Genomic DNA, 132,673 nt, shown 5'->3' on the forward strand with positions numbered 1-132,673 from the left:
GAGCCGGTCTTACATTCGACCGTCCAGCTCGGCGGTCCGGCCCCGCCCCTCAGCTCAGGAACATTTATACATGTAACATCCAGTTGTTAGTGACTACAACTCCCATGGAACTTTGCCAACCAAAAGAATGGCAGACCCACGGGATATGTAGTTTGCCAACAGCTGAAGCTCTGGTATTTGCATACCCATAGCTCTAGGTGTTGATTATGTAGTTTGAAAATACAAAAGGGAAAGATTTAAATAAAATTTCACCCTTATATGGAAATACCATCAATACATAGGCAATGCATTAAATAAGAAACTAATGAGCCAATTGAGCTAAACCCTCGTAGTATGGCTTAGCTCAGAATAGCTAAAGAAAGCTACTAAGCATCCGTCTCTCTGTCGGCTGTAGTGTCTTGACTACATAATCCTGGCGCATTAACCACTGCAGTGCGCGGTTGTGGTTATGGTGTTTGAAATTTCATTTAAAGCCGGAACTGTCACTGTTTGGGGATTTTGCATTATTTGCAAAGACCCCCAATGGTGAATTACCGCTGGGGGTCTGGTGGCTTTGGGGGCAGGCAGAGGTAAGTTTAACTTACCTGACCTTGTTCCTCACGAGCACCAACATCCTCTGCCAACCGGTCCTATTCAGCACCAGGAGCTGACGTCATTTCTGTACTTTGCGTAGGCATTGAGGTTTATGGAAGAGACCGCAGAATCCTCCATAGGTTGCGCTAATTCCCTGTAGCCAACGCTGGTGACGGGAGGGATTAACACTTCTTGGTGGCGGTAGAAGTGTGTGAAAATTCCTGAGTCCCTACTTTGTCTCAGTATATCTTTTGAAAGGGTTGGAATTTCATCAGTGAAATACCAACACAGTCAATTTAAGTATTTCATAGAGATATTATCTTTATGAAGCACTCAATTTGCGGTGAGGGACAGTGCCGCTTTAAACTGACAGTGCTTACTTTTTTATTTTATTTTTTATTAAAACCATTCTTGATGGGCACAGACATCAGCCATTGCTATAATACGAGGGAAATTTCAGACAGCACTGAGGTTCCTCAACAGGAAGCGGGGGTACACTTGCCAGGGCTGAGTCTCCACTCACCAGTGGCTAATGGAATCTTTTTACCTCTAATTCTGTTCGTTGTTTGGAAATAAGCTTCTTATTTAGGGTTATCGACGGACACCGAATATATATTTACCTCCCACAAAATCTGCTTTCCTTTGGTAGACAGAGTAGAGTTTGGTCCTGTAAGATAAAGGAACACTATAGCTTTGAAACATATTTTGAATATGTTACATGAGTAAGTCATTCATTACTTCCTACACTCAGCAGACTATGTTTAGAAACTATATAGAAAAAAAAAAATTAATTCTAAAACATATTGGTAAAATAAAGGGTCCCTCTTATATACAGTCACAAGATGGAGCCGTTCTCTGAATTACGATTCTTAGTTTAACAATCTAGTTTAACAATACTCAGCGTTGGTCAGCAAGATCTCCTCTTCATGGACGTACCATCAAGAAGTCAAAAAATAAATGTCCAAAATACAAAAACAATAACAACGGTGAGTAAAGTAATCGATTATGGCATGCATAGGAATGGTCTAATGAATGTAAATGATTTGGCAAGACCTCAACCAGAAATGGTCTTGTAAGGACCCTTTCCCATGTGTCAATGCTTTTAGGGTCTCCAACAGCACTGAAACCCGTATGAAACAATCTCCAAAATAACAAAATTCTACAAAAATATAAAATGCTGTAAAGGAACCTTGAAAAGTGCATTGTAACAAAAATATTACATAAAAAAAAATATATATATATATATATTTTCTTTTGTGAAAAACGGTTTCCATGCTGGTGTACAGGGGATACAGGGATCTACGTTATCTTGGGTAAAACTGCTTACAAAATAAATGGGTGTTCTGACCGTTTATATTTGCTAAGCCAACCCTACAACATCAAACGAGCTAGTCAGATGCAAAGTCTTTTAGCGGTAGTGATTCCCTGCACATACAAAAAAGGGCGAGAAGATAAAGTTAAAATAAAGAAAGACAAGTAAACACAATGAGAAATCTTGCTCTAGCCAAAAATAAAGACTTTAGGAGATCTGTGTTTACATTCTGAAATGTTAATATTTCTTTAACTATCGGTGCATGCAATAGCGCCTCGAAGAAATAGTTTTCAGACTCGGTGAAAGTGGATGATGTCCCCAATCCACTGCCCGTGTCATATAAGACTCCATTCTAAAAGATACTGAAGGCCATATGGGGTCGAAGAGAAGGGCAAGCAGGGCCAGATAAACAGTTCTTATATTCCTCCTTAACAGACGAGAGGTTGCACTCCATTGAATCTCGGCGCAGTCCCTATGCACTTCTCCTTCTTTCAGTACATTAAATATTAAATAGTTATAGGTGTAGCATGTCTGTTTCTGCATGAAGCCTGCTCTGCAGATGTCTGTTACGCTGTCCTCCTGGCACCAACTAGCATCCAGGAAGGATATAAAGCCCCCGCTTAAAGCAATGACAGAGAACCCATCGGTATTGTATGGTGCAGGTAAGTGACCAACCTACTGAAAATGTTTATAGAGGCATGAGCCCCCCTTATACAGAGATTAACTCTCTCTGCAGTTACACAACAAGAAACATGTTACAAAGATACCTGTTGTCTGTGTCCCTCACCCTTGCACATGGCAAATAGAGTCCTCTCCCAAAAATAACCTTCACACATTTATCAAATGATTGACTGCCTAATTGAACCCTCTAGTTTCTGAAAAAGCTGATCTCCGTGAATGTGATGAAGTTTTAAAGTCATTCCGTGGATAAGGGTTTCGAATTCTTGGCTAGTCTGTCTAGCAGCAGAGAACCTTATCATGTATGTTGTGATAATTGCTGTAGTAATCAACAGCGTTGCGTAATGTGCCGGAGCATGGGTAAACCTCACTTTCTACGTATACATTTTATATGCACATTCAATCATTTATACACACTTTATTAGCCAATAGTTCCACATCTGTCTGTCCATGTGTCTGGCTGTTATCCTCAATTGCTATCAGTATGTGTCTTAGTTTGTCTTTGTTGTCCATGTAATCCCTCCTTCTTTGTCTACCTGGCAAATATTTACCAGGATGTCTTTTCCAAAAAATCTGCAGTTGACATGCATGTGTTCAGCATGTACCTAGAAACAGAATAGCCTCTCCGGTCTGCAAACAACAATTCCATGTGGTCGTTTCATATCCCACCTGTAGTTTGTGATTAATCAGGATTTCACTAGCGTTATTTGCTACATTAAAATGAAAAAGCTTTGCTCAACCCATCTTACTTTCACTAATAGCCAGTCCCTTAGAATAAATCCCTAAAACAAACATTTTTAGGAAACCAAATTCATATTCCTACAGCTATCTATCATACAAATAGACATGCCTCTGTCTGCCTTAAACCCTACTACACCTACATGGTCTGCAGGCACTGCTTATCGTAAATAATAATAATAATCGTATAATGTATATACGCAACGTAGACAGTAAGATGTGGATTTACATCTGAAATGTATTCTTCACCTCACTTTAGGGAAATTATATCCAGTCTCCTTTAGATTGTAAGCTCTTGGGAGAAGGACCTCTGACAGATTTCATTTATGGCTTCCTAACGTGTTTCATGTTGAATTACCCAGATAGTCTGGTAGCATGTAGTACATCACTGCAGAAAAGACTTGCATTTCAAAAATAAATTAATAAGTCATCACCTGTCAGGTCCCAATGAATATCCAAGACTGCTGTCTATGGTGCTTAATCCTGGTGATGTAAAACCAGGTTACGTAAAATATGGTGTAACAACTTTAATAGAGCTGTCTTCAAAATCTGCTGTTATATGAAATGTAATTAACATTCAAGTTTGTTTTAGAAGCTAAAACGTTTAGATTTCTTTACAATATCTTCAAGGATCTTAACATGTATAGCTTGGAGGTACGATAAGACAGGCAGGATATATAGTCACCTGAACAACTTTAGCTTAATGAAGCAGTTTTGGTGTATAGAACATGCCCCTGCAGCCTCACTGCTCAATCCTCTGCCATTTAGGAGTTAAATCCCTTTGTTTATGAACCCTAGTCACACCTCCCTGCATGTGACTTGCACAGCCTTCCATAAACACTTCCTGTAAAGAGAGCCCTATTTAGGCTTTCTTTATTGCAAGTTCTGTTTAATTAAGATTTTCTTATCCCCTGCTATGTTAATAGCTTGCTAGACCCTGCAAGAGCCTCCTGTATGTGATTAAAGTTCAATTTAGAGATTGAGATACAATTATTTAAGGTAAATTATGGATATGAATATTGAATATATATATATATATATATATATATATATATATATATATATATATATATATATTGAATATTGACTAAAGAATATACAGATATTGTAATTTGTTATTGTCTAAAATGATTGAAAAGAACTAAAATTTAAAATAAAAAATAAAGATTCAAAAAAAAATTATTTAAGGTAAATTACATCTGTTTGAAAGTGAAACCAGTTTTTTTTTTCATGCTGGCTCTGTCAATCATAGCCAGGGGAGGTGTGGCTGGGGATGCATAAACAGAAACAAAGTCATTTAACCCCTAAATGACAGTGAATTGAGCAGTGAAATTGCAGGGGAATGATCTATACACTAAAACTGCTTTATTTAGCTAAAGTAATTTAGGTGACTATAGTGTTCCTTTAAATACATAAAGGGAATCAACACAGTAAAGGAGGAGACTATATTTAAAAGACGAAAAACTACCACAACAAGAGGACATAGTCTTAAATTAGAGGGGCAAAGGTTTAAAAATAATATCAGGAAGTATTACCTTACTGAGAGGGTAGTGGATGCATGGGATAGCCTTCCAGCTGAAGTGGTAGAGGTTAACACAGTGAAGGAGTTTAAGCATGCGTGGGATAGTCATAAGGCTATCCTAACTATAAGATAAGGCCAGGGACTAATGAAAGTATATAGAAAATTGGGCAGACTAGATGGGCCGAATGGTTTTTATCTGCCGCCATATTCTGTTTCTATGTTTCCAGGGTTCTCTTATTTGTAAATCAGTCCACTATTCCAGAGGTTAGTAAATTGAATTACTCTTTATAGAAAGCCTCATATTCATTTTTTTCAACCAATGCAAAGATCAGATGTATAGGAACAATGGGACTAAATAGATCAAACAGTAAACAGAATCAGAAAACAATATTGGTAATTGTAATATAATGGTATTTCGTAGAAATGTGCAGCTTATCAACTTGGTTTGAAGAAAAAATTAAATAAAAGAAAATGCCATATATGAAGAATATATAATAAATGATAAAGGCGACCTCCCTAGGAAAACGTAAAAAAGAATGCCAGTTTTCTATCAAAGTTTCGCGAGTGATCCGCCAAGATACAGATCTTTATAAGCACCACATGCTGAAGGCATTAAGCAGCCTTTTTATTTGACGTGGATCTCTTTAACTATTTCAGCCCTGGACAGATCATGACAACACACTCAGTGGGAACAACAAACGAATATCAATTTTCCGTAATATCAACCTTTAGAATCCATGAGAATTTAGGAGATCTCTGAGCCACGTGTGTGCTGCTAGCCATGACATCAGGGACAGGATTAAGTGATATAATATACACACAGATCACATGCTGAGTGCATGAATGCTAATTTGCTTTTACAAATGGGATCCAATACCTAAACGCTGAAACGTAATCTTCCTTATTAGGACAGATGGTGTAGAACTTTGACGAACGGTGATTAAATGGTACAGGAGACAGGCACAGAGTACCAGCCCCGGAGTACAAATACTCAGGAGATCCCCGCTCCAGGGTAAAACATAGATTGGGTTACTCTATTGTCTAAATTATGCGACGGTGTAAAGCACCTTGGCATTGTTTTCTATCCTCACAGTAAAGAAGCCTCTGTTTTAGTTAAGATGGAATATTGTATATAATTAATTTATTTATTTTTGAATAACTGAGAATATTTAGTTTAAAAAAAAAAAAAGTTTTATCTGCCTTTAACCCCTTAAGGACCAAACCTCTGGAATAAAAGGGAATCATGACATGTCACAAATGTCATGTGTCCTTAAGGGGTTAAAGACATTGTGTAAGAACACACAGATCTTGATGTCTTCCCCCAAATTACCATAATCATTACCGTCAGATGCCTAATTATCTCACAGTAATGTCAACCTTATGTTACAATACGCATTTTGTAGTGCAGCCCTAGAGGTAACTGATACATACAAGAGATTGTGACAAGACAAGCCAAGTAATCAGGAATAAATATGACGATGGCCCAGCTCCAACCAGAAGTGTAAAAAGATCCAGACGAGAAGACAGACTGCAGGGCTGATAGCAAGACAGAGACAGGGCTGGGAAACTTCTGCAACAGGTCCACTGGTGGTGTGGTGTGGAGTTATGTCAGGCACAACTGCGTTCCCTATAGTTCCTACTTTCCCATTTGGCATTGGCAATCATAACCTTGAAATTGAACTGTATTGCCACAGCGGGATGCATGAAGCAGGAGGTATGAGTTGCTGCACACATATCTCGCTTCACAGCCTGAGCAATATACAGCATTTTTTAACACTGAGGCACACTCCGAGATGAGTCAAACAGGGGGGATAAAGCTTGCGCCAATGGCTCACATTCCGAGATGAGCCATTGAACCACCAGGGATTGACATAGAGCTTCTGTGGTTAATGTAAAGAGTAGTGGATACATGTAGAGTAGGAGATAAAGGGGGTATAATGGCAAATGGCGTTTAACTTATTGGCAAACATTTTATTTAATTTTTTTATTTTTTTGCTGTGCATATAGGCGGTATAAGCAGGCATGAGGTGCCCCAAAAGCAGTCCTCAGGCATTTTCCTCGCTTAACATGTGGGACATAAGATTATCAGGTACATTTTTATAATATAGTCATGCTTAAGCAATCAACTTTAAGAGTAATTCTAAACTGTAATTAGGCTTGGTCAGTACATAAGCTAGTCTATTAACGACCCAATTAATGCAGGTATACAACGCTAGCTATGTAAACAGGCTAGTGCAGTTAGATTATAAAGTGACATTCAGGCTAGGTCTAGGTAGGTCGCTTTAGCAAAATTATCACCCTGGTTGTGCCCAAACTGCCTCAGTGGGGAGGGACGTCATAATGGTGGTCCCTAGACCTCACAGACCAGGGAAATCCCACTACTATCTGATACCTGCTCTGCTATTTCTGTGTAGCAGGGAGTGAGTGTCCGTCAGAGCAGGCATCAGATCCCAGTCCATCCATGCTGTACTTTGGGTTTCTCGCTGGATTTCCTTGGGTTGCAGCTGTGGTTGGTTGAGCTTGCCCCTCTTGTTCATCTGGGGGCTGGAGTCAGCCATAGTAGGAGCTTGGTGTCGTCTGCATGGGTTTGCCGTTTCCTGGGTCGTCTTGTTTCAGGTTGGCTGGGAGGTGAGTAAGAAGTTGGTTTTCGTGCAGGGGTATCTTGCTTGGCGGCAGGCTCGGTTCTTCCTGGCGGGACTGGTCGGTGCAGTTCCATCCCCCTAGTGCAGCCGCTGTCGTCACTGGTTTGTATTGCTGCGGGGGTAGGTGAGGGTTTTCCCGCCTCCCTGTATGGCAGGGTTGTAAGGCATGAGCAGCGATGTCAACTGTGAGCGCGGGGAGGGAGCTGGTCTTCCCCTTGCCTCCTGCGCACATGGCGCCTGCCATCTTCGATGCAGCGGTCGGACCCCCCGGCTTCGGTATCTCGGTCAGGGCAACAGGGTGAGGACCGGGACCACCCCCACCGGTCCATAAAGAGGGGAACAGGGCCGGGTCCGCTCGGGTTTGTGCCTCTGGCTGGGATCTGTGTTGCAGGATAGTGGGGCAGTGGCTGTCCACCCTACTCACCGCCAGAGAAGGCCTCAGTTGGGGCAACAAAAGTTTATCCTCCAGGGGATTGAAGCTCGATGAGCCAGCCTCTCCCTGTAGTCCCATTGCTCTGGGCACCGTTGCTGTCGGTCTGCTTTTAGGTGAAAAAGCATGTTGTATCAGTGTTATTTGGTGATGTGTTGCAGGAGCTTCTCTTGCTTGCGACTGTCCAGCTCGGCGGTCCGGTCCCGCCTCCAACTTATTGGCAAATTTAACATATAAATATTGAAATTTAAAGGGAACCTATAGTTACAAAAATAATCTAATTTTGAGCTTTTTTTCCTCTGTTCTAAATTTGGCCTTCTGAAACAGATATTTCCCGGAAGAACTAACAGAACCCATTTTATACCCCTTTATAAATATGATTAAAATAATGATGGAAGTATGAAGGCAGTTTGTGTTAGGTGAATTCAGGTAGAGGATTGAAATGATCATCCAAAGAGCTTCCATGAAAAAGTGGCTACATAGAGAGTTCCTTAAGAACTAGAGACGAGGGGGAAACTCTGGTCAGTCGATGTGGAAAATTCCATAAGACCAGGACGGCACAAGTGAAGTCTTGTAAGTGAAAGCTAGTGGTTGACTGAACAGAGGCGGAGGTCAAAATGGGACCTATATGCAAATAGAGAAGACATACAGATGGGTACAGTTATGGAGAACTTTGTATGAGAGTATTGGCATTTTTTATTTGATCCTGAATAATACAGGAAGCGAAAGATTGTTTAGGCGTAAGTAGAGTGGTGTTAAAATGAGAAATGACTGGTGGTGGCAGTTATAATGAGGTTACAAAGATTTTTAAAACACCAGTGGTCTCTGGTAGCTAAACTCCTTAGAGTTCTATACGTCATTATTTATTTATTATCGCCATTTATATAGCGCCCAACAGATTCCGTAGCACTTTACAATATTATTAGAGGGGAGATTTAACTATAATTAGGAAAATTACAAGAAAACTTACAGAATCGATAGGTTGAAGAGTGCCCTGGTCAAACGAGCTTACAGTCTATAGGATGATATAGTTTACCTTCATGTGCCTCACTCACACCACTTGCCTATCTATTTTTGTATTTTGCCTCTTAAAAAAAAAAATATATATATATTAATAATTTTTTATTAGCGTTTCACAAATTTTAATGAGTAAAGGAGATGAAACAATATAAAACTCATCAAATGTATTCTGTAAGGATACAGAAATAGGAAACAAGACTAGTGGAAACATTGTTCTCCTGGTGTGTTTCACCATAGTAGGTGTGATGATACAGATTGTGGTTCGTGGCAAGACGGGATGTAAACAAAAGAAATGTGTATGCTCGCATGTGTATTACACCATGGTGAAACAATAGAAACAATAGTTTATTTAGTGTCTTAGAGCTCAACTTTCCACAGTATATAACATCCTAGTCCCAACCTTTCTGTTTTGAGAGTGCATGCTAGAGTTGGAATCTTTAGAAAACGGTTCTAGGCATTTGTCAAGATTCTTAAACTTTGACTCCCCTGTTATGTTACTAAAGCAAATCAGTTCCTTGTCCTAATATAACTAGCTGGCTAGGCTTCAGGTTGGCAAAGAAATGAGTGCGCAGTATGGAGTCTCGTCTCTGCTCCACGGTAAAGCAATGTTCTGCATTTCTCTGCCGCTGACTGATCTGCTGTTTCTAAGGAAAGACACACAGCTCAGATATCGCATTATGCGCTGATTCCTGAAACGATACACCAGACCTCTCTCTGACTCCTCGTTCCTTTCGAAGGAGGATTCTGCTTTCTAGGTTACACACTTGTCTTCATTCTCTCCATCTAAAAACGTACCATTTATTCCCCAATTTACCGGCAGCTCTATGCCTACCCTCAACAACTGCAGCTGTTCCTTTATGTTAGCGTCTACCTTACTGATAGGCAATTCAACTTCACTGGTACTGAAATGCAAAGGGGCTAATCAGGTTTCCAAGAGAAGCAGTACATACAGAAAACAGCCAGGAAGTTTTTGGGAGGTCCAGATAAATGGAGATGTTTTTCCAGAAAAGAAGATGTTGATTGGGTTTTGGTAGAGATACAGTGAGAATCAGAGAAGGACAATACTTGTAACACGTGTAATTCTGATTAACTGAAATGTCAGTGGTTATAAGCAGGAAAAATAAAAGCTCTGACTCATATAATTACTCAAATAAGTAAATCAGATAAAAGGATAAACACAAGCAAAATATTGCGAAATAAACTTTTAAGGGGACTTTGAAATAGTTTTTAAACCTCATCTTAATAAAAGAAGAAACTGTGAATAAAAATAATTTCCCTAAAAAACAAAAAACTAATAACATAAACAGTGGAAAGATTACACCAAACCACATACAATATATGATATAAACACAGCTTAAACATACAGGTATCTCTCTCTCAGTTATTTGCAGAGGTGTGAGAAAAAGATAGATAGTGACTTGAAAGGTCCAGATTGAGAGTATAAATATATATCGTAGACCACCTTCAAGGTCTATATTTCTGTTGGTTAGCAAGAGCAATGTTACAAAATGCTGTCCCAGTGGTATACAACCCCAGTGCATCATTACCAGGTAAATCCACACTGGAACTCTGTTGTAGCACAAGGGCACCTATTTATTTAATTTTTTTTTTTACAATTTTCGATCATGTCATCCTTTGTATTCTATTGGCCAATTGACCCTGACCTCTGTTTTTTTCCTTTGTCTCTCCCCTTGGAGTCTTTGGCTAGAGGGGAACATAAATTAGCTATTAAATCGCTGGTAGCCACCACAAAAGCTATTGCCCTGTATCGGTTACAAGTTTCCTCTTATCTCCACAGTACATGGATATGTGGCTATCAGCTATAGAACATGACACAACCCACTTTTGTTTTTATAGAACAATAGGAATCTTGGACTACGTATTAAAATGAATCTGTATTTTGTCAAGAGAGAGTTGTATTTCCCCTTTTATCTTGTCTATTACTTTACTCACTTAAAAAAAAAAAAGTTCAAAAAATAACTAAGCCTTTATAGCTATCTCACACAGAAGAATCGGTCTGATGTAAGAAAGAGTTACCACATCACGTAGTGTTTAAGCCTCTGGATCGCGACCTCTGTGTAGGGATTCTAAATTAGATCACAATTATTTCAGAGGTACTCCAATGGCTTGACAAGGACATTCATCAGGCCCAGGCAGAAAACTGCCCAAAATTATTATAATTTTTTATTGCACTGGAGCCCCCTCTAACATTCGGAGAGAGTCTGAAGAAGCTTTTTTTTCATTTAAATGTCCATTACATTTGTTATTTATTATAGTAAATGTGAACAGAGCACCACTGAGCTTAATTTAATGCAGAACCACTGGTTTGAATGGACTATATTTAATGCCATGTTACAAAGTGACTAGGAACAGTCTGTACAGTAAAATAAGGTCACTGTTTTTGAACACTGGATTTTTCGTTTTTTGCCGCTGGTTTTAAAGCATAAATGTAGTTGTGACAGTGCTGTGTAACCTCAGATGAGTAAATGCAACTGAAGCATTAACACTTCTGAATAATACAGCGGAGGTAAAAAAAAAATAATGATAATAAAAAAAAAAACTGAAAAAAACAACACCAAAAACACTTGTCTCCTCTACCTTTATGTTAATGGCGACTTTGCCGCCCCATGATGCCTTGGGCACCTATAGACATATAGGTATAACGTACATGTGCTCGGACATTCCTTTCGTAGTGTTGTAGACATGCACAGTATTGCAGGGGCAAATGTAATCCCCATGCTGTGCCCAGTGTACTGTACATTTAAAAAAAAAAAAAAAACAATTACTAAAATTGGAACTTAAAAAAAAAATATGGGATAGTTGACTCTTATTTAGCGATTTGCTTGTGCATAATAGCACTAGTGACAGTTCATTTTGTAGGGGTCCCATAACATCATATCATTTGTGGTTAGTTTCTGTTTTGCTCTTTTTTTATCTGATCTAATTATATACTTATGTGAACAATTTATATATGACTCAGATGTTCTACTATTGTTTCTGTGATTAGCCACAGACATTTAAGTTTTCCTTTTATTGTGGGCAAGTGGATCACAGCCTGATTATAGGCAAAAAACAAATTCCGTAAAATTATATTACATAAAGTTTCTCTGTTATATTGTATACAGTTGTTTGTTATATTCATATATAATTTGTTTGTTATATTGTTTACCGTTCCTATGTCAGATTGAATACAGCTTGTGTTATATTGTGTGCAGTTTGTGTTATCCTGTATAGTTTATTCGTTACATTGTACACAGTTTATATGTTATACTGCGTATTATCTTTGCTATATACAAATAATTTTCTAGACCTACGTAATCATAGGTTGTAGGAATCTTGTCGTGTGTGGATCTCGATGCACATGATGTTACATACTGCAGCTGATTGTGTTGTGAGCCTGTGATGAACAGCTGAGTTGTTTGTCATTTAAGTTATGTGTTGTCGCTTTGAGGGTGAAGTTCTTTAAGTTTATTATTGGCTATAAATAACATAAAAGAACTGCAAGCCGACGTCGTCCTTTCCAAGTCTCCAAGGACAAAGAGTTGTATCCAGTCTGAAGGATTCCAATGCCTCTGGTTGGCTGAACTTTGCTTACAAGTCACACCAGCAAGCCGGTAACTTCATACCTTCAATCCCTTTATTTCTGAGGGCACAGTCCGAGTAGCATGCAATCTACACCCCAGCCGGACATTATCCAACAAAATTAGCCGATAAAATATTCAGCAGGTGGGGTGCTAAGATTTCACTGGTCCAGTAACCGAAACATTGGGCATCTCAGACAGAAGATCACCTGCGACGTGAAAGATTTTACTATCTCTGGTTTGAAGGAGAGAAAGGACAATAAAACCGGGCGAGGAAACGTTCAATCTATTGGAGGAATAAAACTGAGAACAGGAGGGATTTGAGAATTCGGACAGCACATGGTGATCATGATCAAACTGGATAGAAGATCAACAAACAAACGTAAGGGAGAATTAATTTTAAGGGAGAACATTACATTGTTTTTTCTATTTACCTTTTTACAATTAATCCCGCTGTTTAATTAGTTGAATACGAGTCCCATTAATCTACTATACCATTACACCAATTTCCAAGGATATTAATATTATCTTTACTTATCCCTATATTCAACAAGTATGTATTTGTGAGGTGTAAAAAATAACTTAAGATGTAGAAATTCGCACATTTCTATCCTTAGCTCACTGTCAGACAGCACAAAGAAAGTGTACTGAAATGAGGAAAAAAAACTATGTTTCCCTCTTTCTTCTTTATTTGCAATGGTTGCCATAGCTTTGCTTTGTCTAAACAGGATTTTTTCATTCTAAAACAAAGAAAAATAAAACATTTTTCAAACCATATGCTTTTCAGCTAAAAATTGTCTGGGCGTATCCAGAACTACCCTAAGGAACACACGATTCGGTGAGTTTTCACTATACATACTTTATAAAAATCTTAAAGGAACTCTGACATAAATTGATGCTGCATTGAGGCTGTTTTTCTTTAGCACTACAGGAGAGAACAATGATTATAATATCAAAGTATTTACTAAGAAAAGTGCGCTTGTTGCTAGTACGTCCTGGGGTTTAGATGTTTAGATGTTAAAATAAGCAATGAGATTCATTTTATTCACCTTGGGTAAAAGGCAGAGTTCCCTTGTTACTGAGATAATGCCACAAGAACCTTATCTACTGGTTTATCTCACAGGTAATGAATGGTTTAAAGGAACACAAACATGTATTCCTGACCCTATAGTGTTAAAACCACCACCTAGTCCCCTGATACTCCCATGCCTCCCTAAATATAGTAAACTCTTACACGTATTCAAGTCTGCAGCTGCTGGCTCTGCCTCTGAACTGCCTGCATGCCTGACATCATCAGAAGTGATTCTGTGAGCCAATCACAATGCTTTCCCATAGGATTGGCTGAGACTGTCAAGGAGGCAGATCAGAGGCAGAGCCAGCACAAGTCAAACACTGCCCTGGCCAATCAGCATCTCATCATAAAGATATATTGAATCAATGCATCTCTATGAGGTAAGTTTAGTTTCTGCACGCAGAGGGTGGATACACTGAATGGCAGTACTGCACATTGTGCAGCACTGCCCCAGAAAACACATCTAGTAGCCAGTGTTTACAGCAAAAAGCCTGAAGGGAATGATTATACTCACCAGAACAAAAACAATAAGCTGTAGTTGCTTTGGTGACTATAGTGTCCATTTAATATAATGTACAACAAAAGGCCATGTCAGAGACATTCTGAATAAGCTGAAAGATAGTATGGCAGTTTTACAGCAGATATGGAAAAGGCCTGATTGTGAAGGAATAAATGTTCTCAGTATTCTCTTGAGCCCCGCTTTTTTATCTCCATAAGTTTAAAGGGTAATTCAGACGTGTACCCTTTAATCACGGTGCCTAGAGAGATATCACCTATGCCTCACTGATGATGTCTAACAAGGCTGAAACGATCGTCTGGAGTTGCTATGTCTCTCGTGCAGAGGGAACTTGCTGGCATTTCGGATCTGGACTACCTGTATGGGTGGGACCAGTCTGATATGTTTCAGAGATGTTCTCTCTGTAATGGCACAAGATGAGCAAAAACCAGCTTGAGATCTGAGCGGGGACCCACCAAAGGGCAGGCTTTTTCAGCTGCTGCCCGTTCTCAGTATTCTCTTGCGCCCTGTTTTTTGCTCTCCAGATATGGAAAAGGCCTGATTGTGAAGGAATAAATGCCCTTTTCTTAAGTTAAGGATGACACGTCACCAAAAAAAAACAAATATAAAAAAAAAACACATTCAATTGTCAGAGAAAAAGCAGGTGTAGGCGCTCTCTAAAAGAACTAAGCATACGGCAGCAGTGAACCAGCATGACTTCCCAATACCTGCTAAAAATAATGTATTTGCACTATTCAATTGTCAGAGCCTAAAAATACACTCAATATACTGTATTATATTTAAAATATTAAAATGATCTGTTGTTTTTGAGATATCTTTACAAGTATAGTGCAGGTTTTACCTGATATTTTTAAATTTAACCCACTCCCCCAGTTTGAAAAAAACAAACAAAACAAAACAGGTCAGCTGCATGCTGGGAATGATATACACAAAACTCCTAAAAACGCCGTGCTCTTAACATGGCTTCTAGATAATAACATACGATACACTGATAAGTGAAAAGTAAGTATGTTTTTAGTTGGAGGTCTCTGTGCTATGTACACATTTTGGTGTGGAGTAATACAGAACTATACAGTGTGTGGTTAACAGTTACAGTGTGTGGTTATTTAAACCTGTGTGCAAGGTGTGAATAGGTGTGGTTTTGTAAGATCTAAAGATTCTTCCTCTTTGTAGTTATTTTAAACAACTAACATTGCAAATTCTTCAGCTTTTGTCCACTAGTTTTTATTTTTTTAATTAAAGGTTTCCTTATTAAAGGATTAAAAAAAAAAAATCTGGGTCTTACTTTATCGTCCTGACTAATCGTTGGTTCTGAAGCTGTGTACGAGGCAATTATTTACGCAGACATGGCTTTGTGGTTACTATTAAAAATAACGAGTTGGTTATCCTGTTCCTATACAATTATCTACCCCAAAAGTTTCATAACCCCATTTTGGTCGTAAATGAATCACTGTCACGGCAGTGTGTCCCTTGCAGTGATGAAATCACTGATCTCTGAATATATTTCCCATGTGATTCATTTAGAATTTTCAAGGTTTCATAGACCTGTCTTTTTCTTTAAAATGTTCCACTTCTGGAGCTAACTTCAATGTTAGTGAGCTCTGGGTGTGTTAATACTGCAAAATTTGTTAAAAAGCAAACTGCAACATATGACATCAATTCAATTTTTCAACTTATAAAGGAACACGTTCTACCGTTCTGTATAATAAGGGATTACTTCTAGAAGAAACAAAATGAGCTAGGCAAGCAGAAACAAAAGATGTCCATGGCTTTGCCCAAACAATCTTGTATTCTAAAGGAAGTCGAGTGTACAGTATATAATAAAACAAAAGATAATATATCTGAGACAACAAGATACAACATAGATATATCACGGCATTAGCATAAGTTAGTAGGTGGAAAGGTGTTAGAACATACAGTGTACTGATACACTATGTGCAATTAAATATATTTTAATAGGGAGAAAAATGAAGACATTATCTGATGCAGGTTCCTGAAGAAGTGGGTAAATACCCCAAATAGTGGGGAAAGCGCTTAAATCAATATCTAAACATATATATGTCCTTACACACACAAATTAATCAAAACAAATGTGTACTGCGGTATGCTGCACTCACACCAAAGTGAAATACACAAATTAAACACTAAAAATAAGTCGTGTGCTCCTACAAATATTTCAATAAATGATTCTTCCCAATCAGACCTGTAAATAATTATATATACACATAATAGCGCTGACCACCTGAAATAAGTGTATACACATTAGTGCAAAAAAAGAGTGTGGGTCCATCTCACACACTAGAGCCCTATCAATCCTGGCTGTGGATATACATAGCTCCACTTGAGAGGGAGAAGTCCCACAATTGTCAGTTCACCAGCCACACTTTATCTTCAGCTTGGATCTTTAGGCAGATAGAGACCAGAATAAAACAGAACCCAGTGGGGCAGTACCAATGAAAATATTTATTAGACACAAAGTTAAAAAGCAACTAACCTCAGGTTCTGGTGAGTTTCTCAATCAGGTACCCACATCCACACTTAGTAAGTACATAAAATGCTGAATTCTCTCGGGTTCCAGTAACTCAGAATCTCTGCTCTGCCTACTCATGACATCCTTGTGACGCATTTTGCGAGCCTTCCTTAGGCTTCATCCGACCGTGCTGATTTAGGAATAATCACTTTAAGAACTTGTCCAAGTGCACCACTACGTTTTGGTATTTAATTTCTGAAGAAATGGTTTTATAAGAATTCCTTAAAAGGCTCGGGATAATGGTATCACACAAAAACACAAAGAGGATGTGGAGTGCTTAAGAGGTAAAGGGAGTGAGATTAATCGAGCTGCAAGTAACCTAAGAACATGGGGGTGCCTCTTCACCTCCCCTTAAACTAACGAAATGTAGACAAATGGAAAGTAGTTGAGCAAAAAGTAATAAGTAAGAATATGAACAACACCAATAGAGTAAATAACAAAAAACATGAAGAACTATCTTAAGTATGCTCAGAGAGTAAGCAGCAGTACAGTCTATAATAGTAGCCTTCAGTTAACAAAAGGAGATGATGGACCCAAAAGAACATCATGTGTCCACGGATAATGTTAAGTACACTGAGAGACTTTCGAGCTTTCAAGAAGCTCCTTTTTATGTGAGTGACCATTTGTATTCTCAGTATACTTATCATTATCCTTGGGTACTACATTATAAGACTGCTTCTTCTTCATCATTTGTGTTTTTGGATAATGGAATCAGCCTGATGGGAGAGATAGGGCATTCCTTAATGCATTAACAGTCCTAGAGAAGTCCTGAAAGGGAGTGCTAGAGATGCGAACGTGATGCAGGCAAAGGTCAGTGGTAGAACACAGGGAAAAATAGCTTCTGACTAAATAAGTTGTGTGGACCTTGGAACAGTCATGGATGGCTCTGTAGGACAGAACTAAAAGCTGAATTTAATCCTAAATAACATAAGCAGCCCTAGAAAGAAATGTCAAAGTGGACAGATGTGTGAAGAGAGGTGGGTGAAAATAATGTAGCATAGATTTGGAATTGTAGGTAAACTGGGAAGGCCAAGACCATTGGAGAACCAGATGGATTTATCTAGATGGGAACTGTTGTGGAATATTTACTTTGGTAGCATCTTGACTTTGGACAAGCAATGTTTTGAAGAATGAAAGTTTTGATTATTGTTACAATAAGAAAAATCTCAATTACATTTGGGTTGACCAAGTCAAGGTTTTTTCTATGCTTCTCTATGTTACAACCTTTTAAAATTGCTCACTGTTCTTCCCTAGCAGTGCCCTGCTCATACAGTGTAACAGAAAACCAAAAATGGCATCTGTCCTTGTGTTTAGTTTATATATATATTTTTTAATATTTACTGGTCAAATATACAATTTGACATGGGATTTTTTTGGAGTTTAGGTATAATATTCATGTAAGGCACAAAACAGAATTATTAACATTAGGAAATATGTCAGATAAGTTTTTGTTGGTTTTTAAATATCTTTCTTAATTAAATCCCTCAGGTCCATGGAGTCAAACAGTTGAGAACCAATTGAGAATAACACTTCTTACACAACACTGAGAGACAAAATGTCCAGACTGATGTACTTGCCTTTGTTTTTTGCATGAAGATGGCAGAAGGAATGGTTTTAACAAGGCCACTCTTAAAACCTGAAACGTTTATGTTGATTTTCTTGGGTATTTTGTTAAGAACATTTTGCTCCTGCTGTCCACCACCTTGTAACTGTCCTGTTCAGGACAACGCTACTCTATGCAGGCAACGTCTCTTGAGTTTAGTTCCATCAGAGATACCTCTGGCCTCTCATTTCCTGGATCTGAGTTACAACAGAATACGTTCAGTTCAGCCCACAGTATTTTCCCACCTTCAGGATCTTCAAGAGTTGGACCTGAGTCACAATCAGTTGACTAGGATGGAGCCAGGAGTCTTCAGTGGATTGCCCAGTTTGCGCATCCTCTTGGTGCACCACAATCAGCTCAAGCTGTTGCCTTCAGGAGTGTTTTCAGGAATACCAGATCTGACATGGCTTGATGTCCGAGGAAACCAACTTGTCATACTGCTGGACCAGACATTTCAAGGGCTGCGAGAGCTCAGACACCTGGAGGCTGGGGACAATCCGTTGCTGTTTATATCTCCCGGTGCTTTTCTGGGAATGCCCCAATTACAGAGATTAGGGCTGGAAGAAACCAAACTAGGTAGTGTTCCCTCCAGGGCTCTGTCTGCCCTTCCCAAGCTCTCTGACTTAAGGCTGGGTGGAGTTAGCAGTCCAATCCTCCGCAATCTTTCTTATACAGGATTGCCTTGGCTGCGTGTTCTAGATATGGACCACTGGCCCTCTCTAAGAATACTTGAGCCACTCAGTCTATCTGGATTAAATCTTACATCCTTGTCACTAACGCGTTGCAATCTAAGTTCAATTCCAGAAGAAGCCTTAAGAAACCAGGTCTACCTACGGAGACTAGACCTCTCCAGAAACCCAATCTCTGACCTACAGGTCAAAGGTCTAAGAGCACTGAAAAAGTTGGAGGAACTTCGATTGTCTGGAGGGAGGCTGATCTCCATACCTTCAGGCACATTTCACGGTCTTGATCGCCTACGGATACTTGATCTGTCAGACAATCCACTCCACTGGATATCAGAGCATGCTTTGCCACCTTCTTCAAGTTCTCTGGAGACTCTGCTGCTTTCTGGAACCAAACTCTCTTGTGACTGTCGACTCTGTTGGATACTAAGTCGCAAACTTCACTTTGGCGGAAGACCTCCTGTCTGTGCAGCCCCTGACTTATTACAGGGAATGGTGATCCCTGACCATCCTGAGCTCCTCTGCCCAGAACTCTTTACGTGCCAACCTCCTAGAATTGTGGAACCTGAACCAGGGGAGCTAAAAGTGCAGGAAGGCGACAGGCTTATTATCAGCTGTCAAAGCAAAGGGATCCCAGAACCTTTCACCTATTGGGTGTTGCCACAAAAACTTTCCTCGTACAAATCAAATTTGGAGACAGTGGTGCAAGTTATTGACTCTGAGACTGAAACAACACCCGATTCTAGAATGGTAACACCAACATCAGTGCCAGGGATTGAAAGAGTTACAGTACTTCCTGGGGGATCACTCCAGTTCCAGACAGTACAAGTGTCAGACTCTGGAGCATACCTGTGTCGCGCCAGCAATGTTGCTGGCAATGACTCCTTGTGGTTGCACCTAGAGGTCACCCCTTTCAATGGAAGCACAGTACAGCCCTCTTTTCCTTTGTTACACAGCCACCTCCTAGTGGTCATTACGGCAGGGGGCCTCCTGCCTTTCATTATTTCTGTCACAATTTGCTTCATTTTCATGCTCCTCTGGAGCAGGGGCCATGGAAATATCAAACACACTGCAAACATAGACTTTGTACCAAGAACATCACGAGGAACGACAGACACAGAAGAGAATAAATTCACAATGAAACTCATTTGAGAAATAAAGGGGGAGAAGAGAAAGGTCAAATTACTCCATGCACTCTCTAACCCCAAAATGCATTAAAAAAATTAAAATAAAGAATGCTATTTATGATATAGAGTACAATCAATTGGCTGGATTACACTAAGATAATTCTCATTGATCTAAAGGACAGCAAATTTCATACAAATTTGAGATTAAAACAACCATGTGAATTAATTTACTGCAGGCTTATTAGAAGGTTGCAGCCTGTCAAAAGTGTTCCAAAATCACATTATATAACGGGACCGTATATAGCTACTCAGTCAGGTGTAGTGCCGCTCACTGGTACACCCTACGTGTATTCTTTACTGAGATCCAAACCTGTAGGTACTGCCTAGGCGTCGTTATATTCATTTATTTTGGCATGTTAACTAATAATTTCCAGAAACATGAGAGATACTTAGGTCCCTCACCAAGCAAGTATTTACAGAGGTATTAGCATTTTGGCACAGTAAAAGTCTTACATGCCACTACTAAACAGAGTTTGAGATATTACTTTATTGTTTGGTACCTGACATTATATGTATAGAGATGTTTGTAAATGCGGAGTACATTTTTATTAAATAAGATTCTGTACTAGAAAAAATTAAAATAATTTTAATACTAGGTGTGTTCTAATGCAATTTTGATTTGATCCTGCCTTTTACAACTGCAATATTGTCTAATATTGCATGATCTAGCAGTGTGTACGAATGCGACACTGAATTATCCATGTCAATACCCACCGCAAATCTGGGTAATTTCTCATCCAGTATGTTTGTCTTAATGTCGTAACACAGTGGAGTATAGATCAGAGGTCAGTGAATGACCCCGGTCTATGCTGCATTTCTGCTAATATAATGAGAAGATATCTTGTTTGTTTACAACTACTTCTGCAAAACGAATAGTCAACAAAAATGGCTTCGAACCAACACACTATGTTCAACATGTTTAATAAATATATGTGTAATCATTTATATAAATGGACAGAACCTATTGCAGTAATGTAAGGCCATATGAAGATGTTAACTGCTATCTCCTTTTACTTTAAAGAGATACTCCAAGCGACATAACACTTATATTTCTTGCATAAATTAAAGGATATGGAGATCCCTGAACATTCTTTCCTTCCAACAGTATAACAGCAGCAATGTACGCAGTCCCAGAAACCTGATGGTTCTCAAATCTCACGTGTAATGCTCTAAAAAGCACCATGACTGGCTAAACCACTTCTTGGCCCATCTAGTCTGCCCAATTCTCTAAATACTTTCATTAGTCCCTGGCCTTATCTTTTAGCTAGGATAGCCTTATGCCTATCCCATGCATGCTTAAACTCCTTTACTGTGTTAACCTCTACCACTTCAGCTGGAAGGCTATTCCATGCATCCACTGCCCTCTCAGTAAAGTAATACTTCCTGATATTAGTTTTAAACCTACGAAAAGCCTGTGATGGGACCGATCGAGTGCCGGGTGATGTCATGAGGAGTCATGGAAGATCAGCACCGAGAGTTTTACCCACTTCTGAATTATGGCAAATTTGAAAACTTTTATTACAGGTTTGATAGCAAGGGATTAAACAGTTATGCTCCAAAGGGCATTTGTAGTGTAAAAAATATATTTTTTATTACCAGGGTTGGAACAACACTTTAAAAACGTTAAAAAAAAATTACATTATTTTTACTTTATGTTTGTTTGTTTTTTATTTATATTATACATTTAAATTAAAATTATTTAAATTTATATTATACATTAAAATAATGGGTCAGTTCCTTCTTGGAATGTCAACTTACACTAATTGTTGGGTTCTGTGCTGTAACAATGCTCATTACTTTTTTTTTTGCAGTTTCAAAAACCAAAGAAATAATATTAATAAATAAATAATAAAATACTAAGCAAGTCATAACTTGAAAACCAGACAAGGCATAATTCTCTGGCTCCCTCTAGTGGAATTGCGATGCACATGTTAACAAATTGTAATTTGGTTCTTAATAATTCTAAATGTCATTAAGCACCTACTGCTTATTCATCAGTAGAGACATTGCATTTGCCCACCGGCTGGCCAGTTCAAGCTACGGACTGAAGGCGTGCAAAGGCTTTGTCCTGGGGTTGAAACAAGCGAGAGTCTTCAATTGCCCTCTCCCTACCTTTTATTTTTTTAAATACCAAAATTGCATTATTTCTGCTCCTGTGTAGCTGATATAGGAGTAAAACAAGTGAGTGGGTCGTCAATTGTCCTCTGAATCTTCCTTCCTTTTAGAAAAAACAAAACTTACACGTTTTTCCCTTTTTAAACCCCATAAAAAAAATCAATTACTACAACACCAAACCAAAAATCACACATGCACATTCTCACAACAAATCCAGGCGTTGCCATACACTTACAATGTCACCAAAACACAACCATTCAGTTCACACATCTCTACACACTACACACACAGTCCGAAGACAACTTCACACACTCGCTGACCCTTGCAAACACAGGGAGAGGTAGATGGAAGGCTGACAGAGACGTAGATGGAAGAGGAATACAGACTGAGATGGACGAGGATGATCGAACAGTGGATATTTGACTACAGACCGACCCTGCTGCTATGTAATAAAGTTTATATTTTTCTGGTTTGTGTAATCACTGTGTTGTTTTAAGACCAAAACTGGCACCCTACTAATGTAAATCCACAAGTGTTCATCTACGGGTAGACTCAGAGCTCCTGCACGGAGCTTCCATTAGCTGTGTTGTGCCACCTCATTGTCAGGGTGCATCAGATGATCACTCTTAGCGATTGAGCTAAGCCCTACAACGCTAGTTCTCATAGAGCACAGCAGATCCCAGGTGAGGTTGATTGTCAAACCATTAGCAAACTAATAAGTATGACTTGACTACTCTACTACTTACATTTAGTGGGGGTTGACATAAAGAGCAGTTCTCCTTTCACTATAACTACCTCAGTGGCCTATAGTGGTTATGTAGCTTGGAGAATGTAGTGCATTTGCTTCATTCAATTCACAAGTGAGTAAAGAGGAGATATTTCAATTTGTGGGGGGAATGCCAACAGACAATTTTTCTCCGAGTGTCTAATAACATCGCTACGTAATAGTGATTTAACAGCACTGCGCAAGCACGGAGGCACAATTGCACATGGATGTACAGCAGCACAATGGAGGATGCAGGAGTTCTGAAATATAAAATATTGAAAGAAAAATTACAGCGGTCAGCTCTTGCTGCCACCCTGTGCTCTCTCTACCACTCCCTAGGTTCTGGGCAGTGAAATAAAGAGACACTGCAGGCACCAAAACAAGTTAATTTCATAGATGTGGTTCAGGTGCCTGGAGTCCACTGGCACCATCACACTATTCACTGGTAAGCAACAGGCATCAGTCCCAGGCACCCCAAGCCAAACATTGACATCCATCAGTTTCTGCTTTTCAATCTCTCCCTTTCCTCTGGCACATTTCCCTCACCCTTCAAACATGCAACAGTAACCCCAATTCTGAAAAGGCCCAGCCATGACCCCAACTCCCCATCCAACTACCGCCCTATCTCGCTACTGCGATTTGCCTCCAAGATCCTCGAGAGTTGTGTACACCAGACTGACTGACTTTCTCGAAACCAACTCTCTGCTTGACCCCCTTCAGTCTGGATTCCGCGCTGGTCATTCTGTCAAAACAGCTGTAACCAAAATATCCAATGATTTAATTGCTCCTAAATCTTGCAGCCATTACTCTATCCTAATTCTCCTTGGTCTTTCTGCTGCCTTTGACACTGTTGATCATCAACAGCTTCTTCGCATCCTCCGTAATTTTGGTCTACGTGATACTGCTGTCTCCTGGTGCTCCTCCTACCTCTCCCAGCGCTCTTTCAGTGTTTCTTTCTCTGACTCTGCCTCTTCCCCCCAACCACTCTCTGTCGGCGTCCCCCAAGGTTCTGTCCTTGGTTCCCTACTGTTTTCTATCTATACTGCCCTTGGTAAACTCATCAGTTCCTTTGGCTTCCATTATCATTTCTATGCGGATGACACGCAAATCTACCTGTCCTCTCCTGATCTCTCTCCGCCCATCTTGACTCGTGTCTCTGACTGCCTCTCTTCGATTTCCAAATGGATGGCTGCTCACTTCCTTAAACTCAACCTGTCCAAAACAGAACTTCTGGTCTTTCCTCCCTCAAGTGTTACTACTCCCGTGTCTGTCTCCCTCCAAGTCAACAGCGCTACCATCACCTCTACCTCGCAGGCTCACTGCCTGGGTGTTCTCTTTGACTCCAACCTCTCCTTAGCCCCTCATGTCCAATTAATCGCCAAATCCTGTCGCTTCCATCTCAAAAACATATCGTGTCCGCCCCAATTTAACCCCAGATGCGGCTACGGTGCTGGTCCATGCTCTTGTTCTCTCTCGCCTGGACTACTGCAATACTCTTCTCAGTGGTCTTACGTGTTCCCAAATTGCACCGTTGCAATCTACAATGAATGCAGCGGCAAGGCTCATTTTCCTGTCTGCTCGAACCTCCCACATCTCCGCTATGTCATTCCCTGCATTGGCTTCCAGTTAGATGTAAGGCTCAATTTAAAATTCTGGAGCTTGCTTACAAGTCGCTACATAATGCTGCTCCAACCAACCTATCCTCCCTAAGACACAAGTATGTCCCGTCGAGGCCCCTACGCTCTGCCAAAGACCTACGTATATCCTCTGTCCGTACTCCCACCTCTAACGCTCGCCTCCAAGACTTTTCCAGGGCTGCACCTCTTCTGTGGAACTCCCTTCCCTTCTCCGAAAGAATTTCACCCAGTCTCCACTCATTCAAAAAAATCATTGAAAAGTCACTTCTTCAAGAAAGCATATCAATTAAACTGTTAGCAGGTTTTTATCCCCCAACCCCCATGACTCCTCTCCTGCAACTGTCAAAAATTACCTACTAAGCCCTCAATTAATACTTTCTTAACAACCTACTTTGTACCCCTACTTTTACCCTTTGTGTCACTATACCCCACTCCCTCTAGAAAGTAAGCTCATTGAGCAGAGCCCTCCACCTCTCTGTTCCTGTACATCCAGTTGTCTGGTTACAATTACATGTCTGTTAGTCCACCCATTGTACAGCGCTACGGAATCTGATGGCGCTATATAAATAATAAAATAATAATTATAGATATGGCTTAGTGTGGCCAATATGGAATAGTCTTCAAACTAACCAGTTGAAGAAAGTGTAAAAGGCACCTAGGAACTCATTCAGTGTCAAAACGTACGGAGACCGGCTTGGCACTGCACAATGGGATGGACCATTGGACTCCAAGCTCCATTGTCACTTCAATGAGATGAAGTGGTTATGGTGTCCAACATTTCCATTTAAAATTTTGAAGATTTAAAGCAGCACTGTCATGTTTTTCTCTTTCAGTTTTCCTTTTCATACTCCCTCATTGCCACTTGTCCGTTAAATTTATATTTTCTTCCTTGCACTGGATCTAAATACCTGAATTACTCCATTTTGTTCTCCTCTGCCCATGATGTCTGCAGTTTGCCTCCGTGTGAGTCTTTTGACTAATGGATTGTGGGTACATAAACTTAGCTACCAAATTGGAACTTTGGTTAAGAGCAGCCCATTGCCGAAAATCACAATCCCCATAAGAAAAACTGGTCCTTATTTTTTCTTATAATTAAAAACTAACAAGACATAAAACCAAGGAGAGTGACAACATAACGAGTAATTTAAAAACAAAACCTAAATGAAGTAGTCTCTACTACCTTGTTATCACGCTCCTTATTTTTACCTTTGGATTGCAAGCTAACAGGCAACCTCACCCTTCCCGTCACAGTTCAGCTCAGGAGAAGCTCCAAGCAGGTGAATCAATATCCTGTGCCCCATGTAAGTTGACAAACTGTTACCAAATAATTCTATCTTCCTCTTTCTTTTTTGAAAATATATCTTTTAGCTGTGTCTGGGTGTTTCACAGAAGTTTAGATCAATAAAATCCATTGTAATGTGTCTTTAAAATACACTGAATTTGTTTAGTAATGTGTCTGCATATTAACCCCTTAATGACACAACTTCTGGAATAAAAGGGAATCATGACGGAATATATCCGTCGTCTGTCCTTAAGGGGTTAAGATATCTTGTTAATGTTGTAAATGGCCATTTATGTAACAGAAAAGGTAAGTCCTGAAGTTAAATTGATCCAGAATAGCCTCACTACCTGGCCATACATCCAGTCACACACTTTAAAACTATCATGTCCCTCTTTGGTCACGTGAATCATTGGAAGTTATAGCTCTAATTGGAATAACAAACACAATACATACATTTGAGTGAATTTCAGAGAGGAATAAAGAAGCAAAATAACCTTATTTTAGATAAGAAAATCATATTGGTTTATTAAAAATAACTCATGTAATACAATACATTTCTAGTACAATTCAGATATTTCATATTTTTGGGGGGAAAGAGGAAAGGGACGGGAAGGGTGGATATTAGGGAGAGTGGTGGAAACTGAGTGAGAGAGGAATTGGGGAGAGAGGAAAGTGGTGGGGAGGGGGCATATTATTATTATTATTATTGCTATTTATATAGCGCCAACAGATTCCGTAGCGCTTTACAATATTATGAGAGGGGATTTAACTATAAATAGGACAATTACAAATAAACTTACGGGAACAATAGGTTGAAGAGGACCCTGCTCAATCGAGCTTACATTCGAAAGGAGGTGGGGTGTAAAACACATTAGGACAGGAATTTGCAATCAAATAAGGTGGGCTGCCCTTTAGGAGAGGGCAAGAGACAGGTATGTGAGGTAAGGGTTAGTCTTGGAGGCCATAAGCTTTCCTAAAGAGATGGGTTTTAAGGCACTTCTTAAAAGATGCAAGACTAGGGGAGATAGGCTGATATTGGGGGAGGGACGGGGATATGGGCAACGAGGGTGATATTGGTGGAGAAAGAGAAGGGGGGATATTGGGGAGAGAGGGGAGTATGGTGGAGAGAGATGATATTGGGTGTGAGAGGGAAGGAATGGGGATATAGGTTGATGTTGGGGGAGAGGGGGTGATATGGGGGAGAGGGTAATTGTAACGGAACCGCTGGCACCCCGACCGGGTACCTTCCGCTGATGGATGCTCCTAGTGCTTTCCGAGGACTCCAAGCACTCTGCCTGACACCATAACAACTGCAGACCCCACGAACCGCCGCAGCTTGGTTGGGGTCTCACCGTCTCCACCCACTCTGGACCCAAGACCAGGATCCAGCTTCCAGTAGGTGTACCTCTCCGAATTCCAGAGAGCAGGAACACGAACAAGCTCTTAGCAGAGCTTAGTGATTATACCCTGGGGAGTATAGTGATTATAGCAATCCCCGAGTGTAGGTCTACAATCCCCCAAACATGAGCCGAAAACTTCCTGAAGGTACAAGATGATCTGCACTTTTAATGACCACACACTGGCTTTTATGCAAGTCCCCATGCAAGGGGACATCCCACAGGGTGGGACACAGTACAACCAATCATATACAGGAAAACCGTAAAACACACCCAGCACAAACATACAATCCCTCCCCTCTGCCTGTGATATAATTACTGAACACAATGGGTTAATGTCATTTATCACAGGCAGGAAAAATACACTTTTTATACATACACTGTAACTTTAAAAATATGCATCATATTCACATAAAACATACATATTCGGAATCAGCATACTTTAAATATAAACAGAACCAAAAATCATACAAATCCCCCCAGTAGATAAAAAGTTAGGTGGAAGTCCTTTATGACCGACCGCAAGCACATTTTCCTGCCCAAAACAGTTCCATAGATTTGGGCTGTGCGGCCGGTCAATTTTATGCAGAAAAACGACTAAGTCCCATTCGAACGTGCGTTCAAATCTTCGAACGGGACTTACTCTGCACCGTCTTAAAGGGGCATTGTCACACAAAGTCTCAATATGTCCCCAGATGGTTCTTAAAGGGCCAGCATGGTCCAATACCATAAGTCCATAAGCCACAATGCAGTTCTTAAAGGGCCACCAGCAGCACAATATAAATCCATTAGCCCAAATAATGTTTTTAAAGGGCCAAATCTCCCAGGGGCCATAGTCATGCGGAAGGAGGCTGGCAATCAGGCTCCTCCAACAGCCAGGGGGAAAGGGCAGCTTGTCACCTAAAAATCCAGTGACAAAAGGCGTTTCGTCACAGTAATATAGGGAGAGAGGCTGATATTGGGGGAGAGAGAAAAGGGATGGGGGATATGGGAGGATAGAGGCGGAGGGGAAGGAGGGATATTGGAGGGAGAGGGGAAGGATGGGGAAGGGGGATAAGGAATATTTGGGGGAGAGAGGGAAGTGATAGAGTGGGGGATATGGAGGTGGGTAGCTGATATTGGGGGAGAGAGAAAGATAGTGATGTGGGGATGAGAGGAAAATGATGGGAAGGGGTGATATGTGGGAGAGAGACAGATCGGGATGGGGGAGAGAGAGGCATGTATGGAGAAGTTAGATATGGGGAAGGAGAGTGGATATGGGGAAGAGAGGAGGAGGGATATGTTGTTGTCAATTATAGAGACACAGTAATGTCACCGCACTCTTTCTTTACACTGTCATTCACAATGGTGATGGTCAGAGTGACACCGCTAAGAGGGTTGATTAAGTAGCCTAAGGTAAGGTTTGAGGGGATTCTCTGTAGCTTCAGGGGGGTTATGATGTGTTTATTAGCCATCGTGGTCCTCTCATATCTCACAAGTGAACTCCACACCCAAGATTCTCAGACGGCTACAACCCCAACCACAGAAAAAGACACAGCAATAAAGAATGCCACTATGGTAAGGTTAGGTGGGATTCAGGATTGAAGGAGTTTTTAGAGAGAGAGAGAGAGAGAGAGAGAGAGTGTGTGTGTGTGTGTGTGTGTGTGTGTGTGTGTGTCTGTCAGTGTGTGTGTGTGTGTAGGGGTGGAGGGAGTGAAACCTGATCGTGTTTAGTTCCTGACTTGCACATCTAATCTAACAGAGAGAAGATACTGGATGCAGGCTAATAGATTGGAGATTCTGGCTTGCATTCAGAATAAAGAGTCTGTGTAGCGACATAATGAGATGAGATGTCAGCCATAATACAGTTGTTTACAACATGCACCCAGTGTTTAATAAGACCAATCCCAGGTGTAACATATTCCGCCTAGGGGATCATTTCTGTAATTAGCAAACACATGCACATTCTAAAAGATTTCTGCACAGCCTGTACCTATTCAATATATTTAAAGCAATGTCCCTTTTAAATTTAGTCTAGATTTTCTTTCTATATCTCCTTATATACCTGCATGTTTCTGTTTGGTTTTTTTGTTTTTTCTAGTTTTTTTCCAGAAAAATATTGTTGTTGTTTTTTTTTGTAAATCAGACTTTGCTGAACATCAGCAGAAGGATTACAATAAAATAAAATAGTGTTGTTACATGCAGTATTTATCAGCAAGAGGCAATTACAAGAATTTTTACAATAAACGCATGATCTATCTGTTCAGGCCTATCGGTTTATTGAGTGTATGAAGAGCTGTGTACTATGAATTGGTAACATTTAAAAGTCAACACTATGCAGACGGTAAGGTACCCAATATCTCAGTACCTGCACAGAGAAAGGGGGGCGCTTCCACGCCCTCCACTCTGTAAGTCCGTCTCATATGTATGTCGTAGACACCTGTCAACTCAATATGGGAGGAGCCATTTATTATCTTAAATCTCTTTTTCCATAGTGGATGTCAACCATTGAACAGTTAAGGAAAGAATTCTCCCGCCTATGCTCCTACCTTTCGCAACCACACATCAACTGTACATTCCCTACCCTACAGGCCTTCTCCCCAGCTACAGAACAGGAGGTGACTTCGCTTCTCCTCGCGTCCCACCACCTGACGCGAGGAGAACCTTCCCACCTTATCAGATCTCTCTCCCCATGTCTTGTACAATCTTTAACACACAACCTAAACTGCTTTATTTTATCTAGTGTTGTCCCTGCTCCCCTTAAGCATGCTACTGTTGTACCCATCCTAAAACAGTCATCCCAAGACCCATCTTTCCCTTCCAACTATCGTCCAATATCCCTGCTTCCTTTTTCCTCAAAAAGGGGATCAAGTCATTTTTTGGGTGGATTCTAGAAATCAATGGGCTCCCAAAGTTTTCTTGGACTCCCCATATTCGCTGTGTGCCAGGGGATTTGTGCTGGTTTAGTGTGGGGAGGAGAAACACACTCAGCTGGCCATCATCCTCGGTGGCTTTGGCATGCCATGTTTTCATTTTCTCTTCGGATTGTCCTTGGCGTATGATTTTTAAACTTTACAATGGTGCAAAGCCAATATGCATTCAGTAGAAACTGTGCTTCAAATTTTGATATTTAACCTGGCTAGCGTTATACGGTATGATACTCTCTTGTAATGCAGCAAACCGCAGCTTCCAGTCAACCGTGCGATCACAATCTGTTATTTTACTTACAGTACAGATTTCAATGAACTACACGAGTTATTCAGCACTTCATTATAAAATAATCTTTATGTTAGATGATTCTGTCCAACTGTAGGCTAATGCCAGTGTTCTGAGAACTTTGGTAAATGCAGATAACGCCAATCTAAGTCAAAGAGATTCTGTACATAATTATATCCATTCTGATGGCTATTGTTTATAAAGAGGCTTACACAATAATTAGCACACAATCCTTAAAGGGACAGTATAGTCACCAGAACAACTACAGCTTATTGAATATGATCTGGTAAATAGAATCATTCCCTTCAGGCTTTTTTGCTGCAAACACGGTCTTTTCATAGAAAATGCAGTGTTTACATAACAGCCTAGTGATAACTTCACTGGCCACTCCTCAGATGGCTGTTAGAGATCCTTCCTGGGTCATGGCTGCCTAAAATGCATCCAAACATTCAGTGTCTCCTCCCTCTGCATGCAGACACTGAACTTTCCTCATAGAGATTAATTGATCCAATTCATCTCTATGAGGAGATGCTGATTGGCCAGGGCTGTGTTTGAATCATGCTGGCTCTGCCCCTGATCTGCCTCCTTGTCAGTCTCAGCCAATCCTATGGGGAAGCACTGTGATTGGATCAGGCTACCACTTCTGATGATGTCAGCAGACTGCTTGTGTTTTTTGAGGCAAACACCATGCAGAGTTACAGCTTCAGGCTTGAATACAGTAAGATGTTGCTATATTTATGGAGGTATGAGGGGCCCAGGGGGGCTAGATGGTGGTTTTAACACTATAGGGTCAGGAATACAGGTTTGTGTTCCTGATCCTATAGTGATCCTATAATGTTAGGTGAATGCAGTATCATCTCTGCAAGGATGCTGGCTCATAAACCCACTACATTTACAGCAAATAGAAATCTCAGGAGACATGTAATAGGAAAAGCAGGTCTGTAAAGTGCTCTTTTTCAGAATGTTTTTACCAAACAGTGAGCTGGGTGAGATGGCAACTTACGGACAGATTTTAGCCCAACATAGCTGAGTAACGCTTGGAACTTGGAAATATTTTGCCTGACGATGATTTTTGCCTTAACTTTGCATGTTAGTTATTAACTCACACATCCAAGTTTAACAATTCAACACCTAAACCTAGAGTACACAAAATGCATTGAGGCAATGTTAAAGTCTTTGACTTTATTCACTATTTCAATCCATCCCTCTCAGCCTCCAAGGCCCTTTTTTTGTTTGACATAATAATGAAATGTCCCAATGAGTGACAGCAACATTAGGGAAGACAGCTGTATATCTTCCATCGGCCAACAAATTTCAAGTAAAGCTTCTATGTCTGCATGTTTAATTAAATTAGACTTGAAACGTTAGTGCTTAGTTTCAGAAGTAAAATAAATAAATAAACAAAAATCACGGAGGTGGATTTAAAGAAAATAATTAGATCGAGGGCATGAAAGTGAATCTTTAAAGGACCACATCTTTTCAGATTGTTATTATATTAAAAAGAGACACAATATGAATATCCCAGCTGAGGATGTATGTCTATGGTTTGAACCTATCGCATTCCACATATCTGGTTCAGGTATCTATGAGCGGCATTGATGAACAGAACTCAGATCTCATTTAAACCTTAACTGTCCTGACCTAAAGCGATTCTCCCCCAACCTCCAAACTCTCCTTTTACCTGTCTTAAACCTCAGCTGGTCTAGCTCTGTAGCCTCCCTCTACAAATCCCCCCTCACCTCTGAACTAGATATCACGGCACTACCTATATTTAAACATTGTAAGTAACCCCAATTACAGCCTTGGCACACTAAGCTCACCCATTACCTCCAAGAATGTTCCAGAGCAGCAAGAACGCTACTGGAGAAAGTCTAATTTGGTGCCTGACTTCATCCAGTATAAATGTATGCTACACTCGTCCAGTTTGGCTCTTATCTCCGCAAAAGAAAACTACTTCAATACCCTCATAACCACGCTCTCCCGAGAACCTAAACGCCTCTTTCGCACTTTTAACTCTTTACTTCACCCTGTTGCTGCTTCTCCTCCTCCTACTAACTTTACCGATATAAACTTCTCAATACACTACACTGAAAAACGTTCCATTATCAGGGAACAGATTTCTAATCTCTCCTCTACCCGTACCAATGCTTCCTTTAACCCCCCATCCCTACTCTGCTCTATGCTCACTCGCACTTGCTACGCCAGCAGAGCTTTCTGCTTTGCTTCAATTCTTCAGCTGTATTCTCCATTTTGTCGTGTGTACCTATATTGTATATAAAGGAATACATTCTGGGATATTGCTGGAGGAAGCTGTTACCACTATCCATTCAGATAAGTGTATTTTTCACCACACTGTTGATTTCTGGTGTAGAGGAATTTTTTCTAACACTTTTTGTTGTGTGTACAAAATACCCAAATGCCTTATGAGTAAGTGCACGCAAGCTCTAACTTTGCGAATGGCAAGTCGAGATTTGAAATCTGTGGCCTGTTATTCCACCCAAAGAAAACACATGCAGGGCAAATAGTCCATGGAAATGAGGCCAAGTCTGTAATGTGACCCTTTGACTTCACTCCAGCCATGATAATGTGAATACAGGGATATTGCAGCACAATATATATTTGAGTTCTTTAACGTACTAGGACACTTACGTTCTGTAATTAAAAAAAAATATTAATTGGAACACCCTAATGAAAATACTTAAATTATCACGTGATCTAGCCAGCATACTACATCTCCCCTTCTAATCCCTCACATATGGTGAATAACAAACTGCTCAACATTTACGTTCTAATTCCACTTACAGACTCACCTTGATATGTCGTCCTAGCTGCTACAGTAATATAAACTCCAGATAATGAAATATTTCTTCATACCTTAGGGAGCTTGGTTAGGTGTTTGTCAAATGTAATGTACAAGTACAGGGCGTCAGCGGACTGGGTGGTCTGTATATTAAGCCCCTAAGAGAGAAAATAAAGGTATTTTTACTTAAACAAAGGAGAGCGTGGAAAATTGCTAAAGGAAGTACACACACTACAAAATTGTTGGTTATCAATTATCTTCAGCTAAGTCATTATACACAAGAAAATAGTACAACAAACTGTAACCTAACCTGCTCGTGGCAACAAACATGTGAGGATGAATGGATTGCCCCTTTCACTTGTGGGTCAACATGCTCTATCAGTAGGTCATCAATGGTTTGAACAGGTACATCATGGTAATTCAAAGGTGATGTCGTCCCGTGTAGAGGAATGTACTTGGAAATTTTGCAACAAACGTGCAGCCAAATATACAATGCGTATTTTATATATTTTAATGCAAATCTTCGTATAGGATTACAAGCTGCCACCGTTGCATCTTAATTGATTAGGAGCAAAACACAGTAAAGCTTAATAACGTCTAATTTGTCCCTTGTGACATAAGCACTGGCTGTAAACAAGCACAAGGCAACTTGCAGACCGATTGAAAGAAAAAAATTATATACATCAGCAGCGCTTCTACCAAGGTCGGAGATATACAACATATATTACAGTGTTTATTACAATGGATGGATATATATTTATTTGTATATATTAGGTGCCCCCGGTCTCCCACACGGCTAATCTACAGGATTTAGTAAACCAAAAAACAGTGTGAGAGTGCGAGTTGTAAGATTTAGGTCACAAAACAGCTGATCTGAAATTACAATTCTGCGCTATTTATACAGTTTGTCAATTTTAGCTTAATGTTTTCCTTGACGATTCCTCATAATTCCTGATTTAACCAATAGAACCCCATGTATCTACTAATGTTTCAGCAGAATGACAGCATCGATCCCAGGAACTCTCCCTCATTCTGCCTGATCTGTCACACACTGATTCCTCTGTACAGACACACCTCTGTAATCTCAGTCACCTGCCTCGCACAGCCATTACCATCTCAAAAACCAACCTGTGCAACAGGTGCAACTAGGAGGAGACAGGTAGGAGGGTCGGGCTTGTGAAACTTGCCAAACAAGAGGCACGGTTTCCCTTTTAAGCACAGAGGGTTGTACTTGGCATTTCCATACAGGATGTAGATCCTGGAGAACTTATAACCTGCTGTTAGTTTGCTTCTGTCAACCAACTCACTCCATTGGGGTAAGTGATCTACTCTTAATTCCAGAGTCTAAATCCTCGGGAAATAAGGGGTAAAAAAAATTGGGAAAATTCAGGAAACGTGGCTTTTATAAAAAATACTAAACCTACTGTTAAATGACTGATCCTCGGGCATAGAGGGGGGCATTGGGGGGGGATACCTCTGTGCATTGTAACTGGACTATAAGATTTATCTGTGTAAATAAACCATTTATTTGGGACAGTCATCTTGCAAACCAATTTATGGTTTAGTGGCTTGTTACATGCGACCGATATTTGTTTCGGTATTACCAGACTTAAATGGTATTATATTTGTATTTTGGCAATCACTGTATCCTAAAAGCAGTTCAGTAAATGTTGGTAGCAGGGGGTGTGGGGTTGTAAGGTTCCTGTGATAAATATGTGGTGGCTATGGTGTTGTTAATAATATGCACACAATTCCATTTAAATGCCAGTCTTCATAATAATGTCCAGGACCTAAACCCAATTTTGGAGTATTGCTTTGATTAGGAATGATTTCTGTACCCTTGCTCTGAGAAAGGCACTATGCCTGTTAATGCACTCAATGGGTAAAGACCCTTAGCTGGTTTTAATAAAATCCTTAGTATTATGTATTGAAATCTGTAGCTAAAGCAGGTACATCTATCTCATCTCAGGTATCCTGTACCAGAACAATTGTATTTACTAGATCCATCACATTTCCTGGGTGCATATTACTGTATTGTATTTATGGGCAGGACATAAAAATGCTGCCCTGGTCCAAGCACATTAATCCTGTATACATTGAGACAACACTTTTCATGTCCTTTCCATCCGTGTGACCCTAGAAAATGCAGTAGATCTTGCAAGTGCAAGAATAAGTTATTCTTTAAATTATTTTGGGCATATTTCATGCTTTAAATAATTTAAAACTTTAGGGTTGCTGTTTGAGATCACCGTGATGTGAAAAGAGCTCTACTAATTTAATAAGTTGTACTTATACAACAAGGAACCTTAGAAGTAAATGGAGAGACTAAGCAAGACATCTCCAATAATAAACTGATTTGGTTATGCATTAGTGGTTCCCACAAATGGATTATGGGTGGAATTGCATATCATTGTGGGTGCAGCAATTACTTGGAGTAATGTCTTTACGGACCCTTTAGATAGCCATCAAGATAATTTGCTAAATCTTTTAAATACAGAAATACTGTAGCATGCAAAAGGTAAACATGCACTACTCAGGGAGAAAGCGGATCTTATCTGTTATCACCCACTGTTATATTGTGTTTACCGAATGGATAATAAATTGTGGGGTGTGTATAACCACTGATACAAAACAAAACAAAGAAAGGTTGCGCCTAAAATATACAGTAAAACATATAAGAGTGTTATAATAAATAATATAAAATAGTACAATTTAATATCAAATATAGAATGAAATATAAATGAATGATTGGCAATAGTCCAAAACACTAATCATAAGTCCATAAAGGTAGATGCCATGTATAAAAACGGGGATCCTGAGGCGTAAAATGGAGTGTGTCTTCACAATGGTGTACTTGAAATCCAGTGAAGTAATATGTGGAGAAAAAGACAAAAGGAACTACAATGGCACAGTATATCGATGAATAAAATGGTAAATAAAATAAAGTAAAAGTAGTCTTACTCACATTTTTCAGAGCTAAAACCTAGCTCTGATATAGCGAACGTGAAGTGGAATAATCCCCACTCAAGGATATGCGGAGTAATATTGCTTGGCAAGTATCTGGCTCAGATTCGGCGTCCGAGTTAGTATTATTCGACCCAGGGAAGAAAAATAGAGTATATAGTGCTCTCTGTATGATAGTTAAAAGTATAAAAAGAGAATAAATATACTACTCACAGTATACAGAGCAGACTTGTACTGCTCAATGTAGGCGCTCGGGTGGTATCATCCCCACCTAAGGATTCTTTTGGCTTCTCGTCAGGTGGACAATATATGTATAGTCAGGGTGAAAAAGAAAGAAAATGGCAATAAAATGTTTTATGCAAAAATAATTTCTTTATTTGTGGAGTAATAAAATTAATATCTAAACGCGTTTCGCCTCCAGGTCTTCTTCAAGTAGAAAATAGTAAAAATAGTATTAATTTTATTACTCCACAAATAAAGAAATTATTTTTGCATAAAACATTTTATTGCCATTTTCTTTCTTTTTCACCCTGACTATACATATATTGTCCACCTGACGAGAAGCCTAAAGAATCCTTAGGTGGGGATGATACCACCCGAGCGCCTACACTGAGCAGTACAAGTCTGCTCTGTATACTGTGAGTAGTATATTTATTCTCTTTTTATACTTTTAACTATCATACAGAGAGCACTATATACTCTATTTTTCTTCCCTGGGTCAAATAATACTAACTTGGAGGCCGAATCTGAGCCAGATACTTGCCAAGCAATATTACTCCGCATATCCTTGAGTGGGGATTATTCCACTTCACGTTCGCTATATCAGAGCTAGGTTTTAGCTCTGAAAAATGTGAATAAGACTACTTTTACTTTATTTTATATACCATTTTATTCATCGATATACTGTGCCATTGTAGTTCCTTTTGTCTTTTTCTCCACATATTACTTCACTGGATTTCAAGTACACCATTGTGAAGACACACTCCATTTTACGCCTCAGGATCCCTGTTTTTATACATGGCATCTACCTTTATGGACTTATGATTAGTGTTTTGGACTATTGCCTATCATTCATTTATATTTCATTCTATATTTGATATTAAATTGTACTATTTTATATTATTTATTATAACACTCTTATATGTTTTACTGTATATTTTAGGCGCAACCTTTCTTTGTTTTGTTTTGTATCACTTCTTACCATTAGGGGATTATAGGGGACTCCCCTTTAAGGTTTGCAGCCTTACTATTATCTTCTTGTGTGGCAACCTAGCGCTGATTTTTCTCTTTTCCATTTTCTCCACTCTCTCCCCTTTTAATTTGTGTATAACCACTGTCCAATAATACACCAGATATTAAACATTGGCATTCACAACTTACTTTACCGTAAGTAGTCGGTCTTATATCATTTAAGTTTCTGAAAATATAGTAGTAGTTACATAGCTTTAGAATGTGTGTTGTGAACATGACTGTATACGCAGTATTGGGTAAGCAGCCAATGAAGGCTTTACCACATGCAAGTTTTTCATAAACTATAGAAGACACATTGTAAAGTATATTTAATCTATAAAATCTGCCTGTAGGACGTTGCAAAAATGTATATGGTTACTAAAATATTGCTCCTTTTTTTTCTCTCTGGTTTTTCTCTCCGACACAAAGAAGTAAAGACACAAATGTGCGTACCCCTGGCATGAGGAACAGATAACCCTGACTTTGCCAAGGGGAGATATAAACCGATTGTCTGTCATTATCTTCACAGTGGAGTCCAGTGTGGGACCTCTGACCTCTCCATCCTGGTAACATGGAATCGACCAGAGGAGACTTAGTGCTGGGGTCCATATTCGAACAACAGGAAGACTTGTTTAACTCGGAGGGGTTTTCAGGAACGGATTCTGGCACGTTTCCTCTGTCTGAGCCTCACGGTTTTTCTGTTGAGAAGTTATACGAAGACTGGCATGCGAGCAGAACTACTGTAAGTTGGAATTCATCAAACTTGACAACAAAACAACAGGAATTAAAGTTCGCAAAACTAAAAAGAAGGTGTGGAGTGAGGGGAGAGGTTTAGTCATTTAACAAATAACACAACTTTTATTACCAACCTTAATTCCTCCAATCCTGTTCCTTCTCCCTCGTAACATGGAAAAAAAAAATATGCCCTTCGATCTACTCCTTAAAAAGCATCATCTTTCACCGAAACTGGTCTCCTCCTCAGAAATAGCAAACAGCAGAAACAATCTGACCTAATTACTGTCTCTGTATTCTCTAATCTTCATTACTGCACCAATGAGTTTGACTTTAAATTGGCCTCCCTCCAGTTGCCAATATTATTCTGTTAGTAAATATGCTATTTCCTTAAAGCAGGACTGTCACTTGGAAACTATACTATTGAATAAAACATTGAAGGCATCTGTAATTTATGTTAATCTGGTTTAATGTGATGCCCAGTTTATTTTAAAATTTATATTAAAGATTTCGCAAGTGACACCAAAATTGAGTTCAGTCCAGGTCCTACCTGGGCACACAGTGCAAACGAGTAGGAGAAATAGAACGATTGATTGTTTCTTCTCTTCCATTATATTCATTAGCAGAAAAGGAAAACCATTTATAACTGTGATTAACAGAGAGCCAAGATTGAGGCACCCAGTTCAAAGACAGAGGTGTACATTTCTAGACTTACTTTAACTTTTTCAGATCTCACAAAAACATATTTGGAAAAGAAAGTGGATAATAAACATAGCATTAAAAATTGTGGGAAGTGACTGTTCCCCCTTTAAAACTAGGATCCTAATTCCTTTTCAGCTCCTTTTTATCTTTTTTGTTGTTTTTTTTTTTTTTAAACATTGAGATTCAGATTTTTTAAAAGGTGGATTCTCTGAACACCCATCTTTTAAATATATTGCCTTTTACCTTCCTGTTATTATCAAGTGCCATCTAATTTTGGTTTTCAGGGGCTGGATGAGCGAGAAGATACTGATGAGTACTTGCAGATGATGATTAACCCGAATGAGGTCTACAACACGGAGACGGGAATGTCTGAATCCCCTGAGAGTGACAGTGGGTTCTCAGATGATCCACAACCCGATGATACACCCGTTCAGGGGGAGCCAAGTACACCACTGCCCCAGCCTACACCCGTGTATGAACTGATTTATGATGTTAGCTCTCTGGAGGACAGGAGAGGCCATAACGAGATGAGCAGTGTAATCTCAATTCAGCTTGGTACGGACAGGTGACAACAATACATATATATAAAATTGTAAGGGGGAGACAGGTTTGAGCAGAATTGCCCCTTGTCTTTTTTTCTAACAGGCATGCAAATAAATTGATGTTTTTTGCCGACTAACTGCTACCCTTATATAATATAATACTGCCAAATCTGAAAAACTATTCTCTTTCCAGAGACATGCATACGTCAGTGACTACTGTGTTTTTTTACTATATATTAAATATAGATGTACCAGATCACTGACTTTTACAAACAATTTTCCCTAATTTAAAGCTGATCACAGATACAGCCTGTTTCAAAGCATCATTTTAAAAAAAAACAGCTAACCAGTGTTTAAAAGGATCTAGTCCATCTAATAAAAGAGCTATTAAATCTCTAAAAGCTGCTAATTGGTCTCCCAAAGATGACTAATCAGTCTTTTAAGGTAGATTGGCCCCACTAAAGACCAAGTGTAAGAGTGCTCGATAATTGCCAGAATTCAAGTTCCTCCTGCTAGGTTTCACTTTTTAAATCTATTGAGTATTTAGTAGTAAGCAAAGATTATTTACAGTGTGTATTCTGCATAGATAAATAGATTATCATTTGAACCTAGGATATGGATTTACATAATTTTGGGATTACATCTAAATTTGCATGTTGGGTCAAGCCAATAACTCACATTGGATGCCCAACTTCCGGCTAAGACTGGAAAGTGCTCAACCTTTTAGTTGCAGACCACAGGTGATGGTGCCAGAAGTTCTTTGAGCCTCAAAATGGTCCTATACAATGGCAACCTGGTTAATTTGTATTCCGCTTACAGAGGACTGGCCCTCTCCAGTGCTTATACCTGACAGCTGTATAGTTAACGAACTGCCATCTGTTCACATGCCAGTACCTTGCAAGTCTACAGTTCTACCCATTAGAGACAACACACAAGACCTGCTCTCCATGGACTCACTGGTATGTCTTATGCTCTTTCAGCCGTAATTATCTTGAGGTTCTCAGTCAGTTTATAACAGAATGTTAATGGTGTCTTCTTCTCAGTACCCAGAGCTGCACCTGACTGAAGAGGAGAAAAGGCTTCTTTCACAAGAAGGGGTAGCCTTGCCTAATAACCTTCCACTCACTAAGGTACAGTGCAAAATGGGAAGTTGGCAAAATGGTTGATTTTATTCATTCGGAGCTCTGCTTTCCTCAGGGCACTGGGAAGATTCAATGAAAATGTTTTGTATACATTAAATCACAGTTGAGGAATGAGTAACTGAGCTAATTTTAAATTTTAAGGACGGGTTGCCAAATTAATGAATGCAGAGTACATAATTTGGCTCCACGTCAAGTAAGGTTAAACACAGTGCTTTAGTAAATATTTGATTTACAGACTGTTACAGATGTATACAATTTTCGATATAAGTCACTGTAATTAGGAACTAGACTCCCTTCCTAGAAGATACATCTACAGTCAAACTGTTAAACACACTATTTGGTAGATATACAATGAAAACAGGCAAGCATTTTTTTTCAATCAGGTGATATCGAAAACAGGTTTCAAAAGCTGCAGTTTTCTTGTCTGCAGCCGTTGCAAGTCCTCCCCTTCTAACCCCACCTAGTCTTTCTGTGGTTGACCAATCACAGACTTCCCAAAGCAGCTCAATGAGAAGTATTTATGAAGCAGGTGTTCTGGCCACTTACTGCCTCTTGAGTTTAAATCCACTGAGCTTAACAACCAGTAAGTAACAGGACCAGTGGTCTGATTGACAGCCTGGGGGGTGTAACAAGTTTAATTTATGATAGTGTACCTTTCTATTGAAAGCTCCACTTTTTGTAAAATGCAAAAATAGGACACAGTCTCAGCAAATTAAAGTGCTTTAGGGGTCTGGAGTATGCCTTTAACATTGTCATAGCATTAGATGGGCTAAGAGTCTCTAACTCTTAACAGAAAACTCAATATATAGAACAAACATGTTTTGAGCAATGTAAATCAAGCTGGCTTGACATAAGGACTTCACTATAGGTAGCTGAAGCAGCTAAATCACTTTGGACACCACAAAAGGTAATGCAAGGCAAACCACTGTACCCCAAGTGCTTAGTAAAGCTATGTTTTTCATTTTTAACTGAGGAATAAGATTTGTGAGATGATATGATCTTTGGGCAAGACTGTTTACTTGGCAATCCTCTTTGTGGGGTCTGAGATGACTTGCTGCAGATCCTATTTATACTACCCTTGTTTGATAAACTCTTTTCTGCCATGCTCTTTCGTGCCCCTCAACGCTCTTAGTCTCATTCAGGCAGAGGAACGAATTCTAAAAAAGGTACGGAGAAAGATACGCAATAAGCAATCAGCCCAGGACAGCCGAAGACGGAAGAAAGAATATATTGACGGACTGGAAAGCAGGTCTGAAAATATTTACACAAACTGTGATTTGAATATACGATGTACAGAAATTAGCAGACAGCATGTGTGTCCTGTGTAGGGTGTGATTTATCAGCAAGGTAACCCTTAACATATGAAGTAGTATTCGCCAAGCTTTGAATGGGCAGGAACTTCAAGTGAACTTCATAATTTTAGTCCAAATATTACTGAAATGAAAACGGCAAAATTGGAGAAATTTTGGCTTAAAGGGACACTATAGTCACCATAACAACTTTAGCTTAATGAAGAAGTTTTGGTGTATAGATCATGCCCCATTTTGTTTTCCTGCAGGCTGTGTCAGTCACAGCCAGGGGAGCTGTGGCTAAGGTTGCATAAACATAAACAGAAGCCAGAGAATTGAGCAATGAGACTGCAAGGACATGATCTATACACCAAAACTGCTTCATTAAGCTAAAGTTGTTTTGGTGACCATAGTGTTTGTGTAAAACTGAAATTTCACTTTAAGTTTTCAACAATTCCCATTTTAGCGAAACTGGTCTAAGAACTATAGCTTGCAATATATGGGATCAATTTAGAATCTCTAGTATCAGCGAGCAGTGTGCAGGTTCAGTATATAATCTCCAGAAAACAATTAACAGTAAGTACCGGTACATTGGATTAATCCAGAGTCTCCACACATAGCTAACACTGCATGGGATCGGTATACAGGGGTAGGCAACCTTTGGGCACTCCAGATGTTGTGGTCTACATCTCCCATAATGCTCCAACAGCTACAATGCTGGTAAAGCATCAGGGGAGATGTCCACAACATCTGGCGTGCCAAAAGTTGCTTATTACTAGGAGCCTTAAACACACAGCTAGCACTGCATGATATATATATAAATATTGTATATAACTCCCCGTGTATTAAATCGCTCACAAGATCCATCTCTACTTCTAGAGTCACTGCTTGCTCCATGCAGAATCAGGAACTGCACAAAAAGGTTGTGGAACTGGAAAAGCACAATATGTGAGTAGAAGGCTAACAATGACTGTATTGTGGGTGTCTGGACTGGGCTGTGAGGCAGGGGTATATAACTGGAGAGGACATGAGACAGTCCGGTGAGGCAGCTCTGAGGAGGTAATAAGGACTCTGGGGTGCCACGAATAGGCTGAAGGCTTCACAAGTTGTTGCAGGCAGCAGGTTGAGGCACTGGATCAAGAGTTGGAGGTGTGCAGTGTCTACGCTGCAAGGGCACTTGATCAAAGGGTAGACAGAGGTTATATCTCTAGTAAATGGGACACTGAAAGGCACTAGATTTGGAAGCAGAGAGGGCTTGAGTAAAAGATAAGGGCAGGTTTGTAGGACACTAGGGTAGAGAGGGGCTGCCTGCAATGTTTTAGTTGGGGCTAGAGTACTGTGTCTGGAAGCAGAAAGGGTGCTGTGTGCAGTGACTCGGGAGGATTGGGAGTACAGGTTCATGGAGTGGAGCGGTTGTGTCTGAAGGGTTAAGGGGCACTTTATCTATAGAACTAGAGGTCTATGTCTATAAGAAACTAGTGGTACCAAGGCATTAAATTTTTTTTTTTTCATTCAGCTCCCTGATCACTCAGCTCCGTAAACTTCAGACCCTCATCAAACAAACATCCACCAAAGCTGCTCAGACCGGCACATGTGTCCTGGTATGTCTTCAGTGATATCCATGGCGAGGCCTTGGCATGAGCCAAGTGGCATTACAGTAATATGTATTCCTCATGTGCTTGTCACACTACAGATCCTGGTCTTTTCTTTGGCCCTGCTCATCTTCCCCAGCTACAGCCCACTGCACTCCCGAGCCACTATGAATGATGTCACCACTTACAGACCAACGGGAGGTAAGACCACCAGCTCAGGTTAACACCATCAAATGCAAAATGACAGCAATCACATGGACTGGCTGTATACCTGGACATTACACCATTTTTTAAAATCCATAATTCCAGGTTTAGAATGTTTCCTCTGCCTTTTAATACAGATGAATTAAACCAGCAAAATAATGTCATTAGCAGTAACACATTCCATTTGTAGCAGATTACAGTGTCCTTAAAAGTTGGTCTTTTAAAAAACACTCCAAGAACTAGAGTGCCCCCCTCCCCATTGTAAGTAGTCATGCTGTTTTAGAACAGTGTAGGGCTTAGCTCATTGGCTAATTGAAGCACATAAGCAGGAGCTTCCAAAAGTGAGTAGAAGAGGCAGGAGCAGTGTTTTGTGGACCCCTAGGTAAGAAGTCAAACCGTGCTGTTGTAACAACCTAGCGTTCTAGTAGTTATGGTGCTTGGAGTGTTCCTTTATTTATACAGTTACGTTATTAGCACCTGGTTCCTTCACTAACAAGGTGTAAGACTAAACCAATTTTATAAGAAATCACCATAACCAACCACAATCTGTTTAACACCTTAAGGACACATGACATGTGTGACATGTCATGGTTCCCTTTTATTCCAGAAGTTTGGTCCTTAATAAGGGGTTAAAAAGCAGATTATTCTTCACATGGCCATATGTGATTAATTTTACTTTGGTGGGAGCTAAAAAAAATTATGAAAAAGTAGATAGTGCTTGTAAACCACAATGGTTTAGCATTCATTTAAGCTTCAACTTTTTATGATAATCTGTTTAGCTGTGAATGGGTTTGTGGTCCAAAGAACTCAACTGTTAAATCCTCTCCCCAGGAAAAAAAGGGTCACTGCATATCACTGTATTCAAAGCATGTTCTAATTGAGAAGACATCAATGGGAACATTCAATGGATTAGATATTGCAGGGTATAATAGATTTTTTTTACACTTTTGGGTGGTTTGCATAGCTAATACCCATACTGTTTTTACAGTAATCTCCAGAAATATTCTGAACAAGGAGGGATTCTCAGAGGTGACAGAACAGCCAGTTGTGGACAGTACTCCTGAACTTCAACCAGAGCAGAAGATGCAAGACCATCAGTTTGTTCCTCAGTCCACCTTGGACAAAGAAGGGCCTGATCCACAAAGAAATGATCTGGGTGGCTCCCTGGAAGGAGAACCATTAGGGGAGAAGGACCCTCTAGAGTCCAGAGGTGAGGTTCTGGCACTTAAAGTGGATCTTCACAAAGGAACCCACAGCAAAGATCTCTCAAAGATGGCACGTGGGGATGAGATGTGAAAACCATAATTCATACAGTACGTTCTAGAGAGAATAAAAGACTCAGAGGTTTCTGGAACTAAAAGTTGCCTCTTCAAATTTAAAAAAAGCTGGTGTTTCAGTGCTGCCCAATTTAGTGCTTCCAGAGCTTGCCTGGTGTTGACACGTCATAAAGGATGAAAAAATGGAGGTTGTGAAATCAACTGCTGGGTCACAGGTGTCCACCATACACCCTAAAAACACATAGACTGCTAATAAAGTACATACTAGAGTACTGACACACACCTGTATACACATAAAACAGGTAGATTATAACATTTTGACCAGAATACCAATCATGCACATAAAGACACGAAGGGACAATATACACGTAACACGATAACTGCCAAAACACACACATGTACACAATATATGCTAATCAGTAGCATCTTTATCGATGTGTAGTTTACAAACAAATTTATCTAACAAATCAATGTGCATTAGAGTTGTGTAATTTAACTAAACTAACAATAAGTAGATTACACACTTACGGAAAGGTACACAACACTGTTTACATAGATAAGGGCACTGCCTCGGTCCGTTTCCTGTTACTTGCCTTAACATTTATTCCCTGATATTCAGAGAAATGTTTTATAATATTTATACAGATGATTTTTGTTGTTGTGGGGGAAATTAAATATTCTTTGAAACAAGCAGATTTATAAAATGTTTTAATAAAAAAGTATTTAGTTTTCAACTTGCCTTGGTTTTTTTTTTCCTCTTTATTGAGTTATATTTAGCTAGTGTGCAAGATATTTACACACGGCAGGGAGGTGTGCACCTGGAAATTTAACACTGAGGCCTTTCCCACAGTCAATACCGCCTTATTAACTATTTACTCAATGTTAGGTGCACTAAAAAGCCCCAAAACAATTCTTTAAGAAACAGTAATGATTATATTCAAGTCTAGTTCACATAATTATTAATACTATTCCTATAACACCAGCACTTTTCCTCATCAGTGGATTTTCTGGCCAGAGACCATGAAGTGTGTTATACTTATATACATATTTATTCTACAATGAAAATACAGCAATGACTGCTGATGGTCAAAACACACAATTTTATGCCTTAGCCCCTTAAGGACACATGACATGTGTGAGTTTGGTCCTTAAGGGAACACTCCAGACCCCTAAAGCACTTTAGCTTGCTGAAAAGCTTTGTGTGTGAAGAGTGTGTCCTCTTTTTATAACATTTTGGAAATCGTGCAGATTTTAATAGAAATTGACACTTTTATAATTTATACTGGTTACGCCCCCCCTGGCTTTTCAATCCGACGATAGGTCCTGTTACTTCCTGGATCAGTTATCTTAGTTGCTCTGAACTCAAGAGGCAGCAATTGCCCAGTGCACCTACCTTGCAAAGACAGCTCAATGATGTGCATAGGGAAGTCTGTGATTGGACAGCCGCAGAAAGTCTGGGCGGGGTTAGAAGGGGAGGGCTTGCAAATGCATCAGACAAGAGAACTGCATTTTTTTTGCAAGCTGTTTTTAGATCTAACTCCATTGAAAAACGGCATAATTAAAAGACATGCAAGTTTTCATTTGGGGTATATCTACTAAACAGTGGAGTGTCCCTTTAATGTTTTTTTTTATATAAAGAATCCATTATATGAAATGTATCCATTTCAATATCACACATCTGTTCAGCGAGCATTATATTGTCACTGTCATGCACATCTAATCCTAAGGAATAGCTGCCCACTACAGATCCAGAGACATCAGAATTAATCCTCATGAACAAGAGATAACCTTTGACCACGAGTCAGCATACAGACTATCCAATATTACTGTTACTGTACTGATTTGTATATTTTTCCTACTGGCCTCTTGTACATGTCACAGAGTTCTAAAGTTTGGCCATAGACCTAAGTAGACAGGTAAACTGTTCCACAAATCTGAACTAACACGCGGTTAATACTTCTATACCGTGCTGCTGTTTCATGCAATATTTGAGGTTTCTGATACAGAAGTGCAGCTCTCCACCTGGTTTACAAGCGTTCTACGAGTTTCTTAGTACAAACATGGATGAATAAATTATGCTTTTTTCCATGTTATTTCCTGGAGCAAAGTTCCCATATACACTAAGGAGAGGAGTGTCAGGATTTTACACACCCTGCAGTGTGTGTTCAATTCTTACATCCATACTTGGCAAATGGACTTTCAACTTTTACTACCAAGCAAACCACTGACCAATCACAGCACAATAGGAGAAAGCAAGGGTTTGGCTGCACTCACCTAAACATGTTTAAATGGGGTGCTGCTGGGAGCCAATAAGTTACAGTAAAAATGAAAATCCAGCGCACTCACTTATCTACTAAACAGTTATTTAAGTGCTGAAAAAAACACCTAATCTAGGCAAAAATTAATGGGGGTTTAGTTACATTACATTTTAATTTTTAAAATCACAGCACAATAACTGAATATGCCTGTGGGCACTATCACTGCATACGCTGCCAACACACCCATGCCATATATAAAGTGGACTTCACTGCATGGTGTAGATTTGCTGTGAATGGTGAATAATAGTAAATTATAACACAACAATAGAGTGAAAAATAAACAGAATAGCAAGACATCCTCGGTCACAGACGGCATATTGCATTGGACATTTTTGGGAATCCATGTAACAGTTCTGGGGCAAAGATAAATACTTAGAGTTTAATACATAACGCAGCAGTTCACTTACCATTAATCACCAACTGCCTATAAATAGCTGCGGGTCACTTACCATCAGGTGATGCAGCCAGTAGCGTTCACCAACTGCCTGGAAATAGCGGCAGGTCACTTACCATCAGGTAACGCAGTCAGCAGCATTCACTAGCTGCCTATAAATAGCGGCAGATCACTTACTATCAGGTGACGCAGACAGTAGCGGTCACCAACTGCCTATAAATAGCGGCAGGTCACTTACCACCAGGTGACGCAGACAGTAGCATTCACCAACAACCTATAAATAGAGGCAGCTCACTTACCACCAGGTGTCGCAGCCAGTAGCATTCACTAGCTGCCTATAAAAAGTGGCAGGCCACTTACCATCAATTGACACAGACAGTAGCATTCACCAACTGCCTATAAATAGCGGCAGGCCACTTACCATCAATTGACACAGACAGTAGCATTCACCAACTGCCTATAAATAGCGGCAGGTCACTTACCATCAGGTGACGCAGACAGTAGGATTCACCAACTGCCTATAAATAGCTGCGGGTCACTTACCATCAGGTGATGCAGCCAGTAGCGTTCACCAACTGCCTGGAAATAGCGGCAGGTCACTTACCATCAGGTAACGCAGTCAGCAGCATTCACTAGCTGCCTATAAATAGCGGCAGATCACTTACTATCAGGTGACGCAGACAGTAGCGGTAAATAGCGGCAGGTCACTTACCACCAGGTGATGCAGACAGTAGCATTCACCAACAACCTATAAATAGAGGCAGCTCACTTACCACCAGGTGTCGCAGCCAGTAGCATTCACTAGCTGCCTATAAAAAGTGGCAGGCCACTTACCATCAAATGACACAGACAGTAGCATTCACCAACTGCCTATAAATAGCGGCAGGCCACTTACCATCAATTGACACAGACAGTAGCATTCACCAACTGCCTATAAATAGCGGCAGGTCACTTACCATCAGGTGACGCAGACAGTAGGATTCACCAACTGCCTTTAAATAGCGGCAGGTCACTTACCACCAGGTGACACAGACAGTAGCATTCACCAACTGCCTATAAATAGCGGCAGGTCACTTACCACCAGGTGACACAGACAGTAGCATTCACCAACTGCCTATAAATAGCGGCAGGTCACTTACCACCAGGTGACGCAGGCAGTAGCATTCACCAACTGCCTATAAATAGCGGCAGGTCACTAACCACCAGGTGACACAGCCAGTAGCATTCACCAACTACCTATAAATAGCGGCAGGTCACTAACCACCAGGTGACACAGCCAGTAGCATTCACCAACTACCTATAAATAGCGGCAGATCACTTACTATCAGGTGAGACAGACAGTAGCATTCACCAACTGCCTATAAATAACGACAGGTCACTTACCACCAGGTGACGCAGACAGTAGCATTCACCAACTGCCTATAAATAGCGGCAGGTCACTAACCATCAGGTGACGCAGACAGTAGCATTCACCAACTGCCTATAAATAGCGGCAGCTCACTTACCATCCGGTGTTGAAGAGAGTAGCATTCACCAGTGGACTATAAATTTTCCATCGGGTGACACAGATGTCATGGATACTGCTCCATATTGGAGTTGTTCTTGCACTCGATGCTATATTGACGCAGAACGCTCCACTTCTACAGCTATCAGTATCATTAACACGCTTGATTTGGCTCCTTGCGTCATTCTGGCATTATGATTGACGTAAAGTGCTCCACCTTTGGGTTTCTCTTATCCTAAAAATGACACAACACTGCATCATTCCGGCAGTCGAATCCACACAAGTTCTGGAGTCATTCTAATGACACAGGCTCCTAATGCCAATATATTCTCAGTCCTGAGTCTGTAGGCCAGCCGAGATTTACATGTTGAGTTTCTCTATCATTCCTGACAAACAACTGCCTATAAAAAGCAGCAGGTCATTTACCATCAGGTGACACAAACAGTAGCATTCACCAAATGCCTAAACAAGCAGCAGGGCACTTACCACCACGGGAAAATTGCAGCAGCGTATCAATTACCACCATGAGACAGAGACCACCTTTGCAAACTGCCATAGCTTAACTGCAGGTCACTTAATATGATGTGACAGAGGTCAAATCATTCACCGTCAGCCTATTAACAGCTGCAGTTCACATAAAATCAAGGGCAGCGTTCACTAGCTGCTTATATACAGCTTTACAAAATGTAGTATCGTGTGAAAGAGACAGCAGAATCCAAACACAGTCTGTCAAGGCCGAATGACATTGTGGTGGCACTTACCTGTTTCAGTGGAGTTGCTCCTGGTTCTCACTGAAGGCCCTGTTTGTGGGACTATCACAGCCGCCATATTGAGCCCAATGTCAGCGATGTGTCACTGGTGTGCCTGGTATCAACTAATATTTTGGGATTTTGCTTGGTCTGTAACAGTGGTTGAAACAGACAAGCCTATCTATCCCTTGAACGTACATCAACCAGTCCTAAGGTTAAACAGTTGCCCCTGCGATTGAGGCACAGCATTCTATACCTCTGGATCGTTTCCATGCTTTTCCTGTGACTCCATACTCTTGTACCGGACTACCAGATTCAAGCCAACTGGCATGCAGTATTAATTATGGATTTATGTTGCATGCCCTCCAAATTAACACTGATCACAAGACTGTTTTTTCCTATTTGGATTTGATACCTTAGACTCTCCAGCTTCCTGACCCTTAAGTTGTGTTAGTCCCCATGCTACAACATGCATAGGAGCCTGCCCCACTTTCAGGCCTTCCCGAGCAGTTGGCCATCCACCAGAATGTGTCCACCTAGTCCATCCCACTGACATATTTACAGAAACAGATGATTCATGAATCAGACACAGATGATTAGGAGACACAAAAAGCAGCATTCACCAACCGACCATTTACAGCTGCAGCCTGCAGGCCACTTACTAAGTGTGCATAATTCACAAAATATCAAATACACAGCTTTAGGTAATTTGCCATCACGTGGCAGAGACAGCAGAAATCAATATATACCTATTCACAGCTAAATGCACCTACCGTAGGTGGAAATCTAGGTTCTGCCAGTCAACTGATCTATGCGCTCCCCGCACAGTCAGTCATCTCCCACCGAACGTCAAATTCTGTATGCAGACCAATTATATACAGCAAATTAATTAGTTTTTTTATCATGGTTTAAAAAAAAAAAAAACCATAATATATATATATATATAATTCTTATACAGACACACAGCAGTCTAAGTTGTTTTTCAGGGAGAATTTCCACGTTGTGTTTTTATTTTACTTATTAAGCTTCTCAGTATCTATATTCTTACAGAAGAATCAATCAGTGGTGAAATGTTTGTCATCATTATGTCAGTCATTGTCTCCAAGTCCAGAGACGCAGATAGCATTGGCAAGGAGAGTGATAGAGGTGGGAAGGCTTTAGTGGGCAGAGACAATCCCTCAGGGATATAAGGAGTACACTACATGTATCTGGAGAAACAAACAGCCCACAGTCACACAGGCAGACTTGCGATTCAGCTATGGACAAGGTGAGAAGATACTCCCCGATTACCCTGCTACTGGCTGTCTGCATCTCTGCCCTGATCGTGGCCAGTAAAGGAGAGGACTCCATACAGGTCCAGTCTGAAGAAGACCGCCTACAACCATCCAACAGCCTGGTGAGTTGACCTTCAATTATCACATAAAGTAATTTACTGTATTCTTTTTTTATAATTCAGAGCTGCGGAATATGTTTGTGCTTTATAAATGCCAGTCATAAATAAATAAAAATAGAACGGAGCTTTCATTTTGAATAAATGCACTGCTATAAAATTTCCTATTACTTCAACGAGGTTATTAATGAAGTGTCAATGTTTAGGAATACAAATTGGCCAAACTGAGACAACTAACCTCGCTACCTATGTATTTAATCTAGCTGTTTCTGGTCTAAAATTTGAAGTTCACTTTGCGCTCTCTTTGAATTCCAAACAATTCAAACTTTAACGAACATCCCTGTAAATATTTCAGGGCCCAGTCACTAATTTCTTCTGTACTGCTATTAATATTTGCTCTTTTCAACAATAATTGCATGAATACTAGCATGGCAAGGGTGCTACAAACCAGATGTCTTTTGTTTATCACCCCAACACTGTAATAGCTACATATAATTTCTAGATAAAGATTCAGAGGGGTTGAAAAGCCAATCGAATGATAGTTGCATTTAATTAGTTAATACAGTTTGTCCAACGGAATTCACAGTAAGTGCAGTCATTTTTCCAGTTTTATATTTTGTGCAGAGGGGTACTTGGGTGGTTACTAATAATTATTTTATATTATAAAGGTCATAGGTGGCAGATATTTAGACATTATTAAACATGTACACACACACACACACACTACTCTTTTTTTATTCTGGTGTAATATATCTTTGCTGTTCAATCATGTTATCAAACACCGACCTCTTTTTTTTGACCTATTACAATCAATCTTTTAGACAGACGTATCTGTACTCTCGGTCTCTCACTGTCTCCTTCTTGCTAATCTCATTTTAGGCAGTGGCTCTGGAAGAGATGCTTGAATATAATCAGAATAAAGGAATCAGCCTGCAGAAGAAAGCAAGCCAAGTGCCACGGGTGAGAAATTGGAATGGAGGATGACTGAACATAGGGAGGTGTCCTTAAGGGAGTTTGAGGAGTGTAGAGGAACATAAAGACTGTGAGGCAGAAGTGGGAAGAATTTAAATAACTCCACTAAAGGTATTTAATTATAAGAGCCGAAGGTAAGAAGAATATTTGAAAACATAATGAAAAAAAAAAACCAGTAGGCAACAAAAAGCAGGCGTACCTGTAATAAGAAAGAATGCTTGGAGAAGTGGGGCTATAGAACAGAAGAGACCGAGGGAATGAATGAACTTCAAGAGAAAATGTAGAGAATATAAAAGAGACCACAGTGTAGAAACAATACAGCTAAGGCCAAGAGAACTGGGGAGACCTAATAAGGAATACTAAGGAGCTAAGAGAAGGAGAGGTACCAGTCAGTATAAATCACAAATTTGAAGGAGCTAAGGTGGAAACCTAGAAAATGTTACACGGGGCAAAATAAATCGGGTGACCATTAAACAATACAGACACGGGGTTGAGAGCTATGAGAATAAAACAGATATAGAGTGAGGTTAAAGGAATAGAAGAATTAAAGTGAGGCACCCAGGCCACTTCATCTCATTGAAATTGGCCGGGGTGCAGTGTCCCTGTCCCCTTAACCCTACAATGTAAATCATTTAGAGAAACTGCGATGTTTACCTTGCAGGGTTAAGACTGCCTCTAGTGGCCATCTAACAGACAGTCACTACAAGCGCTCCTGGAGTTTCATGGATTTTGACTCTCTGAAACAATGTTGGACATCCTCATGCAAAGCATGGTGAAAAATGCCAGAGTAAAGCGTAGAGTCATGAGCATTACATTCCAGAATCGCAGTGACGTTGGCGAGGTACATCGGCGCTGGAATCAGGTAAGTGAAAAGGTGGCATTTATTTGCAGTCGGGGTGCTGGTGTGGCACAGGGCCCTACAGTGTTAGGAACACGGTTTTCTATTCCTAACAATATAGTATTCCTTTAACAGAACTAGGGAGATCATAGAGCTTAATGCCAAACTCTGTAAATATCCATAAATCTATCAATGAACCCAGCTTCTTTACACACACATAATGCTAGACTCTGCAGAACTCCAAAAACGTTACAGTAAACCATGGTTCTCTATGTAGCCTTAATGCTACACTTTGCAGATGTCCATAAACTTTATAATGAACCATGTTTCTATAAATAGACATAGTGCTAAACTGTCAATTTTTCCATAAACTATACATCGAACCATGCTTCTCTACACACAGAGAACATAGAACCGGTATTTTTCCTGAGTATTAACACTGAACATCTATTTAACTGACTACAGAACTCAGCTGGCTCCCAGTAGATTTAGCTCAGACCTCTGCAGGTCTTTTAGATTAAAATATGGAATCCATACACGTATTTAACCCTGCAGTGGTAGCTGTGTTCAAGCTATCAAGGACTTATACCGAGTCCTGATGAGTTCACATAACAGAATGCTGGACTGCTTAGCTACTGAGCTGTTATCCTGACTAAGAGGGACCAAAGCAAATGAAGGGCTGTGCACTCTAAGTTGCAGTTCACTACAATGGAACCTCAGAACTCAAACTTAATCCGTTCCAGAAGACTGTTCGAGTTCCAATTTGCTTGAGTAAACATTTCCCATAAGAATTAATGTAAATTTGATAAATCCGTGCAAGACCCCCAAAATTAAAGCATTTTTAACCCAAATGTTACAGTTCAATAATGCCTTACATGCATAAAATCATATAGGAAAAATTGATAAACACAATGTACAGTAAATGAAATGGAAATGTAACTTCACTTTAACTGTAATGGTGAGAGTGGATGGCGTAAGTGGAAAGTAGAAGAGACCTGGTGATAGTGAGCTGTTCTTCTGGCATTTAAAATGCGTCTAAAGTGTGTCTTATTAAACATGTTTGTGGCATGATTTGTTGGGGTACTGAGGATCGTTCGTGTACCGAGACAATTTTTACTCTAAATTTTTGTTAGACTTCAAATTTGTTCGAGAAAGGGACTGTTCGAGTTCTGAGGTTCCACTGTGTAATGTATATTTCACTTATTGAATAATGTCTCTCTGTTTATTTGTAGTGTGATGTAGGCGAGAGGTGTGCCATTAAGCATGGACCACGGATTGGAAAGCTGTGCGACTGCCTAAGAGGAACATCTTGCAACACATTCTTACTGCGATGTTACTAGCGTCAGAGTGTCAGCTCTGTGACCCATCCATCACCTACCCTCTGACTATGCCATATCGACCACATATACACTGTACCCACTGCGTACAAGATCCCTCAACTGAATGGTTCACTCGGCACTGTATACTCCTGTACGAGTGCAGAGACTGTGCCCCTCACTGTGTGAAGTTTGTATCGTCCTCTATGCGCTTCAGTGAATGCTCCCCCATGATACCTAAACTGTTCGGTTTGTTTTAACCACCACCCTGATGCCTTCCATGTACACTGCTGTCTGAGTACATATCACCCCCTCATTCAATAATTTTACCCCACAGGCAGAGTGCATATTCTGTGAACTCATGGCAGTCATAAAACTTAGTCCTACACCTGTCCCACTCCTTGCAGCTAGCTCTATGTAAAATAAACCCCTCACAGCCTTGTTCCGTGTTATTTACAATTTCTGTATGGTTTCATTCGTTTGTCCTGTTTTCAAAGTCCAAACATTTTTTGTATCTATTATTTTATCTGTTCATCCTGCAAATTAAACATATCTCCGAACACCAATGAGATTGGAACACCCCAAAACCTTGTATTAGGTGACCCCGTGGTCTATTTTCAGGTTCTTGTCTTTATATGCAACAGAGAAAAGTAAAAGGAAAATGTGATCGTAAAAAAAAAATTCAGGCTCCATTACGAACATCCTATTTCTAAACAGAACTACGGATCAGATTCTCGAAAGCTCCACAATAATTAGATTTGCTTATTGTGATAGCTTTGACAATGAACCAGTGTTTCTGTGTTAAGTCTGTAGATATATATATATACACACACAACGCACACACACGCGCATACAAAGTAACAAGGAGTACTGTGAAATCTAAAAAATGTCCTCACTACAATACTTTGGCTTATATTACCTGCTGAACACAATCAAAATCTGCATTCTACCACTTGCAGAAAAGCGTGGAAAATCTCAATTGTGTCAAATATCTAGTAATTGTGTGTTTGATATATTCCTCCCAAGTCTCCGTTTGTCTCTCTGTCCTGTGGTCCATACCTTGCTTTGTTAAAAAATTCCATTGCTAAATGGCGTTTTTCCACCATGCGAGTCACGAAATGCCCTTGCACATTTGTAGCGTAAGACTAGGAAGAAGCCAAGCCCACAATCTCATCTCGCTTTCTGTATCTTGTACAATTCTATGTATGTCAGATGACTTAACTTGTGTTTTCTAATATAGTTTGTAGTTTAACAAAAACTTCCAACTGTCTACGTTTCTTCTTTTTTGGTTAAAGACAACTGTGAATGTGTATGACTGGATGTGTGCATTGAGAAGTAAATCAGGTATTAATAAAGATATATAACTGTCTCCCAGGCTTCTGCTAAAACACAAACAGAGTTCCAAGGGGCAGACAATATTGCTAGCACTGAAAGCCTGAAACACCTATATATGGTGTAATAAACACCTAATGGGCATTTAATAACCAACATAAACTAGCTCCAAACTTTAATAAAAGGTCATAAAACTAAACACTTAAACTGTAAACTACTTACAGTGCCCTTATATAAGGAGTAATATATACCTGACATACATTGCATAAGTAATGCAAAATGAAATGTTATTAGTACATAGGGTGTAATTAACACCTCATATGCATTTAATGACTAATATATAAGCAATAGTATTCCATTAGATGGGATAAACATACATTTACAATCTTAATTAAATTAGCTACAGTTCTCTCATATAATAATTTTTTAATATGCATTTAACTAACAAACTAATTATTCTTCAATTATTTATGTATTAAAGGGACACTCTGAGGACCAATAAACCTGTTTCTTTATTAAATCTCTGCCATTTCCTGAAAAAGTCTAAATTGTCAAGCTTCCCTTATTGCAGTATGTTTAACTAAGAATGTATCATCGTCTGCTCTTTTTATAGCCTGCTAGACCTCTAAAAGCCGTCTGTGTGATTAACCCCTTAAGGACACATGACATGTGTGACATGTCATGATTCCCTTTTATTCCAGAAGTTTGGTCCTTAAGGGGTTAAAAGTCATTTAACAGAGGAGGAGATAAGAAATTCTAAGTATAAGTAAACACATTGTGCTGTAAGATCAGATTTTAAATTAAACCATTTTTTAATGCTGGCTGTGCTAGTCATGGCTACATAAATAGAAAGAAAAGTGATTTAGCGCCTAAATGGCTGGAAATTGGGTTGTGAGGCTGGAGGGGCATAATTTATACACCAAAACTGCTACATTAAGCTAAAGTTGTATTTGAATATTTAAAGGAACACACCAATGTCCAAATACAAAAATGCAATTAGCACTATTTAGTAGACATACCCCAATTGCACTATCCTTCTGTCCTGACAAAGAGTCAAGACAAATTACCCCTTCTTGTCTCAAACCACACCGTTACCAGCTTTCATAACTTCCCATTGTTCTGCTTCAGTATAGGTGAGTCACATCACGGATCTATCTATAAAGGCACCAAAACAACTTTAGTTTAATGAAGCAGCTTTGGTGTATCAATTATGACCCTGCAGTCTCACAGCCCAATTTGTGGCCATTTAGGCACTTTTCTTTCTATTTATGTAGCCCTCGCCACACCTCCACCAGGCTGTGACAAGCTTCCTCTTTTGCACATTCTGTTCAATGTATTATTTTCTATCCCCTGCTCTCTTAACAGCCTTCTAGTTCGATGACAGAGCAGAAGATAAAAACTTCTAAAGCAAGTTAACACATGAATGAAAATAAAACTGGCATTTCTTTTTTCATGCAGGCTCTGTGAGTCACAGGTAAGGGAGGTGTGGCTGCATATGCAGAAACAAATATGATTTAACTCTTAAATAGCAGAGAAGTGAACAGTGAGGCAGTAGGGGAATGATCTATACACCCAAACTGCAGTTGTTTTGATGATTGTAGTATCCCTTTAAAGTAACATATGATCTCAGAGCTATTCTATAATCCTGGCATTTGGGGGCTTAGTAACATACAAGTACAGCACTATAAATCAGTAAGACTTTGTATAAAGGTAGCGACTTGGATATCCTGCACAACATTTCTTTATTAAAAAAAACAAACATAAAAACGAATAGGACACCATTCACAAATTTTCTATTTCTCTCTACAACAGTGAGTAAACAAGCCATCATTGGACCACGTGGGGCAGTGTGTACAAAGAAACGGTCACTTTTGCAACATGATTAAATGTATATGTTGTGACACAAGAACAATGTACAGAGACAAAGAGACTGTCTTTAGGTGAACTACTCCATGAACTCACCTCTAAAACCAAGCACACAATCATAGTAACAGCCTTTCCTACACCTGATTTTCAAATGGACAATCCCATTGTTCATTAACACCTGTAAGTCATCCTCCTCTACAAACTGAGCATAGCTGTACCGAGCTTTTCTCACGTTGCAGATTTCAAGAATAAGCCATGGGATCAGAGGTGAGGCAACACAAACAATTAATGACCTATTAGTAGAAAGAATCTTATGTAACATTGAAAATAATCTCCAGATTACAGAGAGGGTAAGTGATTAGTTAGTGACGCAGACTGGAGTCTTTATATAACCATCACCTCTGATCACTCTGGCAGTCACATCAAGGAGGGGGAGCAGAGAGGAATAATGAGGGTCTGTGCTGATCAGGGCTGGACAAATCTCACCCTGCAACTTTGTATTCCTGGCACTATAGTATCCCTTTAACTCCTTGGGACAGAGTATGTCATTAGACAACTAGCCAAACACACTCTTGAGACATTACATTTTTTGTTGTTACTAATTCCTTAGGGCAGGGTTTCCCATTATACCACTAGATTATTTGCAGCAGGGTTTATAAATATGTCATAATTTTAAAGCGGCTATTAATACTTTGTCTCAGTATTTTTCCTATGACAAAAAATCGGAGCTACTGCTGTCAAGCTTTAGGGAAATTATTATTTATTATTTATAAAGCGCCAACAAATTCTGCAGCGCTGTACAATGGATAAAGCGCTTTCTATAAAAAAAAAAAGGATGGAGGTGCCCGCGAGGGACAGGTTCAGATTAGCAAGTCTCATCTTTCCCTGCCTCCCATGGTGCCTTCAGCGCTGGGGTCTATGCAAATAATGCAAATACCCCAGATGGTAAAAAGGCTGCTTTAAAACTTACAAACTTCCACACTGTAAGATGTTTTGGATCAACAGCAAAAACAAATGTGAGACAGGCGGAAATTGATGTACGCATGTCTCTTTTCAGTCTGTGTAACTATGCAAGAGCTATGTTATGGGTTTTACACTAAATTCTTTCAGAAGGGGGAAACGGGGGGAGGGGGGGAGCTTGTTGTCAGTATCACTACATATTAACATCAATGAATTAATCAAGTCCTGTGCTAGTATCCACCAGGAATGCAGGAGTTAATTTTGTTCCCTATACTGTATTTATAGAGAAGAGATGTCACGGACAGATCTGTTGCAATTTATCAAAATCCTTCTTAAGGAACAGACTGGCCGATAAAATATTTTGCATTAACTTTTGAGACGTCATTTGAAAGATTTTCGGAGAACTCATCACTAATGCCAATTGCTGGTCGGCAAAATGACACTAATCAGGAGGCATTCCTGTAGTTGACAGTCCATTTCCAAGAGTTATCTGTCCTCGGGCAGCAGAATGGGAGGGAGAGACTCCTATTATACCGTTATCGCGCACTAATCAACATTTGGGTAAGCACCCTATCTCTGGGAGAGATCAAATCTTTCACTTGGAGAGGAGATGATGAGCGAATTGACAAACGACAACGAAAGAGAAATCTGAGGAGTTTTAGATTGCTAGAAATCTGATCAGAAGATAATGAATAAAGCCGCTTCTTATTCCGAATGCACATTCCCCTTTGGCGACTCAAAGCTGCCCGATACAGTTGTGGAAAAAAGGAAAATGTACTTATAATGGTAATAAGATTTTATGAGATCTGCCAGACGCCTGAAGCTAAAAGATCTATGTCTATGGTTAAGCGCAAGAAAAGTTAGAAATGATGTAATTTCCTCTACCATAACATTCTTATTTCTAAAACAATTAAATTAATTATGCTGCTATTCAAAATCACTGAGAAAGGGTACGAAAAAGAAATGTTTGGAACTTAATCTGTATTAAGGAAATATATTGGAGGCCTGTGAAGCCGACCATCTTTTAAAATATTCACTGCGTATTACCCACTCTCATAAAGGCAACTCCGACAACACAACTGTCCGAAACGCACAGAACTGAAACTGGTTTAACCCCTTAAGGACACATGACATGTGTGACATGTCATGATTCCCTTTTATTCCAGAAGTTTGGTCCTTAAGGGGTTCATTTCATTTTTAAAGATTGTTATCTTATTGAAAGGTGAAGCTTTATTAAAAGAAAGATGTGATACTTTAAGTTCAGAGCGGGGACAATTTTGATCACAGGATCTGAGAAATGTTAATAAATTTGTCCAAGAACAGGTGGCGACAATACATTGAAAACCATTTCTTCACTATAAATGCAATGTAACTGTTCTAAATTCTCCATGGCAACCCTGTAAAAGCTGATTTTATGAAAAATGGGTCTGACAGGCCCTGCCCTAACCCAGATAATGGCATAACAGAATATCTTACTAATGCTGGCTATGTGTCATATGGCAATTGGAAAAATGATTACTTGAAACCAAAGGATTCGCTGACCTATGGGGGAACTTTAATATTCAGACCATCAATATTGCTAAATTAAATAGTGTATAGCCTTACCTCAATGTGAATGACAATGTGAATGAATGTGTTTTATTTTATGTAAAATGCTAATAAATGCTCATGTTGGGGGAAAAATGAAATAAAATTGCCATGCTGTCACAAATGCCATAATTTCACAAAATATAAAAATAATGTAGTCCACCAAAGGCCCAGATTTATATTAGAAACAAATGTCAGACTGATGTGCGTGTGTGTGAATAATATATTATATATGTAGGCACACACACACAAATGCAAAGATGCACACAAATGTAACAACACCACGTATCAACATTTCTATTATACCACATACCTTCTTTGAGATGAAAGGCTTTGGAAAAGGTCACAACTATATAGCTAAAATCTGTTTATAAAGATATTGGTTTAATTAAAGGACCACTATAGTGCCAGGAAAACATACTCGAGGAAGGGGTTAATCTCTTACCTCTTTTCCAGCGCCGGGCACCCTTGGCGCTGGGACTCTCCTCCCTCTTCTGCCGATTGCCCATGCGCGGCAAGAGCCGCGCGCGCATTCAGCCAGTCTCATAGGAAAGCATTCTCAATGATTTCCTATGGACGCTGGCGTCTTCTCACTGTGACTTTCACAGTGAGAAGCGCAGAAGCGCCCCTAGCGGCTGTCAATGAGACAGCCACTAGAGGCTGGATTAGCCCTAATGTAAACTATGAAACTGCTATGTTTACAGCTGCAGGGTTAACACTAGATGGACCTGGCACCCAGCCCACTTCATTGAGCTGAAGTGGTCTGGGTGGCTATAGTGGTCCTTTAAAGCTGGCCTTTGGTGTGTGCAAGTTATATGGCCACACAGCATGTCACAGACACAGCAATACCATGACTGCCACCACCTGCTACCAACAATGGGATCGTTTGGAGGAGGGAGTTGTTGGTGTTGACAGTCCAAAAGCATCATGGTCATCGTTTTTTTCTCTTCTTACGAATGTGAAACACACGCCAATACTCCCCTGCCCAGGGATATAGCCTTATTACATGTATTCCCAGATGTCTTACCAAAAGGGTTGAGACTCTTCAGCTTCCAATTGTTCTTGGGGACTATACAAGTTCTGATGAGAAAATAGAGAACTGCGGAGGTCCCTCCACTCTCCACTGTATTAAATACTCTGGCCCAGAACAAGAAATGGGACAACACGGTGCACTCATCTGCAGAAACCACGAAGGCCTAGGACACAATATGTGCATCATGGGAAGAGTTCAATGGGCTAGCCGAAAATAGTAGTCTGGCACGGCATCAGGGTTTGGCTTGTCCATATGTGTGGGCGGTGTGTATATATAACACTCAACAAATACTCTTAGGGAACTATATTTCTTCTTCTTTTCCCGCTTCGTTTCCACACTCTCTCTCTCTCATTGCTCTCTGTTTCTGCTTTTTTTTCGTCATAATATGAGTGGGCAATTTGGATATTATAGGAGCTGCAACTGTTTTACGTAGGTTGTACCCTAAAAGTGGTTACATTCTATTTGACTACTGTTTAATTGTCAAATGTTATCCTTTTGTTGTAAAAACGTTGATTGCACTGCAACTACGTATTCTTGTCCAGCCACTCACATGGTGGCAGTCCTACCTCTCCAGGGTCCTATGACAGGATGGAAGTAGAGTCATGGAATCACTATTATAAACCTGGGTGAACTCCTGCATGCATTCTGACATTCCTTACAAACCTTCTTTGATCTACTAAACACAGTGAACCCCAATCCTGTGATGCATTATCTGACATACTAACATCATATTTACTTTTGACACATTAATTTAATAGTATATTCAACATCTTTAATCATCCTCTCTTTATTAAAGTCTGTTTATTGCTTTTCTATTTCATAAATATACTGGTTAACAATACCATTTTTAATGTCTTTAATTACAAATGTATTGCCATAACGGTTTTAGATAGTTTTTGTATTAATAAGAAAGCAGGTATGTAATATGGGGAGATGTAGCAGGGTGTGGCAATGAAAGGTATGGTGGGGTCCATGGGAAATGTTTCAACCATGGAGCCAGAAGGCCTAAGGGTGGCCCCTTAATTACATTTTGTTTCTGTGGTTCTTGTGCTCAGGGTTCATTTTCTTGGATGGTCCAACCAGAGTTTTTGCTTGTTAATCTAACAACGGTCTAGTGCCTCTAATTATAATAAGATAAAATGCTTTCTAGAGTGTAATTCTCGCCCAACGCTGGTGGCCTGGAAACCTCACCCTAACTGCACTCTAAGCAATCTCTTAAACCTCTTCTACTATGAAATTAACCTTGACATGAAACGGCAGAAAACAGCTATTCGTGGAAAGTATAAACTCCCTTCTGGCTTTGGTACCCTAACCCTCACCCCGCCCATGCTGCAAAATAAATAAAATGCAACGCTGCTGATACAACAAACATTGCTCCGAAGAGAGGAGCCAGGGAAGCTGGATAAATTGGAACTGCCTAAAACAGGAATACGTATACGTAGAAATAAGTATTGCACAACTAGGATGCTCCCAACAAGAAACAGCTTACCCAATCGCCTTTGTATGTGCCTTTTTCTGTATATCCTTGCAATATTTCCATTGAGGATAGTGGAATCAAAGGAAATTACACATTCCGGAGAAAACAGAAGAGACAACGAAAGAGAGATGGTAGGCTTTATACATTTTATTCGTATTGAAATGAAAAAGTTTATGGAAGAGAATGGCATCTACAAGGATATAGAGAAGTAGTTAGTATTTTATAGATCCCTGGTAAGATCTCACCTAGAGTATTGTGTTCAGTTCTATAGAGCAGATCTCCAGGAGGCTATAGAGAGGTAGTGATAGTACTTTATAGATCCCTGGTAAGATCTCACCTAGAGTATTGTGTTCAGTTCTATAGAGCAGATCTCCAGGAGGATATAGAGAGGCAGTGATAGTACTTTATAGATCGATGGTAAGAACTCACCTACAGTATTGTGTTCAGTTCTATAGAGCAGATCTCCAGGAGGATATAGAGAGGCAGTGATAGTACTTTATAGATCCCTGGTAAGATCTCACCTAGAGTATTGTGTTCAGTTCTATAGAGCAGATCTCCAGGAGGATATAGAGAGGCAGTGATAGTACTTTATAGATCCCTGGTAAGATCTCACCTAGAGTATTGTGTTCAGTTCTATAGAGCAGATCTCCAGGAGGATATAAAGAGGCAGTGATAGTACTTTATAGATCCCTGGTAAGATCTCACCTAGAGTATTGTGTTCAGTTCTATAGAGCAGATCTCCAGGAGGATATAGAGAGGTAGTGATAGTACTTTATAGATCCCTGGTAAGATCTCACCTAGAGTATTGTGTTCAGTTCTATAGAGCAGATCTCCAGGAGGATATAGAGAGGTAGTGATAGCACTTTATAGATCCCTGGTAAGATCTCACCTAGAGTATTGTGTTCAGTTCTATAGAGCAGATCTCCAGGAGGATATAGAGAGGTAGTGATAGTACTTTATAGATCCCTGGTAAGATCTCACCTAGAGTATTGTGTTCAGTTCTATAGAGCAGATCTCCAGGAGGATATAGAGAGGTAGTGATAGTACTTTATAGATGCCTGGTAAGATCTCACCTAGAGTATTGTGTTCAGTTCTATAGAGCAGATCTCCAGGAGGATATAGAGAGGTAGTGATAGTACTTTATAGATGCCTGGTAAGATCTCACCTAGAGTATTGTGTTCAGTTCTATAGAGCAGATCTCCAGGAGGATATAGAGAGGTAGTGATAGTACTTTATAGATCCCTGGTAAGATCTCACCTAGAGTATTGTGTTCAGTTCTATAGAGCAGATCCCAGGAGGATACAGAGAGGTAGTGATAGTACTTTATAGATCCCCGGTAAGATCTCACCTAGAGTATTGTGTTCAGTTCGATAGAGCAGATCTCCAGGAGGATATAGAGAGGTAGTGATAGTACTTTATAGATCCCTGGTAAGATCTCACCTAGAGTATTGTGTTCAGTTCGATAGAGCAGATCTCCAGGAGGATATAGAGAGGTAGTGATAGTACTTTATAGATCCCTGGTAAGATCTCACCTAGAGTATAGGGTTATGATAGCACGTAAAGGGACACACTAGTAACCAAAACAACTTTAGCTTAATGAAGCAGCTTTTTGTATACTGTATATCTGGCCTCTGCAGTCTCACTGTTTAATTCTCTACCATTTAGGTGTTAAATTACTTTTGTTTCTGTTAATGCAGCCCTAAATGGTTTTACTTTCAAACAGATATAACTTGCATTAAAAGCTTTTATTTCCTGCTCTGTAAATGTAACTTTAATTACATACAGGAGGGTGCTGCAAGGTCTTGCAAGCTATTAACTTAGCAGGAGATACGAAATTCTAAATTAAGCAGAATTTGCAATAAAGGAAGTGTAAACATTAGATGAGTCTTTATAGAAAGTGTTTAGGAAGGCTGTGCCAGTCACATGCAGGGATGTGTGACTAAAGGCTTCATTAAACAAAGTGATGGAGTATATTCGAAGCAAGGTCTAGTTACTAGCGGGGTACCGCATGGATCTGGTACTTGGATCCATTCTCTTCAATATTTTTATAAGTGATATTGCAGAAGGTCTTGATGGTAAGGTAAGTCTGTTTGCAGATGACACAAAGATTTGCAATAGGGTTGATGTTCCAGGAGGGATAAGCCAAATTACAAATGATTTAGGTAAACTAGAAAATGGTCAGAGTTGTATCAACTGACATTAACGTGGATAAGTGCAAGATAATGCATCCTGGGCATAAAAACCCAAGGGCAGAGTACAGAATATTTGATAAAGTCCTAACCACAACATCTGAGGAAAGGGAGTTAGGAGTCATTATTTTAGATGACTTAAAGGTAGGCAGGCAATGTAATAGAGCAGCAGGAAATGCTAGCAGAATGCTTGGTTGTATAGGGAGAGGTATTAGCAGTAGAAAGAGGGAAGTGCTCATGCCATTGTACAGAACACTGGTGAGACCTCACTTGGAGTATTGTACGCAGTACTGGAGACCGTATCTTCAGAAGGATATTGATACTTTGGAAAGAGTTCAGAGAAGGGCTACTAAACTGGTTCATGGATTTCAGGATAAAACTTACCAGAAAAGGTTAAAGGATCTTAACATGTATAGCTTGGAGGAAAGAAGAGACGAGTGATGTGATATAAACATTTGAACACAAGAAGGGAATCGATACAGTAAAGGAAAAGAGTATATTTAAAAGAAGAAAAACTATGACAAGAAGGACATTAAATTAGAGGGACAAAGGTTTAAAAATAATATCAGGAACTGAGAGGGTAGCGGATACATTTAATTAGGGAGCGACTGAAAATGATTTTTTAGAGCAGATACCGATAATCTGTGAACTTTCAGCCAGATAGCTTACCCATATTCTGTACATTTACAGTTTCTTTTTTTTTTTATTAAGTGGTAAATGCACAAAATATACAAGCAAGTCAGATTTTGTTTATGTTTTCAAGAATATTTATGTGTGTGTGTAGTGAATGCAGTGAGAGTATTTGATTAGTAAATGCAGTGTGTGTTTTTTTGTAAATATGTGCAGTAGGAACTAACCCCCCCCCCCCCCATTCCCCTTAATGGTTCTCTCCCTTATCTTTTAGTGCCCCCTGTGTTCCTTTTCCCTTCCCTGTTAACTAGTGCCCGCCCTTAATAACCTCCCCTCCCTATAGTGTTCTTTACTCCCCCCTCCCCTGTCCCATAGTGTTCTTTCCTCCCCCTCCCTCCCGTCCCATAGTGTTCTTTGCTTCCTGCTCCCTCCCCTGTCCCATAGTCTTCTTTCCTCCCCTCCCTCCCCCACCTCTCTCCCCTATCCCAAAGTGTAACTTCCCCGTCTTGTCTCCCGCAGTACAGGAGTTTCAGTCTCCTGTATCCGGCAGGACTGACAGGAAGTGCTCTCTCAGTGAGCACTTCCTTTCAGTCCGGCAGGGTACAGGAAACAAGTTCTTGTACCGCGGTGCGCCCACCTCCTGCTGGTCACTCCAATCTAGCACGCCCCGGGCCGGTGTGCCCTAAGCCACTAGTGCCGCCTTATGGATGCGCCGGCCCACCTCATTATCGGTATTACCTGCGATTATCGGCCGATACCAATACTTAAAAAAAATAAAATAAATAAGGCTAGGGACTAATGAAGAAATTTGAAAACTGAACAGACTAGATGGGCCGAATGGTTCTTATCTGCTGTCACATGCTATGTTTCTATTTAACTTTTAAATGACAGTGAATTGAGCAGTGAGACTGCAGGAGTATGATGTATACACCAGAACTGCTTCATCAAGCTTACGTTGTTTGGTGACTATAGTGTCCCTTTAATAGATCACTAGATACATTTCTTTATACTAAATTGTGAGTTCTAGCTTTCAAGGAAAGCAAAACAAAGCAATACATGAGCACTGCGCTACAGCACATCGGCAAATTCACTATTCTCCAAATTGTATAAACACCATGCCAGGCAGCAAAGCTTTCGGTAACCACGTTTGTTTATTGCTTTTGTCTACACAGCTGGTGGAACTGCAAGATGTTCTCCAAAAACTCCAACGTAAAAGAGTGTCCATGTGGGAACTCAAACTCAACCAAGTTCCTAGGGTGAGTTGCGTCAGGTTGAGACACAATGCACACAGCACCGAAATCTCTGACTGACAGGGGATATAATAATCACCAGTTCTCAATCGGTTTTGTTTTACAGTGTACCATCAGAGAGCCGTGTGCTGTGAAACGAGGGGCTAGAATTGGGAAACTCTGTGAGTGCCCCGTGAGAACCAGTTGCAATTTCTATTTCCTGAGATGTCTTTAATATTTTGGCTCAGTTCTGGACCGGTCTACAAATCCCCTATAACAGCATCTGTAAGAATAATTATTTCATCATATCATGGAAACAGTATACCTGTGCAGGCTTCTTTTAAGAAATATATTACAGGACAATGTGCAGAATAAAGGCAACATTAGAGCTTCTCCATTGGAATTCCAGAAGTTGTAGATAGGCTAGCTTTCAGCCCAGTTCTCAAAAAGTTACAACAGACATTGGTCAAGTTTATTGAAGAACAGAGTCTGAGTCATACTGGAAAATGTTCGTGACCAGCCTGGGATATATTAAACACAGATGAGTAGCCCCGAGGCGGCTTTAGCAATCTCTCACAGAAAGGGATTAGCACTGGCTTCAAGCATGGGGTTCTGCTCATTTGCAGTCTCAATCCATGTAAGCGGGGAGATGGTGACACACTGTTGATCTCTTGGAAATAAATAACATTTGCTGTAACTGATAAAGATTGAACTTAGAGGAACCTATCGCAACATCACAGCAGAAGGATATCGAGGGTCTAAAAAATGTAAAATAAAAACTAATGGAATTGGTTTATTGACCTCAGGACGGATTTAGAACAATGAAAATATGTTGTTGTACAATCTACTGCTCTTTCATCCCATAAATAGTTTTGTACTGAATAAATCATGCTTATCTCTTATGCCACTGTAAGTCAGTTTTCTGTGTTCGCAATTACCACTTCAGCAGGGTTACCTTTCCAGCATGGCACTACTTTTAAAGCTACATCACACTTGCTGAGGTTGTCCTACCCTTACTCTGACTTTCACACCATTATAATAACTCCTGTGACAATCATTGTGCCGTTGGCATCATATCATTAGTGTTGTGCTCCAGTAGAAGTAATATAAAACAATTAAAAGAATTAAAAACAAATAAAATAAAAAAAAATAAAAAGACGACGCAGAATGAACAGAGGAAACTGTTTTAAGTTTATTGACTTTTTTTTTCCTTTTTTTTTTTTTTTACCACTAGTCGCTTTGGTAAACTGGAAAAACATTAACAGCTTTACCGATACTGAAGAAATCAGGAAAGGTTTGGTTGGTGGCATAAGATGACAGGAGAGATGGGGTGGGAGAGGGAACAGCCACCAGATATTGCTGTGAAACATTTAATGAGATCTTCAGTATATCCACAAAAGTGAGTTTAATGTGCCAGGACTCATTAACCAGTCCACAAACACCTTGAATCCAGACGGGTTCCTCTAGGGACAATCCATACACTGCCAGGTCTCCACAAAAGGCATTAAAATCCATCAACGTCCATGACAAAACATAAATAGAATACTTGTGATGGGATCAGTGGAAGGGGTTTGTGTAGATATTGCATTCACACAACATCTCTCTGTTAAGAGAGAACGCAAACTCAGGGAAAAAAAGACTGAGGACTAGCCTTCGAGCCTAAAAAGCCAGGAACAATGTATATTGTGTGTCTTACTTTATTAACAAACAATAAAATACAATCCATCCGGCTAGGAGGTGTATGTAATAAATTCAAGGGGAAACAAAAACCACGTCATCTGATTTATTCCACAGAGTACGGAGCCACATAGGAAACGCAAGTAAGTGGTTTTCAAAATTCCCACGGAAAAGAGAAAAAGTGCCACGAGGTTCATATAAAATTGATCAAATCAAAGTCATAGCTTGTGGAAGCAGCAACTCCAAGGTGCAGGGGAAGAGGCAGGTAAAGAATGAAGGTTTCATTGTCCACAACAACAAAAAATGTAGGGTCCCCCCAATGCCAAATCCAATTACCTCTTCCTGTAGCCAAAGAATACTGGATGTAATCTTTTCCCCTTGGTGTACGCAGGTATAGGATTAAATAGACTCGATTTGTTTGCGTACCTTTTCCAATGCATTTCTATCCAGGGTTCGTTGCCGGAACACAACGACAATAGTCAGGATTACGGCAGCTGCGATCATGCTGGCCACAAAACGCCAGAAGACTAGCTTTTCCATCAAAGCAGAACGGCAGCTAGGAAAAAAGGGGATCTGATTAAACACAGAAACGTAAACAATACACACTAAACAGAATATTATAACTTAAACAAATACAAGGCCAACATGAAAGACTATCCGACACACTAAAAAAAAGCAGCAATCTCACATAGAATTTATTTAAGTCTGAATGTTTTGCTGAAAAGACTGGAGGGAGAATTGTACCTTTTACTCCCTTAGCAGGCAGTTACTACAAGACATTGAAGGACGTAAGGAAAGCCAAATAAAGTAGCTTCACCCATATCACGCTGATATATTTTAAATTATCTTAATATATGGACATGTTTGCATCTGTGTGCATGCTATAGGGTGAAACAAAGTAACTCAGAACATATTGCAGTCAGAAAAGGACTATTATATTTTGTGCCTCCAGAGATAGTTTTTTTGTCTATACATTTTAAAAGGTAATTCTCAACTCTGAACTGGATTAGCATAGTGACCCATTACTTTTACAGTACACTGCAGTGTCAGGAGTATTCTCTATTGTGTTCCCACTGTCACCTTTCAAACTGTTTTCCACTTACCTGGGTCCCCCTGGGCGTCCAAAATCCAGCCCGTCTCCACAGATATCGTTAAAGCTGAAGTTCCCCTTCTGCATTAGCAATATCAATTCCATCCATAATGTTATGAAATCGATTGGCTTAGAGCTTCAGATGGCAATGAACTCCTTCCAAAGTAATAGAACGTATGTTTACTCTCAATGGGCCACCGGAGAAATTAACTGAGAAGGCAGAGCTGTCCGGCACCACGGAATCTAGGGTTAACCCTTAATATAGAAAATTTTCTCCATACTTACCGTAATTTTCTTTTTCTGGCTATAATTCATGGCAGCATCACTAATGGGTTAGCTCCGCCCCTAACAGGAACAGGACAGGAAACAATCAATTATAACCAGACTATAGGTATAAAAGGTCCCTCCTCCTTCTAACCCACAGTCTAGTATAAAGCTAAAAAATAAAATCTTTGGGAGGGTTGCTGATGCTGCCATGAATTATAGCCAGGAAAAGAAAATTACGGTAAGTATGGAGAAAATTTTCTATATTCCTGGCCATTCATGGCAGCATCACTAATGGGTAATACCCAAGCTCCGTAATCAAGGGAGGGTGAATAAAAACGAGACTCCAATATTATGCTGCAAAGGAGATTTATTCATGAGAGATTCACTGAGGACAAAACCCCTCTACCGAAGGATGATGAGGAAGAGACCACATCCAGTTTGTAATGTTTGATGAAGGTTATGGGTGACGACCAGGTGGCTGCCCTGCATATGTCGTCAGAAGGAACCTCTGCCCAATTAGCCCAGGAGGTGGCCAATGCTCTCGTAGAATGGGTCTTTATCTTTTCCGGAGGAGATAGATTTTTGAGTTTATATGCCATTTTTATTGCTGCGATTTTCTGTTTGAGACCTCTATATATTTCATTACACATTCTCTCACATCCAACTGATGGAGTTTAACTTCTTCCGCAGAAGAGGGGTTTTGGTAAAAATATAGTAGAACCACTTCTTGAGTCAAGTGAAAACTAGAAACCACCTTTGGTAGGAATTCCATTCTAGGTCTTAGGTTAATTCTATCATGGAAAACCTGAACGTGATTTGGATCACTGGAGAAGGCTTGAATTTCAGATATTCTTTTTGCTGTAGTGATTGCCACCAAGAACAATGTCTTGTATGTCAGATTAATAATACCCAACTAATCCAACTGAGCAAAGGGGGTTTCTGACAAAACATCCAGTACCAAAGGAAGATCCCAAGGAGGAGCATAGTTTCTAGATGGAGGTCTTATGCGTATAGCTGCCTTAAAGAACCTCGCAATGATAGGGTGTTACACAGGGCCGATAGAGCTGATGACTGCACTTTCAGAGTGCTCAAGCTTAGGCCTTTCTCTAGACCTTCGTTTAGAAATTCCAGAATATCTATATTCGAAGTCTGTAGGAAATTCTTGGATTTCTTTTCTGCCCATAATCGAAACAAATTCCATATCCTGTGGTAACATGCAGAGGTGGAATTTTTCCTGGATTTCAGCAGTGTATTCACCACCGGCTCTGGTACTCCTGGCTCTAAAAGTCTCTGCTTTTCAAGAGCCAAGCTGCCAATTTCCATTGGTTTGGATTGGGATGCATCGCTGGACCTTGTATTATCAGATCCATTCTCGGAGGAGGAGGCCATGGAGGACCCAAGCACATTTTGTTCAGGAGTGGGAACCACGGTCTTCTCAGTCAACTCGGAAGTATAGCAATCACCGTCTTCCTTTCCTTACGAATTTTCCTCCACAATCTGTGAATCATTGGCAGGGGAGGGAATGCATACCCCAGATCGAAGTCCCAAGGACGGGAAAAGGCATCTTGTCCTGCTGATTGATATTCTGCCTTTAGAGAAAATAACTTCGGGACTTGAGCATTCCGATACGAAGCCATCAAATCGACCTGGGGTGTGCCCCACCTTGACGCTATCTGCTGAAATACCTCTGGGTTTAATTGCCTTTCTCCTGATAGAACTTTTGTTCTGCTCAGATAGTCTGCCAGAACATTTTCTTTCCCTGGAAGATATACTGCTTTCAGGCCCTGTAGCTTGTCTTGAGCAAATTCCATCAATGGAAATATTTCTCGTAATAGAGCCTTGCTTTTGGTTCCGCCTTGTCTGTTTACATATGAGGCCACTGCCCTGTTGTCTGTTTGGATTCTCACCCAAGAATTCGTTATTGCTTGTCGAAAGCCTTGCAGGGCATATCATATTGCTCTCAGTCCTCTTAGGTTTGAGTGCAACTTGCTCTCTCTCTGTGTCCATGAACCTTGAATCCTATCCTTTTGCAAATGCTCACCCCAACCTTGTAGACTTGCGTCTGTAGTAACTGTTATCCCTTTTGGATCCTCCAGGAGAAACCACATGGATAGGTTCTTGGTTTTCTCCCACCAAGTCAGGTCGTCTATTGTTTTTTGAGAGATAGGAATATTTCGATCCCAGTCGCCCTCTTGTGTCTTGAATTCTTTTAGAAACTGCAACTGGATAGGACGCATCTTCCACTGGGCCCATTTCACCAAGCCTATAGTCGATGTAAGAGAACCTATAAGGCTCATGAATTCCCGTGCTGTAATGCATCTCTTGTAGTGAAGATTACTGATCTTCATCTGAATCCTCTCCATTCTTTCCACAGACAAATTCACTTGACCGATGACCGTATCTATGGCAGCCCCCAGGAATATAATATTCTGAGAGGGAACCATCATACTTTTCTCCATGTTCAGTTTCCAACCATGGTTCACAAGGATATTCACGACCCACTGGGTGTGGAGTGCTACCGTCTGGCTGGATGGACCTATAATCAGAAAATTGTCCAAGTAATGGTATATCTCTATCCCTTTCTTTCTGATTATTGATACTAATGCGATGAGCACCTTTGAGAATGTTCTCGGAGCCAGGCTTAATCCAAATGGAAGTCCCCGGAAATGGTAGTGACTTCCAAATACACAAAATCTGAGGAACTTTCGGTGCCCTATGTTGATTGGGATCTGGTGGTATGCATCTTTTAAATTGATTGACGTCATCCAATCCCCCACACTGATGTTTGGAATAATAGTCGAAATAGATTCCATCTTGAATGATTTTCTTTTAATTTTAAATTCAACTTCTTCAAGTCCAGGATAAGTCTCCACTTCTTTTGTGGTTTTGGGGCTAGAAAAACTGTAGAATAGTGACCCCTCTTCTGTTCTCTTTTTGGAACGTATTCTATTACATGATCTTTTAGGAGTTTTGAGATGCAATCCTTCATAGCTTTCTCTTTTTCTCCTTTTGCTACCCGAGACTGGGTAAACACATCCTTTGTTGGAATGGTCTCGAATTCTAACCTGTATCCTTCTGCCAATATTGATAGGACCCAGGCATCTGTCACACTTCTGACCTCCTTCCTCCTGTAATTCCTGGCTGGGCCGGCACACGTTCAGAAGTTTTTACCCTGTCTTGCTCCTCTTCCTCTGGAAGATTTTTGCCGAGTGTTTCTCCAATTTGGTCTGGAATATTCTTTCCCAGGTTTATATGTCCTGCTTTCTCGAAAGGCACGGTCTTTATATCGCCTATCTTTCCATGTTGTAGAGCCGTATTTTCTGACTTGAGGAAGAAAAGCTTTTTTCCCATCTGCAGCCTTATGTATAGCTTCATCCAACACCTTCCCAAATAGGAGATCACCTTAAAATGGAAGGGCACACAGGGACGCTTTTGAAGCGTAGTCTGCTCCCTAGGAGTGTAGCCATAATGCTCTTCTCGCTGCTATAGAGAGGCCTATGCTTTTAGCCACCATTCTGGTAACATCCAGAGATGCTTCAGAGCAAAAATCAGTTGCCAACTTCAGATCTCTCAGTCCTTCCAGCAGATGATCTCTCCGAACTCCTTTAGTGATATCCTCTTCTAAGTTGTCTAGCCATACTTTGAAGGCTCTTGTTAACGTTGTTAACGCTACTGCTGGATGTAGTGCTGATCCTAAGGCCAGGTATGACTTTATCAGGCTGGCATCTAGCCTTTTCTCCATCGGTTCTCTCAAATAAGCCATGGAGTCAATAGGAAGGGCTGTCTTTTTTGCCATATGAATGACTGTGGCATCAATCTTGGGGACAGAATTCCAGGTTTTGCAATCTTCCTTAGAATACGGATATAATCTGAATGCTTTGTTTTTCAGAGTCGCTTTTCTTTCTGCCATTCTTGTGAAATTATCTCCTTTATTGTAGAGTGTACCGGGAAGGTATGTCTATTGGCTCTCAAATCCTCAAAATATCTATCGGATTCCTTAATTTCAGTTTCTTCCTCTGGGAATCTCAGGATCTCTCTGATTATGTTGATCAACTTAGCAACTGATTTTGAATACAGATTTTTAGAGGCATAGTTAACTTCACCCTCTTCTTCGTCCGATATCTCCTCCATCTCCATATTATCACTAGACTCAGAGGAGATTTCTTCTCTTCTCAGGCGTTTAGATGAGGACATTTTGCTTGTGGATTTGAACCCTTCTGCAATTGCCTCTGCAATCCATTTTTTCAGTTCTGTTTGTGGAGACTTTCTTCTCTCCCTTACTTCAGGGGCTTCTGTCAGACAATCCTGACATAAGTTTCTTCCACTGGGTGCAATTTGATTGCAGTTAACACACCTATTCGTTTTTTCTTTATGCTTTCTTGGTGAATCCTCTTTTGGATTAATCGGGCTGTAAAAAAGGCCATATTAACAATAATATATTTTTGGCCCATAGTAGCACTCTTTTAACCCCCCCCCCCCCTTAAGGGATAAACGTATATGAGGCTCACCTATGTTTTCTAGACACAGATCTTGAGGCAGAGTGAGAAGCCATCTATTTAAACAAAAAAAATATTTTTTGTTATCCTAACACTTTGAATAGCTAAACAGAAGAAAACCAACATAACAAAGAAAGAAGAAATCTTTACCTTATATATCCAGAAATCAGTCTAGGGCAGCCTTAAACACACCAAAACTGTTCCAAACTTCAGCCAGAACATTGGAAACCCCCAAAAAACTTGTTTTTATAGGATTCCCGGCGGTTCGCGCATGCGCAATAGTAACTTCCCGACGCCGATGCTACTGCGCATGCCCCGCCCTCCGAACCCGGAAGTAGCACCCAGCCGGTGCAAACAAGCAGGATTTCTTCCTCCAGCATGAGACAACACAAGGGAAAACAAAAGAACAACACTATCCTGCCAACAAGCAAGCATTTTCAGGGTAAGACCAATGATTGGATTCAGTCACTTACCCAGCTTCTCTTTTGCCACAATTCTGAGGGGGTTATTGATGCTTAAAGGGGAATTTTTAAGGATACACCGACCCCACATCATTTTAAGTTTTTAACAGCCCTGTCATTCCATTAAAAAGGTACATATACTATAATGTACCTTAACTCAGTTAGTCCTGCTCTTGCAGGCTGATTACTGAGTTCTTCAGATAAAGAGAGGCTGAACTTTATCTGGAAGGAACCCATGGTACACATGGGAAGGTGGCCTCAAAAGAAAATTATTATAGGTATAATTCCTGTTTGTCCTGCTAAGGACAGAAAAAAAGACTGTGGGTTAGAAGGAGGAGGGACCTTTTATACCTATAGTCTGGTTATAATTGATTAATTGTTTCCGGTCCTGTTCCTGTTAGGGGCGGAGCTAACCCATTAGTGATGCTGCCATGAATGGCCAGGAAAAGTAGATTGCATCAAAGCATTTCTGCCCCATGACCATTTAAAGAGATACTATAAGTGCCAGGAATACAAAGCTGTATTTCTGGCACTATATCTCCCTCAGCCTCCACCCTCCCTCCCTGGTAAATAAAGGGTTAAAAACCTTTATTTACTTAGCTTACCCCAGCGCCGATGTCCTGCAGCACTGTGTTGCAGCTCCACCTCCTAAAATGTTGCACGACAAGCGGGCGCAAATGCCGCGTGCGTATTAGACCGCCCCATAGGAAAGGACTGAATCAATGCTTTCCTATGGGGAAAAAATCTGACACTGGGTGTCCTCATACAGAGCGTGAGGACGTCCAGCATCAGTTACCGGACCAAAGGTCCGTTTGGATCCAGGAAAAGTCTCTAGTGACTGTATGGGAGATGGCCACTGGAGGCAGACACTGAACCAAGACCACATGAATGAGCTGGAGCGGCCGGCGTGCCCATAGTATCCTTTTTATTTATGAGGGGGGTGCTAAAAACTAATTGATATTAGTGGGAGGGGAGAAATGTATTTGAGCCAATCTATGTTGAGAATTTGACATTTTTAATGTACGATCTACAAATCATAGCGCTTTTGCAACAATATTACTGCACATTGCGCTCTCACCCCTAAGACTTTTACTCCAAACTAATATGGATATACTCATTCTACAACTCTTTGCTCGCTATCTAACGCTTACCTTCAGGATTATTCACTGAACCAGGAATTGGGAATTTAACATTTTAAGCCAAATTGAAAAACTAAAGTCAGCTATGTCACCATCTTATTACATAAGTCCTTAAATTTTTCAATTACCAGTTGAGTTTACAGAAATTCACACTTTAGTGAAATGCTTGTTTGTATTTCCTTACATGTTAAGTTGGGAAACAAAATATATGTTTGCAATTATTATTGTATAACAGGACTAGGGTAAGTTTGCTATTAATTGGACACACAGAGCACTAAATCAACTTTAGCCTAAAAATGGAAGAACCCCTTCCTAACCACAAAACATAAAACAAAAAGTACATATACCTCCATTGAAAACATTTATGCATTTTACTAATTATTTAGAAAAAAAAAAATTAATTGAGGGTTTATTAAAGTTCCAAATTCTATTGAAATTTACACTTTTTGGAAAACAAAAAGAAGAAGAGAACTTATTCTTCGTACATAAAGCAATGCAAACCCCCCCCCCCCCCCCAAATAACAGTAGATTTGAACAAAATTTCTGTGGGGAAATAAATGTTGCTTACCTTTTGTACACGGTTTTCTCTATCGTAGTGCACTTTACCTGCTCTATAAATCCAGTGACACTGCACTCAGAATTAGTTTTCTATAAAAAGAAGAGACATGGAGATCAAACATGTACATGTACATCTCTACACACGGCCTGCCAAACCCACTCCTCTACACCTCTACACAGCCTGCCAAACCCACTCCTTTACATCTCGACACACAGCCAGCCAAACCCACTCCTTTACATCTCGACACACAGCCAGCCAAACCCACTCCTTTACATCTCGACACACAGCCAGCCAAACCCACTCCTTTACATCTCGACACACAGCCAGCCAAACCCACTCCTTTACATCTCGACACACAGCCAGCCAAACCCACTCCTTTACATTTCGACACACACAGCCAGCCAAACCCACTCCCCTACATCTCTACATACAGCCAGCCAAACCCACTCCTTTACATTTCGACACACACAGCCAGCCAAACCCACTCCTTTACATCTCGACACACACTGCCAGCCAAGCCCACTCCTTTACATCTCGACACACACAGCCAGCCAAGCCCACTCCTCCACATCTCGACACGCAGCCAGCCAAACCCACTCCTCCACATCTCTACACACAGCCTGCCAAACCCACTCCCCTGCATCCCTACACACAGCCTGCCAAACCCACTCCTCTACATCCCTACACACAGCCAGCCAAACTCACTCCTCTACATCCCTACACACAGCCAGCCAAACCCACTCCCCTACATCCCTACACACAGCCAGCCAAACCCACTCCCCTACATCTCTACACAGCCTGCCAAACCCACTCCCCTACATCTCTACACAGCCTGCCAAGCCCACTCCCCTACATCTCTACACACAGCCTGCCAAGCCCACTCCCCTACATCTCTACACACAGCCTGCCAAACCCACTCCCCTACATCTCTACACACAGCCTGCCAAACCCACTCCCCTACATCTCTACACACAGCCTGCCAAACCCACTCCCCTACATCTCTACACACAGCCTGCCAAACCCACTCCCCTACATCTCTACACACAGCCTGCCAAACCCACTCCTCTACATCTCTACACACAGCCTGCCAAACCCACTCCCCTACATCTCTACACACAGCCTGCCAAACCCACTCCCCTACATCTCTACACACAGCCTGCCAAACCCACTCCTCTACATCTCTACACACAGCCTGCCAAACCCACTCCCCTACATCTCTACACATAGCCTGCCAAACCCACTCCCCTACATATCTACACACAGCCGGTCTAATTTCACCCCTGCATTTCTTCCCAAGCATAGCCAGATATCATATTAATGCTCAGTTTGTCTGTCTCCTGCCGCATCTGTATGCACCCCTGTCTACTAACCTGTACTAATGGCACAACATTTTGCATATACATTTAGCAGATTGCTAGCACGTTGATTACATTGACTGCTTTTCCAACCAGCCCTAATGTTGCTAGGTATAAATGCAGTTTATACTTATTAGTATTATAGTGTGAGAGGAACAAACAGTAAGATGCTTTACCAACTGAAATGGATCACAAATGGAGCAGTCTGAGGCTACTGTAAACTCTTCTGTCATCCAGCACTGGGAGCGCACGGCAGTTTTATCTGTAAGAGAATACAATTAGCTGACTGTAGCAGATCACAGAGACAACGGACACAGCCTAGAACAGTCAGAAACAGGTTGAGCAGAGCAGGATAAGCACAAGGCCATCCGTAATGGAGCAGCCAATTCAGAGAATCTTTACATTAAGTTACCTTGGATCTCCTGCTCCAGAGTTAAGGAAGCTTCAGCCCACCTGGAAGAGAGCAGACCGAGTAAGAAGCTGCAAATCAAAAACCACAGCAATAATATCCATTCACAGCACACTGCAGCTGCAACCTGGGGCAAGGTGCTCTTCTTTTGAAAATGAATTAATGGGACATTCCAGGCACCAACACCACTTTAATGCATTTCATAGATTCCAAAGGGTGTGTATCCCTGACAATTCTCCCTTTAGTGAATAACCCGGTTAGAATAGGGAGACAGAAGCAAGATACGAAACACACATAAATGGGCTACATACAAAAAACAAAAACTAGGCTTTACATTTTTCATAATATAAAAGTTCACCTCAAATTGCCACGTGTTACGCTATAGAATGGACATAATTCTGGGAGTCTGTGGTGTCAAAGTGTGAAGTTATTGGTAGATCATAAAGTATTATCAAGGGAGAGGCACGCTAACTGAATTACTGGACTGAGGGTTTACAGTAAACAAGAACAAGATCTATGCAAACTTGAATATGAATGCACATGCTTTAAAAATAAAGGGTGAAAATGTACGTTGAAGTGCACCTTTGAACTACATAATAAATAAAACTTTTTTTTTTCCAGAATATATATATCTACACAAGAAATCAGCATTCAGCACCCCCTGGTGGCTGCATATCTGCAATTACACATTACTGATTCGATACAGATTATTTTCAATCCCTCCAAACAAAATGTGTGCTGTAGTGGTTAAGGGACCAAAAGTCCACTGAGGCAATGCCATGGACAGGACCCCATCTCAGATATAACTAAACAGAAAGTTCCCCTTCATTATTAGATCAATCTATTTTGGAATACTTTGATGTAAATTAGGAGAAGTAGTCTGCCGTTTTAGGTATTTCAGATGAAGGGGCCACGGCAGCGGTGCTCAGGGGACGCAAGGAAGTTTCAATGTGTCAATCCATTCAATAACCTTCAGACTACACCATGAAATGGTATCAGGGGACCCCACAGCTCCCGCAGCACGTTCTAGCGCTCATAACGCATAGTGCGTCTCTTATTTTGTTTCGATTCACAGGGTGTGCCCTTTAAACTCTATTTTTCACTTATAAAAAAATAAAAAATAAAAGTAGGAAACATCTGAGGGGACCCACTAATGTGAAAGGACAAAATTAGTTTGCAGCACTACAACATAACCAAACTAAGATTTATTACACCATTCAGTGGACCCAGCAATGTTTTGGCACATGCAGTGTTTTTCTCTAAATCAGATTACCGTATTTATATTTGAGGCACATCACTAATTGCCATATATTTACAGATAATCTGATATTCTAAGACCAATAGGTTTATTTACTAAAGTAAGAATTCAAAGTGAATTTCAAAATCCAAGTTTCAAGTTTGGCTACTTTAGCCTAAAACAGGGCTCAACAAATTCCAGGCGCCAGGTCGACGTGGCGACTAAGAATTTTGCCCTGGCGTCTGGGATTGGTCGGCCCGTTCCCTCCCTCCTCCCACAGGGAAATTGCAAGCTTGAAGGGCAGCATTTAAAGGCTGCCAGCTTGCCGCCCGCCCGCATTCTTCCGAGCCCACCCACCCACATTGAGCAAAGCTTGACCTCAGAGCCGGCCCGCGCTGTGTCCGTCGGGGTGCGCGCGCGCGCTGTGTCCGTCGGGGCGCGCGCGCGCTGTGTCCGTCGGGGCGCGCGCGCGCTGTGTCCGTCGGGGCGCGCGCGCGCTGTGTCCGTCGGGGCGCGCTCGCGCTGTGTCCGTCGGGGCGCGCGCGCGCTGTGTCCGTCGGTGCGCGCGCGCTGTGTCCGTCGGTGCGCGCGCGCGCGCTGTGTCCGTCGGTGCGCGCGCGCTGTGTCCGTCGGTGCGCGCGCGCTGTGTCCGTCGGTGCGCGCGCGCTGTGTCCGTCGGTGCGCGCGCGCGCTGTGTCCGTCGGTGCGCGCGCGCGCTGTGTGTCGGTGCGCGCGCGCGCGCGCTGTGTCGGTGCGCGCGCGCGCGCTGTGTCTGTCGGTGCGCGCGCGCTGTGTCTGTCGGTGCGCGCTGTGTCTGTCGGTGCGCGCGCGCGCTGTGTCTGTCGGTGCGCGCGCTGTGTCTGGCGGTGCGCGCGCGCGCGCGCTGTGTCTGGCGGTGCGCGCGCGCGCGCGCTGTGTCTGGCGGTGCGCGCGCGCTGTGTCTGTCGGTGCGCGCGCGCGCGCGCTGTGTCTGTCGGTGCGCGCGCGCGCTGTGTCTGTCGGTGCGCGCGCGCGCTGTGTCTGTCGGTGCGCGCGCGCGCGCTGTGTCTGTCGGTGCTTGACAAACTTGTTTTGAATCTAGGAGCCAGCTAAAAATGCCACCTAAACAGACACACACTCACACTCACAAATTATTTGTTTTAATTCAGTTTATGTCCACCCAGCCTTTGGGATAGCTGAAATGGATCCTTTCCCTGGGGTCCAGTGTTGCTGCTGTCATATTCTTGCTTTTCTTGCTCTGCTTTCTCACACGCTGTTTAGTGATGCCGGGGCGAGAGTGACATCATATTCTTGCTCCCGGCATCACAGCAGGGAGCTTGAGGGAGTAGATCAAGAAGAGCATGGAAGATCACAGCTCCTGCCCAACCCGCCTCCATTCCGCACAACTGCCCGTCTGGGGGACCCCAATGTGGCCAGTGCTGACAAAAACACAGGCGCCAGAACAAAATTCCTAGTCGCCATTGTTCGAGCCCTAACCTAAAGTCATGATTTTATTAATGACAAGGAGGACAACACTGGGATTGACACTTATCTAATTTGTTAAGGGGTACAATGGCTTCTAAGGCTTCTTGTGTGGGTTGTCGACTATTAAGATCATTTGAAGGCAGTCGATTGGTACTTAAGAGTCTTTGTTCCGGGACTTCTAATTCTGGCTTATCCAACTGTTCAGACCTCACCGGAAACAACAGGGTCCATAAATAAGGACGGGTGGTAATAATATGACTTTATGTGACGTCAATAGTCAAATCTGGTCATTTTAAAGAAGACATAGTATCTTGCTATTGTTTTAATTGTATTTTCAAAGTTTGTATTCCTGACACAACTGTTCCTTTAACATGGCCCTTGAAACCCATCTCTTCATAACCTTCCAATATAACGGTCACTCCTACAAACCTATCATTTTTTTTTTTTTTTACTTCGTTAGTGTGCACTTCCCTTCACTCTCCCCTATTAATTATTAATAAATTTATAAAGCGCCAACAAGTTCTGCAGCGCTCAATTCCCTGTCCTTTGGCTGCTATTCCTCACACGACTACTGTGTGCTTTATTTATACCCCACCTCCTCTAGATTATAAGCCTGTTTAATCAGGCTGCTCTTTAACCTATGGCTCCTTTAACCCCTTAAGGACCAAACTTCAGGAGTAAAAGGGAATCATGACATGTGTCCTTAAGGGGTTAAAAATCTTTATTAGTTTGTCTCATGCATTTTTAACCCCCCCCCCCCCCCCATCACACTATCCCATAACACCCCATTCACATTCTCTGACACACTGGTAGCTTAAGGCTGGCTGAGCATGATGGGAAATGTAGTTCACAGTAAGGTATCCCACCATTAGTACATACATGACAGTGTGTGAGCTGGATATTATAACTAGCCCCCTCCCCCATGTTATAGATAGTGAGAGCAGACACAGCCCAGGGATACTGACCAGTGACCACAGACAGCTAGCAGAGCTCCCAACACCCAGGCAGCAGGCTCCATCACTGACAGCCACTTCCGGTCACAGTGTTCATATGGCTTTATTACCTCTCACACTAGCCCTGCTTCTCTGCACCTCTGTCCCGCACAGCCAGCTTCCGGAGTCTGTGGTACAGCGAGCTCCCCCGTGTGGCCGGAGGGCGAACGGCAGCAGAATTCTCACTCCAGTGATTTAGCTTGTCATTGGGATTTAACCCCGTCACCTTAGCTCAAAGTTTATTAAAAAGTTTCAATTCTAGGCCAAAATAGAAAGTTGAGGTGGAAAAATTCTCTAAGGCTGCTGAGTGTGCGGTTCCATCGCTTTTGCTAAAATGTTAGATTCACTCTGTTTTACAGACACCTTACCCTGTTCTTGGCAAATTAAACTCCGAACAGTAAAATGTTGTAACAATTAACTGCCCTGGAAAAATTCTGCAACTCCGTGTAGTCACAGCTTGGTTATTGTAGCCCTAATCTATTATTTCTTTGTTTTAGGGGATATTTAATAAAGATTATATATTTTTAAGATAAGCGTCATCTCTAGCCCCATACCCGCCCTTTCTTTTCCCTGAATTCGTACCCCTTATAATTACCGCCCCTGATTTTATTTTCCTCGTCTCCACTACACAGTGGCACTTTTTTAACATTGTTTATCTTAAAGTGTTACGACAGCCAAAATCTATATTTTTTACCCCATAAAATATTGTTTTTTACTTTGGTGGTATCCCCGCACGCAAACAAAAACAAGCTTGAACATGCCTCTTTTCCAATTCACAGTGGCCAAGTTCTCCTCTCAGCCCAATCCCCCTCTACCAACATCACTCCCACTCGCCTGAGGGAGAGGTAGATCAGGCTGAGGGGAGTTCATGGTTTTGCAATCTTCAGGTTCAGATAGGGTGACCGAGCAAGTGTACACAATAACAAAAGGAACATACCTCACAATTGTTTAGCATTTCACTCCTCCAAATGCAATTTTATTGTACCATGGAAAAAGGAAGACATTGAGGACACAATTACATCCCTAACACATGGGTGGCAAGCAATTGGTTGTCTGGTGCCAGAATGTGTGCGTGCCCGCATTAAATGCTAATTTTACACCAATTTCACATTAGCAGGCCCAAACTCTTGGTCCGGACAGTCTAATGTGCCCCAATGATGTGGTCTAGGATTTACACCCTCCGACTGTACAGCGCTACAAAGAGAAGAAGTGCATGTACAGACTCCAGGCACCATCACCACTTCAAATCACTAAGTGGTCATGGTGCTTGCTGTAACCCTTTCATCTTATGTTCACATACTCCTCGTCACAAGATCCTTGGCCTATAAACTTACAATATGAGCAAGAATCAATTAATAGAATGATCACCGGTCACCAAAATTATGCTTTTATCTTTCCAACTGAAGCATGAAACGGTTACCTGACTGAAAACAGACTTTGAATTTTCTTTGTTCTATACGTTGTATGATTATTACACTGACTGGTTGTGGTTTCATAATCCTAAGATTGATTAATGATTGTAAAGATAAAAAAAAATAAAAACCCCACATCAACATTATTATTCACTAAATAACAGAACTGAAAATAAATTCTCTAAGTCCGCTATGCGTTCAGTTCAGCTACTCTGGTCTTAAATGTGAAATTTACTTTAAGTTTTCATTTTTGTAAATCACCATGCTAATGTTGAGACCAGGCAATACAAACATGGCTAGCACACCAGAACGACAGACTCCCCGCTCCCCAGGATTAAAGACGGGGAGACGCGCTCTCTGCTAGTTCTAAAGCCTGTTCAAGGTGAGAGCATGTCTAATGATGCACTCACACTGTGCGGCATGAGAGCAGTTCCCTGTTGCCTGAGGATGGAATATACCTGATAACAAATGTAACCCCTTAAGGACACATGACATGTGTGACATGTCATGATTCCCTTTTATTCCAGAAGTTTGGTCTTTAAGGGGTTAAAGGGACACTATAGTCACCAAAACATATTTAGCTTAATGAAACAGTTTTGGTGTATAGATCATACCCCTGAAGTCTCACTGCTCAATTCTCTGCCATTTACGAGTTAAATCACTTTGTTTATACATCCTAGTCACACCTCCCTGCATGTGACTTGCAGGGCATTCCTAAACACTTCATCTAATGTTTACACTTCCTTTATTGCAAAATCTGTTTAATTTAGAATTTCTTCATCTCCTGCTCTGTTAATAGCTTGCAGGACCCTTCTTTGTGTGATTAAAGTTTTAAATTTAGAGAGGAGATAAAAACTTTTAAAGTAAGTTGCATCTGATAGAAAGGGTGAGTCACAGCCAGGGGAGTGGTGGCCAGGGCTGCATAAACAGAAACAAAAGTGATTTAACTCCTAAACGACAGTGAATTGAGCAGTGAAACTTCAGGGGCATGATCTATACACCAAAACTGCTTCATTAAGCTAAAGTTGTTTTGGTGACTATAGTGTCCCTTGCAGGACAAAGTAACTAAACTAAAAATATGTATTGGAGATTTTTGTCCCCATTTTATTATTTTGGTCTTAAATTTAAAATTAACTTTGAATTCCCGACAATTCTCATAAGTATGACGCTCACACACAGCACACCTTGAAAAAACTCTCAATTCACACATACATATTTTTTTCCCATGTAATTGGTTAGTTTGTTTCGGTCTTTTGTTTTTTTTAAATTAACTCATAAAATTCAATAAGCACCCAGACAATAAAACACAGGACAAAATATGTTAGAAAAAAAAAAGTTATTTTTATGATACAAAGTTGAGTGAATTTACATGGGGGGGAAAAAAACGTTTCTAAATATTAACACAAGGCGCATTATTATTGGTATAAGAAATGGACAGACAAAAGAACCTCGCTTCTTACTGCAAGGTTTGGCACTTGTTTTATAACGTGTATTGCGATTGGATCAGGCTGTGATGCAAAAACCTGTAAATAAAACATTCTATTCTTTAAGAACAATTTAAATACAATACGGCTAAAAATCTGCAGAAATTTATCCCAGGCTCTCATACGAAATAAATGTCTTTCTTTTAATACCTTTAGTTGCGTGGTCGTGTTATGAATGCTAAGGTTACACTAATTAAGATGTCAGGGTTATTCAGTAAAGTGGGAATTCAAAGTGAATGTCAAATCTAAGGTAAAAATAGCTGAATTGGAAACATTCTCTATGTCAGCTATGCGTCTAATTCAGCTACTTCGGTCTTAAATTTTGAAATTCACTTTAACCCCTTAAGGACTAAACTTCTGGAATAAAAGGGAATCATGACATATCACACATGTCATGTGTCCTTAAGGGGTTAAATCCTCACTTAAGGGAATACTTCTGTGTGTGTTTAGATTGTTAAAACAGCATGTTATCTCTAAGACTCACCCTCTCCATCACATAAAAAGCAAAAATATTTGTTAATATCCATTTAAACAAGTTAATTAATAGGTGATATCTAAATTATTAGATTAAGTTATTCGCGACTGGGAAAAAACCAAAAAAACACCTCAATAGAAATACTGAGAGCGAAAATCCCCTTTTAAATATATTCTTAAAAATTATTATTTTTTTAAAAAAAGCACACACATAACAGTGGATTTAGCCACGTGATACTCTGTGCTGTGTAACTTCAGATGAGCAGTTTAAAAATAGAGCCAAAATTAATTTCAGTTTATGGAGAACAGAGACTTGTCTTGTGCCAAAGCACACATCCCCCTATTCCATTTATAGGTGAGAAAAGAAAAGAATGGATGGGAACAAGACAAGGGTAAAAGCAATTTAAGAAAATAAAAAAAATAAAAAACCAGAAAAGCTCATATTGTAGTCACATAGGATCCCAATATCTTGCCATGTTAAAGGTTTGTCAGTCATAGGGTATACTGTGACATTGCATAACTTTCCTATGGAACACGGCGGATAATTAGATAGCGGACCAAGTCTTTTGGAATCTGTGCTGGGTGAGATGGTGGAATCATTTTGATTGTCAGCATAGTAGTCATTAATTCTCTCTTGTTTTACATGTTAATATGAAACCTATTCCTCCCCATCTCACAGATTGTGATATATGGTGGAGTTCTGTAAGCAGCCGTGAATTTTGCCAGGCCTTTAGAAATGGACAATATATTTATTATATATTTATATTATTATTATGGGATGGAGGCCTTTCATTAATGTATGGGTGGGGGGGGGGGGGGGGTGGAAGGTGGGGGAACAAGGATGACGGATACTGCCTCCAGGGTTAGTCAATAAATTCCAAATTCTAGAGTCAAATCCAAACTGTAGAATTAAGCTGAAAAATGTCTCAAAATCATCGGTTTGACATTTGGATTTCCATTAGCTACAGTTTTAAGTTTAGTAATTCACCTCAACATTGGGACATTAATATTTCTATCATTCAGGGAATTATATATTCATATAGATTCATAAAAATAGTTTACATTAAAGAGCCAGCAGTCGAAAACATTTGCACCCATGGTTAACAATTGCCTAGAACGTGTCAAACCCCAAGTTTATAGTCAGGTCTTTGTTTGACAAACCAATGATTTCACGAGAGAACCCAGGGGTGAGGAACTTTATTAATATACACTCATGTTGTAGAACATCCCTTTATGTTGTAGTTAGGCATTCATAGTAGCAGAGAAACATGTAGAACAACCAGCATTAAACTCCAAGCTTAAAGCAGGAGGACGCATCTTGTAAATCCATTGACACTACCATTAACACTGTCTTTAATAAATTTCGGATCATAGAATAAAACCTCTGTTACACATACTACGAAACTCAATACATGTCTCTTCCTCCTTCTACACTCGAATTACTCCTCTCATCCATCATCTATCACATTTCCTCAATATGCATCTCTTCCTCCTAAGTCCTCGATATTCCACCATTATCTCATATCCTTTTAAATCTTTAGTAATCACCTCTTCTAGACAAATTTCCTCCTCCATCTATACCATATTACTCCCACCATCCTAAATTCTTTATAGTCATCACTTCCTTAATACTGATCACTTCCACTTCCTCCCTTTATGTCTGTCACCTCCACAATATTGATGGCCTCTTACTACATCCTCAATATTCTTCACCTTCTAACACATCCTAAGCAACCACATTCCACTAACCCTCACTATTTATATCTCCACCATATTACAGGATCATTGTCATTTCAAATAAAGAATATCTGCCAGACTGCAAGAATGTGCCTCATAAATATCTGAGGCAAGGGCTTTAAGGCACGTGTACCCCATTCTCCAAAATATTAGTGTTACGTTACCCATGGAGTTTATAAAGAAAGATCAACCTCGACCCACTAATACTTATTCCATATAAACCTTTTGATTGCCATTTCATGGTCCCCCACTTGCCTTAAATTCTGACCATGCTCAAGTCACTTATTCCCAAAAAGAATGACAAATGGTTTACAATGCTACCAGATTTGTATATATATATATTTCACAATGGTGATCTTTAAAAGTCTGCATTACATCCTCATCTCTCTCCTATTCATTGCCTGGGTCCACAAGAGTCACTAGTTGGGTTCTCAGGAAGAGAGGTTCCAAATTAAATGTTTGGCTGACGGAGAGGACAATGGGGTAATACCTCCCGAATGCGATGAGCTTATCCGGTTTGTACAAAGCTGTAATAACTAGCGGGCCAATTTGTGTTTCCTTTCATTAGGAAGTCTGGTGTATCCCCTCGTCTTAATATGAAAGAAAGGGGTTCAGCACCCATTAAAATCAGCACTTTTAGACTACGGAACACTTGTTGCTGTTTTTTTTCGTGGAGCTCTTTAAGTCGACCTCTTTCGCTCCTGGGGCCTAGAATAAAGAAAGAGAGAGAGAGAGAGAGAGAGTCATATGTGGAATGTAGCAAGACTCGATTCACAATCTGAGATCTATACCCAAGGGTGGAGCCGATTGATACATACCGATCTCTTGGTAATTTTCAATAAGATATCACTGGCCAGTGTATTAAAAGCCTGGGAAGAAAAAAAAAAAAACTGTGTCAAAAACTATGTCACTAATTCTGCACACGAATAAGGAAACCGATGTATAAAATGTGTTCTTGAAGTTAAAAACCATAAGGCACAGAGTGACTAACCAATGTGTCGTGAACAGCCCTTAATGTGAGAGCAGCACTATAACACAGATGTTGTGTCCTGCCTGAGATTAGTGGGTCTTAAACTCCAAGGCAGCAGCTTTTTGTTTTAGGTCCAATCCCTTTTAATGATATGCCTAGAGAGAGACAGCATGATTCTCTCTCCCCCAGCTCTTCTCCCGGCATATCGATAAAGGAATAGGGCCTGAATCTAGGACGTTAGCTGTAAATGGTAGGTGCTACCCAGAAGTATAACTCCCACCAATCTTGGGGTAGACCAGGTTATGCAATATAACAAAACAAAAAAAAAACATTAAAAGATGTATTAGAGGAAAATAATGTCAGCTTGACATTCAGTGGTTAATTTTGATGTTTTTAGAGCATATTAAGTGCATTATGTTTCCATAATAAAAACAGACGCATACCTGGCTTTCTATAAGCAGTGAGAATTTAAATTAAATGACTAACCGTAACAATCTCTTTTCCTGAAAATATATTTTGCAAGTCACCGTGCATAAATACCACACTTCTAACAACAAAAATACACGCTGGGAAGCTGCCAGGAACACAAGGTAAGAGGGTCAATGGGACATCCAAATGTGTGTTTGTGAAGAATTTGTGTTTGTGCATGTCAGTCTGCATGGGTCAGTGCATGTCAGTCTGCACGAGTGGTTGGAGCAAAAGAGCGGCAAAATTTGTTTTGCCTGGGGTGGCAAAATTCTTGCACCGGCCCTGTTTGTAGATTGCACTGAAATCCAGTAACTGTTCCCAAGATGCAGTTTAAAAGGACACTAAAGGCACCTAAACCGCTTCATCTCACTAGAGTGGTCTGGGTGCAGTCCCATGCCATTTTAACTCTGCAATGTAAGACGTTTTGTAGGGTTAAACACACCTCTAGTGGCTGTCTTCCGAAAAAAGCCATTATAGGAGCTTCCCATTTGAGGACTGAGTCAGACTGAGTTATGAGAGATAAGTCAAATTGCAAATGATTTAGGTAAACTAGAAAAATGTTGTGGCAACTGACATTTAAGGTGGATAAGTGCAAGATAATGCATCTTGGACGTAAAAACCAAAGGGCAGAGTGCAGAATATTTGATAGAGTCCTAACCGCAACATCTGAGGAAAGGGATTTAGGGGTGATTATTTCTGATGACTTAAAAGGTAGGCAGACAATGTAAAAGCAGCAGGAAATGCTAGCAGAATGCGTGGTTGTATAGGGAGAGGTATTAGCAGTAGAAAGAGGGAAGTGCTCATGCCATTGTACAGAACACTGGTGAGACCTCACTTGGAGTATTGTATGCAGTATTGGAGACCGTATCTCCAGAAGGATATTGATACCTTAGAGAGAGTTCAGAGAAGGGCTACTAAACTGGTTCATGGATTGCAGGATAAAACTTACAAGGAAAGGTTAAAGGAACTTAACATGTATAGCTTGGAGGAAAGACGAGACAGGGGGGATATAATAGAAACATTTAAATACATAAAGGGAATCAACACAGTAAAGGAGGAGACTATATTTAAAAGAAGAAAAACTGGGGGCGTGGCCAACTGAGAGACTGAACGTACGTCTCTATGCGAGGCTCCGTGCCAGAGAAGCGAAAAAGAATCCTTTGGCCGAAAAATACAGGTTTACCTGCTACTGCACTTCACCCCCCACCAGCAGACACAATGGGGCGTAAAAATAAGAAAGCTCAGCGTCCGGAGACACACCGATCTCAAGACATAAGGCTCTCCTTTGAAAGGCCCGAGCCGCAGCTGCAATATAAGATGGCGCCGGAAGCAAGTAAAGCACAGGAGACGTCGGAGGACTCCAATGAGGAGGATGTAATCTCCACGCCACAGTCGGGCGTAGAATCCGACGCACCTGAGTCGGATGAAGACTCAGCCCCCGCCACAAAAGGAGACATAAAGAGGCTTCTGCTAGACCTCAGAAAGGTATGGAGGGAGGACTTACAGAAGGTCCAGACAGAGGTGGGGGAGGTCCATAATAAAGTCTGGGCTATAGAGGCAAAAGAGGCAGCCAGGAATAGCCAGATGCAGGAGACCAAGGCACAGATGGAGGGCTTAGCATCACAAGTGCAGCAGTTACACCGCACGGTGACACGCTAGAAATGCGCCACAGGCGCAGAAATATACGCCTAAGGGGGATCCCAGAAGAAATAGGCACAGAGAACCTACTACAATATACACAGACCCTCATCGACTCACTGGGAATCAAAGGGGGGGTCAACCCCACCACTGATCACCTCGGTGTTCAGTCAGAAAATTCCCAGCAGCGCCAGAGGGAACCTCCAGAGACGTCATAGCGGTGACACGAGATGTGACAGTCAAGAACGCGATCATGATGTTCTCCAGAACGCAGGGGAACATAACCCACGAAGGGAGCCCAGTGGCAATCTACAGCGACATTCCGTTCCCAGTGCTGGTAGAAAAACGCAAATTGGCACCTGTGGCAAGGAAACTACAAGACCGCTCAATAAAATACCGTTGGGGTGGAGGAAGCCCTGGAGGTGACAGCTGGCGACACGGCTTACACACTGACCTCGGCAGACGACCCTGAGGAGCTGTACAAACTCCTTGAAGCACGTCCCCAGCCTGGACAGAGATACCCGCCAAACAGCAAAAAGCAGGCAAAAGAGAGACAGGCTCAGAGACTGGCCAGACCATCAAAGGGGGCTACATCCTGGCGCTGAGCCACAGAACACCTCCACCCCGCTGCTCCCGAGCAATGTCACGCCCAGCCCATATTCCCGAAGATCAACAAGAGTGGAAACCGGGCAAAGGCAGGACAGCCGAAGGGGCCTCAGGAGTGGACTATCTGCGACTATCACCCAAAGCGGAGCGTTACAGCACTGCCCCTTTCTAAATACCCCAAGACAGTGGTGATCAGATACTTCAAATTACCCACCATTGTGTGTATATATATATATATATATATATATATATTTATATTTATATATTGATACAGTTGTGTTTCACTCATGATAATGTTACCCATATACAACACAGCAAAGTTATGTCTTATTCATGAAAATGTAATAAAATACAAATTTTAAAAAAAAAAAAGAAGAAAAACTACCACAACAAGAGGTCATAGTCTTAAATTAGAAGGGCAAAGGTTTAAAAATAATATTCAGAACTATTACTTGACTGAGAGGGTAGTGGATGCATGGAATAGCCTTCCAGCGGAAGTGGTAGAGGTTAACACAGTGAAGGAGTTTAAGCATGCATGGGATAGGCATAAGGCTATCCTAACTATAAGATAAGGCCGGGGACTAATGAAAGTATTTTAAACAATTGGGCGTTCTATGTTTCTATGAATACATGCTTATATTCCTAACATTATAGTGTTCCTTTAAATACAGAATACAAGTTAAACTCATCACTTACCTCATCAACATTCTGACTGGACTTCGCACTGGTCTCGAAGAATCGAATATTGTGTTCCTTCGCGAGCTATAGACGGAAAGACACAGAATACGCAATGATCCACACTCTTACTGAACAAAATTACAAAGCTGGAAGAACTACACATATCTGATAAATCGTTGAACACCTACAAAACATTAACTGCTAAAAGATCTGAGCCTACTACACTACTGAACTGGCACGCTAAACATAGGACTTTACTCACTAAATATACGTACTACATCTAAGGTGGTAAATATGGTCGCCTCCAGGCACAATCCCTTCAGCAACATAGACAACAAATATTCATCTCCTCCATTAAACTAGCAGATAGCACGCAGTCCACCTCATGTCTGACATAATCTCTGCTTTTCAAGAGTTCTAAACAAAGCTGTATAATCTCAGAGATTTGCCACCCTCCACTTCAGAGATAAATTTTTTTCTCTCTAAACAAATCAAATCCACCATTCTAAGCAATGTGTCAGACTCACTAGAACACCCCATCACACTAAACAAATTGAAACAGACAACAAAGCAACTCTCACTAGGCAAGAGCCTTGGCCCAGATGGCTTCACAGCAAAGTATTACAAAATCTTTTCTTCTGTTCTCTCCCAACCCTCCTTAGACTCCTTCAACTCATTGCTGCTAACTCCTGCCTTGCCACCCTCAGCTTTAGTAGCCACCATAGCCTTGCTCCCTAAACCGGGTAAAGACACGACCAGTTGTGGCAGCTACCCGCCAATCTCCCTCAACAATACAGACATGAAACTGTTTACCAAAATACTGGCCACAAGATTAAGGCCGTTGCTTCCCCTGGCTAGTCCACCCTGACCAATCAAGCTTTGTGCCGGGCAGAGAAGCAAAGAACACCACCACCAAAATTATCAATCTGATGTACTTAGCAAAACGATCCAAAAACGCCCAGTGTCTTAATCTCAATCGATGTCGAAAAGACGTTTAAAAGGGTGGACTGGCCCCTGGTGATAGCTACAATGCAGTTCTTTGGATTTGGCCCTCGCTGGCTCGGCTGGCTGAGAGCAATCTACTCAACACTAACAGCCAGACTGACAATAAACAGATAACTTTCCCAACTGGTCAAGATTTCTAATAGCACGTGGCAGGGTTGTCCACTATCCCCCTCATTTTCATTCTTGATCCCTTCCTACAGGGGATTAGGGATAATTCACAAATTCAGGGTCTTAGGGTAGGTGGAGATGAATATAAAATCTCTACATTTGCTGATGAATGGTGAGACCTCACTTGGAGTATTGTATGCAGTATTGGAGACCGTATCTCCAGAAGGTCTCAGACCCTTTACGGTCTCAGACCCTTTGCAAACCCTCCCATTTATCCTTGAGGAAATGTCCCTGTACAATAGGATCTCCAACTTCCAAATACGAAATCTTGGCACTGAGCACACCCACTCAACAAGACAAAACACAAACAGAGCTTTCATTTTTCAGGGGCCACTGAAGCCATCAAATACTTGGGGGTCTCTTTGCCCAAACACCTAAACCGCCTATATGAGCTTACCTTCCCTCCACTCTTAGCAACAATATCCAAGGACTTGAAAACCTGGCATAAACCCCAGTATGATTGGTTCAGTAGGCTCAGCATCCTCAAGATTATTATGTTCTGCCACATCTACTATACATTTTGCAAGTATTACCAAGCACGCTATCTAGAGACTTTTTTGCCTCCACACCTGAAATAGTCACAACCTTTCTTTGGTCACACGAACAACCCCGCTTAGCATATTCCATCCTATGCCAACACCGAATGGAGGTTGGCCTGGGACTTCCTAATGCAGAGCTCCATCATAAAGCGGTACACTTGATCAGACATTATGACTGGACGAAAACTGACAACGCCCCAATGGGCCAAGATTGAGGCCTCATTTGTTAAGGTTCCCATTTACACTCTCCTATGGCACAACTCTAATCAGCAATTCTTGCAACATAGAGATCACCCAACCATTACCGCCACCCTTTGCATATGGTAGTCCACGAGACAATCAGTGAACCTGTCACCTCCGCCATCCCCCTTATACACCCTCCACAACACTCTATTCAGAGAGGGAGAATGGGGCAAAATATAAAGAAATTACTACACCATGACATACCTCACACTTCACTCAATATTCAAGGAGCAAGGGATCCAACCCCAGACCCCATGGGCTTACAACATTTCCAGTAGAATCAACTGGTCTATTTTATCAAATGCACCAATTTATTGCCAGCAGGGAACCGAGAACTGATTAAACTCGAATAACTCTGCTCAACCAACCCCATGAAAAATAAACTCCTCTCATCTATGTATAGCCTATTACAGCCTGTCCGGGACCAGGCCATTTAGCCCTTCATGGAGAAATGGTCAAGAGAGTTTTCGATCTCCCACTCTAAGGCCCAATGTAAACACATATTCCTGCAGACACAGAAATCTTCCACTAATCTCAGCACTCAAGAGTAACTATAAGCGCATGACCAGATGGCATTACCACCAAGCAAAACTGAGTCACCATCATTCGACCACATCCAAAGCTAGCTGGAGATGCCACCAGCCTTATGTACATACCTCCCACATATGGTGGCAATGAGCATTGATCATCAAATTCTGGAAACGCATACATGCACTCATCCAATCAATAACAAATGTCCAAATCCCGTTTTCTCCTGAATGCATAAGGTTTCTCCGGCTGCCCTGATCCCTACCCAGGCACCATTCCTGCTTGATAACCCACCTCCTCACCGCAGCAATCAACTCATCCTGGCCCGGTGGAAACATGCAGACCCCCTTCCCACCCCCGAGTAACAGAAGAAATCACTTTTTCAGTCTCAAAAAAATATTCCAGATACACTGACACCTGGGGCCCTGGTAGACTTTTATTCACTCCACCAATCAAGTAGATTGAAATAGGACACCCATTTAATATTATATATTGATGCCTGTTTCTCCCAGCAGTGGGTCGCTTTCAAGAATTACACACATTGCCTGAAACAGCAGTCACACTAGTATCTCCTAATTTTACACCCACTGGGCCGCGGCACCATATGACCTGTACAATATATTGATTTGCACTCTTGTGTTTCTGCTTCTATGAACTGGAACTCAACTGATTGTTATACTCTATCTATGCCCTCGTAAGAATTCTTGATGTTTAGCATCCTGTTTTGTGACGTATCATGCCATACTTTATGTTACACACTGTAGTGAGCAAGTTTTTGTCATTGCTTACTAAAAAATTAAAAAAATTAAAAAAATTAAAAACAAATATATAATGATCACAGCACTATCACTTGGCAAGGTCCTCCTTGCAGCTATGCTTAAATGAAATCAAGCAAGGCTCACTGCGATGAGGCAACTAGAACTCCTCGTACTGGCTGGAACTGATGGCAGTTTTACTCCAACCACAACTGACAAACTGCAGGATTCTTAAACAGGAACTCTAAACATAACCACTACAGCTTGTTATATCGTTTACATTGCCTGGAGTGTCCTGGTGTCTCACCTGGTTAGATATCAAACAGCTTAGTGATGGTTTGTCAGAAACCCACTACCTCGGCCGCATTGGTAATGTGGGACTAGCAACGACTGGCTGTCCAATAAAAGGTCCCTGATTTACTAGTATCCCCCTTTGAATAGAAAGGGAAATAACTAAACCATTGACTATTTGTGTGCCTTGAGGACGGGGGTGATAGCACCTGTATACCAAATATATAGACAACAAAAACATATACACAAAAAACACATATCACCAGCATATAGAACACAAACAGATGTCACACACACACAAGATGCACACAGACAAATATGGGTACGTGCTATTGAAAAGAATACTTTAAAAACTCACCTTCTCCCCTTGCTCTTTTGGAACTTTCCTTTTAACTTCAATGTCACATTTATTGCCAAGAAGCATTCTCTCCACGCCTACGGCTGCATTCTGTAAAAAAAATTAAAATAAAATAAAAATCAGATAACAAGGAGCTGAAAGAAAGTCTTCTCCTTCCCATTTCCAAATCGTCACCACAGACATACCCAATAACTTATCAATAAAAAAAAAAGAAGCCAATGCTGAACAATTACAGATTAAACTGAACTAGTCATTCCCTGAACTCATCAGTCATAGTTAGAACAATTCACTCCAATCTCAGACTCTACCAGTCTGTGTTAGTTTGGATTAGCCAACCACAGGCCTGATCAATCACACCAAGATTCTGAACTAGCCATCCCCAGAATTGATTGACACGCCTAGCTATAGCCAGCCATTCCAAGATACTATCACTCAGTCTGAGACTTTACTAGTCATCTTGAATAGCAACTAGCCATTGTCAATCATTACTGGTCACACCCACATTTAACTTTGAAAATCTTAATAGGTTTTAGATTTAGCTGCTACCTAATATAATAGATCCAAGACATAAAACCCCCATTTACAGATAAATATCGTAAATTCTAAATCCTAATGAATCATCCAGTATCCTGGTTCTAAAGTAAACCTAATGACTAGTGTCTGCAATTAAAGATAATATCTAAATTATCAAGTGAAATCCATTCACAGTTTGATCTCCACTTATTTCACGTCCTTTGTTTCCCCTGCATTTATCAACCTCTGGACATTCTCCCTCCTTGCATTCCACCCCTCTTACCTCTTTAATACTTTTCATCCAGTTCTGAATATTTTCAAAGGATCGTTCATCCGTGATATCATAAACCAATATGATCCCCTGGAAAAAAAACATTTCCGCAGATTAGAACACTTACATCTCCATTATGCCAAACAAGATTCGCTCGGATAAATGTATCACTTGTGTAAAAAGCATCTGTTAACATTCGGTACACGAATAAAACAGGATATATCTTTATTGCTCCAACCATATATCTCCTCTCCACGATCCGTGATAGTTAGCGATAGCTGTTAACTGATGCAAATATACAGCATTTACATACCATGGCTCCCCGGTAATAGGCAGTGGTGATAGTTTTAAACCTCTCCTGTCCTGCTGTGTCCCTGTATGGAGAACAAACAAATGATATGTTTATAAGACACCCCAACATGTACCTTTTAATTCATGTCATTTACATGTTTGTATTCTGCACGTTATACTGTGAAGTTAATTCCAGTTGGAATTAACAATAGAAAAAAAAAAAGTTAATTAGTACAAGCTTGGTGTTACTATTTTATAACGGTCTGTAGTGATAAAATTTAAATGTGAATTAAGACATTAACCTGTGCCTTATAGACTGTTCTTTTGAAGGATTATCTTTTTTACATTTTTTTTTTTTTTTGTTAAGTGGCTCGGTTTTCACCACCCCATCCAAAAAAAGAAACATTTTATAAAATACTCACAGTCACAGTATTGGATTTAACCATACGGATTTAAAAGAGGCTATTTTAATGTCTTATCATTCTTATGATATCTTTGGACTGTGTTGGGATTTCATTGATATTCCAACACAGTCAAAAGATTTCATTAGACAAAGTAGGAACTACTTAGCATATGCTCTACACCAGGGATCTACAAAAAGGTAGATTCCCAGTTACTGTAGAACTACAACTTCCATGATGCTTTGCATGCCTTCAGAATGACTAACATCATGGAAGCTGTAGTTTTAAAACATCTGGGGATCTAGCTTTTGGGTACCCCTTCTGAACCCGTTGACAATAGGTTTAAACGAAAACTCCAGTGCCAGTTTTCCTGGCACTGCAGGTCCCCTCTCCCTCCTACCTCCCATCCCAGGTAGCTGAAGGGGTGAAAACCCCTTCAGGTCACTTACCTGAGACCCCGCCAAGTGACATGTCACTCGGCGGTGGTTTCGGGTCGGCGTCGCTCCTCCCAGTAATCACGTCAGCCGGTGGGCGAGACTGATCCCGCCCACCGGCTGAGGAAACCCAATGAGCATGCGCGGCAATGCCGCACACGCGCATTAGGTCTCCCCATAGGAAAGCATTGAAAAAGATTTTCAATGCTTTCCTATGGGGAATTGAGCGACGCTGGAGGTCCTCACACAGCGTGAGGACGTCCAGCGACGCTCTAGCAAAGAAAATCTTTGCTATGAATCAGGAAGTGCTCTCTAGTGGCTGTCTAGTAGACAGCCACTAGAGGTGGAGTTAACCCTGCAAGGTAATTATTGCAGTTTATAAAAAACTGCAATAATTACAGTTGCAGGGTTAAGGGTAGTGGGAGTTGGCAACCAGACCACTCCAATGGGCAGAAGTGGTCTGGGTGCCTGGAGTGTCCCTTTAACTACTGCCATCAAGATTTGTCATTTCCTTCAGCCGTCAGTGACAATTGTAGGGAAAAACACATTGTCTATGGCGGATCCTGTGGTCGTATTCCTCTCCCGCAGTGCACAGACAACTGGACAATTATTCCAATGCAGCTATTTCTTTTCCAAAAAGTCACCATTTAGTGAATAATCCAATAGTGCTGTCTAAGGTGGAAACATTGATATTTTAACACAATATAAATCTTATAAAGCTTGGGATCAATTGGAAAGGCGCTGGAGGAGCAGTGATTAGCAGAGTTTTAGAATTCTTCCAAATTGGCTGAAATGTAGCCACATGGTTTTCCATTCACTGCAGCCACTGTTTAGTGAATGAAACCCTGTATGTTTGAAAGGTCCTTTTACAGAAGCAGTTTCATTCCTAAACTGCATGAGCACAAAGTACATTCCCTGTTGTTAACATTGCGTTCATGGGTCAAAGAGTCACAGTCTTTCGCACTGGGACATAACTGCTAATTGCAGACTTGGCAAGTTCAGAATCACTGATGACGTGTCATCCTGTAAAGAGGGAATGTATTCAGAGTGCACACAGTCAGGGTGGCATGTTGCCCGGTACGGTGGCCAACCAGGGCTTCATTGCAGTAAACATTACCCCAGTTTTCCTTACACCGTGTGACAGAGCTGCGTTGTTGGGTTATTGGGAGGACAGTCTGCAACCTATATGTCGCTCGTCAAAATAAAAAGTCTGGGGATGTGGTTTTCGGACAGGGCAATGCCAACCATTACTTGACAACTTCATGACCTAATCAGGGCACCCATTTAGAACAAAACAGAAACCGTTTTCTATTAACCCCTTAAGGACACATGACATGTGTGACATGTCATGATTCCCTTTTATTCCAGAAGTTTGGTCCTTAAGGGATTAAACAGGTCATTGCCACCAGCAAACTTTCACCCTAGGAACTATTCTCTTTGGATTTTTGTTGTGAGGGGGACTGTTATCAGTGCTGGAAATCCTTCATTGCTTTAATAATATCTTATCTACACTACACAAGATTGTTGACTCAAACATTCACCATCTGTCCTAACAAACTTTCTCCGCCTGAAACCGACACACAAAGCAAATAAAAAAAAATTGTTTATTAACTGCTTGTTCATTTATGTCGAATTTACACAGCCTCAGCGAGGTTGCTATGACCCGAGGCACAAATGGGAACAAAATAACCTCTTTTTAGTATTTCATATAAACTCACCAAACTTGTAGTTTTATTTTCTTGCCTTGGATTTCTGTTGTTCTGATCTTAAAGTCAATACCTGTTGAAATAAACACATTAAGGAACATGCAACCACTGTATTACAGCAGGAGACAAATGGTAAAAAAAACAAAAACAAACAAAAAAAATTGCCTTAATTCATTTTTCCTGAAAAGGTAGTGGATACACGGCACTGACGTAAAGAAAGAGTTGGAACAGACTAACTTTTTATGATTTTTCCATTTTTTATTTCTCTATATTAATTTGCTATCCTTTTTTTTTTTTTTTTTTTTTTTTTTTTTTTTTTAAACTGTGTCGTGTATTCCCTAGGAATAATCTAGCCCAAACAGTCTGGGAGCAGCCAAATCCAGTTACCAGAATCCAGGTCTCTGCTTGTTGCTGCATGCCAATTTGTTTCTTATAATTGTTTGGTATTGTAGAGTGCTGCCATCTATGTTGGTGCAATGCATGTGGTGTAACTACAGCGACTGGAAAATCCCTGGCTCACACGTAGAAGGATTGAGTTAATAATTAGGATTTTCCTTTTTCCATACACACTATACGGGATAATGATCGGAACCGACAATGAAATTGCAAAATATAATCAGTATATAGCCATTATAGGACATTTATTTTTGACACTCTTGAACACATAGCATTCGTTGTAGCTATTAAAGCGGCTCTGTCACCTGCTGGGGTCTTTACATTTTTTCCAGAGACATCCAATGATATTGCCGTTGGGTGTGCGGTGGCCGGGGTGCAGGGGAAGGTAGGTTTTACTTACCTGAACCTGTCCCTTGTGATTGCCACCTCTTCTTTAGTTCCTGGCTCTTTGTTTGCCAGGAGCCCATGTCAATGCTGTTCTTTCGCGCATGCGCAAGGGTATAACACTGATGTCTATGGAGGATCCCACGAGAATGAAATATCCATACGCAATACCATTTTCCTCAGAACCATCACTAATGACAGTTGGGGGAATAGACATAAAATGACAGCGGTAGCCAGGCCTTAAGTCAAGTGGAAGGAAAAATACGTAAACGAAGTAGCCCTTATTTTGTCTTATGATATCTTCTGACAGCGTTGGAAATTTAGTGAAATACCAACACAGTCACTGTGAGCCTTTCAATAAGATTTTATCTTTATGAACTTCTGAATTTGGGTGTGGGGGAGAGGGTTGCAGACCTGCTTTAATGGCAAAGACGGCTAAACCAGTGCCTAATCAGAGATACGTTTGTAACATAAATCATTATTGCAGCAAATCTTTTAAAGGATCACTATAGGGTCAGGAACACAAACATGTATTCCTGACCCTATAGTGTTAAAACCACCATCTAGCCCCCTGGGCCCCTCATGCCTCCATAAATATAGCAAAATCTTACTGTATTCAAGCCTGAAGCTGTAACTCTGCATGCTATTAGACCCAGAAAAACAAGCAGTCTGCTGACATCATTAGAAGTGGTGGCCTGATCCAATCACAGTACTTCCCCATAGGATTGGCTGAGCCTGACCAGTAGGCAGATGAGGGGCAGAGCCAGCATGATTCAAACACAGCCCTGGCCAATCAGCATCTCCTCATAGAGATGAATTGAATCAATGAATCTCTATGAGGAAAGTTCAGTGTCTGCATGCAGAGGGAGGAGATACTGAATGTTTGGATGCATTTTAGGCAGCCATGACCCAGGAAGGCTCTCTAACAGCCATCTGAGGAGTGGCCAGTGAGGTTATCACTAGACTGTAATGTAAACACTGCATTTTCTCTGAAAAGACAGTGTTTACAGCAAAAAGCCTGAAGGTAATGATTCTACTCACCAGAACAAATGCAATAAGCTGTAGTTGTTCTGGTAACTATAGTGTCCCTTTAATAAAGCCCTGTAGTGTAGCATTTCCACAAAGGCTAGTCATAAAAGTTAAGATAGAGAGGGGGCGGGGCCTAACCATCATGGCTACCAGACGTGTGTCTCAGGAGCTCCTGCTCACATCTGATAATACAAGCGATATTAGGCAGCATCTTCAGAGACGAACAGCGGCACCACATACTTATAAACACCCCGCAACAGAGGGCGTGAAGTGGGAGGCTGGGAGACGACACCGGGACCGACAGTGTGGCCTAGCACACGACGGGCGGGGGAGGCGGCCGCTCTCCCAATCCGGAGGCAAATGAACGACACACTCAAAGAGAGCGAGCCCCGTTACCCCCCCCCCCCTTTGGACCGGTGGGGGAGATCCCGGTCCACACAGAGGAGGCTACCCCAGGCAAGCTGATGCAGTGTCGGCTGCCTCGGGGGTAAAGAGAAAGCGCAAGGTCTCATCCAAAATGGCCGAGGCTGCCGAAGCTGAGCACCACAACGAGGCTGTATATGACTTCCAAGCAAGGCTAAATAGGCACTTCGTGAAGCTCTGGAAGAAGCTGAAACGCAGACTATGTCAATCAGCCCCCTTACAAGGGGATAACCCCCCAGAGCAGAAGCTACAATTAAACAGCCGACTGGCACCGCAGAGGAAGAAGAGGCCTTTAGAGACACCAAGGGCCCGACACCGGCAAACAATGCAGTCCAAGCTAAGACCTAACCCATCATTGGGCCACCCTCATACACGGCCCAGACAAGGCATCACAAACGAGCCATTCAGAGGGGGCCCTTACGCAGCAAAACAAAGATCACGGCGCAAGCAGCGGCACCCCAATCTTCGCCCACTGGTGGTTCGCTTGAAACCACAACAGAGACTCATCCCCCGGGGCGCAACTGCCGGAAACCGGGTAACGGACCACACCGATATGATGCACTCTCCCCTCACTTCCTACTGTGGTGGAAAGACACGGCTGCGATGCGGAGGGCAAGCTATCAGGAGCCGAACACACAACCCTCCAGTTCTAGACCCGATACAGGCCGTAACGGACTTACGCTCCAGACACCTAAGGCCCTGCAGCGGCCGCTCCGGGTTCCTGAACCCTGCGCCCAGAGGACTGACAAACCCCGCTATTCGCCTGCTTATCACTCCAGCGGCAGATCGACCCCACGTGTCGGCTGTTGGAATCAGAGGCTCACTGTGCCCCTCTGAGCTGCGGGATTGTAGAGCCCCTTTGGAAGGCATCGGCTGAATTAACTCTTGGACTGAGCACTGGGGAACCTGCCCTCACCAGCTTCTCCTGCACACAGCAATCGCAGGGAGAGAACCGCAGGTTAACCTTAAAAATCTCCTTTCCTTTCCGGAGTGACGTCTAGGATTAGAGAGTGTAGAATCATGGACGACTTGACTGCAAGAGTGCGAGGGAGAATAGACTTGTTTCAAAAGATTTGGGAGCCATGGGACAGTAGTCTACTGGGCTCGGGTAGAGCTTGATGGCACTTTATCTTGTGAAAGAAGGTAGGGCCTCACGTAGGAAGCCCCCCTCTTCCCCCCCTCTTTTTCCTTCCCCTTCCTCTCCCCACGTCTAATCTGCTTTCTATTTTTTAGACAGCTGCTCTACCTCTCCTTTTTCTCTCTCGCCTTACTCTATTTTTCCACCTTCATCTTTCTTGTTTCTTATAAATCAGTATCGCACCCCTCCCTCTGGATTCTCCATGGGAGGTGGAGTTATTTTTACACCTCCATCAGACCCGGAGACACGGTTGGACGAGCAATGTAGTCTATGTGTAAGTTGGGCATTGATGGAGACTGGTAACTCGACCTAATTGCCGCGCCAGTCGCACTCTACACTACCTCACTTTCAGCAGCGGTCACCTTGGGCATTGGCCGGAGATAGGCATGTGATGACAATGTACATGTATATTGTATGGGTGGGTACAATGGCTGCACTTTATCGATGTTTTCCTTGACAATTTCCAGGCCTATCCCAGGGTCAGTGTGCCTCTTCTTGTGTAAGTGGGTAACATCGGAGGTGAGACTGCCTCTACTTGTCACAACGGACTTTGGTCCTGTCCATGTATGGAACGCTACATGCTCTCCAACTCAACATTAACTGACTGTGTTGTTTTCTTTTGTTGTCCCATTCTTTGTTATAATCTAAAATTTGTGCTGTGTCCACCTGTGATTCTGTCGAATACTGTAAATTGCACTCAGAAGCTGGTGTAGCTTTGGAGTAAATTTTGGTGATGCATGCACTACAAAAATAAAGAATTTAAAATAAAATAAAAATCTCCTATCCACTCAAGATTAGTTTATTACCCTGTGGGGACATTCTGGGGACTATTACCTAACGTGTTTGTTTACTTAGGCTTGCGCAGAAGAATAACCAACATGTAGTCAGCTACTCATTTAAGTTCCTTGCAGTTTCAGGCATATTTAATTTATCAATGGCCTCTCCCTAATGCATAATGCACAGCTTGGCCAATCTTGCCATAAGCCTAAGCCTGTAATAACCTGTCTCATCCAAAACCCCCTATTAATATCAGCACATGAAGGCAAGTTACTCTAGCGTAAATTAACCCCCAGTGGTTCATAACTCAATGCCTGGGTAGCTTTTACACAACTTAATACTTATGGCTAGATAGCACAACGAGGCTAATCACTGTAACGAGCAAAACTTGGCTATGAGACCCTTCATTGTTTTTGTTTTTAACTTAAATTACTTTTACAGAATACTGTTTAGACCGAACATGTTTACACATTGTGCGCCCCAGCATGGCACATCGGTTAGCCTTACTCATACACTCAGTAGATAGGCACTCAAACGTCTGCACAGCGTTACTCAGTATAATGTTACCTAAGCTTGTTTCCTACCATGTTAATACTCAATTACCTTTAAATATAAAATTTGTGCTAGCTATCTCATGATGTACCTCTCTGTTCAGCTGTTTATACTGCGTTGGAGGATTGCCGTTCGGGTACCTCACAACCAACTGTTCAAAGCTTATGCACTACAAAAATAAAGAATTTAAAAAAATTTAAAAAAAAAACAACTTGAGATCGAGGCACCTTTAAAGTTATTCACCAAACATGGATTTGTATTGAATTGAAATGAAAAAGAAAAAAAAAAAGCTAAATTTTAGACAACAAAAACAGATTGGGAGCAAGTTATAGTCAGAGTGTGGCTAGTTTAGAGTTAATATTACCATTCAAATTTAATTTGCCACAGTTTGGAATTTAGTACATACGTTTTTTTGTGGAAAATTCAAAATGGAGTTTTATATTTTAGGACAAAATAGCAAAGTAGTAAAAAAATAAATAAAAATTGTCTTGGCTTAAGTAATAAATCCCTTATAGCTGCAGCAAGAGGTCAGAAAGCAGAAGAGGCAGAACCTTTGTCAAAGAGCTAGCAATCTACTCAGCATCGAACATTCACAGCAAAAAGTGACCCACATAACAACAATGCATTATTGTTAAAATAGGCTTAAGTTGGTGACATCACCCAAAATGTAGTGTGATGGGCCCAGAAAGATTAATTAAGCATTACTAATGAGCCTAATGAAACTAATGAATGGCTGTCTTGTTGAGATTGGAATTTTGGACAGAATAAGCGTACTTTTCTCTGTCTCCTAATGAACTATTGAAAGACTTTTTACAAGTTGAGAGTGTCTCTGTAACAGCAATATAATTTCTGAGTATTTTAAAAAAGACCCCCTTGACACGGGACAGAGGCGAAGGTGAGATTTGTTAATTGAACCGGTCACTCACGAGTGCGGCCATCTTGTTCCTGTGCATCCTCTCCAGCTCCTGTCACATCAGCCTCGTGAATGCCCGAATACAGCATTGAGGATCCAGCGAGACCCTCCATAGACAGAGCCAATTCCCTGCAGCCGTCAGGATGACATTATAGTTCCGCCAGAGTCAACGAAAGTCAGGTGGAGGAAATATACAGAGATAAAGCCGTCCCCTAGTTTGTCTCTGTATATCTCTCGACTCAGTTAGATGAAATACTTATTTGTCATGGCGAGGGGGCTTTAACTTTGTAATGTAAACATTGCAGTTTCTCTAAAACTACGCTGTTTTACATTGCAGGGTTAAGCCGACAGGGGCACTGCATCCAGACCACTTCAATGAGATGAAGTGGTGTGAGTGCCTGTAGCGTCCCTTTAATTGAACAGCAAGTTGTATCTTAATAAAATCCATATTGAATAGTTTAGGTAATGAAAGCTGACTTGCAAAAATAAAATCCAACTCATTTATAACAACAGCTTGGCTGTTGAACCTAAATCTTGCTATTTTGGTTTAACCCCTTAAGGACACATGACATGATGTGTGACATGTCATGATTCCCTTTTATTCCAGAAGTTTGGTCCTTAGGGGGTTAAATCCACTACATGTCAGAGTTTAGTAAACATACCCCATAAATGACTGGGACCAGTTTTCCAGTTTTGTCCTAAAAATAAATTATATATATATATATAAAATTTGCTTTAAATTCAGGGCCACTCAAACTTTGATGATTATAAATCCTGAGTGGGGTTCACATTATTAATGACAAGCAGGTTCTGGGATAGCGATACAAAGTTAGCAGTCGTCATGGAAACCAATGGAATGTCCGTGCTGATTGCTACATTTTTAATTATTCTGACTTTTATTCCCTGAATTATAAAGAGGAGCAGATTACTAATGGGATTGAAAGTTAGTTCCAGGATGTGAAATAAACCCAGCAATCAGTGACTGCGATATATACTGACTGGTGGGGAGGGAGGGGGGAGCAGATAGTTACTTTTGGGGGGAGTGCTGTCACCCCTTCCCAAATATTGTGTAAACAGACTGACTTACCTATGGTGGAGATGTAGGTGCTATTGAAGCTATCCTCTGAGAATCTCACGATCAAACAGGTCTTCCCCACTCCACTGTCCCCGATAAGAAGGAGTTTGAAAAGGTGATCATAGGATTTCGCCATATTGAGTTAGAAAGTTGGGAGGGAGTGCAGAGGAAGGAGGGTGAGGAAGAGGAGCAGAATACAAAGAGGGGAAGAGGAGGGATGGGAGAGAGGGCAGAATAGAAAGAAGGTGGAAGAGGGGGAGGGAGGAAGGGGAGAGGGTGTGGGTGGAGAGAATGGGAGGAGGGGACAGGGAGGATGCAGATATTTCCTGGGAATTAAGGAGGAGAGAAACTAATAGACAGGGGCATTAGTGGGAAGTTTTATAAGGAGTGTATAGGGGCATGGAGGAAGTTCTCCCTGGTATTAAAGGAAGGAAAGACATGACAGAGCTGTATGTGAACATCTGGAGAAGTTTGGAACTGGAACGGGCAGTGTGACAGCTGGAAAGGAAACCACAGAGTGAGCTGACTGTCAGCAGTGTGAGTACTGAGAGGAGAAACACTCACACACAGGGCAGACAGTGAGAGGAGACACACACAGGGCAGACCGTGACTGGAGACACACACAGGGCAGACAGTGAGAGGAGACACACACACAGGGCAGACAGTGAGAGGAGACACACACACAGGGCAGACAGTGAGAGGAGACACACACAGGGCAGACAGTGAGAGGAGACACACACAGGGCAGACAGTGAGAGGAGACACACACAGGGCAGACAGTGAGAGGAGACACACACAGGGCAGACAGTGAGAGGAGAAACACACACACAGGGCAGACAGTGAGAGGAGACACTCACAGGGCAGACCGTGACTGGAGACACACACAGGGCAGACAGTGAGAGGAGACACACACACAGGGCAGACAGTGAGAGGAGACACACACAGGGCAGACAGTGAGAGGAGACACACACAGGGCTGACAGTGAGAGGAGACACACACAGGGCAGACAGTGACTGGAGACACACACAGGGCAGACAGTGAGAGGAGACACACACAGGGCAGACAGTGAGAGGAGACACACACAGGGCAGACAGTGAGAGGAGACACACACAGGGCAGACAGTGAGAGGAGACACACACAGGGCAGACAGTGAGAGGAGAAACACACACACACACAGGGCAGACAGTGAGAGGAGAAACACACACACAGGGCAGACAGTGAGAGGAGACACACACAGGGCAGACAGTGAGAGGAGACACACACAGGGCAGACAGTGAGAGGAGAAACACACTCACAGGGCAGACCGTGACTGGAGACACACACAGGGCAGACAGTGAGAGGAGACACACACAGGGCAGACAGTGAGAGGAGACACACACAGGGCAGACAGTGAGAGGAGACACACACAGGGCAGACAGTGAGAGGAGACACACACAGGGCAGACAGTGAGAGGAGACACACACAGGGCAGACAGTGACTGGAGACACACACAGGGCAGACAGTGACTGGAGACACACACAGGGCAGACAGTGACTGGAGACACACACAGGGCAGACAGTGACTGGAGACACACACAGGGCAGACAGTGACTGGAGACACACACAGGGCAGACAGTGAGAGGAGACACACACAGGGCAGACAGTGACTGGAGACACACACAGGGCAGACAGTGAGAGGAGACACACACAGGGCAGACAGTGAGAGGAGACACACACAGGGCAGACAGTGACTGGAGACACACACAGGGCAGACAGTGTCATCAGTGAGAGGAGACACACACAGGGCAGACTGTGCCATCAGTGAGAGGAGACACACACAGGGCAGACTGTGCCATCAGTGAGAGGAGACACACACAGGGCAGACTGTGCCATCAGTGAGAGGAGACACACACAGGGCAGACTGTGCCACCAGTGAGAGGAGACACACACAGGGCAGACAGTGCCACCAGTGAGAGGAGACGCACACAGGGCAGACTGTGCCATCAGTAAGAGGAGAAACACAGGGCAGACTGTGCCGAAAGTGAGAGGAGACGCACAGAGCAGACAAACCGGACAACTGTGATGGAAATTAAATTGAGTATGACATCTTTTCTGAAGGAATCCCTCGTAAGAACTAAGTAACGTGGCACCTGCTAGATGTTCCAGTAATTCCTCAACGTTTTGACACTCCGCTTTTTTTCTAGTCATTGCAATACTGGTTGGTCCATTCTTCTTGGTCACCCTGGCTAGAGCGCAAGCCCATGGGCAACTCAAAAATATAAATAATAAATTTGACAACAAATAATAACAATAATATATAAAGATGTCTTAATTATTTCCCCAATAGCAGCAGTCCATCAAACGTCTCCTCTGATATTAGTAGAATAAGCAGGATTCACGATGCCGGTGCTCTGTTTGGCAAGTTCCATTTTTAGAAGCCAGATGATGCAGATCTTAAGCTGCAGAAGTTTGCCACAATACATTATATTGGTTGTGCTTTCCACCTTGGAATCCATAGAAGAACCATTCTATCACCTTAGTGGTTATGGTGCCCTGGTGCCACCCCATGTAAGTAGTTAAACCATTTGTTAACAGTTTGACTTCTTACCTGGGGTTCACTGGGTGCCACTTCCTAACATCTGGATGTGAGAGCAGGAATCTCCTTCTAGGGGCTTCTTTTTGGCTCCTGAGCTCCCTACCTTCCTGGGCCAGCTCATTAGCTATGAGAGTCAGCTGATCACTCTCAGCCAATGAGACTGTGAGGCTGGACAGTGGGGGGGGGGGGGGGTGCGGAGGCACTCCTTAGAATTAGATCATAATGTTTATGGTGCTTGGAGTGTGCCTTTAAAAATATCCCCTACAAAAGATTAATACGAATATCTTGAAAACTATATAAAAATTACTGTAGACAAATTTACTTCTTTACATTTTCATTGGGATTTCAGATAGTGCGCATGTAACTTTTTAAAACTTTTTTTTTTTTTTTTTTAAATACATTTTTATTTGGGCTGATGAATACTATAGCCCAGTGGTGGCGAATGTTTTTGGTCGCGAGTGCCCAATTGCCTGCATGAAGCCAAGTTCCAAACTTCAAAGGGCCAGCTCTGCATATCAAACAACACTGACAGAATGTTTGTTTGTACAAAATTACTGTCCACAACAGTGTGCATCACTGTAAGGATTAATACTGAAAGAGTTACTGTGAGACTGGCTAACGTTAACTCCGTCAGTAATGGAATATTAGTTCATCTCATTATTAACCTTACAATCACCCATGCAAATTATGTTGTTTTTTTTTGTTTTGTTTTTAGTAGAAAACCTGCACACAAAAAAAAGGGTCTGTTCATGAAAATGATTTTATTAAATAACATGAGCATTTCCACTGAAATTATATCACTGAACATTTCTAAACGTGTCGAATGTTATTAAACATTAATACAATTTAGAGCGGCAATGTTGCCTCCCTTCCCCTCCTCTCCCCCCAAAATAAATATTTCAGAAAGGTACAAACGGAATCTTTATGAAATTCTCATTTTTGCTGTGTTGGAATTTCACTAAAATATATATAAATAAGAGATACTTTGTCTTTGCATATTTCCTCTGCCTGAGCTTCTTAGACTTTGGGTGGAGCTACAGAGTAAATCCCAACATTGCGTCTGTCAATAGAGGTTCCTGCGGTCTTGTGTTGTACTCTCGCGCTTGGCTCCTGGATGAATACGACTAGCCGGAAAAAGATGGCTGTGTCTGTGAGGAACTGGCTCAGGTAAGTAAATCTCACCTTCCTGCTTCCCCCTCCCCCCCCCCCGCCACCCCTCACCATTGGGGGTCTTTTCGAATTCAGCAAAGTCCCCAGACGGTGACAGTGCCGCTTTAACCCCTTAAGGACTGAGCCAAATGTACAAGTTGTGAACAAAACAAAATGGAAACAAAACCTGGCATTTGCGCTATATGTCTGTCCAACCGTAATTCACCTCTTTCAAACAGGGAAACAGGGATTTCATTCAATATCAAATATTTAGCTATGAAACATAATTTAATATGAAAAGAAATGGGAGAAAATAAGAATTTTTTTTTTTAGTTCTACATGACATTTTAACTGTCAATGTCATAATACTGTTTGCTTTTACTGCAATAAAATACACATATTTGTATTCAGCAAAGTGTAAAACAGTACCCCCTATGTACAGGTTTTATGGTGTTTTGGGAAGTTACAGGGTCAAATATAGCGTGTTACATTTGAAATTGAAATTCGCCCGATTGGTTACGTTGCCTTTGAGACTGTATAGTAGCCCAGGAATTACATTTACACCCATAATGGCATACCATTTGCAATAGTAGACAACCCAAGGTATTGCAAATGGGGTATGTCCAGTCTTTTTTAGTAGCCATTTGGTCACAAACACTGACCAAAGTTAGCGTTAGTATTTGTTTGTGTGTGAAAAATGCAAAAAGGCGCTCTGCTGTCGTTTTCTTTCTTTCTTTTTTCCTTTTTTTTTTTTTGCTATTGTTTTGTACGTAGTTTTTACTTGTGTTTATCCATTTACAATGGAGATCTTGATCTGTCTCTTATGTTTCCTTAAGGCTGGACGGAGGGGACAATGGATCCATTTAAACATTGTAACCTTTAGTTTAAGAATATTTATTCTTAGTCTACGTTATAGAGGCAGCCCGTACAGATCCAGAAGGGTTAACAGTTGCTGATGGTAGGGGTAATCATTGGACTACCTTTATATTTGGACTAAATTTGAACTTATATTGGCTATTGGACTATGTTTAAAGTCTCAAAATTTCTTTGCCATATAGATATGCCATTCTTGGTTGTCTTTGCATATGCCAGAACCATTCCTGTCTTTCATTGTATTTTTAGAAATATTGTATATGTATGTTTTGAAAGCAATATATATATGTTTTGCACTATTTATAATGTATAGTATACACACAGGATTTCTCATATTTGTAGAGGAGATCAGTATCATTTTTCACTTATTCACTGGGTGCAGCTTTTATCCACTTATTTTGTGTTCACACACTGTTCAACACGTGTATATATAGCATGCATTGATCACTTTATGGACGATTTTATATAGCTGTGTATAGCCTTGGGGAGTGTTATTTAGATCCTCTATTACATACACTACATACACATATGCATATCTCTCCTGTATACCCTACGAGTGATGGACTCGCTGTTTCACTAATTGTTACACTGGTTGCTTAGCAACAATTTGACACGTCAGCACGCATCACGTCAGGTCACATGATCGCGAGGACACTTCCGGGTACACACGATGGAGGTGAGGGAACTGTATCACGATTGGTGAGTACATTATTTACTTTTTGTATATATTTGTCATATTTGTGGGGGTACATTGATCCTGAGGAAGACCCTAAGGGGTCGAAACGTCGATCGGACAATGTGTACCCTGTTTGGAGAATAAAATACCGATTGTTTTATTTATCAAGACCTGTGAGTGCATCTCTTATTCATCTATATATATATATATATATATATATATATATATAATTTTTTTTAATATATGGTTTTATTTATATATAGGTATATATATAGTGATATATACATATATATTTATGTATATAGATATATATATTATTCCGTTCTACGTGTATTTTGATATAAATATATATATATTAATATCACAATACAGTTAGAACGAAATAACACACATCTATATATTTTTTAATTATTAATTTTTAATTATTTTTTAATTTTATTTTTTAACGTATTTACATATTTAATTTTTATATTATATATAAATATATATATAATTATATATATATTTAATCAGTATCAGTCTACGTGTAATTTGATATTAATATATATAATTATATATATATTAATAGTAAAATACACCTAGACAGTGGATGTGTGTGTGTGTATATGTGTGTATATGTATGTATGTATATATATATATATATATATATATATATATGATCTAAGTATATTATTATTTTTTTTTTACACTTATTAACTTTTATTTGATTTGATTTCCAGCCAGCAGGGGGACTACCTGTCATTACAGGCAGTCCCCCAGCTAACCCGGCCATGTGATTGTGAGGTCCTCACAAGGACCTCACTCTCACATGGCCGGGGGGGGGGGTGCAGGAGGACGGATGTGCCGCGGGGGGCTCCCTGGGAGTCCCCCCAGCCGCGATCGCCGGCGTGGGATCGACGGCGACCTGGTAAGTAAAAAAAACAAAAAAAAACGGAGGGCGTACTATTACGCCCTGCGGCGTTTAGAGCCGTTTAGAATAGGGCGTAATAGTACGCCCTCCGGTTTTAAGGGGTTAAACTACACTAGTTCGGTAAAGGACTACAATGAACGTGTTCTTTGGGACATGGCTAGCGGGACTCCTGATGCTGTATGCATAATGACAGTTTGTTAAACCTTAGCTCATACTCAGTAATTTTTAGAGAACCGCTGCACTCATGTCATCTGTATTTTGAAGTTATTTGGCAGAGATGTCCACACTTTTAGTGTGATGGAGCTCCCGTACTCCGACTGAGTACCTCCGCCAAATCAGCATCCTCCATCCAAATCAGGGACCCTGGAGCTCTTCAAACCCAGTTGCTTAAGCTTGGCTGGGGTCTCCGAGGACCTCTCCTAGCCATGCAGGTATCATCCTTGTGCCTTTACCGCTTTTGTTTCTCTCACAGGCAGGTGGCAACACATCTGTCTACACTATGTCCAGCACCTTTACAAAAGGACTTGTAGCTCTCAGGAATATAATCATTCCCTTCAGTCTTTCTGCTGTAAACACTGTCTTTTCAGAGAAAATGCAGTGTTTACATTACAGCCTAGTAATACCTCCACTGGCCACTCCTCAGATGGCTACTAAAGGTGCTCCTTGGGGCAGGGCTGCACAGTGTGACTGACATTCAGTGTCTCCACCCTGACAGCATCTCTATGAGGAGCTGCTGATTAGCCAGGGCAGTGTTTGTATTTAAGTCTGCAGCTGTTGGCTCTGCTCCTGATCTGCCTCCTTGACAGTCTCAGCCAATCCTATGGGAAAGCATTGTAATTGGCTCAGAGAATTGCTTATGATGATGTCAGCCAAGCAGGCAGATCAGGGGCAGAGCCAGCAGCTGCAGACTTGAATACAAGTAAGATTTTTACTAAATGTAAGGGGGCCTGTTGAGGCTAGATGGTGGTTACATGTTTGTGTCCCTGACACTATTGTGTTCATTTAAATACATGTATTTTTTTCCAAACAAATTCTGATGCATGATGGCCATTCTATAATTTCTATTATTACTATTTGTCAATATGTTAAACTCATGAGTACACAGGGGTGTGTTAATGCGAGAAAGGAGAAAAAGATTGAACAATTTTTTTTACTTTAAAAAAACCTTCTTTTTGCTAAGTGCAAGCACAAAGAAACTTTACACGTGAGAAAAAGTTATAGTAAAAATAAAATAGCCTGTCCCCAACAACGTTCTGCTTGCTATTAATATAATTTATTTATACATTACCAACAAATTCCACAGCACCAGATACGATAGGTAAGGCATAATACAAGACTTTATCTAAGAGACAAAGCAATGCACAGGCTCTGTGAGAACTCAGCCCACAAGCTTACAATCTACAAGGGAATGGAACAAGTGACGAAAAGAAAAAGAAAAAACAAGAGACAACTCTCCCAAATAAAACCCTGAATAATAATGACATAACATTTAAGGGGATGCAGGAGATACAGATGGTAGCAGTCTTGACATAATGATTGCAAATTAAATAAAGATTATTAACAAACAGCAATCCCGAGGTGACTGCAGTCTTTGTGTATGCACATAGCCTAATCTGGTAATTACAGCATGGAAGAAATCTCGATAGAGGACGAGGTTTAAACGTTCATGACATGTAACAGCGCCTGTTAATATAAGGAGATCTCTGTCCTCCGTTCAGTTAATACCACTGCAGGTGGTGTGTACTTTTAATTGCTGTATCACAACCAGAATAACAAATCGCACACTGATTTAGTTACATGTGAGCCCCAACTATATTTTTATTTAATGATCTCTCAATGCCAGGGCGAAGGAGCAGCAGGATTGTAAACCATTGTCATCTTCATGCCAAAGGAATCACAATAAACGTTGCCCTCATCCTTATTCAGACAAGCACCGAGTTTGGGTGCACTCAGTGATTGTTGTCTCTCCAATATCTTACAGTAAATGAACATATAAAACAATGAAGAAGACAGAGGTGCTGCAAATAGCAGAGTACACTGTAATAATAATGCATTAATTTATAATTGGCATCCCTCTTTGACAGGGTCAGGTATAGTGCACTGCAGGGATAAGCAAAGTGTCCGCACAATGACACCTGTATCCATGGCAAGATTTGTTAAGGTCCATAGAATGTCATTAAAGAGATTCTTTAGTGTAAGGAATACAAATCTGTATTGCTAACACTATAGTTGGTTCCTTCTGCCTCCCCCAGAAAAAAAAGGGTTAAAACCACTTAATTGATTACCATGCATCCTCTGATGTCATCCAACCTAATGCGCATGCGTATCAAGCTTCAAGAGCGCATTGGCCCGTCATATAGGAAAGCATTGAATCAATGCTTTCCTATAGGGTTTTCATTGATGTTGAATGTGCTCGTATGACCAATAGTTGCCTAGCCAGCAGGAAGCGCTTCTAGTGGCTGTCTGATTGACAGCCACTGGAGGCAGTCTTAGTCCTGCAATGTAATCATTGCAGAAATTAGGGCAATAGGAACACTGTACCCAGACCAGTTCAATGAGCTGATGTGGTCTGGGTGCCTATAGTGTCCCTTTAAATTGTCTGCAACAGACCCCAGTAAATGTCCACCTTGAGCAATGTTGGGACTACCCTTGGTTGGGATTACACCTTTCCTTCAAAAAGTGTTCTCCTGGCGGATTTAAAATTGGTTTAAAACCGTGAACCAAGTTGTCCGTGAACTCACAAAGTCCTCATGCCGAAATTTGTTCCACAGCGGCTCACCTGGCAATCTAATTATCACAGGTGTCAGAGATTGTTTTCAGTGATCAAAAGAGCCCTGAGACACAATGCCATCCATGAGTTAAACTGAAAAACAAAATATTTAATCTTTGTGACACTTAAATAGGATTTGCATACTACTTTGGAACAGGGTGTATAACGCTACCCTCACTTCTGCCTTGGAACAGGGTGTATAACACAACCCTCACTTCTGCCCCGCTCCGAACATGCGTCTCGAGGAGGGCACGCCCCCAGCCGTGGCATACTAAATCAAGATCCTACCATTGTGCTAAACGCTCCTGGGGGAAGTCTCGCACCCAGTCAGACTTTCTCCATTATAGATTCATATTGTGTTCATACAGCGCAGCCCGTGCCCTCGCCAAACAGTCATACTTTTCCTCTCTCATGCTCCCGCAATCCCAGGCATCTCTTTGACACCTTTAATTCTCTTAGTCGCCCTGCTGTGGCCACCCCCCAAACTAACCTTCCTGCCGATAGCTTTGCATGCTACTTTACCGACAATATTGAACACATAGATCATGCCTTTCCTACCCTTCAGACTTTCTCCCCGGCTACTGAACAAGAAGTGGCTGCACTTCTTTTCTTTCGCCCCACCGTTTGCCCACACAAACATATCCCATCTCACCTTATCAGATCTCTCTCCCCTTGTCTAGCGCCTTCCTTAACACACATCTGCAACTGCTCTCTCTCTCTTCTGGCATTGTCCCTGCTGACATGCCACTGTAGTACCTATCCTGAAAAAAAAAATCTCTTGACCCACCCTCCCCCTCTAGCTATCATAACCATATCCCTGCTCCCTTTTTCCTCAAAGCTTCTGGAAAGACTTGTCTTTACCTGTATGTCTCACTTCCCCAATTCCAAATCTCTCCTTGACCCTCTTCAATCTGGCTTCCCCCTCTCCACTCTACTGAGACTGCTCTTATCAAAGTTACTAACGACCGAATCGCAGCTAAATCCAAAGGCCACTACTCCATACTAATTCTTCTTGACTTCTCTGCTGCCTTTGACACTGTTGATCATACTCTCCTTCTTCAAACTCTTCAATCACTCTGTCTCTGTGACTGTGACTCTGTCCTTTCATGGTTTTCCTCTTATCTCTCTCAACGCTCATTCAGCGTCTCCTTTTCTAAAGATACCTCCTCTTCTCGTCCTGTCTCGGTTGGAGTCCTCAAGGCTCTGTCTATGGTCCCCTTCTATTTTCTCTTTATACTGCCTCTCTTGGCAAACTTATTACCTCTTTTGGATTCCACTACCACCTGTACGCTGATGACACCCAGATATATTTCTCCTTCCTGGACCTCTCTCCTGCCGTCCTGCAACATGTCACTGCTTGCCTTTCTTCCATCTCTGAATGGATGTCCTCCCGCTTTCTGAAACTCAATCTCTCTAAAACTGAGACGCTTGTCTTTTCTCCTCCTAATACTGATTCCCCCCTCTTTTGCTCTCCCTTCAAATTAGTGGTATCCACATAAGTCCATCCTTGTAAGCGCGCTGTCTTGGCGTCATACTTGATTCTGGCCTCACCTTTGAGCCTCACATCCAGTCTGTTGCCAAATCCTGTAGATTCCATCTTAAAAACATAGCCCGCATCCATCCCTTTCTTACGCAAGATGCTACCAAGGAGCTTGTCCATGCTCTAGTAATCTCTTGCATAGATTATTGTAACCCTTTCCTAATTGGTCTTCCCAAAAGCCGTATTACCCCGCTACAGTCTGTAATGAATGCTGCCGCCAGACTGATTTTCCTCTCTAGTCGGTCTTCTCACACCTCACCCCTCTGTCAGTCCTTACATTGGCTTCCTGTATCCTATAGGAGTCAATGCAAAGTGCTAACCCATACCTATTGTCAGGGTACCTGTGGTCTCTACCTCCGAAAGAGGTAGAGACTTAGCTGTTCCTCCATCCAGATGGCCTGATGGCTCCCTTCCCCACGGTCTATCCGGTCATGCAAGGCCGGCCGCGAGGGAGTGACTGCCTTTTACAGCATCTAGGCAGGAAGTTGTCATCAGGACACTCCTCCGGAACGACCTGTCACTCAATTGCTGCAGGACCAATCAGGAAGCCTCGGAGGCGTGGTTACTGCTCTGAACAGGGTATTTAACAGAGCTTCTTTCATTAGCTCATTGCCCTGTCGTGGTTCTAGCTTGTTCTAGTCACTCAGTGCTTGTGTATTCTATTATCCCTTTTGGTTTTGACCCGGCTCGTTTACCTTACTCTGCTTATCTCTGTTACCCTTGATTCGGCTTGTCTCTCGCTTACCTGTCTTCTGTTACCCTCGACCTCGGCTTGTCTTTGACCATTCTTTACTGTACTACTTACGTTAGTCCGGCCATTCTAAGGTCCGGTATACGTATCTGGCTACTGTTTGTACTCTGCGTGTTGGATCCCTGTCCCGATCCTGACATTACGACAGGGCCAATGGATCCTGCAAGTACAAACAGTCAGCTTGCTTCTCCTGATCCTAGGTTTGAAGCCATGGATCATAGAATGGATCAGATGGCGCTTGCGCTACAGGCACTTTTATCTCGTGCCAATAACCCACCAGAGGAGATACATAATACCCCTATTTCTCCTGTCGGTTCAGGTCTAGAGGTAGCCACAGTGGGTGCTTCTTCTCGCATTACCCCCCCAGTACGCTATGGCGGGGCTCCTGAGAAGTGTCGTGGTTTTTTAAATCAAATTAGTATCCACTTTGAATTGCAACCTCGCTCCTATCCTACAGATAGGGCTAAGGTAGGATTTATTATCACCCTACTTATTGAGAAGGCTCTGAGATGGGCCAACCCATTATGGGAAAACGAAAACCCATTGGTGTATAACTATAATGCATTTGTAGCTGCTTTTAGAAGAACATTTGACCCTCCAGGTAGAAAGGTGAATGCAGCCAGATTACTGTTGCGCCTGAGACAGGAGAACCGAACACTTGTGGATTATGCACTAGAGTTCAGGTCTCTGGCGTCAGAAGTCAAGTGGAATGAGCAGGCATATATGGATGTATTTTTGAATGGCCTATCTGATGTAATCCTTGATGAGGTTGCTACTAGAGAACTCTCGGATAGATGAACGTTTAAGAGAGAGACAGAACACTCGAGAGAGGAATCGGAGACCTTCTTTTAGGTTAGCCCCCGCTTTTCCCAGTCCTGACTCCACAGTATCTTTGCTTCCTGAACCTATGCAGATAGGGTATACCCGGAGGAAAGACAGTACAGAAGAAGAGAGGGTCTGTATGTATTGTGGAGCCAAAGGGCATTTACTCTCAAACTGTTCTAACCGTCCGGGAAATGCTCGCACCTAAGTCTCTCTAGAGGACAGGCCTTGGGTGTTTCTATTTTGTCCTCTACTCCTAATTATAAAGATCACAGGCTTCTGCTACCAGTTTCCTTAACTTGGGAGAAGGAAGTAGTCAGGGCTATGGCTTTGATAGATTCCGGTGCTGCTGAGAATTTTATAGACCAAGCCTTTGCTATTAAAAACAATTTCCCATCCCAGCTAAGGGAGACACCCTTGGCCGTTGAGGCCATAGATGGTAGACCACTACTAGATCCTGTTATCTTTCGTGAGACCGTACCCATTAATTTAAATGTTGGTATCCTACACGTGGAGAATTTATCTCTTTTGCTGATTTCGTCCCCTTCCGTTCCCATAGTTCTGGGGTACCCATGGTTGAAGAAACATAACCCTATTATCGATTGGGAGTTAGGGGAGATACTCTCGTGGGGCCAGGGCTGCCAGGAGAGGTGTTTAGGCAAGGTTTCTCCATTAGCTAACATTAACATACCGGAGAATCCTACTCAGTCCACAGTAGGACAGATACCAGACCTTTACCTGGACTTAAAGGCAGTATTTGACAAGAAGAATGCCGATTCTTTACCGCCCCACAGGTCATTTGATTGTAAAATTAAGCTTCTACCCGGGACTATGCCTCCGAGGGGTCATGTATATCCCTTGTCTGTTCAGGAAAACTTGGTTCTAGAGGAGTATATTCGGGAGAATTTAGAAAAGGGATTCATTAGGAGGTCTTCTTCTCCGGCCGGGGCTGGGTTCTTTTTCATTAAGAAAAAGGATGGCACGCTGAGACCTTGTATCGATTACCGAGGCTTGAATAAAATGACTGTCAGAAATGCCTATCCTATCCCACTGATTACCGAGTTATTTGATCGTCTTAAGGGCTCCAAAATCTTCACCAAGTTAGATCTCAGAGGGGCTTACAATTTGGTGAGAATCCAGCAAGGTCACGAGTGGATGACGGCATTCAATACCCGGTATGGCCATTACGAATACACTGTTATGCCATTTGGACTATGCAATGCTACTGCAGTATTTCAAGATTTGATTAATGAGGTACTTAGGGAGTTTCAGCATGATTGTGTTATTGTTTACCTGGACGACATACTAATACACTCTAAGGAGATTGAGACTCACCATAGACAGGTCAGAAAGGTGTTACACAAACTTCTGCAACATGGTCTATACTGCAAATTGGAGAAGTGCAGTTTTGATCAGGCTCAGGTAGACTTCCTGGGGTACGTGATTTCTGGGGAAGGTTTTAAAATGGATCCTGGTAAACTCCAATCTATTTTAGACTGGCCTTTGCCCAAAGGACTCAAGGCTATCCAAAGGTTTATTGGGTTTTCCAACTACTATAGGCGCTTCATTAAGGGTTACTCCTCTATCATTGCGCCTATTACCAATATGACCAAACAAGGGGCTGATACTAAGTTCTGGTCTGAGGAAGCTCTTGGTGCTTTTAAGACTCTCAAGGAACTTTTTGCCTCAGCTCCCATTCTAGTTCATCCTGATACGACTCTGTCTTTCTTGCTCGAGGTCGATGCTTCTGAGACAGGAGTTGGGGCTGTTCTGTCTCAAAGGTTAGGGGTGGATAAACCGTTACACCCTTGTGGTTTCTTCTCTAAAAAATTTTCTGGGCCTGAGAGCAGATATGACATCGGGGAGAGGGAATTGTTAGCGGTCATTAAGGCTTTAAAGGAGTGGAGACATTTACTGGAAGGGACACTACACCCTGTTACTATTCTAACGGATCATAAGAACTTGTCTTATATTGGGGAGGCGAAGCGCTTGTCCGCCAGGCGGCTCGCTGGGCCTTGTTCCTCACTCACTTTAATTATGTACTTACGTATAGACCTGGTTCTAAGAACTCTAAAGCCGATGCATTGTCTCGTCAATATGAACCATCCACTATAACTGAACCACTTCTGTCCTCCATAGTTCCTAAGGGGAATATCATCGCGAACACGAATCTCAGGATTCACTCTCCATTGCTTTCTGAGATCATGAGGTTTCAGCATTTGGCACCTAAACAGACCCCTGGGGATCGACACTTCGTTCCTGCCGCTCTCCAACTGGAGGTGCTACGCTGTCTCCATAACAGTAAGGTGGCTGGGCATCCTGGCATCCGCAAGACTTATGCGCTGGTCTCTAAAGATTTTTGGTGGCCTGACTTACGCAAGGATATTAAAGAATTCATCGGGGCATGTGAAGTTTGTACCAAGACCAAGCTACCCCATTCGCTTCCATGCGGATTTCTACACCCTTTAGAGGTTCCTGAAAAGCCTTGGTCCTGCCTGGCAATGGACTTATTGTTGATTTGCCTATCTCTAAAAAGCAGACTGTCATCCTCACTGTGGTAGACAGATTTACTAAAATGGCTCACTTCATTCCCTTACCTAAACTCCCATCTTCGCCCGAATTAGCGGAGATATTCGCCAGGGAGATTTTCCGTTTGCATGGGATACCTTCCCAGATTGTCTCTGACAGAGGCTCCCAATTTGTTTCCCGTTTTTGGAGATCATTCTGCTCCCAACTAGGCATCAAATTGAATTTCTCCTCTGCCTATCATCCTCAGTCCAATGGAGCTGCTGAACGCACTAACCAAAAAGTTGAACAATATTTACGTTGTTTCGTTTCAGAACACCAGGACGATTGGGTCGGTTTGATTCCTTGGGCGGAGTTTGCACATAACAATCTCATTTGTGATTCTACGCATTCTAGCCCTTTTTTCTTGAATTATGGCTTTCATCCTTCCATCCTTCCTTCGGAGTCTTCTTCTCAAGGGATACCGTCGGTGGATGTTCATGTTGCCAATTTAAGAGAGTTGTGGGATCAAACTCGACAAATCCTTCTGCACAATTCTACGCTGGTTAAAAAACACGCTGACAAACGTAGAAGGGCAGCACCGGTGTTTGTTCCAGGCGATAGAGTATGGTTAAGTACTAGAAACATTCGGTTAAAAGTGCCGTCCATGAAGTTTGCTCCTCGATATATTGGACCTTACAGGGTACTGTCTCAAATTAACCCAGTTGCGTATCGTTTAGCGTTGCCTAATGCCTTACGCATTCCTAATTCATTTCATGTTTCCTTGCTAAAACCATTAATATGTAACAGGTTCTCCTCCACGATCGCCCCTCCCCGCTCAGTTCAGGTGGAGGGTCAGGAGGAGTATGAGGTCAATTCCATCGTTGATTCTCGAATCTCCCGGGGGAAACTGCAATATCTGGTCGATTGGAAGGGTTATGGTCCTGAGGAGAGAAGTTGGGTACCTCAGGAGGAGGTGCATGCTCCCCGTCTCCGCAGGGCGTTTCACTCTCGATGCCCTTCTCGCCCTGGTGTATTCCGCCCGGTGGGCGTATCTGAGAGGGGGGGTACTGTCAGGGTACCTGTGGTCTCTACCTCCGAAAGAGGTAGAGACTTAGCTGTTCCTCCATCCAGACGGCCTGATGGCTCCCTTCCCCACGGTCTATCCGGTCATGCAAGGCCGGCCGCGAGGGAGTGACTGCCTTTTACAGCATCTAGGCAGGAAGTTGTCATCAGGACACTCCTCCGGAACGACCTGTCACTCAATTGCTGCAGGACCAATCAGGAAGCCTCGGAGGCGTGGTTACTGCTCTGAACAGGGTATTTAACAGAGCTTCTTTCATTAGCTCATTGCCCTGTCGTGGTTCTAGCTTGTTCTAGTCACTCAGTGCTTGTGTATTCTATTATCCCTTTTGGTTTTGACCCGGCTCGTTTACCTTACTCTGCTTATCTCTGTTACCCTTGATTCGGCTTGTCTCTCGCTTACCTGTCTTCTGTTACCCTCGACCTCGGCTTGTCTTTGACCATTCTTTACTGTACTACTTACGTTAGTCCGGCCATTCTAAGGTCCGGTATACGTATCTGGCTACTGTTTGTACTCTGCGTGTTGGATCCCTGTCCCGATCCTGACACCTATAAAGCACTGAACAATTCTAGCGCCTCTTATATCTCTTCACAGATCCATAGGTATGTCCCTTTCAGTCTCACCACTCTGCCCGTGACCTTCTCCTGTCCGTTGCTCGCACCGTACGGCCAACTCACGCTTGCAGGACTTCTCGCGGGCGCCCCCTTTCTATGGAATAGCCTGCCTACCGCCATCAGACTCTCCCCTAGTCTGCCTTAAAATCCATTTCTTTAGGAAAGCTTAAATCCTCTACCTTACATACCTGTCTCTTGCTCTCTCCTCCAGCTCTGCTTCACTCCCACCTTATTTGATTGCTATTTCCTGTCCTAATGTGTTTTGTACCCCACTTCCTATAGACTGTAAGCTCTTTTGAGCAGGGTCCTCTTCTACCTATCGTTCCTGTAAGTTTTCTTGTAATTGTCCTATTCATAGTTAAATCCCCCCCTCTCATAATATTGTAAAGCGCTACGGAATCTGTTGGCGCTATATAAATGGCAATAATAGTAATAATGGGTTAGCATTTGATATTACATCAACATTCTATTGCTCTCAGTACAAAGGTCGAGCACTGAGTAACAATACAATAATGTTACTGTCTGATCTGCTCTATTTTGCCTGTATGCAGTATTATTTTTAATACAAAGGACATGTCTGGACTTGCTTCCTGCATCGAGAAGCACAAATAACATAGGGTAAAGACTATAAACATAGCTCACACATAGTGATCTACATGTTTTAATAGCTGAACAATTTACCATTGAACAATTTGATGCCTTTCTCCCCTTTTAAGCTTTTAAATTCTATTTATTTTGAAGATGCAGCATTTGGACCTGACCTACTGCAAAAGGCATTCTGCTGGTGTCATTATGCAACGCTGACGCACGATGAAGTGGGGATTTGCACACAAACAGTAATGCTTGTTATTGTTTCCCTCGACAGTTTTGGAAAATCTTTCTTTGCATTGTGATGATGTTTGGTGCTACAGCAACCCTGTCTACACTATTCTTTTCACCCTTAAGGAACTTTCCATTCACCCAGGCCCCTAAGAATCTGCCTATTCATCCTGAGCGTACCCCTTAACTGAGACCCTAAGAATTTGTCTATTTACCCATAAAATATCTGCCCTTTAATGGAGATCTCAAGAATCTGCCCATTGACTTTGAAAAAATACCCCCCTTAGCAGAGATCCCCAAAATGTGCTCATTCAACCCAAAAGTGTACCCATTAGCTTTAAGGTAGATGAGAGACATAGGCAGAAGCAGAACTGCTGCCGGTGCAGCCGCCCTGGGGCCCGCATATCAGTTGGCTCATGCACTTGGGCCACATGTTGGCAAAGCGTTTTCAGGGCCCCTGTAATCTCCATAACACAGAGCTACGTGGGAATGAGAGGATAGGGAGGAGGGGAGCACGGACTGGAAGAGACTCTGACTCACAACAGCCTTAGCCAGCTGACTGTACCTCAGGGAAGCTACCCTTGTGCACACAAAAGGTAGGAAACAAGAGGGTAGCTTAAATGAACACTATAGGGTCAGGAACACAAACATGTATTCTTGACCCTATAGTGTTAATACCACCATCTAGCCATCCTGCTCCCACCTTGCAGAGGACTGAGACACCAAATGGCAGTGCTGTGCAGCACTGCCCCAGGAAGCACCTCTAGTAGCCATCTGAGGAGTGGCCAGTGGAAAAAATATGTCTGAAAACATAGTGTTTACTGCAAAAAGCCTGAAGGGAATTATTCTACACACTAAAACAAATACAATAAGCTGTAGTTGCTCTGGTGACTATAGTGTCCCTTTAAAAAGTATCCATTGTGCATGTGTGTTTGTATGTGTGTCAGAGTATTTGTTAGTATGTGTTAGTGTTTCTATCTGTATGTGTGTCATTGTGTATATCTGTGTATCTGCATGTGAGTTATTGTGTAAATCTGTATGTGTGCTGTGGTGTTTATCTGTGTATCTCCATGTGTATCTTTGTATCTGTATGTGTGTCATTGTGTATATCTGTGTATCTGCATGTGAGTTATTGTGTGAATCTGTATGTGTGTTAGGGTGTTTATCTGTGTATCTGCATGTGTATCTTTGTATCCGGATGTGTGTCAGTGTGTTTTTGTATGTTTGTGTATGTGTATCAGTGTGTGTGCAGTGTATATGTATATGCGCATACATCTCAGCATTCCAACTCCAACATTACATACAAATACAACCCTTCATTCAAACGAAAACACTACATACAGACACACCTCTACATTCAGAGGCAAACACTACATACAAACACAACTCTACATTCAGAGGCAAACACTACACACAAGTAAACAACTGCTTTCATATGGCAATAGTACATAAAAACACACAACGACAACATACACTCCTACATTCACACACACATGCTCTATACAAAAACATGCTTACATTCAAACATACAAACACTGCTCGTGTTAAATCCCATGCAAGGATGGACAATTGGTAGATCCCCAGCTGGCAAAGCATTATGGGAGTTTTACAACAGACGGGGATCTATTTTTTTCTATCCTGTGATAGGGAGGCCCGTATAAATTCCTGCACCAGGGCCCTCTCTACTTTAGATCTGCCACTGAGGAGAAGTCTCCTTTAAAGGTTTCACTCTTGGAGAAAAGGTCAGATTTTTGGAACCCTTAGAGGGACACTGTATCTGCTTCATCTAATTAATCTGGTTATAGTGTCTGTAGTCCCCTGTTGCCATCATTTTACTCAGCATGAAAAATGTTTTATGTTTTAATACTAAACGAGAGTCTCCTCCCCTCTGTGCTGCTTTGACAAATGAGGAAGTATTAGCCTGAGCAGCAATGGGCAGATGTGATTGGCTGAGAGTGTCAGCTGACTGCTTTTAGCCTTTTAGAACTCCCATTGACGGTAAGAATGGGTATGACTACAAGGAAGTGTGTAATCTTTGCATTAGCCAGACCTCCAGAAGGGGCCGGCTGTGGGTAGCCAGGGATCATCATTCAGTGTTAAACTGCTCTAAAATGGTTTAACTGTTAATGGAGGGACAGTGCCAGGCACTATAACCAATTCAAAGAGATGAAATGGTTATAGTCCATACAGTGTCCTTTAATAGAGATACTAAGAATCTGCCCATTCACCCTGAGAATGTACCCTTTAACTACAGGAGTAAGAGGCTCAGAGGGAATAGGCAACTTCTTTGGATTTACATTAAAGGGTACACTCTCTGGGTGGATTAGCAGATCCTTAACATCTCCAGTAAGGGTAAAGAAGGTCATTTGCCCTTAGATCCTAAGAGTTTAGCCACTGATTCACCCTGAGAGTGTACCTATTAATGGAGATTCAAACAAGTTGCATATTCACCCTGAGCCTCTACCAAGTAATGGAGACCTTAAAGGGACACTGTAGGCAGCCTGACAACTTCAACTCATTGAAGTGGTCTGGGAGTACTGTCCCATTCCTCTCTGAGCAGGTAAATATTGCAGTTATCAAGAAATATACTTAACTCCACCTCTAGTGGCTGTCTGTCAGACAGCCACTAGAGGGACTTCTGGGCTTTTAGGCGACTTTTGGTCACCTAACTGACGCTGGATGTTCTCATGCTATGCATAGGGATGTCCAGCATCATCCAAAACCCCATAGGGAAGCCTTGAATAATGTTTGCGTATGGTGAAATCCTGCATGTGCACTAGGTCTCCCCTGGCAGGGTAGGAGAGAAGGTGAAACCCTGGTTTTTAACCCCTTCTGCACCACCTTCTGTCCATTCACCATTTACATCCATCATGTCACATCACTGGATTGTAAACGTAAAGTAGCTCTCTCACTCACCCTGAAAAAGTAGTATTTCATAAAGATAGGATACTCATTTCTCTGAAATTCCAATCCAGTCAAGAGATATACACAGGCATTATTTCTCCTTTTCCTGACTTTCCTTGACACAAGGCGGAGCCACAGAGTCAATCCTGAAAGCCATCATCAGCGACTGCTGCAAGGAACTGGCTATGTCTATAAAGGATCCCCCATAGATTTCAATGCTGTATTCTAGTGCATGCGCGAGAGTACAGCAGTGACGTTGGCGCTGAGAAGGACCTCGCCGGGTGACAAGTTCATAGAAACATAGAATGTGACGGCAGATAAGAACCATTCGGCCCATCTAGTCTGCCCAATTTTCTAAATACTTTCATTAGTCTCTGGCATTATCTTATAGTTAGGATAGCCTTATGCCTATCCCACGCATGCTTAAACTCCTTTACTGTGTTAACCTCTACCACTTCAGCTGGAAGGCTGTTCCATGCATCCACTACCCTCTCAGTAAAGTAATATTTCCTGATATTATTTTTAAACCTTTGCTCTTCTAATTTAAGTAAACTCACACTTACCTGACCCCCTTGGCTACCAGCGGTTGATACCGGAGAAACTGACGGAAGCAAAGCACAGAGAGATGGACACAGGTTTCTTCAGGAAGGAAGAGATTCTTTATTGGATCACCGATCGGGACTCAGAGGGACTAGCGTCACCAAAATACAACAAGTTCTGAGCCCCGGACAATAGTGCAGGCTCCTTATATAGGCACATAACTCCTCCCATATTAAGCTCCACCCGCACATTCTCTTGACCAATCAATACAAATAAGAACTAACTTCCTGCTTGACCGCATGGCTTGTCCAGCACAATGGAGGAGGGGGAATACTACATCCTGTATTCTTGCACATGCTCCGTACACTACTGATCGTATCTTGCCTCGTGCAACCAACTGATCGATACGTCAGCATATGCACGTACACATGCCACGTGGTAATCTCGGCCTACTAAATTTATTTTTACCGAGATTCCACCACATTCCCCCCTTTGATGCCTCTTGATATTTCACAATTACTTGAGGCATCACTTAACCTTAGTTTGCATACACCGCAAGTTACCTTGAACCAGACCAGACTTATCTTATGATGTGAATCTTCAACACTCATCTTCCTGCATTGGTTCTCCCTGATCTAGAGCCTTATATTTATAAATTGCCATTATCTGTGCAGCAGCCTTCCTCTCTGCTATATTTTCTATCAGGCTTTGCACAGACCTAACTACTAAGGGTATAAGACACGGCAGGAGTAGACACAACATTAAAATCAGTAGGACTCCACCTACCACTGCCTTAAGCCCTCCAAACCACTCATACCAGCTACCAAACCAACTACTTGGATTATACCCTTTCCATACCTGAGTAGGCACATGCGCTAGTTTAACCATATGGCTAGTAAGTTCAGCTATTGCTTGCCCTTCGTCATCTATTTGAAGACAGCAATTGCTCAGGTTAAACTTCCCACATACACCTCCCTCTACTGCCAAAAGGTAATCCAAGGCTAATCTATTTTGGTAGACTGCTGTCCTCATCCTGGTATTATGCTTCGCTAGAAGATTGAGCGCTTGTGATGTTTCGTTAGTAATAATCTCAACCACCGCCTGTAATCTTATAATACGGTTGAGCATATAAATAGGGGTTCTATAACCAAAGGTACCATCTTCTGCCCACGTGGCTGGCCCATAATAATCTATGATACGCTGGGGAGGCCATTCATTATCTTCCCAGGCGCCTATCTCTATGGGTCCCCTTTTCTTCCTATGATTCACATCATATACTTTAACACCTAAAGTCTCACCTGTTTCAATCGGTAACAAGAAGAAGGATGGTTTGAGCATACCCAACACACATGCCCCTTCCCAGTCCTGTGGCAACTCTGAATAGGCTTTCTTACCACAGATCCAGTACAAATTTGCTGGGGCTCTCCAGGTAGATGTGATGGATAGATCAAACCACACATCCTTTAAATTGGCGTATCTAGCAAACGGGTTAGATGGTTCTGAGACATTTGAAGCCGACCACCAAGTTGTATTCTTTGTATCATCATCATAAGCTTTTTGCCCTAGACAAGTTAATTCTCCTACAGAAGTATTATACATTATTCCTTTCCTTGCTATGCAAACATAACCTATGATGGAGGTCTTTAATCTCCACTCAGATTTACCTCTAACACTCATATGATAATCGGCTTGTGTAGATATTAGTTGGTCAACTGCCTCAGAACCGGACATTACCTCCTTTGCTTCCCAAGGCCATTGGTCTCCCATGTTAGTACCTCCACACACAAAGCAGTTGGTAACATTAAGACTACCGGCAATACTTTCAGCTAAGTCAATGAACAGGTTTTTAGCATTATGGGGGATCTTATTATCTATACTCATCTCTTCATAAAAGGAATGGTATACTTGATGAGTTTGGGAGGATACCGTATCAGTCTCTATCCCTATAAACAATACTGTCCCAGGATCTAAACCCGTCCCGTATATTTGAAACCCAAATAAATTGCCATACTTGTCTAAGAACTTATCGGGGTTATTTATAAGTATATGGACTGGGTTGCATTCCATAGACTTACAATATGGGCTGGTAGGCAACTTAGTCACTATCATGTCTTTGTCTACCGTCTGTCCCCAAGTCGCCCACCCCACACAAGACCAATATGGGCAGAAGTTATAGTCTTTATTTGGGCATCTAGGACTCACATATTTATTTTTACTACTGGGACAAATATATTTATCATTAGACCCATACGTCCTCTCCCATCTAAGATCCCCACATACATTCCACGGCTTCCTACCACTTGATATCGCTTTACACGCATCAAATAGCAGAACACCCGAAGAATGTACGGATTCTAACACTGTCTTATTAATTAGGGTCCCCTGAGGATCTCCATTCCTGAGAGTCAACCAAATTGTACGGGGTTGATACTCTGGACTGAAGCACTTAGGTTCTCCTACTCCTAAATGGCACACACTATAGTCTATATTTAGGTATCTACATCTCGATACATCTCCTTTACACTCATATTGTGAATGCCAAATTAGGGTTTGGGAAATATGGTTACCTGTTCTTGTAGTCTTAATGCATACCTCACAGCTAGGAGTGTCGGTACCTCTACCTTCCTGAATATAAAAATACACATAAATAAACATTATCATCAACACATCTTTCGCCGTCATCCTCAGTCTTCGTCCGTGCGAAGGCACCTCAGCTTCCAGGATGTAAGGGCTGCAGGGAATGGAGTTCTGCTCGTCTTCACAGGAGTCCCTTCGAGACTTTCCCTGACTTATACACTATGCGTCGGTGGGCGGACAGGCTTTATTATGGCCTTCTCACTCACGCACCAAATCCAAAAATAATAAAATTTGTAATCCACAATAGTTCCTCGTTACTCCGACTGAGTCGTGCGTTTTAACCGGATCTTGCAGGGATTCTCTGGATCTGCTGTAACTTGCCAAGAATCGACTGCTGCTGGTTTAACCCTGGAGTGATGTATCCACGGAGTCACTTCGGCTACTTTTATTGCTGTAGGGGTAGACAAAAGAACAACATAAGGACCTCTCCACTTGGGCCCTAACGGTACATTATTCCACTCTTTAATCCACACTTGATCTCCTGGATGATAACTATGAACTGGGGGATAAATATTCACAGGTAATCTATCTTGTACCCATTTCTGTACCTCCTCCATAGTCTTACCCAACTCTACAACCTGCTGCCGGGTAATTCCTTCTCCCAACTGACTCAAGTCCCCCCTTAAGTTACCAAGTACGGGAGGTGGTCGCCCATACATGATTTCAAAAGGAGAGAGGCCCATCCTTCTGGTAGGGGTACTGCGGATTCGCAATAAAGCTATGGGTAAGAGAACGTTCCACTTAAGTTGGGTTTCCTGACACATTTTAGCCAACTGATTCTTAATAGTTCTATTCATTCTCTCTACCTTACCAGAACTCTGGGGTCTATATGCTGTATGAAGCCTCCACTTTATACCAAGCATATGAGTCAGTTGTTGTAGGCACTGATGAACAAAAGCTGGACCATTGTCCGATCCTATAGAACAAGGTAGTCCATATCGGGGTATTATTTCTCGTAGCAGGAATCTCACAACTTCTCCTGCTTTCTCTGTACGAGTAGGACATGCTTCTACCCAGCCTGAATAGGTGCACACAATTACCAGCAGGTAACGATGTCCACCCGATTTAGGCATCACTGTAAAGTCAATTTGTAAATCGGACATGGGGAGTCCCCCCATAAACTGGACTCCTGGTGGCTTTACTGGTCCTTGTCTTGCATTATTTTTAGCACACATTACACATCTTCGTACAATGGCCTGAGTCAAGTTGGACAATCTTGGTATGTAGAAATGTTTTCTGAGAGATTCTTCTGTGCTGTCTCTCCCAGAATGTGTCCCGTTGTGATAATTTTGGACAATTTCTACCGCTAGTGATGCTGGTATGACTATTCTTCTGTCTTCTAGCTGATACCACTTGTTCTCCAAATATTTTCCCGGTTCAGTCTTTAACCACTCTTCTTCTTGAGCTGTATAAACTGGAGTCCATTGGGACAGTGGAGTTGGTATAAGAGCAGCTATATGCCCCACATATTCCTGTCTTCCTGATTCAGCAGCACGCTTAGCTGCACTATCTGCCATCCGATTTCCTTTGGTTACATCACCATCTCCTCTCAGATGTGCTCGACAATGTATGATACCGACATCTTTCGGCTCCCACACTGCTTCCAATAGTTGTAGGATTTCAGCTGCGTATTTTATTTCTTTGCCTTCTGAATTCAGTAGTCCTCTTTCTTTATACAAAGCTCCGTGGGCATGAGTGGTTAAAAATGCATATTTGGAGTCCGTGTAGATGTTCACTCTTAAACCTTCAGCCAATTGTAACGCTCGTGTCAGTGCTATCAATTCTGCCTTTTGTGCTGATGTTCCTTTCGCCAGTGGCCGAGCTTCTATCACCTTGTCTATTGTTGTTACTGCATATCCTGCATAGCGGATCCCTTCTTTCACATAACTACTGCCGTCGGTATAATATTGAACATCGGGGTTCTGGATGGGAAAATCACGAAGATCTGGTCTACTTGAGAATACTTCATCCATTACTTCCAAACAATCATGTTGACTTTCAGTAGGTTGTGGCAAAAGGGTAGCTGGATTTAAGGTGTTTACAGTCTCTAAATGCACTCTTGGGTTTTCACACAACATTGCTTGATACTTGGTCATACGGCTGTTACTAAACCAATGATTTCCTTTGTAATCCAACAACGTCTGTACTGCATGTGGGACTCGTACATAAAGTTCTTGACCCAGAGTGAGTTTATCAGCTTCAGCTACTAGCAGGGCGGCTGCAGCTACGGCTCTTAGACAAGGTGGAAGTCCGCTGGCCACTGCATCCAATTGCTTAGACATGTAGGCAACAGGTCTTTGCCATGATCCCAAGTACTGTGTCAATACTCCCACAGCCATTCTTCTTTGCTCATGTACATACAGGTAGAATGGTCGTGTGTGATCAGGTAGACCTAATGCTGGGGCACTCATCAAAGCCTTCTTCACATCTTCAAATGCCGTTTGCTGTTCTTGAGTCCATAAGAAGGGGTCATGCTCTGTACCTTTGATAGCTGCGTACAGAGGTTTTGCCAGTATCGCGTAGCTGGGAATCCATATCCTACAGAAGCCTGCTGCCCCCAAGAATTCTCGCACTTGTCTTCTATTCTTGGGTATCGGTATTTGGCACACAGCTTCTTTTCTCTCTGGCCCCATAATTCTTTGACCTTCAGAGATATGGAATCCCAGATATTTGACAGTTGGCAAACACAACTGAGCCTTCTTTCTAGACACCTTGTATCCTGCCTTCCAGAGAATGTGTAGTAGATCGTGCGTTGCTTGCTGACAGATTTCTTTTGTAACTGCTGCTATCAACAAGTCATCTACATACTGTAACAATACACACTCTCCTGGGATGGACTCGAAATCCAGTAGATCTTGACTTAGAGCTGAACCAAATAGGGTAGGTGAATTTTTAAACCCTTGGGGCAGTCTTGTCCAGGTCATTTGGCGTTTTGAGCCCGTTACAGCGTTCTCCCATTGGAAAGCGAAAATACATTGACTTTCTGCGGCAATTCGGAGGCAAAAGAAGGCATCTTTGAGGTCTAAGACTGTAAAGTAAGTAGCCCCGCCCGGAATTAAAGCAAGCAGGTTATATGGATTGGGTACAACTGGATGTATACTAACAACCGCATCATTGACTGCTCTCAAGTCCTGCACAGGTCGATACTCATCTGTACCGGGCTTTTGAACAGGCAGCAATGGGGTGTTCCAGGGGGAAGTACAGAATTTTAGGATACCATACCGTATGAACTTATCCAGATAAGATTGGATGTTCTTCTTAGCCTTCTGCGGGATGTGGTATTGTCTTAGGCTTACTGGATAAACCCCAAGTTTTAGTTCAATTTTAATAGGTGGAATATTGCGGGCCAGTCCTGGTGGGTTGTTCTCTGCCCAAACTCCTGGTATGTTGAATAAGGACTCATCACTCCTAGGGTTTTGGCTAGTCAACGCTGTATAAAGTCGCCACTCTTCTTCCTTTGGTACGGATAATGTCATAATACCTGAAGGTCCATTAAACTTTAAGGATGTTGTTCCATTTGGTAGGAACGTAATCTGTGCTTGTAATTTTGATAGCATATCACGTCCCAGCAATTGGACTGGACATTCAGGCATATAAAGGAATTGATGTTTTACTACGTGGCCTCCCAATGTACAGAGTCGACTTTTAAGAACCGTTTTTTCAGCACTTCTTCCAGTTGCTCCTATTACAGTAATAGTCCTTCCAGATGGAGGAGCAACTAGATTAGTCACCACTGAATGTTCAGCACCAGTGTCGATCATGAACGCACTCCTTTTTCCCCCTATTGATACATCGACCATAGGCTCCGCTCGACCAAGGGGGATGGAGCCCGGTCGGTATCAATAGTCCTCCATGACCGTGTCAGCCAATCCTACAAAGTCCCTTCCTTCTCTATCGCGGGACCTTTGCGCTGCTGGGAAATACCTATCTTCCCTAACACTTCCTCTGTTCCCATTGCTCCCTCT

At 41.5% G+C, this 132,673-nt stretch overlaps 6 protein-coding genes across 6 annotated transcripts; 4 read left to right on the forward strand and 2 right to left on the reverse strand.

Annotated features, from left to right (window-relative positions):
• The first annotated feature begins 12,518 nt into the window (after window positions 1–12,518).
• On the forward strand, window positions 12,519–20,236 carry LOC134583444 (leucine-rich repeat and immunoglobulin-like domain containing-NOGO receptor-interacting protein 4). The gene is made up of 2 exons (XM_063440356.1): window positions 12,519–12,878; window positions 18,104–20,236. Exon 2 carries the CDS (start codon window positions 18,206–18,208, stop codon window positions 20,051–20,053), a length of 1,848 nt encoding a protein of 615 aa, XP_063296426.1. The 5' UTR covers window positions 12,519–12,878; window positions 18,104–18,205; the 3' UTR covers window positions 20,054–20,236.
• Window positions 20,237–34,200: 13,964 nt separating this feature from the next.
• Window positions 34,201–45,642, forward strand: CREB3L4 (cAMP responsive element binding protein 3 like 4). Its single transcript, XM_063439414.1, has 10 exons — window positions 34,201–34,596; window positions 38,004–38,216; window positions 39,193–39,463; window positions 40,270–40,409; window positions 40,494–40,580; window positions 41,735–41,841; window positions 42,761–42,829; window positions 43,398–43,482; window positions 43,575–43,674; window positions 44,666–45,642. The coding sequence occupies exons 2-10, from the start codon at window positions 38,046–38,048 to the stop codon at window positions 44,971–44,973; spliced, it is 1,338 nt and encodes a 445-aa protein (XP_063295484.1). The 5' UTR covers window positions 34,201–34,596; window positions 38,004–38,045; the 3' UTR covers window positions 44,974–45,642.
• A 5,472-nt stretch (window positions 45,643–51,114) lies between these two features.
• On the forward strand, window positions 51,115–55,659 carry LOC134582361 (cocaine- and amphetamine-regulated transcript protein-like). The gene is made up of 3 exons (XM_063438937.1): window positions 51,115–51,315; window positions 52,189–52,269; window positions 54,352–55,659. Exons 1-3 carry the CDS (start codon window positions 51,178–51,180, stop codon window positions 54,457–54,459), a joined length of 327 nt encoding a protein of 108 aa, XP_063295007.1. The 5' UTR covers window positions 51,115–51,177; the 3' UTR covers window positions 54,460–55,659.
• A 6,961-nt stretch (window positions 55,660–62,620) lies between these two features.
• On the forward strand, window positions 62,621–67,640 carry LOC134583574 (cocaine- and amphetamine-regulated transcript protein-like). Its single transcript, XM_063440529.1, has 3 exons — window positions 62,621–62,821; window positions 66,682–66,765; window positions 66,866–67,640. Exons 1-3 carry the CDS (start codon window positions 62,678–62,680, stop codon window positions 66,971–66,973), a joined length of 336 nt encoding a protein of 111 aa, XP_063296599.1. The 5' UTR covers window positions 62,621–62,677; the 3' UTR covers window positions 66,974–67,640.
• Window positions 67,641–67,955: 315 nt separating this feature from the next.
• Window positions 67,956–81,943, reverse strand: JTB (jumping translocation breakpoint). Its single transcript, XM_063440258.1, has 5 exons — window positions 81,858–81,943; window positions 78,195–78,235; window positions 77,959–78,044; window positions 76,437–76,516; window positions 67,956–68,971 (listed from the first exon to the last, which is right to left on the reverse strand). Exons 1-5 carry the CDS (start codon window positions 81,908–81,910, stop codon window positions 68,815–68,817), a joined length of 417 nt encoding a protein of 138 aa, XP_063296328.1. The 5' UTR covers window positions 81,911–81,943; the 3' UTR covers window positions 67,956–68,814.
• Window positions 81,944–86,725: 4,782 nt separating this feature from the next.
• RAB13 (RAB13, member RAS oncogene family) lies at window positions 86,726–106,037 on the reverse strand. The gene is made up of 8 exons (XM_063438964.1): window positions 105,554–106,037; window positions 98,867–98,927; window positions 96,336–96,396; window positions 96,035–96,112; window positions 95,239–95,328; window positions 91,370–91,435; window positions 87,810–87,860; window positions 86,726–87,699 (listed from the first exon to the last, which is right to left on the reverse strand). The coding sequence occupies exons 1-8, from the start codon at window positions 105,675–105,677 to the stop codon at window positions 87,628–87,630; spliced, it is 603 nt and encodes a 200-aa protein (XP_063295034.1). The 5' UTR covers window positions 105,678–106,037; the 3' UTR covers window positions 86,726–87,627.
• Window positions 106,038–132,673: the final 26,636 nt, after the last annotated feature.

This window comes from Pelobates fuscus, chromosome 13 (assembly GCF_036172605.1).
Source record: "Pelobates fuscus isolate aPelFus1 chromosome 13, aPelFus1.pri, whole genome shotgun sequence".
NCBI lineage: Eukaryota > Metazoa > Chordata > Amphibia > Anura > Pelobatidae > Pelobates > Pelobates fuscus.

Bases quoted from the DNA above. Each gene is read 5' to 3' on its own strand.
- LOC134583444 (XM_063440356.1), top strand. From the start codon at position 18,206: ATGAAGATGGCAGAAGGAATGGTTTTAACAAGGCCACTCTTAAAACCT.
- JTB (XM_063440258.1), bottom strand. From the start codon at position 81,910: ATGGAGCCTGCTGCCTGGGTGTTGGGAGCTCTGCTAGCTGTCTGTGGT. The intron at 78,236-81,857 runs GTCAGTATCCCT...GCTCTCTTCCAG, and splicing joins CTAGCTGTCTGTGGTCACTG to GTGGGCTGAAGCTTCCTTAA. The intron at 78,045-78,194 runs GTAACTTAATGT...ATTCTCTTACAG, and splicing joins TCTGGAGCAGGAGATCCAAG to ATAAAACTGCCGTGCGCTCC.
- CREB3L4 (XM_063439414.1), top strand. From the start codon at position 38,046: ATGGAATCGACCAGAGGAGACTTAGTGCTGGGGTCCATATTCGAACAA. The intron at 38,217-39,192 runs GTAAGTTGGAAT...TTTGGTTTTCAG, and splicing joins GGCATGCGAGCAGAACTACT to GGGCTGGATGAGCGAGAAGA. The intron at 39,464-40,269 runs GTACGGACAGGT...TTCCGCTTACAG, and splicing joins TGTAATCTCAATTCAGCTTG to AGGACTGGCCCTCTCCAGTG.
- RAB13 (XM_063438964.1), bottom strand. From the start codon at position 105,677: ATGGCGAAATCCTATGATCACCTTTTCAAACTCCTTCTTATCGGGGAC. The intron at 96,397-98,866 runs GTGAGTTTATAT...TTCTCCATACAG, and splicing joins AAAATAAAACTACAAGTTTG to GGACACAGCAGGACAGGAGA. The intron at 96,113-96,335 runs GTATGTAAATGC...TTTTTTTTCCAG, and splicing joins CCTATTACCGGGGAGCCATG to GGGATCATATTGGTTTATGA.
- LOC134583574 (XM_063440529.1), top strand. From the start codon at position 62,678: ATGCTCCCAACAAGAAACAGCTTACCCAATCGCCTTTGTATGTGCCTT. The intron at 62,822-66,681 runs GTAGGCTTTATA...TTGTCTACACAG, and splicing joins GAGACAACGAAAGAGAGATG to CTGGTGGAACTGCAAGATGT. The intron at 66,766-66,865 runs GTGAGTTGCGTC...TTTGTTTTACAG, and splicing joins AACTCAACCAAGTTCCTAGG to TGTACCATCAGAGAGCCGTG.
- LOC134582361 (XM_063438937.1), top strand. From the start codon at position 51,178: ATGGACAAGGTGAGAAGATACTCCCCGATTACCCTGCTACTGGCTGTC. The intron at 51,316-52,188 runs GTGAGTTGACCT...ATCTCATTTTAG, and splicing joins TACAACCATCCAACAGCCTG to GCAGTGGCTCTGGAAGAGAT. The intron at 52,270-54,351 runs GTGAGAAATTGG...GTTTATTTGTAG, and splicing joins AAGCAAGCCAAGTGCCACGG to TGTGATGTAGGCGAGAGGTG.